The sequence below is a fragment of the Xyrauchen texanus genome, chromosome 17, assembly GCF_025860055.1.
Source record: "Xyrauchen texanus isolate HMW12.3.18 chromosome 17, RBS_HiC_50CHRs, whole genome shotgun sequence".
NCBI classification, from domain to species: domain Eukaryota; kingdom Metazoa; phylum Chordata; class Actinopteri; order Cypriniformes; family Catostomidae; genus Xyrauchen; species Xyrauchen texanus.
In genome coordinates, this window is record NC_068292.1 from 37,952,218 (window position 1) to 38,096,396 (window position 144,179).

Here is a 144,179-nt window from a genome sequence, read left to right on the forward strand (position 1 = left end):
GGTGAACCCTTTAACTTATATTGAACCCAGAATATTTATTTTCTTTGAATTACAAACATTAAGACTTTTTTGCATTTTGATAGTATAAGAATGGAAATTGTGTACAATGATTCCTTTGTGCTGATTTAATCCTCAGAGACACACGCATTGACATTGGTGTTGTATTTTCTGTTCTTTTTGATTATAAAAATCCATATTTTATATAAAACCACTAATTTTAAGCATATTAGTTTTGATGTGAAATTCAGTCAACAATGGCAGTCAATGGGAAAATCTTGATTTTTAATATACCTTTTTCGGGGTGAATTTTGTGTCTTTAGCAAGCTTATTTTTATGTGGGAAAAATTGCATATTGAATGCCAATTCAATATGCAATTTTTCCCACATATAAAAGTTGTTGTGAGATTATAGAGTACTGTATGATGCAGTACAAATTACTGTATTGCAGTAACAAGAATCAACATTGAAAATAACAGGAATCATTAAAAATCTAGAAACTCAAATGTCTGATTTTTCATATCATGACAGTAATTGTCTTAATTTTCTTTGACAAAACGCATAATCTACATTTGTTTTCTTTTGATTTTGGGTTTAAATGTGACCTAGACATGTTGTTTTTGTGAGATTCACTCCAGTTAGATTTCTCTCCTTCTAGTCAAACTCTAAGGCCCTACCACCCGCCCTTCTTGGGCCCCTGCATGTGCCGGGGCCTTTAGAAAGTTGCAAAACAAGGGACTGTGTGCCGCCCATCCATGCAGAAAGCTCATAATCTTTTAATACGCACAGAGGAAGGAAAGATTAAACATTTGGGTACTGACAAGTGACAGGGAGTCTCTTCTAGTGTGCAAAGCATTCTGAAGTCGTCACACACCATGGGGTTCAAGATCATCCCAGGCCCTCCACCTTCATTAAAGTAATTGGCTTTCCAGATTTCTATCTATAGACAATCAGGTATATCTTTGAGTAAGAGGCTTAGAGAAAATATTTCACATAATTAGCTGCTAGGTGCAGCAGGCATAAAGGCAAAAACAGACAGACATGGGAGGCTATTGGTTGGATCACAGTACATAGGCCATACTACTAAAAGTACATATAGGTGGTGAGTCTTAGTCTCTGATGTGCGTGTTAACATGTCTGTATATATTGTACAATGTTTATAATTCTTAGTATATGTTTTAGTTAACTAACTATAATGCACTGTGGTCAACTTTTGTTGTTTTAAATGTGCTATAAACAAAAGTTGGTTGATTGATTCATATGTCAGATAATAACAGTCAAAAGGGGTGTCAAACAAGGCAAATAATTAACTTTGAAATCAAAATCATTTCTCTTACTTGTTGAAAAAAAAATAGCGAAAAGGGATTTCCATGCTGGTCCAGGATGGTTTATGCTGGTTTGGTGATGGTTTAGCTGGTCGGCCAGCACAGCCATGCAGTTTACCAGCAATAAAAACACTGCTCAATCAGCATGGCCTTTAGGGTTGTTAAGAACTCTGGTCAGGACCGGGATCCAAATCACATCATATGTTGCAATGCTGGTTTTTACAAAGTGGGTTAGCTTGCTTACGAAAAAAAACTAAAAAAGTCTAACAGTCCAAATGACCCAACTACTTAACAGTTTGTTCTCTGTACTTGTGTTAACTAAAGGGGAGCAGCTGCGACTTTGTAGAAAGCTTTCTATGTATTGTGTTGGTCTTGAATGAAAAGACATCTTGTTGGAATAATTGCATTACAGGCCGACTGTGTCTCAGCTGGGGTGCCATATGTGTTCCTCTGTGTGTGTGTGTGTGTGTGTGTGTGTGTGTGTGTGTGTGTGCACATAGTGGATGAGGCTCTGTGCCATTTCAACAAATAATATTGTCATAGGCTGGTGACAGAAATATCTTTGCTTTTGCGGCATCAGATCCAATGTTAATATCTTCTGGTAAATTATGTGGGTTTTACTGCTCTCTCCCAGTAATTACCCTGTCTTTCACAAAGCTTGTTGCAGTTCATTTCTCTTTATGCTCATGCCCACTGACGGCCAGCAAAGCCTTGGCCTGTGGCATAAACCCATCACATGATGGTATGCTCTGCACATCGGTCTAATCATATGGAAGAGATGATCACAGGGCAGGAAATCGCTGAACAGGGCCAAAGGAAACAATCTTTCTGCACTGGACTAAGCCAATCATGTCCTCTCACAACCTCGAACCACAGATTACCTGCTTACTGTGCTTTTGATCCAACTTTGATTAAACGCTTGACTGAAAGGGTCTGCATTTATCATCACAATATGTTTATTTATGAGGAAGTTTGATTTGTGCAAGTGATGCCGATTGTCATAGCTCTGGAACTTAATGTTTAGGTTGTAAATGTGTAGTAGAAATAGGGACTAAAAACGGTTCAAGGAAAGAAAAAGAAAACCGAAAACACATTTTTTTTGCAGAATGAAACCGTAAACAGGAACAAAGTGATTTTCTATTATTCTGGAGTGAAAGCTTTATTTTTAAATGCTGGTAACCAGTTAATTTCATTCCAATACCTTTTTCATGAAACCAAAGGCCAAAGGGTTATCACAGTCAATTTCTGGAACTGCGACACTTCATGTTGCCTGAAAAATTAAACGTGTGTTTTGATCCTGAAGGAAACTGCTGCATCACACATTTCTTTGCCTTATCGCCTGTTGTGGATGTTGCATTCTGTGAATTAAGTCCTTTTTAACAACTATGTATAATTACTACATATACTGTACATCCACATTTAATCCAGATAAAAGGAAACCACTATTGAAGGTAAAAACTACATTGCTCAGTGGTTTCCAAGTCTTCACTGAATTATTGTTAGATATGATGCATTAATACACTTTTGATGTGGTGGTTTTAACTGAGAAGCAGATCTATAATTAAAATGATACTGAACTGTTAATTAACTGTATGCTTGTTGTGATATCTATACTGGTAAATCCACCACACAGGAACCTTTTGAATTGATTATATTTCGATTTGGTTAGGCAAATGTCTTATTTTGGTCTTGTTTTTCTAGACCAGATTGTTTGTTTCTCTTGCAAGATCTGGCAACACTGTAATTGGTATTTAATCGACCCCTCAAGGCAGAGTACTGTCATTTTAAAAAGAACATTATTAACTGTTCTTTTATTTTGTTATAACCGGTTACCATTTGGAAAGTAGGCTGCAGAACTTAACCGGAATGAAAAAATACAGTTTTTGCTCAGGACGAACCGAAATGAAAAACATATTTGGTTTTGGTCCCTCAGTTGAAGTCAGTGTATATGTTTGCATCTTTCAAATATGAGTACTATGTAGATTTACCCATGCCGTGAGAAACTATATTTAATATTGTGTGTTTTCTGCATCACTATGGTCACAAAATGGAATTGTATCACCTTTATATTCATCCAGATCATCTTAAAGAGACAAGATACAAATGTTTATTTTGCGCATTTGTGTGTTTTATACAAAATCTTTCTGATCATTGGAAACATGCAGTAGAAAATGAAACCAGCATTAAGGACAGGCTGCTTTATAAAACATCCTTACCCTTTCACTGAAAAGCCCATAATAATCATGATTTGTATCTTGGGGATAAGGCAGTGATTAGAGGCTGATATCAACACATGCGATCACCTTGGAGAGGCAGCTGGTGACTAAGTAAGATACTGAGAGGAGAGGGCAGTTGTAATCCTGAAAGTGCTGTATTGGGATTAAAGCAAGGTCTGCGAGCTTTACGTCTTTTGGGACAGGTGAACCTGAATCTCCAAGAGCAGATGTGAATCTTAAAGTAATAGTTCAAAATAATAAAAAACCAAGACAAATTAAGTTCAGTTGACAGCATTTGAGGCATAATGTTGATTACCACAAAAAAGTTTTTAGATTTGTCCCTCCTTTTCTTTAACCTGACCTGAGCTTGACTGCTGTGTGCATTTTACAATTCCTTTTTTGATTTGTAACTAGTAGCACCTAATAATCAAGAAAAGAAAAAAAATTGTAGGGCAAATAGTTTTCAAAGAAATTAGATTTGAAAGTCCGATTTGTTTTCATGTTTCTAGGAGTGCTGGTTATTCATGTTTTTGAAACATTACATACATAACAGCTGATTTTCTGTAAAGCTGAATAATTCTTATTCAAAGTAATGGCTGGCATCATCCAATCACTTCCAACCATGTTAAAAATTAAACTTAGCATTATAAGTTATGAATATAAGTATTGATTACAATTGCGATTACAATTGTCCCATGTCTGCCAAACATGTTGAGTAGTCCAAACATCATCTGCAGCCTGAAACTGAACTTTTAGTATGATTTTAAGAGTGAATGCCCTTAGCTGCATAGAAAGTTATAGGATGTCCCCTTGCTCCCTTTTTAGTGATTGACTTAACCTCCAGTGTGCTGTCTGTCAGCACTGGTCTCGGAGCAGTTCAAAATGCACCTTATTTGCATCCTAACTCCATAAATATCCTCTGAAAGCAAAGTCTTTCAGCTTTTGGATGAACCCATTGATTCTCAGTGTGAACATGTTCAGTAAATACAGGAATGCATTTACTAATGGTAAAGAGTTAGTTCACCCTCATGTCATCCAAGATATGTATGACTTTCTTTCATCTGCTGTTCTCAAATGACGATTTCTAGAAGAATTTTTCAGCTCTGTAGGTCCATACAAAGCAAGTAAATGGGTGCAAAAATGTTAACGCTCCAAAATTCACATAGAGCAGCATAAAAGTATGCCAGACGACTTGGTGAAATCCATATCTTCAGAAGTGATATGATAGGTGTGGGTGAGAAACAGATCAATATTTAAGTCTTTATAACTATAAATTCTCCTCCCTGAAGTCTCCACTTCACTTCCACATTCTTCTGTTTTAGGTGATTCATATTCAATGTGCATATCACCCCCTACTAGGCAGGGAGGATTATTTATGATAAAAAATACATTAAAATGTATCTGTTTCTCATCCACAGATCATATTGTGTCTGAAGATATGGATTAAAACACTGGAGTCACATGGATTACTTTTATGCTGCCTTTATGTGGATTTTGGAACCCATTCACTTGCATTGTATGGACCTACAGAGCTGAAGTATTATTCTAAAAATCTTAATTTCTTGACTACCACCACTGGAGTTGAGAGTTCGATTCCAGCGTGTGCTAAGTGACTCCAGCCAGGTCTTCTAAGCAACCAAATATGCCCGGTTGCTAGGGAGGGTAGAGTCAAATGGGGTAATCTCCTCATGGAAGCTATAATATGTGATTCTCGCTCTCGGTGGGGCACGTGGTGAGTTGTGCGAGGATGCCGCGGAGAACAGCGTGGGCCTCCACATGTGCTACGTCTCCACGGTAACACGCTCAACAAGCCACATGATAAGATTTGCAAATTGATGGTCTCAGACGCAGAGGTAACTGAGATTTGTCCTCCGCCACCCAGATTGAGGCGAGTCACTACGCCACCAAAAGGACTTAGAGTGCATTGGGAATTGGGCATTCCAAATTGGGGAGAAAAGGGGAGAAAAAAAAAATCTTTATTTCTGTTCTGCAGAAAAAAGAAAGTCAAACACATCTGGGATGCCAGGAGGGTGAGTAAATCATGAGATAATTTTTATTTTTGGGTGAACTATCCCTTTAATGAATAGAACCGTATTGTACAGTGATAACAAAATAAAATCGAACAAAATCGTATTAATATGAAGTGAAATTAATTAAAAATAACTAACATGCTTTTTTTTTTTTTTTTTTTGAGGGAATAAATCAACATATGTGGACATCATGTTTACCAGTGTGCTGACGCACAAAAAAATATATGACTTTTTTTAAAGAGACATATCAAAGGAAACTAGAGACACTACTCTTTAAACCTAAAAAGGTTACAATGAAAAAACTTTTCTTACCAGAGGTACTTTTCTTGGCTCTGCGCCCCATAGAAGTGAATGCCGGAATTAATGACGGAATTATGATTTGTTCAATAATCAAATAATTTATAAACAAAGCATGTCACAAAGAGAATCAGGCATGCACACAGACACACTTTCATTGTGCTTTGCTCACACAGCTGATAAACTCTCACTTTGATTGATGCTCTGTTCTCTGAGATAAATGACATCTGTGGGACCCAGGAGGGGTCTAATTGAATTGGTTTCCAGAGAATACTAATGGGGCGTAATGTCGAGATAACTGAAGCCCTAAGAATAAGTGATCATTGACAGCATGTGTTTCTTGCCAGTAATAAACATGTCACACAGACAGCCAGTCAGTAGCTGCAACGCAATTAACTCACTGCACCACACACAGACAGATGCTCCAACCATAGCATCAAACATGTCAAAAAGACTTACAATGTTCAAAAATAATTACATTCACTGCCAGTGTAAAGTTTGGATGTACAGTTGGCGGAATGTATGTTTCTCGTGATCTTCATTTAAAAAGAAATTGTTTTTATTAAATTTGTTTTTTAAATGTGTTTCTTTGGTCACAGTATAATGCCCTTCTTCTGTTTTTGCGTTTATTTGTATTTTGATGATTATGAAAGTGGAAAATATTAACAATAAAGAATAAGTAGGTGTGTCAGAAAGAATAACAAGCACATCAACTTTAAAGGGCTAATTCACCCAAAAATGGAAATTCTCTCATCATTTACTCACCCCAATGCCATCCAAAAGATGTATAACTTACTTTCTTCTGTTAAACACAAGCAATGATTTTTAGAGGAATATCTCAGCTCTGTTGGTCCTCACAATGCAAGTGAATGGTGGCCAGAATTTTGAAGGTCCATATATAGCATAAAGGTAGTATACAAGTAATCCATACAACCTCAGAGGTTAAATCAATGTCTTCTGAAGCAATCCAATCGACCAAAATGCAATTCCTTTTTCACAATAAACCTTGACAGCAGTCTCCTTGATGATCATGATTTCAAGCACCATTACACATCCTATACCGCCATCTAGTGCTCTGATTTCTGTTCTTGAAATCATGGTTGTGCCTAGAGACTGCAATGGCAAGATGTACAGTGAACAATTAGTTACATTTTGGTCTGTTCTCACCCAAAACCGATCTGATTACTTCAGAGTTGTATGGATTATAATGCCTTTATGTGATATTTGGACATTCAGAGTTGTGGCCACCATTCACTGGCATTGTGAGGACCAACAGAGCTGAGATATTCTTCTTAAGATCTTTGATTGTGTCCAGCAGAAGAAAGAAAATCACACACATCTGGGATGGTGTGAGGGTGAGTAAATGATGAGATAATTTCCATTTTTGTGTGAACTATTCCTTTAAATAGATCAGTTTATGTGTTTTAGATCAGTTGTACTGGACTATGTCGAAGTAGAATATGTTTTTTTTATTTATCTGTTCCTACTACCACATTAAACTCATTTGACACACACATTTATACTTAGAAATACAGCACAGCGGGTGAAAGAGAGAAACAGAGTGCAATGCCAATTTTCACTGCCCTATGATTACACTGGCATGCCTTTAGCCCATCTGGGAGATATTTGTGTAGAGTTTTGGGGAACCTTAAGGGCACTAAAGCTCTTTACATAAACACTGATCCCTGATTCACACTTCAGCCAGCCAGGACTTTCATACATGTGGCCAATGACCTTGCAAACATAATTTTGATGATAGTAATACTATGGAAAGTCTATGGAAAGACTGAACTCAGATGTGGCATCCTCACCATCTCAGATATATTTTTCAACCAGATTGAGCAGATTAGATGTGCAGATACTGTAGTGATTATTAAAATAAATTGAAACCTAATATTAACATTTAAGGGTAAAGTTTGTCATTTCAACTGTTTTCAAAAAGGTTTACCAAGCATGTGCAAAGCTTTCAGAGAATGTAAATGAATTATTTCATCCCACTCTAAAAATAATGCAGATACAGTGATTTTTAAGGCATTGGACTTTTCCAGAGCTGAGTGCATAACTCAAAAACATGTATAAACAGTCTCCCTTCTAACTTAGATATATAACTTAGATGACGGCACATCTGCACGCTTTTATAATGTGCCAAGAACTGGCAACCAGGCCGCTAGGACAGGAGGAGTCATTGGCTAATCTCACCCTCTAAACGGGGCAGATCTCAGCTATGTTTGGTGAAAAAACAAATTCCCTCAGTGTGGCCACAAGCTGTGCTAACACCACAGACCATTTCAGTGGCACTCATAACCACAACTTTCAAGATGGGCACAGAGTCTAGTTATTGTATTTAGGTTATGTCTAGCACCAAAGATTCACACAGAGGCCAAGAAAGGCTGCAGAGAGATCAGTACAAAGGCAGAAAACCAGTCATCGCTTGGCACCTGAGACCATACTGACACTGTTTCCAGATGATAGATAGAAGGACTGTTTGTCCCAGCTCATAGAGTACATTATGTGATTAGACTAGATTGAATTTGATCATCATAGTGGTATGGGAAATTTCTGATGAAAATGTAATTGTGATCAAATTTAACATATTTTACTTTTAACCAGGTTAAAGAAAGTAAAGAGTATAATTTTTTACAGAATTTGGGGGAAAAATACTTTTTCAATTGTTTAATTAATTATCATTTTAAGTGCTAATTAGTAAATTTTGTGTCTAATGACTGAATACACTTTTTTTCTGGCCCTTGTATGGTCATGCCAAGGAAAGTAATGTTGCTATATAATCTAAGGTTTTTTCATTCTCACTTCTAAGGGAACCAGGCAAACTGTGCATCCGTCAGGTTGTCATGCGTGTTTCCATGAGAAAGTAAGCTGCTTTCTGATACCAAGGTCTACAGAAAAGAGGAACAATGAAAACAATCTGTGCTCGCTCTTAGACACTGTTGAGAAAAATGCTCTAGTCTTGCATCTTTGTTTCTTGAGATAAAAAGAAATGGTTGTTAAACTTATCAATTAAATCATTACAGCTGATTAAATTTCATCAGCTCCTTGTCTGCTTCAAGAACTGTATCCAACTTATTGTGGTACTACTGAAAAAACAAAAACAACACACTAAATTCACCACTTAAAACATACAATTTTTTCACATAATTTAATTTAGTTTTCATTCAAATTATATATATATATATATATATATATATATATATATATATATATATATAAAATTGTATAGTTACAAATATTAATAATTTACTATTTTAATTATATACATTATAGTTATATTTAAATGTTTTATAAATATATATGTATTTATTAAATTAGTATATATATATATATATATATATATATATATATATATATATATATATATATATATATATAATGCGATTATGTTAGTGCTGTCGATTTGAGGCGTTAATTCAGAGCGATTAATTTTATTAAAAATAACACGTTCAAAAATGAACGCAAATAATTGCAATGTCCCCAGACCACAATAAGGAAGATTCCTGAAAAATTAATGCTTGTATAATTGTTTTCTCCAGTGGGCAGTAAGCGAAACTTGCGAACACAAACATTAGTTGTACAAAACACTTGATGGAGTGCAAATCCGAACTAAGGGATCTCAATATGTGTTCATCTAAGTATTAAACTACATTTAACTTGACACAGTGACCTAAAAATGTTATGATTATGACACAACGCTGACGCAGGTGTACATTGACGGGCCCTTAGAAAAGCCCTTATAATAAATCTCCAACTGATTGACAAATTCACTTGCAAAAAAAGATTGCTGTGAACTGTAAGCAAATGATTGACTTATGTATATGGTAGTAAACAATACATTGTATTCTAAAGCGCTTTTTGTATGGACTTATCAATGAGATAAGCCTAATATATATATATATATATATATATATATATATATATATATATATATATATATATATATATATATATATATATATAGGGCTTTATATATATATATATAGGGCTAATATATATATATATATATATAGTGTTACATTCGTCAGACACACTGCTCGATATGCTGTATCACAGTGACGCCGAGTGGTTGCTTTCGTTAAATACAGATTTATCTCATCTTAGAGTCTTTAAATTGGAATTAGTCCAAGCCCCAAAATATTGAATTTGGTCGTTGTTTTGAGAAAGCTATTCACTGCTATACACTCTAAAAAAAAATGCTAAGGTTAAAAATAACCCTAACTGGTTTTTAGCCCAGCCACTGTTTAAATATGGGACAGAACCACTGATTAAATATATAGATCAGTGGACAGAACACACATTGGGCTAAACTAACCCAGCAAGTTGTGTTGTTCATATTAACCCAGCATATGGGTTATTTATTCAACCCAAACGCTGGTTAATTTTACAGGAATGCAGAGTTAATTTGATCTCATTAGTGGGTTAATATTTTCAGATTGTTTTATCCTTAAACCATATTTTAAAATAAACCACACCATAAAAAAAAATGTGTAAACATATATCTCCTTAATTTTTGGATGAATATAAATACATGCAATAAGTACATTTAACTCATTTTACTAAAGTTTTAATAAACACCATGTAGAACAATAAAGTAACATTTATCATTAATGTTAAATACACTATAGGCATTAAAAACATTATTATAAGTATTATTAAAAGGATAGTTCACAAAAAAAAAAAAAAAAAATCTCTAATTTACTAACCCTCATCCCAGATGTGTATGCCTTTCTTCTGCATCTAAAATTATTTGTTTTTGTTCAGAATATCTCAGCTCTGTTGGTTCATATGTAAGTGAATAGTGGCCAGAACTTTAAAGCTCCAAAAAGTACATAAGGGCAGCATGAAAGTAATCCATAAGACTTTAGTGGTTAAATATATGCCTTCAAAAGTGATATGATCAATGTGTTGAGAAACAGATCAATATTTAAGTCCTTTCTTACTCTAAATCTCCACTTTAACCTCTGACAGAAAAACTAAACCAGTGCCACGTGACTTGTAGATCTGAAAGTGAAGATTTATAATAAAAAAGGGACTTAAATATTGATGTGTCTCTCACTTTTCTCACTTTCATAGACATTTAACCACTGGAACATATATGGATGACTTTTATGCTGTATTTATGTGCTGTTTGGAGGTTCAAAGTTTGGTCCCCATTCAGTCGCATTGTATGGATCTCTGTTGCAATGCATGGACCTACAGAGCTGAATATTCTTCTAAAAATCTTCATTTGTGTTCTGCAGCAGAAAGTAAGTTGTACACATCTGGGATGGCATGAGGGTGAGTAAATGATGAGGGAATTCTTATTTTTGGGTGAACCTTCCCTTTAAAGGTTACTTTTAATGTCTATTACTCGAGAAAAAAAAATTATGTGAGGAATTAATAAAATCCATAAAATTAATTCAATTAAAATAAGAATTCAAAATCACTGGGATTCAAGGCCCCTAACCACATCCTCCACAGTTTTAGCAATAAATGAAATTTTTTATTTTTAATATTTTTATTTTTTAATTCAGTTAAAAATTACACAATTCAATTCGATGGAATTTTGTGAAGATGTTGAAATGCGTTAAGTACAGTCTTTTCTTGAGCGCAGACGCAGCGCAACAATACATATTTTGCATAGAAAAACAACTGAAAAATAGTGCAGAGTTAAAGGAAACGCGTTCAGTGTGAACGGCCCATACATTTTCTGAAATATCACCAGTCAGAACGACATGTCAACATGGTTGTCGACAGGTATTCGGTTAAGGAGATTCGTTACTATGGTTACCCGCAAATAAATAAATAAACAAATACTACTGGTCTTCAGCGGTTCAGTCCGTTGCCATGGTTACTCACGCTCACATTAGCACAGTTGACCGCTGCGTCCAGATGGTGGCGATGCCCGCAGCCCGCTTCATTCAATAGACCAGCAAAGTACCAAAACACAGAAACTGCGCTGGACTACAGACGTGACGCGTCTGCCAGAATATAACGACATATTTACCACGTAATTAGGCTCGTGTTGGTCCATTTTACGGGCAGAAAAATTAAAACATGGTAGTTAAAACGAGAAAATCAAATGCCAAGGAACAGAGCAGTGAGAAAGACAGGAGTCCGTCTGTGTCTGTTAAAAGCAGGCGTGGGAAAGATGGAAAAAGCTCGGCTATTCAGAGCAAAAACGGACTCTTTTCTGAGTTAATAAGAAACAAATTGGGCTTGAGTCCGTCCGCTTTTGCAAGAGGAGTAACAGTGTTGATACTCGGTAAGTCTTTACTTAATAACCGCTATGTTGCTAACGGTTTTCTAGATTAGCAACCAATCAGTTTAATTCATAACACTTCAGTTGTAAACCAATGGTGACTACACATGCACTGAACTAAACAAGACGGTTTTAACGAGGTGTTCAATTCAGCTAAAACAGGGTCTTGTTAGCCATACACAGTTTTAACTCAAGCGGTAATCGATTAAAATACAAAATAAGAAGTATTAATGGCTGTTGTTACAAATTCTGCCACATCAGCTCATAGGGACTCATTCTAATTGGTCAGATAAAAGAGTCCACCAATGTGGCCACGTAGCACTCTGTCTAACCTGGGTAAAATAATCACACCTAACTAATGTATTTTTCTCCACAGCTGTTATTGTTGGATTTTTACACTGGTAAGTAGTTTTAGACATTTTGAAGATGATCTTGAAGTGATAGACAAGTTCTACCAAAAATGTAAAAGTTCTCATCATTTACTCACCATCATACACATCCCAGATGTGTATGACTTTGTTTCTTCTGCATTACACAAACAAAGATTTTAAGAAGAATATCTTTGCTCTTTTGGTACATACAATGCCAGTGAATGGTGGCCAGTACTTTGAAGCTCCAAAAGAAAATATAAGCAGCATAAAAGTAATCCATATGACTCCAGTGGTTTAAACCATGTCCTCTGAAGTGAAATGATAGGTGTGAGTGAGAGACATATAAATATTTAAGTCCTTTTTTACTGTATATTCTTCTCTCTGCCCAGTTTGTGGCGATATGCACAAAAAATTGGAAAAGAAGAAGAAAGTGAAAGTGGAGATTTATAGAAAAAAAAAAATTTGACCTGTTTCTTACCCACATGAGACATATCTTATCGCTTCTAAAGACAGCTTTAAACACTGGAGTCGTATGGATTGCTTTTATGTTGCCTTTATATACTATTTGGACCTTCAAATTTCTAGCCACCATTCACTTGCATTGAAATGGACCTACAGAGGAGATATTCTTCTAAAAATCATTGTTTGTGTTCTATAGAACAAAGAAAGTCATATACTTTTGAGATGGCATGAGGGTGAGTAAAACAATTTGAGAATTTTTATTTTTTTGGGGGTAAACTATCCATTTAATGTTCCTCAAAATGATTGTGAGTTATGATAGAATTAATGATATCCTTTGCCTGTTTCTCAGGTATCATCTCTCACATCTATTTGAAAATGACAGACACTTTTCACACATGTCATCCTTGGAGAAGGAGATGGCTTTTCGAACAGAGATGGTTATTATTGTTTCTTATTGAACGTATATTTAAAAAAAATTTTTTTATGTCCAATGACATGTTATACATTTGTCTCATGGGAATGTAAATGTGAGATTGGTCCCCATCTTCCACCTTTTATTTCTTATACCCCACTTGAATACATTTGCATACATGGCTTCTTCCTGGATGTAAAGATGTTATTGCAGTTGTATTAGTATTCTGTCTCTATAGGGGCTGTATTACTCATACTTCAAAACCATCATTAAGGCTCCTTCCTTCATGAGTGGTCTATACATGATCATGAATGACAGGCTCACCGAATACCCTTTGGAGATAAACACCTTAAAGAGGTTCAACGTGTACCCTGAGGTGAGAGGTCTTGTCACATCTCTGTATAGTCTGTTCTAAATATGAATTAAATTGATTTGCCTTGTCAAAGTGTTTGCCTTTGCCTCGCAGAGCTCAAAAGTCAACACAATACCCCATTCTCCCTTTAATGGCAGGTGTTCTTGGCCAGCTGCTACAGAGTATACAGCAGTTCAATGGATTTCTTTGGGATCCCTACCAAGATGTGTTGGACCATCAACAGAGGGGAGGGACTTGAGCCAGTGGAGAGTTGTGAAGGTATTAGAGAAGCTTTGTTTGGTGCAAATATCTATTTGGATGTACAGATATGCAATGTTAAATATTTAAAAATAGTACACCTACAAATTTAAATACTCTCATCATTTACTCACCCTCATGCCATCTCTGATGTGTATGACTTTCTTTCATCTGCAGAACACAGATGAAGATTTTGAGAAAAATATTTCAGCTCTGTAGGTCCATACAATCATACAAGTGAATGGTGGCCATAATATTGAAGGTCCAAAAAGCATAAAAGGGCAGCACAAAAGTAATCCGTATGACTCCAGTGGTTAATTCCATGTCTTCAGAAGTGATATGATAGGTGTGAGTGAGAAACAGATCTTTTTTTTTTTTTTACTATAAATCTCCACTTTCAGTTTCACTTTTTTTTGTCTTTTGTTTTTGGCTATTCGCATTCTTCGTGCATATCGCCACCTACTGGGCAGGGAGGAGTAAAAAGGGATTAAATATTAATCTGTTTCTCATCCACACCTATCATCTCACTTCTGGATATATTTAACCACTGGAGTCGTATGGATTACTTTTATGCTGCCTTCGTGTCCTTTTTGGAGCTTCAAATTTCTGTCCATCTTCACTGGCATTGTATGGACCTACAGAGCTAAAATAAATCTTTGTGTTCAGCAGAAGAAAGAAAGCCATTCACATCTGGGATGACATGAGTGTGAGTAAACGATGAGAGAATTTACCTTTTTGTGTGAACTATCCCTTTAAAGGAAAGTGTTCACATTTTTAAGGTACAGAAATGTTAAAACAGCTGTTCTTATTATGGAATGTTTTGACTTCTTTGCCAACTTCACTTTTGCTAACACACAGTCACTTATAATAATGGAAGGATTATTTTTAAAGTGTCTTTGATTTGAAAAACAAATTAGGCATTTAACACCAAGATATTATATTAACTTTAGTGGATTTTTTCAGGTTTGGGGGACCCTGCATACTTTTATGTCACTTTTGTTTTCCTGTTAAATGGAGCAATGATGAGTCTGTTTTTCATTTATGGAACATTTCTGAGGTAATGGATCACTTTATGTCCTAGATTACACTCCTTAAATGAGGATTAGTTATGTAGTTCAATGTTCTCTACTGAAAGAAAGCATGTCTTTAAGATTGGTTTAGTTTGCAATGGTTGATCATAACATTAATCATTTTGTAAAAGTAAATCAAAAGTTTCCCTGTTCAAATAAAACAATTGTATAATCCACTATCTTTTTCTTATAGTGGCAGTCGACTGGGTGGTACTGCTACAGTTCTGTGTTTCTTCTTTAACCATGGAGAGGTAAAGAAAAGTTTTTTAAAAATATGTATAGAATACATAAATATATGCTTTTACCACATCTCATATTTGCAGAAGCATTAAGATCATTTGTGTCTTTTTTAAATCCTTGAATCTTAGAGCACACGGGTTATGTGGACTCCTCCCCTCAGAGAAAGCTTCTCCTACCCCTTTCTGGTTCTACAGATGCTTCTGGTCACGTACATCCTCCGGTGAATTTGCTGTAATTATTAGATCATAGTAGGGTTTTTCTTGGCACATTTAGTACATGTTCACTCTTTATTTCTTTACTATTATTTGAGATGACTCTAGATCAGACAGTTATCATGCTAAATAAAAACCACACTTCCTTCTTGATGTAAAAAAAATTACATTAAACATAAAAGCAATTTGTTTGTATTTTTTCTCCAACCAATCTCCTGAATCGCCTCAATTGTTTTGTGAGGGTTATGTGTTGATATTTATTTTAATTAAAGTACATTTGGATTAGTTGATGAATTTAAGGTCTTTGTAAATAATTATTTATTTAATTTTTTTTGAAGGACAAAGAACCCAAGTAGAAATACCATGATGGCTCTGGTTATCTCTAATATTTTCTTCATGCTGCCTTGGCAATTCGCCCAGTTCATCTTACTTACTCAGGTGAGTGATGGAAGAGAAGACAAGATCACTGGCAAACTGAAATTTCGCACAGTGTCAAAATGCTGATATATGAAGAATTAAGAACACAAGGCATGCCCATTGTAATATTTAGTTGCTGAAACATTTCACTGATATAATTTAATGCAATTTGATTATTCCTCAATGCTTGAGAGCACTTCTTTACAACAGTAGATTTAAGTAGAGATAGACAGACAATTGGTCTGACCAATATTTAATTACTTTTAATCATCATCGGTTCTTTAGTATCAGGTTTACAGAGAAAGTTAGATACAAAAGGCTTTAGATCTTAAATATTAACTAATTGAGGGGCTCTGCAAAATAGTATTTTGTAGGGCTGCAACTAACAATTATTTTGATAATCGATTAAATCTTCAATAAATAGATTAATCTAATAAAAAAGCAAAAATGTTATTTCCTGTATTTTATTGAAACTGTGATTTAAAAAACAAAACAGAATTTATAAAGGGCATTAGGAGTTTATTTGATTCACGATTCGATACTCCCACAAAACTTTAAACAAAACCTGAATCATGAAAAGTTAAGCTTGAATAATTTTATTAATATTATCATTACTTTTAGTAATGCAAAACAGCTATTTTCCTTTTCTTGTAAAACTCACCAAAACATACTAACCTGCAAAATGATCCATAGGGATGGACTGGGACTTAAAATGCAATGACTTAAAATCAGACCAGCAGAGGGCAATGGTGACACCAGAATAGAAATATTAATAACTTTGCTCAGGTGAAAAATGCATAATTATATTAGATTTGTATACTGATTACATACATTAAGTATTAATTAATATTGTAGTTTAAAAAAAAAACTGATTGCACGTTTCAAAACTATTCTTTTCAAAAATACATTTACTACAACCGTAGTGTATGCCTCACTTTGCCTCTGTCATTTAACAAATCAGTTTCATCATGCAACACATTTTTCACTATGCTGTAAAGGAATGTCACGGACAGAGCTTCTCTGTGCTCATCTCGTATATCCAACTAATTGATGCTGAAATTTGTTGTCTGATTTTCATTATCGATTTTATTGATTAGTTGTTGCAGCTCAAGTATTTTGCAACTACAAGAAGTTAAATTAATTATTTGTAGTTTTGTAAAGCAGTGTACCTTCAGAGGTGATTGATTAATGATTAAGTTGTTATTGTGCCTAAAAGCAGAAATAAAACAAGCAAATTAAAATCTGTTTTGCATATCGGTTATCAGACAATTAAAAAGAAAAATATTCAGTATTGTATCACTCTTTAAAAACCAGTATCTGTCAATCTTTAGATATGTTTTCCTAAGAGACATGAATTTTCTTCGGTTTATACTGTAATTATGCACCAGCTTCAGAGCCTTTGTAATAGTCATATTTATGCCTGAAGCAATCATATTGTAGATAATCATGTAGATAATAATTTCTTGCTTCAGAAAAGTTTTGCATTCCCATTTTCAACTTCAACGATGATGAGATAAAATGTTTTGCAGAAAGATATAGCATAGGATGTTTTAACAAAAATGTTTGTCATTACAGGTGGCCTCCCTGTTTGCTTCATATATCCTTGGATATCTGAGCCCAGCGAAAATGCAGTCCCTCTTAGTGACACACATGGTAATGGATTTTAAGTAATATAGCCTTTATGGATGTCTATGGAATTGAGTTGAGAATGAGAGCGCATTGAGGACTCTCCTGAACATGTGACTAAATAGAGGGGTGTTGGTTCAGTGGAAATGGAGTAGAGAAAAAAGTTACTTTTAACAAGTATTTTCATGTTGGTCATGTTGTCATTTATAAATGTACTAAAGAATTGACCAAAAACACTCCTCACAGATTTCCTTGGCCGTCTGTTTCCTTCTAATGTTCGGGAACTCAATGCTGCTGACGTCCTTCTACGCCTCTTCTCTGGTCTCCATCTGGGTGAGTCGGACAGATGGACCTCCTGTCTGAGGACTTTATGCTGCATTTACTCACTTGTTACTTACACAGAAAAACTCTCCGAGTAGTATGGATGGTTTCTACGTACATCAGAGGCTGATATGATAAATGTTATACATTGATAAACATGACTTGACTCCGCTCTGCAAACTTAAACCCAAAACTTTAAAAAGCCAAATAATGCCAGGTACTCTGTGACATAATTGAGCACAGACTAAGTGCACAAGATTAAGTGCAAAGTACATATAAAAGATGATCTCAAACACAGACATACTGAATGGAAGCAGCCAGTGTCATCTCAGGTAAAGTGATTGATCTACTCTTGTTCCAGGGGGTTATTGCTCTTAGGGACCATTTTGTTGGTACTTTCAAACCTGGGCTCTTCACATGGGTAAGAAAACATCCAATACAGACTGATGCATCACTGGAAATGTGCTCACTGACTGGACTGAGCAATGTCTCATCTTTTGTTTTGTTTCTGTTAGATCATGCAGTGCCTCACATGGGTGGTCTCTACTGTAATTTTAAAGTTCATGCTCTCTGTGATCTTGGGGGCATCAGATGATGTAAGATGAGAACAGTGGTGTGCACCATGCAGTGCTGTTTTATCTTGCTGTGAACATCAGTTAGCTTTAGTCTGAGGAGTCAATTGAACATTTCTGAATATTTATTTCTTTGTGTAGGCTCACATCAACAGTCTGATCAAATCCAAGTTCACAAACTACAAAGACTTTGACACAATGATGTACACATGTGCAGCTGAGTTTGATTTCATTGAAGCAGACGTAAGTAATATGGTCAGGGTATTTTCTAGCATATTTACAGATTGTTTTCATGCATAAGATTTCTTTCCACCAACTTTCTTCACTGTATGTAATATTTTCAGACTCTTTTCCGCTACATCAAAACCTTGCTGCTTCCAGTTAATGTGCTGATTGTGGGTTTCATTGCTGGGAGGGTGAGTTTTTCTTGCTTGCATAATGGATTCAATACCTTCCCCATCGTTAGTATTGGGAAATTTGCCTAATTTTAATCTCTTCCTGTGTACAGACTATACGGGATGTTATGTTTCTCAGAAATGGTGAGACAAACAAGTGTGAGGATGATGAAACAGAGCAGTGAGTATTCTATATGCATGTTTTAAACTTAAGTTGGTTAATTTAACCATTATTAAAAAAAATTTACAGAAAAGAAAAAAGTTTTTTGGTAATGATAACAAATAATTATTAACAATATATATATTGGCGGCCAAAAGTTTGGAATAATGTACAGATTTTGCTGTTTCGGAAGAACATTGGTACTTTAATTCACCAAAGTGGCATTCAACTCAGTCAAGTATAGTCAGGACATTACTGATGTAAAAAAAAAAAAATCAGCACCATCACTATTTGAAAAAAGTCATTTTTGATCAAATCTAGACATGCCCCATATCCAGCAGCCATCACTCCAACACCTTATCCTTTAATCATGCTGAATTGCTAATTTGGTACTAGAAAATCTCTTGCCATTATATCAAACACAGTTGAAAGCTATATGGCCATTTAATGAAGCTTAACATTGTCTTTGTGTTTTTGAGTTGCCACAGTATGCAATAGACTGGCATTAAGGTCAATATTAGGTCAGAAATGGCAAAAAAGAAAACTCTCTCTAGATACTAGTCAGTCAGTCATTGGTTTGAGGAATGAAGGCTAAACAATTATTTAAATTTCCAAAAAACAGAAGAATTCATACAAAGGTGTAGATAAAGTCTTCAAAGACAAAGGACAACTGGCTCTAACAAGGGCCGAAAGAGATGTGGAAGGCCAGATGTACAACTAAACAAGAGGATAAGTACATCAGAGTCTCTAGTTTGAGAAATAGATGCCTCACATTTCCTCAGCTGACAGCTTCATTGAATTCTACCCGCTCAACACCAGTTTCAAGTACAACAGTAAAGAGAAGACTCGGGTGCAGGCCATATGGGAAGAATTGCAAAGAAAAAGCCACTTTTGAAACCGAAAACAAAAAGAAATGGTTAGAGTGGGCAAAGAATCTCAGACATTGGACAACAGATAATTGGAAAAGAGTGTTCTAGATCTTCACCCCATTGAGCTTTTGTGGGATCAGCTAGACTGTAAGGTGTTTGAGAAGTGCCTGACGAAGCGTGGGGTGAAATGTCACCTGAGTATCTGGACAAACTGACAGCTAGAATGCCAAGGATCTGCAAAGCTGTCATTGATGCACATGAAGGATTTGTTGATGAGAACTACACTTTGAAGTAATTTAAGAAGTTCCGAATTTTCTTTTCAAATTGTAATAGTAAATGTTCACATTATTAATGTCCTGACTATACATTGTGATCAGTTGAATGCCACTTTGGTGAAATTCTTTCCATAAGACAAAATCTGTACACTATTCCAAACTTTTGGCCACCAGTGTGTGTATATATATATATATATATATATATATATATATATATTACAGTGGCTTTGTCTTGGACAACAAGCTTCCAAACACAGAGAAAAGGTGCAATTTACCCTTAGTGTACAGAACTAATTATCTAGATTCTTTCGACATTGACAATGCTGGACCACTGTGAAATAACGACAAAAGGCATGAATCAAGCATGATCTTGCTTCGATGTAGAATTAAACATAATAAATAACTTGGGCCTGTGTGACACTATTCACGTTGTTCGCTATAATAATGACTAGAAAAAGGATTCCAAACTTCTCTTCTAATTAACAGATTCGTCTAAATCTGAGAAGCATTCTTAAAGTGATAGTTCAGCCTTTAATTTATATTATATCAGAATTTCTCTGCCCTCATGTTCTTCCAACCCCGTGAAACTTTCTGTATTCTGTGGAACCCAAAATATGCTAGACAGATTGTTAGAGACTGACAGTCTCGGTCACCATTCCCTTTTAAAATATGGAGGGGGAAAAAAAAAAACATACAGTGAAAGTAAATAAAGAGAATGCTAAAATTAATATCTAACATCTTAAAAGGAATACATTTACCAAAGCTGAAAATTCTCGCATCATTTACTTTTCCAGGGGATGTCCCTGCATTTTCCAGCAGGACATCTTCAAACCACATACTGCCCACATTACAAGTGCATGGCTGTGTAAGCAAAGAGTGTGTGTGCTAGACTGGCCTGCCTCCAATTGAGAATGTGTGGCGCATTATGAAGCACACTATATGGCAATGAAGACCCTGTACAATTGCACGGCTGAAGATGTGCATAATGGATGAATGGGGGAAAATTCCTCTTTCTAAATTTAACAAACTTGTGTCTTCAGTGCCCAAATGCTAAGTGTTATTAAAATAAATGGTGATGTTTCAGTTGTAAACACTCAACTGACCCAGCTTTTTTGAAGCGTGTTGCAATCATCTGGTGCAACATAAGATGTTTCACAAAAAGATTTGTCTTAAGATGGTTATGTTATACTGCCAAACGTTCCTAAAAGATTAGAATAGAAGAACAGGGAGCCTACAACAGTGAACCCCCCAAATAGACAGCCAAAATAGATAGAAGAAATGTGGCAAATTCTCCAAGAAGCTTGGAACATCCTATCTGCCAAAAACCAAGAAAAACTGAGACCAGGTGTTCCTAGGACAATTGGTGCTGTTTTGAAGGCAAATGTGGTCACACTTAATGTTGATTTAGCTTTTTTTTTTTTTTTTTTTTTTTGTAGGTTTCCTGGACTTTGTATGACATTAAGTTATAAATAAAAACTATTTATGGCATTATAATTGAAGACATGCTCACTATGCAACATGTTTCACAAGTGCCTATAACGTTTGCACAATACTGTATATTACTGTAGTAAAATTAAATAATAGATTTTAAAAGATACTTTTAATATCGTTAATATGGTAAAAATGACTTTGATGTATAAAAATGATGGCTGTTTCTTTGGATCTCTTTAATATTTCAGGACCCAAGTGATGGCGAATGGAGTGGTATGATTGTTTTCATTTCAAACTTGTTCTTTTTAACCATATTGAAATAATATTTATATAGACATGTGAAATCACTTCATATTTTGTGTCATAAGTTATTAGTGACCCACAGAATAGTAGCTGATATTGCACAGGGTAAATTTAACTTGTTGGTCTCTTGTCTGTCTCTAGCTGGTTTACCACAGTCTACAGCTGGTAGCATTTGCAGTGTTGGCTGTGCTCATTATGAGACTGAAGCTGTTCCTTACCCCTCACATGTGCATCATGTCCTGTTTAATCTGCTCCAGACAGGTGACCATTTAAAACTATTTACTCTCTATAAGTGACCAAACTACACTCACTGCTTTAGAATATTAGCTTGAGACAGTGCAATGAAGCCACATCTTGTCCCAAATTAGGTTTACACATGTAAGATGTGGTTGGTTTTTACTCACAGTTTTTTTGCTGTGAATATTTCTTTGGCTCTTTAATTCTAGCTGTTTGGCTGGATAGGACAGAAATTTAAACTTCAAATTATAGTCGTTGCAATATTGTCCATGATGGCGATCCAAGGAGTAGCCAACCTGCAGAGTCAATGGGGCATCATAGGAGAATTCAGCAACCTTCCACAAGAAGAGCTCTTGGAGTGGATCAAGGACAACTCAAGCCTTAGTGAGAAATTCTATCATTTTAACAATTGGGTCTTTCTTTTAGAGGTTACTCTATGCCATGCATTATCTATGCAAAATGTATATATCTATGAATAATGCGTTGCATAATGTAACCAATTTGTGATCCTTGCATTAATGGAACTTTGTGTGTAATATTGCTGTAGATGCTGTGTTTGCTGGTGCTATGCCCACCATGGCTAGTGTAAAACTGTCCACTAGCAGAGCCATCGTCAATCATCCACATTACGAGGATGCAGGATTGAGGTAGACATAATGTAGCATGCAATATATATGTATAATATATATATTTTACTTTAACACTTAAACCCATACCTCAGGTCTTTAGTGACCTCATTCCACCCCCTGTACCTCATTAATTTTTAATGTTAATTAAAAAAAAAAATCTCTCTCTATATATGTTTAGCTTGTGTAACGTGTTGCTCAATAGGAGTTTGATAGCCAGTTATGGCTCATGAACTTTTACTGTGAAATTAATTAATCCTGTTCTAGAGTTGTTGCATCATTTCTTTGATATATGAAAAGTAAAACATCAAAATATTTTATTCCATTACTTTCTAATTGTCTTGAAAATGTTACACTATCTGGGCATTTTGTTGGTCCATTTGTGATCAATATACATGCTTCTAAAGACCTGAATATGGAAGTGTGTTTGGTGAAATTCACATGTATTTAAGGGTTAATATTATACTGTTATGATAATGTTTGTTTACCTACTGTAGATACAAAATGTGTGATTTTAACATTGCCCTTTTAATTCAGAGAAAGAACAAAGATGGTATATGCCATGTACAGCCGGAAGCCAGCCGAGGAAGTAAAGAGGAACTTGATAAAGTTGCAGGTGGACTACTTCATCCTAGAGGACTCATGGTGCACCAGACGCTCAAAGTGCGTGCTTCTATTTGAGGCCTTATCAAACCTAGTGGTACAAATTAAAGTATGCAAGTTATGATAAGTAATTTGTTTTGTCTCACACAATATTTTTCATCATCTCCAGGCCTGGTTGCAGCATGCCTGAGATCTGGGATGTGGAGGACACACAAAATGCTGGAAAAGTGCCACTTTGTACTCTCATGTCTAAGGATTCGCGACCCCACTTCTCCACTGTCTTTAACAACAGCATTTACAAAGTCCTTCGAGTTCCCAAAATAGTGAAAGATATCAGATAACTGTGCCCCAACCCCCAAAAACATAGACCCTTCTGTTTTCCTGTCTTTGATACGCAAGTGTGAGAATATTCACAGCAATTATTATTTTTGTAAAGGGCAGTCCTGTTTTTTCTTGAGATCTGCTTTTGTTTTCTGGTTGACTGTTATTTTCCCTTCATTGGTGCTGCTGTTTGTTGTTTAGTTAAGGTCCAGATGTTTTTCAAAGGTTGAAAGATTTTTAACATTGTTTACCATAGTAATTTCAAATTTCTGTGCATAGAATACTGTATTTTATTTCTGCTATTTTAGGGCTGACCTGTGGATGAAAGTTTTCAAGATTTATAAACCCCTTTTGTAAAAGTTTAAAATTGACATTTGTTTTTGGCAGATGTTCTCTTACCTAAGTGATTTAATATACACTTTGAGGAAGGATTTTGTTACTGTGTATATTGATATATTTTTAAATTCTACCAACTCTGTTTTATTAATGAAATACTGCTTGTAGGTACGAAAAACATGGTCACGGTTATGCATTATTGGAAAAGCATTTTGTTGTGAAATAGTATTCTAAACTTTGTTATAAAGATATTGTCAGATATTGCTCAGACGTTTTTTCAGTTGGAGCAGTCATTTATACCTTCAGTGTCACTTCTCATCGGTCAGCGCATTGCGTGTTTTTTGACAAGTTTGTGCCAGGTTGCAGTATGTTTCAGTTCCCCAACTGTCTTTCCTGATGTCACGGTTATAGTGATTTTAATGAGAATAGTCTTTTCAAATTAAACTGAGAAACTGGAATCACTGCCATAGTGTTATTAAAGCTATTTGTAGTGTTATGTGTCCTAATGGCCTTGCAATTGTTCATGCAAAGGGTAACAATTACACATGTGAACTGTCTTCAGGAAACTCATCCACTTTGTATTTTCTCTTTGATTTATCTGATGTTTAGTCTTGAACCATTATAGGACAGTGTTGATTTTGTTCTTAACCTTGTATATTTCTCAATATTAAATTGTTGTTTTGAATATGTTCATCATTTACAGCAATATGGCTTAGATGGGGGGAAAGTATATATTTATTTTGTTGGAATTGGATTACAATTTTAGACTTTAGTTTGCTTGAGTGTATTCAACTGTACCTTTTCATTTGCTAATAAAAGTACATTTTGTCTTTGAATTGTCCCTATTTAATCTCAGATTCTTCAGGTGTTCTCGATTGTTTTTATTTTAATATCTAAAATGACTTTAAATAGGCACTTTAAGCTTATTCAAGGAAACAAAATCCCAGGAAGCTGACCATCTGTGATTGATAACATTTGCATCCCTGATTGGACTTGTTTGGTTGTTGCCACTGTAGATGAGTTAGTCAGAGACAGGTAATAATACCTTTATTTTTAATAAACAATTTCATCAACATTAGAAAAGACGACTGTGTATATTGTACAAATTCAAAACATACAGTATCTCCTACATATTTTCTTAAATCATGATTTGGCCAGTTCACTTGAGAAATGCATGAAATGTCTAAATTGGGATGAAACGATGAAGAGTTAATTTTGATACAAGACATTTACATTGTGCAGACAGGAGCTCAAAACACTATTACAGCAATACTTGTTCAGAGCCCTAATATGGGGCTTGAGGGACGATATTAGAGCTATATCTAGCCATTATAGCGATTTTCTACGCAATACTATTCCCTACTCACAAAGCCTCCAAACAATAACAAGCAACTTGCTGCAAGAGTGTAGAGAATAAACCTACTGATTTGCAAGTCAGAGTGCTTCAACACATAATAGTCAGAGGTATTTTAATTGTGGGATTTCAGAAGTTCTGACTTCTGAAATTTAAGGAGTATGGGGGCGATTTGTCTGCTTACAATTTTGCAATCTAAAATCAACTAAGTAAACACTACACATTTTAAATGACCTTTACCTGGCTGAGGACCATCTCCGCTCTTAAACCAGTTCAGAATTATAAATAAAGTTAGAAAAAAATGCTTTGTTAGATTATTATAAATATTGCAAAAACATTTTCAACATCTGTTGCCTTTAAAAAACAAAAATCATCATTGACAAAATGGCATAAAAAGAGGCGGGACTGCTGTTTTCTCTGTCCAATGGAAAGTGAAAAGCAAGCATTCAAATTGCTCATAAAAGAAGAAGAGAAACCAAAAATATGTAGGAAAGTTGTAAAGTTAGTGTGGGGAAAGAGTGCAAAAAAGGAGATTCCTGAGACTGCTCTAAAGTAGATATATTAAATAAGGTGTTTGCAGGCCTACAGCCGCGATGGCAAGCCTACCTAAAGTGCACATAAACGCCAGTAACAGGAAAGAGAGGGGGTGGGGGGGACGACAGGCCAACAACACTGCAGCAATCCAGCTGCCCTATCGCCTCGGTGAATTGACCATTAAATGACCGTTAATAAATTAATTGATTAACACATTGTAAAAATCAAAATGGCTAACAATAAACCAATTCTATTTCATAACACTAAAACATTTTTGCCATGTAAACACATAAATAATTTACACTGCTCAAATATTTCGATGCTTTTTATTTTCAGAGTGCCTGCAATAATTGTTTTAACGGATTTCATTTTATTCTCTTTCCATTCTATCTGACTTGTATTCTTCTCACACCAGAGTATGTCTTTTTATATTTGTTTTAATATAGTACTTCTATATCTCTTATTTAATTGTTCAAGTAATCTGTCAGACCTTCAGTGGGAATAAAGTTTCTGCTATTAAAGTACAAATACATTTCATTTTTAATATGGCAAAGGATTTACTTTGGATGTCACAAGAAGGACATATTAAACCTTAATGCAAAGTATCCAAATACAGTTAGGAAAAGTCAGTCATTCAGCAATCATCTTTCAAATTGTCTCATATGTACATATATTCATTTTAAAAGCAGCACTCTGCAACATGTAGCATTTTAATATAATGGAAAAAACAAATGTGTCACTATCTAACTAATAAGATGACGATTTGAAAATCATTGTACCATCAAAAACAGCATCGTATGTGTAACACTAATCGTTTCAGACTTTCTGTCCTTCAGCCTACATTGAAAATAATACAATAAATAAAAATCAAATAAAATATGAAACCTAAGAGATTGGGTTCCTCGTTATATACCCTATTCTGAAAACATAATATTCATATTAAAAACAAATGGTACAAAATGAAAAAGGGCTTTTATTTTTTGGTGAGCTATTAAAGTAAAATGATAAATATACCTGGAACTCATTTCTCAGCCCTCTATTGGCATGATTACCTTTGGCTTGATTTGGTTGGCAGGGCACACAGAAAAGAGCAACACTTATACAGACTAGTGGACTCTGGGGAGGGTCTTATCGGTCCACAGTGAGTGCTCTAATCACATCTCTCATAATGACGTCTCTGCATCCCCAAATCTCTCTCCCTGCTCATCTTCCACATTGATCTTAATGCTAGTTCTCTTCTCTTCACTGTAAAGAAAAATATGAAGGAAAAAATGTACTCAAAACATTTGCCTCAAATTCACAATTTCGCCAAATGCCATATCACCATGCAAGCAGCAAATCACATTACAGGCAGGGTTTTCAACCAAGAACCACTGGGGGTATGTGAAGGTACTGCAGGGGGTCCATGCAGAACAATTTTATTTTAAAATTTTCATGACACTTGCGAACATTAACTAAAAATATAAGCATTATATAATGTATATAATGTTAGTTAATGTTCTAAATAACAGTTATTATAAAAGTTTTACCAAGACAATCTAGCTTTTTTTATATTGGGGGTCACTGGGTTGAATGAGAGTCTGTCTGGGTTGGGGTTCCTGTGTCTGTAAAGGTTGAAAACTCTTCCATTAGGGGATGAAATAAAAGAAAGCCAAACATCAGACATAAGCAAAGCAACTCGACTAACAAAAAAATGTTCACACATGCATGCTTAATTTTTAAACAGCATAAAGTCCTGTTCACACCAAGTCCACTACACAACTTCAAAGTATAAAATATACAAATAGTACATTGCCAAATTTTGTATCATTCTCTGAAAATGACAACCTAAATTAATTCAATAATACCTGAAGAAACCCAAATAATCAATAACTAAATGCAATAAAATTACCTAGTTTCTGAAGTATTTAATCAAAATGCATTGTTTCTTTTTAATGGATAGTTTCTGTCCTGGATGCTGATTGGTCACTATACAATAACAGACCTGTTAACCTGGCTTCTGTATATTACAGCGCAACATCCATAGAGGCCAACAATTAACCATAGCATGAGTTAGGTTGTTGATAATGGGATCTGCTTAATAAAATTATCTTAAATTAATATCTTAATATTAATATTGTGTAATATTTTATTATGTAGTAATAATTATGTAGTAGACATTTGTAGGACTATGTCTATGCCTGTCAGAGTAAATTATTATTATAATTTGTTTTAACTATCGGACAATTAGTCAGTTATCGGCCTCTCTCTCCATCTACGTTTGTGCATTAAATGCTTGAAATTAGTTTAGCAGACAAATGGTGCCTACATATAAGTTTACCTAAAATTGTAATTCCCCCAGTTATTAGTACTTAATGTTTTTATTGCTGAAAATCTGGACATGAATAGGCCTTAACTTGCCTATAGACCTGTTAAAACCTAGAGGGCTACCATATAGCTTTCCATCAATACAGGAAAACAGGCTGTGCATACATACAATGAGAGGAAAGAAAGAAAAAAAGAGGAGAGAACAGGTATCCCTCAGGGGAACCTGTGGGAAAATAAGAGTATTATGATGTAAGAGGAGCTTTAAAAAAACAAGCATGAGGTTAGAGGATAATAGCTACCTTGAATTAGGTTTCAATACTTTTGCACTATCCGAGTGCATGGCAACAGCTTTCCACATAGCAGTTTTGGCCATCTCATCAGATATGTTAACCACAGAGGGGTCAATGCTGCAGAAAAGACAAATCAGAGCACTTAAAGCTGGTCACATATACAAACTATTCCCAAGACTGGAACACACTCTTTACTCATTTTCTGATTACCAGCACAGTGCTTGATGGCCATTTAATTAATAAAGCATGATAATCCAATCACATTTACCAAAGAAAATCTTCTCAGTGCAGACCTTGCATTTTATTTGAGAGATGGCAAATTTAGAATGATTAATGCGGTTTTAATGTTGTTGTTGTGAGGATGTTTTCATGGAAAAAAGGTGTTCTCCTACTTTGGACTCCTATAAGGGCAGGTTAGGTTAAAATGTTCCCTGTCATGTCAGTAATAAAAGCTTTGTCATGGAGTTGGAGTAATTTCCACCAACAGTCATAACAGTTCTTTGATTGCTTAGAGCTAGATATCATCTGGCCTCCTGGAATCATATTTTCGTTTACAAGACCTGTATATGAGCTCTAAGGTCACTTAAGATTTAAGACAAAATGGGTCACCTTCAGTGACAAAATCCTTGGACTGTTTGCTCTCAAAGCAATGTCAGCGTTCACTGGGCAACTTCAAACAAAACAAGGTTTAAAATGTCCTTAACCAATTGAGCTAAATTGCACATAAATATCATGTGCCACTACATAGTTAGATACATAAAAATATAATCATATTAATACTTATAATCATACCCTCATTATAAGGTTGGCGCCTAGACCGAGTCTGTGTTTACAGCCTACTAGCTTTTTTTAGCATTGCATATCTATCCATTTTCAACTCTTAATCTTTAATATCTGCCATTGTTTTGCACAAATCAGGATTCCCCCCCACATTATTCTCTTATAGCGATTCAACTGCATACATTTTTCCACTTGCATTCGCTTTCTATTTTTGATCGCAATTAAACTGCGTGCATTTTATCGTGTACACCAGTTTTCTCCTCTGTGTTACACGGAATATTGCATCGATCTCAAAGCACCGCTTATCAAGAACAACCATAACAACAAACAATTGCGGTAAGTCATGGTATACGCTCATATTATTGCTTCCTGCATTAAATGCCACATGTTTACTATAGCTTCTTCCATCAGCAGTGAGGGATTCACATGTGATAAATGTAAGGAATTAGTCAAGCTGACGGAGAAGGTTAATGAGTTAGAGACCCGCATCCGAACGCTAGTGGAGGTCAGTGAGAAAGAGAAGCCGGTAGATACTGTTTTGGATGCGGGTAGAACAGCGAGCAACACACACACTGGTTCCGGCTGTAGACCCCCCACAGCAGGGCATTTGGGTGATGTCTTGGGTGATGTCTCCATTCCAACAAAAATTTCAAAACAACAAAAGTCACAAAATGCATGTTAGATCCAATACCAACTAGGCTCTTAATTCCCTGTAATCTCAGAACCTCATCCTAATATTATTATCTCCTGCCTATCTTTAGAACATGTCCCAACAAACTTTAAAATGGCAGTTATCAAACCACTTATTAAGAAACCACAAATTGATCCTGGAGAATTGGCTAATTAGAGACCGATTTCAAATGTCGAATATACTACAAAAGCTAATGTCCTCCCAAATATGTTCATTTCTACAGAGAGATAGCATATATGAACAATTTCAGGCAGGATTTAGGCCACACCACAGTACAGAGACTTCCCTTATCGGAGTTACTACTGACTTGCTCTTATCATCTGATCACAGCTGCATTTCTCTTCTAGTACTTTTAGATCTTAGTGCTACCTTTGATAAGATTGATCACGATATTCTCTTGAATAGGCTAGACAATTATGTTGGCATTTGTGGACTTGCATTAGCATGATTTAAGTCCTATTTAGCAGACTGCTACCACTTTGTCTGTGTAAATGAGGAATTGTCAAATCAAACAAAAGTCAAGTATGGAGTGCCACAGGGATCAGTTTTAGGGTCTCAGCTTTTCGCCTTATATATGCTTCCCATGAGAGAAACCAGAATTTCACATTTCTCTAAATTAGCAGAGGGTATCAGTGAAATCAAATATTGGATGGCCAGAAATTTCCTTCTACTCAATTCCAACAAAACAGAGGTAACACTGTTCAGGATGCAGACACACTCACTCAGTTTAAGTCTAGACTTAAGTCTCATCTATTTAGCCAGGCATTCTTCATCACACAATTAAGCTGCTTTAGTTAGGTCTGCGGGAACCTGATCATGATCTATAACTCTGTAAAAAAATATAAATGGCATCTACACTAATATTATTGTATTCGTTTCCATAGACATTCTTTGTCCCCTCAACCTTGGGACTCATATCCTGAGGTCACCAGAACCTGCCAGATCCAGCTCCATTCCTGCTTGGTATCGGACTCCACTGCTACGTGTCTCTTAAATGCAGCTGGTGCAAGCCAGACATCATTTCAGTCTATTACGATGGACCTCAGTGGATGAACAGATGCCAAATCCAACCATAAGACATGGGATACTTCATATGCCATCGCCTGAACCTTGGACTAAGGATAGACCTCACCGAAATTACCGTCCGGTTGAACTGCGAAGCAACTCACTGATCTCGGGCAGAATCACCTTGGACTAATAATGGACTACACTCTTAAAATGGAATACATAGACTATCAATAAATTGCCAACAAAAGCCTGCATCAGCCAACTAACAAAGGACAATATGAACTTCTGCAGTTAATCCAGGATGAATTTCAAAGACTTTAGTCATTAATCTTACAGTTCTTACAAAATCTTTGTTTTAACACTGGCCCTTAACACTTAGATGAATAATTTTAAACCATGACTAGCACTGCACATAAATAAGTAATATTGGCATTATATTCATGCTGGTACAGAGACAGAGGGGAACTGGCCCCAACAGCGAGCCTGGTTTGTCCCAAGGTTATTTTTCTCCATTAAACAACATTTTATGGAGTTTTGTGTTCCTTGCAACGGTCGCCTTCGGTTTGCTCACTGGGTTTCTAAATACAATTATTACATAATTACTTATTTTTATACACACTTCATAATCGTATTTACACAATGATGACTCCAAGACTTCATAGATATTACGGTTTCATTTTCTGTTAATACATTATTTTCTGTAAAGCTGCTTTGAAACTATATGTGTTGTGAAAGGCGCAATACAACTAAAAATGGCTTGACTTAATCCCATTTTGTCATTTGTTTTAGGTTCTCAAACCAGTTTAGAAGCAAAGAGATGCTTTGAGAAGCAGAGGTAAGACAATTCTCTGATCTAAAGCCAGTGATGCTTGCCTGCAAACCACTTTAATTATTCACAAATAACAATGTGGATTATATTGGCAGCAAAGTGTACAGTTAAATATAGTGTTTGAGTCCGATAACTTGAATGTCAAATGGAAGTCACTGCTGTTGTAAATTCACGTTTCTAATGATTTTCATACAAAAAGATCCACACAAACATGGACATATCCAATTGCGAGGAAAATGTTTGAAACCTAAAGTGAAGTTTATTGGTCAGTGGAACAGCTGTCTGCCAATGCGATAGCCCTGGTTAATTTGCTGGACTTAATATTGATATTGCAGGGTACTGATTTACATTGGTTAACACATGGAAAGTTAATTACGATGTGCCTGAAGTTAACCATGAGTATTAAGCATAAAATGCATCTTTTCTGCATTGGGAGAGGATGAATTGTTGAATTAATCTACGCTAAGATGTATCTGTAGATTCTCACCACTGTAGTTTAATGCTCATTAATAAGCGAGCAGTCAGAGGAAGATTATTTAGAGGCTTGCAATCATGCACGCACACCGTGATGAAGATGGCCATGTTACAATATAAATACTCTCGTTAATCAAATGTAAGTGATATTTAACACCAAAAGCTATAAAGAAGGAATATGCCGTCACCAGAAATTCAGAATACAAGCAGGTCTGCGAGTAAACAAATGACCAACCACTCCATTCGTGTCTTCCTCGTATGAGGTGCCAGAAGCTATGCTGTCCGATCTGTCTCGAGAGAAACAGGTCAGATGAACTTACTGAATAGGTCACTGAATGGGCAAAGGCCAAAATAATTACAATAAAAATAAAAAAAAAAGAACAGAAATGAATGCCTTATCTACAGCATTTGAGAGACTTAGTGTGAAATTCTGCAATTCTAAAGTATTTGTGACCTATGAAGTATATCCCAACCTGACTTTTAGGGTCTTCACAGGGATGTCCAAGTGGCTATCACCATCATAAGGGACGTCTATGCCTTCTGCCTCCATCATGCGCTGTGCTTCCTAGGTAGACAAACATTTACTTAAACAACTTGTTTAAATATACTCTGCCATAATCTCGGTTTCTGGCAAGATATTGGAGATAAAATGCATGTGTTGACAAGACTGAGTTCAAGTTTAAATATTATATAACGCTTGTGACAGGGCAGAGGGCGGGGCTGGGTCGTAATGCTGCACACCCGGCCCCTAATTGAGCTAATCAAACCTCAGAGAGGGATAAAGGCTGACTGGAAGCTGCAGTGCGAGAGAGAGAGAGATATACAGGCAGCTGTCCGACACCTTTGTGTGTTTGTCTTTTTGTGTTTCGTTTTTCATTAAACTATTATTTATTTTATCACTGGTGCCAAAATCCGGGAAGGAGGAGGGATGTGCCGTAGTTAAGTTCTCGCCTCTACCATCCACCCCAAAGGAGCAGCTGCGGCCATCCACCGGAGGACGGAAGAACACAGCTGCCTGGTTGCAAAGGAATGGCCGCCGACCGCAAGGGGAGGAGGGGCTCCCAACCAACCGCCTGGTGCGGTTACCACTGCCAGGGGTGGGGGGGGAAGACCCCTACCGTCCACCAAAAATGTGGTAGGGCTTTCCATCCGCTAGGGGCCGGAGGACTGCCTTCTATCCACCTGGTGGAAGCGGGTGTCAGCCGCTAGATGGTGGAGGAGTGGCCGAGGACCAAGATACGGCATATCAGAGAACCGGCGAGTAAGTGTTTTGTTTTTTTTTTCATCTCTCTCTCTCTCTCTTCGCTGCCGCTATGTGTTGGCCTTTCCCTCTCTTTTAAATTTTACATTGGTTTTAGGGGTACTGCACTGTTACAGGGCGTAGCCCCTGTGTTTTTAATTATAGTTTTTTCCCTTCCCCTGTCCCCTCCCAGATTCAGGAAGGTGGGGATGACCTGCTGGCAGACGGATTAGAAGCCCCCTCCCCCCAAGGGAAAGTGTGTGTGTGTGTTTGTGTGGAGGGGGGGTCTCCCTGGCCTGAGCGAATGAGGGAGGAATGTGACAGGGCGGAGGGTGGGACTGGGTCATGATGCCCGGCACCTAATCAGGCTAATCAAGCCTCAGATAAAGGCCGACCGGAAGCTGCAGTGCAAGAGAGAGAGTCACCTTTGTTTGTTTGTTTGTCTTTTGTTTAGTTTTTCATTAAACTATATTAATACCGTCAAGCTGGTTCTCGCCTCCACCTTTCCATTAATCCCTTTACAACGCTTATATAAATATTGCAGAAAAAGCCCTCAAATGAAGCATTATGATTTTATAATTCAAAAATGAATTATATAAAAAAAATTCACCAAAAATCACTAAATTAACACTAAATTAACAGCCCCAATAATCAATATAATTATATTATTTAATTAAAAAGAATTATATTTAAAGTGAATTTGTAAATATGATAACTAGAAGAAATTTAGTTATATTTGGCCTATTAATAAATCAAGATATGTAAAACAAAGCAAATTAAGATGTTAAGTCATTCATATGAAGAGGTACAACAGAGCAAGCAAACCTTAAAAATGGTTTCAGTGTGCAGTATTCTCACAACAAAACGGTACCTCTTTTTCCTTTTTCTTTTTATCATCCTCCTTTTTCTTCTTGCTTTCTGGCATTAGGTCATCCAACCAGCTGAGTTCCCTATTCGTGAAACAGAAATCTAGAAGCTTCCGAACAAATACCAGAGCAAGAACCTAGAGAAGGCACAGGAAAAAGACCCTAATAAAAATACATGAAACAATGGATGATAAGCACTACAATCTCACAGACTGGGACAAAATTATTTTCCATTACTAAATATAATCTTTGAATAAGTGAGATCATATTTTATTCATAATATTTCATATAATACTGAATTTATGTATACCATCATAGGGAAGACCACAGCGGCAGCAGACACTTTGATGACCCACAGCAGCACCAGGCAGGTGAGTTGAACTATTGTGAAAATGTGAACCTTCCACAGGGGAACATATCTCAAGTAGATCAGGTCAGGCTGGTGCTTTGCAGGCATGCAAAACAGCTTAATCCGGTCAAAGAACTAAGTAAAATAAATACAAAAACAGCATGTTGCGCATCTCAAAGCCATCTGGCACATTTTTACTTTTTACCTTAGTTTGAGTTGCCTGTATGAAAAATAAAATCCACTTACTTGTATACCTTTAAGAGAGGACACACCCATGTAGAGGAACACTCCATACAACACGGGCATTGGTATAAACTGAGGAGCATTTTGAGAAACACAATGTTTTTAAAATATTTGCTATTAGTGCCGAAAAACTCTAAAAAAGTATGTGAATGCAGATGCTTCTAGTTCGATTTCAGATGTTGTAACACAACACAAGTTTATGTTGCATTCTCAGTGTTGCCGCAACTGTGTATTTGCATAGAGCATGTTTTTGGCCTTACTCTCTATTATGCACTGAAAGACTCTGGGACCATAATAAGATGCTATCTTACCTTTAGTATAGACGTCATAAAGACAGATAGACCCATAAGGACAAAGATCATGAGACCAGTGACCCTCTGCTCACGGATGCCCAGAAATTTTGGCTGCTCTCCTGGGGCAGAGCACTCTGACTCCACCTTCAAACTGTTGACGTGAGAGATGGATAGGACGGTGGCAGCAACGAACCAGGGCAGTCCCATCACAGAACACACACCAAGCATCACTGACACCACCAAAAGGTCAAGGTGATACCCGCAACCTTTCTGCATGAGAACACAATCATGAGCACCAGGAATGCTGCACTGCTCTGGTAGGCTGGATCACGTATAAAACTGACCTTGAGTTTGTGTTCTTTGCGGTTAATGATGACGGCAGTGATCTGTTGATCCATAAAGATCAGGATGGTGCACAAAAGGGCAGGAATAGCTGCTGCTAGTAATGTCCATGTGGGGTTGTCACCCAGAGGTGAGATCAGCCAGCCCCGATTCTTGGAGGTGGGCTATGGTTCAGAAGACAACAATTTACATTAACGCTCTCAAACCTTTTATACAGTATGCTGTCCAGCAAAAGTAAAACCCAGCAACTACACACTTTGTCAAAAATTTGTTATAACCAAAAACCAGGGTCAAAATTGGGTCTGGAAGACTAAGGATCTATTCTGTGACTATGCTCATTTTCTGGAAAAAAACAGAGTGAGACGTATTTAATTCTACATGTGTCAGGTAAATTTAGAAAACATTTTCATTCAGCCATTTCTCTTAGTATCAGTGTAGTAACTGCATTTTGGCTTTGTAGGGCAGTATAATGCAGTACTATTGATACAGATTACTTATGTAAAACTAAAGCATGTGGCTTTTAGGCTTAAAACACACACACACACACACACACACACACACACACACACACACACACACACACACACACACACGTTGGGTTTGCATGTTTTATGGGGACTTTCCATAGACATAATGGTTTTTATACTGTACAAACTTTATATTCTATCCCCTAAACCTAACCCTACCCCTAAACCTAACCTTCACAGAAAACTTTCTGCATTTTTACATTTTCAAAAAACATCATTTATAAACTGTTTTCCTCATGGGGACTGACAAAATGTCCCCACAAGGTCAAACATTTCAGGTTATACTATCCTTATGGGGACATTTGTTCCCCACAAAGTGATAAATACACGCTCGCTCACACACACCACACGCGCACCAGAGGGGTCAAATCAACAGTGAAAGAGATAACAAATAACAGAAACAGGGTGGTACAGAGTCAGAAAAACACTCAGAGGAAAAAGCTCTTTTTGTTGATATCTAGCTAGTAGCTACTGATCTCATCTTTCCGTTATAAAAGTAAACACTGGACAAGATAGGGGGACACAATGTTTCTAAGTTCAAAAACCCTAAAGCCAACCAAACCTGTTGACTTTGAGTTTAATAAATAATCGAATTAAGATATATTAAAGCAAACTAATAATAGAACTTAGCATTTTAGTACCTCAAAGCTGTCTGGGACATGTAGTTTAGGAGAGGGGACGCCCACCAAGTAATCAACCAAGACCATGATCATGATGGTCAGAAAAATTGCAAAGTCACTGATGGTAGAGCGGACCTGCAAAGCACAGAAACTAAATGTCAGATTAAAATGACATCGTATCAGCATGTGCTCAGCCAGAGGAGCAACTCCACTCACCTTAGTGGGAAAATAATGCTTGGTCTTGAACTGCTTGAGGAAAGACGACAGGAAGAAGGTGGTGAAAAAGAGAATGACAGACCAGAACAACACATCAGGGATGTACGGTCCATTATGACTACAAGCAGGACCCACAAACTCGCCATGAAGTGCCTTGCACATCTTTAATAAGAAAGAGAAAAAGAGAGGGAACAGAAAAGAGAAAAATTAAAAGGGTTTCAAATGAGATATGTAACATATTCAACAACAAATTAAAGAACAGTTCACACAGAACATGTTTGTATTCCGTTTTGTTTTTCTATGTAAATATGCACTAGACGGACATCTTTAAGCGCTGCACAATGTCTTTGTTTTTCCTGCATATTGCACAGGAGTGGCACATTTTTAGATGCCGTGTCAACAAAAAAAAGATACTTTAAAATACATCTTAAAACATCTGCATTCTGTTCCATTCATTGTGCTTGTCTAGTGCAAAAACACATTCAGTCTGAACACCCCTAATAACTGTAAATAAATGAATTAATCCTGAATAATTTCAATTCTTGAATATGCTGAGATCTGCTTCTAAATTTACACTCACCAACCACTTTATTAAATAAACCAGTACACCCACCTATTCATGTGATTATCTAATCAGCCAATCATTTGGCAGCAGAGGAATGCATAAAATCATGCAGATATGGGTCAGGAGCTTTAGTTAATTTTCACATCAACCATCAGAATGGGGAAAAAAATGTATCTCAGTGATTTGGACCGTGGCATGATTGTTGGTACCAGATGCGCTGGTTTGAGTATTTCTGTAACTACTGATCTACTGGGATTTTCACACACAACAGTCTCTAGAGTTTACTCAGAATGGTGCCAAAAACAGAAAACAACCAGTGTGTGGCAGTTCTGTGGACGGAAATGTCTTTTTGATGAGAGGTCAACGGAGAATGGCCAGACTGGTTCGAGCTGACAGAAAGGCTACAGTAATTCAGATGACCGCTCTGTACAATTGTAGTGAGCAGAATAGCATCTCAGAATGCACAACACGTCGACCCTCAAGGTGGATGGGCTACAACAGCAGAAAACCAACATTGTGCACTTTATTAGGACCATAGTGTTCCTAATTAAGTGGTCAGTGAGTGCATGTTTTCCTTTCAAAATGTAATGCATTCAGTCTTAAAGAAGTCCTCTGGTGGTCTTTTCATTAATGTTAGTACTACTGAAGTTGTAGTAGGTGAAGCTAAAATGTCAAATAAGGTAAATGTGTTAAATATATTGTACATATTTAGTCCAACAAGTTAACATGTAGACTTTGGCAGAAAAGCTTACCGGTACATCTAGCTCAGTCCAGTTAATGGAGTCAGACGTAAACCCTGACTGATTCCATGACTGTACCATCTCCTGCGTGGTATTGTCTGGAGGTGAACACTGACACCTGAAAGAGAGCAAGAACGAACGGGACAAGAAAAGCTGATTTAGTTTGCTTCCTTCACCATAGACGCATTACATTACAGTGCTGCACCGAAACAGGTATTTAAATTTAAATTTAGGTATTTACATTTCTTGTGCATGCAGGTTGTTTAAAATAAGCGGCAAATCTGAAAACCAGCATTTCTCAGTGGGGCTACAGCTACATTTACACACTTTCTGAATACCCACGTGACGAGAAATACCAGATTACACTTTTCCGTACTTGTAAAAAGTGAGGTTGTCTAAAGCATCGTGCATGTTGAAAGGGTATATCTCTCCTAGGTAGAAGAGCTTCTCTAAGGCTTCATATATGAAAATTATGCAGATGAGTGCAGCGAAGGCCTCCTCTGTGAATCGTGTTATGTAGCACACTAGAGAGCTGGCATCCGTGGCAACCAGCAAAAGGCACAAGAAGGCAGTCCAAAGGCCGATGCTAGTGCGCAGAGAGAGGTAGGATAGACCATATTCACTGAGGAGAGAGAAACAGATATCACTTTGGATAAAAGCAATTGCTAAATAAAGAAAAAAAAAGTAAATGTAAATATCATCTATGGGATTCAAATATATTTAGCAATTTTTTCCCAACAAGTTCAAAATACAGGAAGAAACAAAACAATATTCCTTATCCATTTATCCGATAAACAAAATATTATATTAACACCACCCTGGTTTTAAAAGCAAGCAGTTGTGCATTTTCAGATTTGCACTGGTTCACACAAACACTTTTTACTTTAAAGAAGAAAAACTTGTTTACAGAGCACAACTCAGACAAATATCCGCACCAGTAGATGGGGCTATAGTCATTTAAAACAAGAACTTCAGCAGAAACGTTAACCATGCATTTTTAGGATATGCATGGTTACTTTTTGCACTTTATGCACTTTTTATAAAATATTTGACTATATTTATCAATAGATTAAAATATAGAAGGCATTAAGACTTAAAAGCAATTCACAAAATTGTCCCATTTTCTCAGCACAAATTCTAAAATGTCAAAGCAAGTGCCTAAGGGTCAGAATGAGGAATGTAGTGACACTCCATTCCCACCTGCAGAATTTGAAAAGAATCTTCTCGAAAACTAGAACTGGCCCAGTGCTGCCTAAAATAGTGAGTGGCTGCCCAGCAAAAAGAGAGAAGGCCACACCAGTCAGGGAAGCTCCAAACAGAGACTCAATGGCACTCTAAGACAAACGCAGACAAAAGGGTTGTTATGAAAATTGTGGGACAGGATATAAAGCTTCTTCTGTGGAAGTATAAATGAATATTTTAATGTTCAAGTGATAAGGAAGGTCCAAGCCACATGAGTCCAGGCAGTGAATCTAAATATTGTTCAGATTGTCTTCCAAGAGCTTTAATGATACATAGCCCTTTCTTGGCAAAGCGAAGCCTAATTGTCAGACTCACTATGTTGTTTTTGGTGGCTTCCCCTAGAAGGCCTCCAAAGGTGATAACGGGGGACATGCAGGCACAGTAGAGGAACAGAATGGAGGCCAAGCACTGCAGGCTGAGAGCGTCCCGCACGTCACTCCAGTAAAACTGAGCTTTTCGCTTCAGGTCTAGCACCAGACCCCCAAATATCCTAAAAGCAAATATTATACATTATTAAATAATATAATAATGCTTTATATTACAGCTTATAATCTGGTTATATGGTCTCACATTCAATTGTAGCCACAATTATAGAATGTTCTAACGGTTAACTTTTCATGTTTTACATTCAGATGTTATAATGCATTATAACACATGAACGACACCAAATATCATGTGTTATAATGCATTATACCATGTGTAACCATGAACAGGTAAGTATTATAATGTATTAGAACTGTTGATATTACTTGTGAAAAGATAATTAATTACAATGTGTACTGTAATGCATTATGAATGCCTTTATGCATTACATAAACAGGCTTCATAAACCTTATTCACGCTAGTGCCATCTTTGATTTTTAATGGGAATGACAACGAGGCTGAGAGGGATAGACTTACCATCTCTTCAATGGCATGCACAGTATAAACCTGTAAAAAGCTCCTTGAATACATCTGATTTTTAACATCTCATGTTGTCTGGAGTTTTTTGTCTACTGAATGTTCTCAGAAATATCTTTTTTCAATGTTTTGTGCACGGAACAATCCAATTTAAACTCAAAGCCCATTGCAGAGACTGTATGTCTATCCCTCACAGCCTTGTTGTCATTCCCATTAAAAATCAGAGATGGTGCTGTTGTGAATCAGGTCTATAGAGGGTAACATTTCTAAAAACAATTGCATTGCTATTACATTACTACAAGTGATAGAAATGAAACATGACAAGTCACAACATGTATGGAAATTACATATATGGTTCTCATTTAGTTCTAATGGCTACTCGGGTACTCGTGCTGTATTTTCAAAAGATCTGAGTCTCTTAAAACTTAATGGACGGATCTCTTACACAACCATATCTGGGTGGCTATTTAAGCCGCACATCAAAGGATGAAAGGCTTGCAAAATTTGCACTATAAAACATTTTTACCCCCTTCATCTAATGCTCGTTTAATAAGGTCCCCAATTTGTCCCTTTCTGAGAGTCTGCCGTTCTTCATCAAAAGAGACTTAAGCAAATCCAACATTACACCATCCTCTTTATCCCTAATACTGTGTTCACCTTTGATGCACATTAATCCATGTCCTTAAAGCCCAGCCACCTTAATGACTTAATGTTAGAGTGTGCCATGCCAGCACATTTCATTTATATAATCCCATTAGATTTAGATCACCATATACGGCAGAACCTCATATATATTTTGCACCTCATATGGATCCAAACACATACCTACTCTATATGGCCAAATGTATGTGGACAACCTAATATCACACCCATATTTGCATGTGGAGCATTTAGTCTCAAAACCATAGCCATTAATAATGAGTTGGTCCTCGGTAACAGGTGACTGATTTCATGAATGTTGCTGATTCCAGTAGCAACCCTTCTGGAAAGATTTTTCACTATATTTTGGAACATGGCTGCGTGACTTTGTTCTCATTCAGAAGAGCATCACTGAGGTCAGGCACTGATGTTGGGCTACGAATTCCAATTAATTCCAAGGTGTTCAATGGAGTTCAGGTATAGCCTTTGTGCAGGCCAGATAAGTTCTCCCCACTACACAAATTATTTCTACACAGGGCTTACTTTGTGCATAGGGGTATTGTCATACTGGAACAGAAAAGGGCCCTTCCCAAACTGTTGCAATAAAGTTGAAAGCCAACAATTCTCAAGAATGTCATTGTATGCTGTAGCATGAAGATTTGTCGTCACCCTAATCAAGGAGGCCCATAAATTATAAGGGGGTGTCCACATACTTTAAGTCATGTATTGTATTTTAAAAAGACTTTACTCCCAATTCGACTCTCACAGTAAATTACATAATGGGTGATCTATGCAGAAGGTAAGGCTATATAAAAATGGTCCAAATTTGACAAGCTCTGACCGTCCTGTCCTCTTAAGTTCAGGCCCAGTATGGTGCTCCTCTTCTTTGATAGTTTCTGACAATAGTGAAGAGCCATTTGGCATGGAAGGCATTTTCCTCTTCTCCTGTGGATGCAAAAATAAAAGGCCACAAATTTCAGACTAGAACATCGTATTCAGGAACTTGAATCTTTATTTATTGCCATGAACACATTGCAACAAAAATCTACCTGGAGCAACCTTGAGGACTCAACCATGCCTTGCTCAAGGGCACAATGGTGATAACTCATGGAAAACCTTATGATTTCCAGCCCCGAGTCTTAACTACTACACCATACCACCTCTAACCCCTTTATACTATATATTCCACATCTCTCCTGAGATGATTCCAAAAGTATGGAGTCTCACCTGAGATGGGACACTCTTTGGTGGCTCGATTCGTATCGTAGGGTCCCACTCTCCTGGGGGCAACACAGTCACCTGGTCCAAAAACTCATCTATGCCAGAGAGGAGGTCATTCCTGTCTTTGGCTTTGTATGCCACATCATGAAAGATCTGTCATGGTGTAATAACAAAAATAAATTTAACTTTTAAATTCTCCAAGAAAATGTACAAACACAGACACAGCGCAAGTTTCCAATAAGGCCTTTTATTTCATTAAAAACAAATTACAAAACTGAGGACATGTAGTTTAGGTAAAGGCATTTCATAGAAGTATGTGTTAACACATTACTGAAGAGCCTGTGCCCCTTAAAGGGAGACCCAATGAAATCAAAATTGGCTTTATGTCCATGTTTATTGGCTTTGAGGTCATCTAGTGTACTCCCTAAAAGATGACAAAACTAACCTTTAGTACATGTACACATTTTCAAAAAATGGTCTGGTTTCCTTTAAGAGAAAAAAAAAACATTATAATAAAAATAACCAGACTCATCTTGCACAAAAGACTTTTATCCAATTAAAAATTTAGAATGGGAAATGTAACTAAAAGGAATGAGCAGCACAATTACCATTTGCGTGCACAAGGATGTTTCAATTCGTTTTTTAGATAATGGTTTTGTACCTGGAAAAATGCCACTCAATCCAGTGCCCAAGGCACCCCATGTAAAATCTTTTAATGACTTTTGACCCATTGCACTTACATCAGTTGATAGCCAATGTATGGAGCGCATAATATTGCAATATATTGCAATTCGCTTATCAAGTTAATCAGAGCACGGTAGATGCCTCTCTCACCCTCTTGAATAAAGTCCAACGTCATCTGGATAAAACTAATAACTATGTTAGAATTATTTTTATGAACTTTTCATCCCCCTTTAATATGGTTCAGTCTCATCTTCTCCTAAAGCGCTTATATGATTTAAGGTGTTAGTAGCTGGATGGTTTCTTGGATCGAGTTTGTATCAATAACATTCAGTCTGATTGCCTGGTCTTGAATTCTGGTGTACCTCAGGGATGTGTATTATCTCCTCTGTTGTGTTACGTTTATATCAGTGTAATGACAGTTATCTTTCCCTTATAATGTATGCTGATGATATGGCTCTGGTTTCATGTCAGGAGGAAATTAACATCCCTTCTTATATTAAGTATATTGATAGTATTGTCCTTTGGTTTAAAAATTGTTTTTTACATCTTAATATCACAAAGACAAAAAAAAGAGTAATATTTTGAGAGTCAAAGACGAGCTGGAAGTATAGGCCCTACTTATAAATCATGTCACATAAATGGCCAAGATGTAGAGCGGGTCTCAAGTTTCAAATATCTAGGTATGATAATTAAGTAATGTAGATTATATCCATAAGAAGGAATTTCCATGGTTTATAGATCAATTATTGAAAGCATTCTTACATTTAATATTGTTTCATGGTATGGAAACAAAGGAATAAACTCTCACAAGTCATTAACCAGTTAAATAACATCATTGGACAAAAACAATCTATGCTCCAGGATTTATTTTTTCAATTCATGGGAAAAAACGGCAATTGAGATATTTAATGATTACACGCATCCCCTTCACTCTACTTTTGAGATGCTCCCATTAGGGCATATAATTTAAATTCCTATGGCCAAAAGAAATTTATATAAAACAAAACAGTTTGTTCCAATGGCAGTGATTATTTTTTTAATTAAGATGATGGTTGGCACTATGGTATTATTATTTTAATTGGTTGTTTGATTAATTTACTAATGTTATTCTGGGATGCTTGGAAGTGTGTTTAAGAATCCTGTTTGCTTTATCTTAATCAATTTTGTGTTTATGGGTATTTTGTGTTAATGTGTAAATACTATGTGTGTATGTATGTATGATGTTAGCATCAAAGACAAATTTCTGCTCTGTGACAAACAGAATGGATAATAAAGTTTAAACTTAACTTAAAGCCCATTGGATATTTAAAAAAATAAGACAACCCCTTTGAAATGTCTTGCCCAAACTTTCGGTTTCAATAGGAAATATCTTAACACAGGAAAGAAAACTGTATGCTCATCAAGCCATTTCATGGGGTCTTTAAAGATCACAACAAACAGATTCTGATCTTTATAGAGCTTGTCCCACTTCCTCACCTCATCTGTCATTAAAGTAGCTATCGATCGACCAATCTCGTGGTATTGTGCCCCTTTACCGAAAGGCCCCAGCAGCAGGAAGAGAAACCTGTAAAAATGACAGAAAATAAAATTATGAAGGCAAAGAGGCTTCACACATTTTCCTTCATATTGGTGCCTTTTCAGGGGTGGCTGAGTGCTACCTGGTAGGAACAGGCACTTCAGTCAGTCCAGTGAGGAGAACAGCAGGTGAGAGTCGAATAAAGGCGATGATCGGACACTCAAGAAAATCTACTTCCCCCACCAAAACATTTGATGCTTCAGCGCCTGGAGGAATTTTCTTCATGAAATTCATATCCACCTAAAAGAGTCAAGAGTTCAGAGAAGCAGTGCTGAGCTTTGACATTCATCGTGTGTAACTCTACAAACTTCAAGAATTGGTCAGTGGTTTACAGGGTATATGATGTTGTAGTTCCACATTCAACAGTAGTGCAAATACGGAGCTAACCACCAAGTAAAAAAGGTTGGCAGTCTATTTAGTCTACTGGCATATCTGTGCAGAATATTTGGTAGGGCGATTTATTTCTGGCACCCATAAATGATTAAAAGACAACGCAACCCAGCTACTGTTAAAGGAATTCCCACATCATTCACTCACCATTTTGCCATCTCAAACTCATATGATTTTCTTTCTTCTGTGGAACACAAACAAAGATTTTTGAATGAAATATTAGGTGTTTATATTCATTCAATGCAAGTCAATGGGGTCCAACACTTTCAAGCTCCATTAAGGATGCTCTTACATGTACAAACGCTCTGCACATCTGAGGCAGAGTAATTGAGCTTCAAACCATGATCACACCAAGGAGATTGCAGATATGAAGATTTTTAGTGAAAGAGTGTTACATTTTGGTCTGTTTCTAACCCAAAATTGATCATATAAATTCAGAGGACATGGATTGAACAACTCAAATAATGTGGATTACCTTTATGTCCTTTCTGGAGTTTGAAAGCGTTATAGCCGATTGACTTGCATTGTATGGACAAAAAACACTTCATATCTCCATCAAAATATCTTCAAGTTCCGCTGAAGAAATAAAGTCAAATGAGTTTGAGATGGCATAAAGGTGAGTAAATTATGAGAGAATTAACATTTTTGGATGAACAATTCCTTTAAACTCTAGTAAAAGGGATAGTTTACCCAAACATTTAAATTGTGTCATAATTTGCTCACCCTTGTCATTTCAAATCCATGTGACTTACTTTCTTCACTGGATCACAAAAAGAAAATAGATTAGGCAGAATGTTAGCCTCAGTCACCATTCACTTTCATTGCAACCTTTTGCCATACAATGAAATCAAATGGTGACTGAAGCTAACGCTGTGCTTTTGTGTTTAACGAAAGAGTTTGGAACAACACAAGGTGAGTAAATGATGGTATAATTTTGCTTTTTGGGTGAACTGTCCCTTTAAGCCAGTATTACATGACAGCACTCCACATAGAGTGAGTAAATAAACATATACAGATAGAGTATATTACAACATACACAAATATAAAACATGAGCCACAGTCCTGCAGGATATTTTAAACGAAAAAAGAAACCATAATGGCACAAAAAGCTAATGAACCACTGACACATGAGAGTGCAGCAATGTTTCACAAACCACAGGACAGTGGAATAAAGACCAGTTCAATCTGGAGAAAATATTTTCCCTCTTGCTGAGTCACGTTTTGCTAACCTGGATCTGCACTCATGGGAACATGTCACTTAACGCCTAACAAAATAGGACATCATATCAAGTTCAGTATCATTTGCACAATCAAAATAAACTATCAAATTATCCCAGGTACTCTTAACACGAGTTCATTATACATCTTCTTTTAGAACAATGCATGTGATTGCACTAATCTAAAAGAAAACAGGTGGAGAATGTGTTTAAATACAATACAGGGTGGGGAGTAGTTTGATCAGCGATCAGTTTGTTTTGAAACAAAGCTGTTAGAAAGAAAGATGTGATCATGAGAATGTGTTACTAATACTGCACTATGCAACCGCAATTGGAGCCCACAGACAATTGGTCACAAGTTCAATGAAGGGTTTCCCCTCTACGTTCATTTCGTAGTCCAGGAAGATCATTATTTTACAACAAATGTGGAGGTCTACATAAAGGCTTGAGGCAAAATTAATTAAAAAAAAAAAAAAAAAAACAACAACATTTTTGTTCTTAGGGGGAATTTTTATTTTTTTTTATAGTTTTTAGGATTAGTGATTGAAGGGCAAATCAACCAGCTAATATTTCGTCATTTTGTGTACAATAGTTTGTTGTCAAAGAATAGTATTACATAACCAAATCTGCACTATATCAGTTAAAGGCCACCCTACTCACCAATTGAAAACCTAATTTCTGTGGACCTCTGGGCAACCCACAAAAAAAACAAAACATTTCAGGACATTCCATAAGGACTCTGCACAGCAGGGGTTCTCATCCCTGCTGCTGGAGGGTAACCTTCTCACACTGTGATCCTCCAGGAACAGGGTTGAGAACCACTGCTGTAGAGACATGACTAAGGAATGGGCACTGCACAAACTTAGTCAGAAATACAACAAAGTTCAGCTAAAGGGCTCTAATTTCGTGTGTGCAACGACCATGCGCTACGCCTTATATGATTTTTGGTGAGTGCGCCATTTCTATTAGCAATTTTCATGCCAGCACAAAGCACAAGTGGGCATGGGTGGGAGTGTTTGACCACAAACTATGGGTGTATTGTATGGCAATGAAGTGAAAAGTGATTTTGAAAAGTGAAGTGATTTTCCTGAAAAATACTGTAGATCATTGCATTGCATTTGCAGTATGGAAATTCCACCAGAAGGTGGTAATAAATGTCATGGTTTATTGACATTCATAAAGGATGCAGTTAATGCACAAAAGAACATAAGTTTTTTATTCTTCTAAATCATTGCATACAGTCCACTGTCACTACCAACTTCTAATGAATGTGCTGTCTTTGTTTATATCACTGATCACTTGTGTTTTACAAGAAATAACATATATAATATGATGCAGATGGTTCAATAACCGGAGAAGAACCTCAGTTGTGCACACGATTTCGCCAAACCCACTTACACTTAAGCGCATGCTTGCACGAAAATACCAAAACTTCATAGCCACGCCCACTGACTCTGCGCACATTTCTTATGGCATAGCACTTAGAGCTAACGCTCTTAAATAGGGCCCAAAATCTGAAACATCTCCCGTTTTCATAAGTTCACAAGACACTGCATTCAAACATCAATTCTAACCAAAGAAAGTCATACAGTACAACAATCAAAAACACTGTTAACCACTTCAGTAGACAACACATTAGGTCAAACACATCACAGCGAGGACATAAATCACAAACACAATCTCATGAGGCACTCAATGACAACATTGACACATGAAAATGACTGAGTATAGACTTACAGCAGGTCTCCTGCTGCCCCCTCGTAGAGCGCCGCAACTACAGTGAAAAAAGGGACGGCAGTCCTGATACCAACCAGACAGACACAGAGTGTCACAACAGTGTTTTGAATAGATCGGCCATCTCGGATTTCAATACTGGATTTGTATACAGCTGGTTTATGTGTTATGAAAAGCCTTTTAATTTTAGAACAATCTCAGACCAATGATCAAAAAGATTTTCACTTGATCAGCTGAGATAATTAAAGCAAAAATTTCAAGAACACACATTAAAGTAAACATGAATTCATAATCTTATTTACTTTATGAATTAATTATCTTACTTTGCATGATTCATTTGTGCTAGTTATTCTAAATAAATGTTTATCTTTTAAGTTTTTAATCAAAATAATTTAACTTGCTCCGCCTCTGAAATGATTTTGCTTTATGGCTGGCTTTACAATTCCCTCTTAATCTTTTGAAATCCTCCCATCCAACCTCCTGGCTCCCATCCAACAACGCCCACTTTCCACAATTCAAATCAATTACTGATGGATCCATTTTGGATCAAGTTTTTCTTGTTGAACATCCTGTTTTACATAAATGTGTTAAGGAAGTAAAGTGTCAATTATCTTGACGTTAAAGTGCCAGTTGTAGGCAAAATTTATTGTAGGCAAATGAATTATTATTATACTTTAATAAAAAATAATAATTTTTGGAGTTTGGCAGCTACTAGTTGTCATCCATTTTTGTATTTGACTCCTGTTCTGTTCAATGGAAGAAAGATATTCATAAGGGTTTGGAATGACATGAGACCGAGTACAAGATAGAATTACATTTTTTTGGGGTGAACTATCCCTTTAAAGATGATCAAATAAATACTCTTAAAAAGGTAAGGAAAGCAGGAACTAACCTGGTAGAGTTTGTATAGCTTATCACTGGAAAAACCACTTTAATCAGCGTTCCATGGAGTAATACACAGTGATAATAAAGCTTTTATTGGATACACAAATGACATGACAATGAGGACTCAAAGCTCTTCATGTAAACAGGTACTCTACCAAATGTTTCCACCAACTGCAAACAAATTAGTAGGGCCGGGTCTAATATCAGAGGTTTTCATTCAGTTGAAATGATACCTAACAAAATGATTAAAAAAGGATAACCCTGACTAACCACAGCAGTGCTCAATAGTAAGGATGGCCCAGGTCCAATGTAAAATAGTTTTGCAACAGTTGACAAAAACATCCCTATCATGCCAGTGTTTGGCTGTGATTAATTATAAAATTTGTTGATGTTGAACATGTGATTATATGCCTTGCTAACTAAAACATTTGGTTTTCTATGAAGTACTGAACATTGTTGTTGTAAATTCTACTGATATAAACTGGTCACCAAGGTAAATTCATCTAGTTGAGGTTAAAATAGATGAGGATAGAAACTAGAGGTCGACTGATATATCGGTTTTGCTGATTAATCAGCACCAATAGCAATCGGTTATCTGCAAAAATCCACATTCCAATTCCGATAATTTTCCCCCATTGTGTCCGGTGCTGGAGCAGTTGGGAAGGGTGCACTGTCATTATACAGTATGAGAGCGGCCTCTAGAGGCGAAATAAAAACTATCACTGATGCCTCGTGGCGGTTGTTTTGACACGTGAGACTGCAGGTTGAATGCAGCGGAACACAGGACGGAGCTGAACAATGAAGATTTAAAACAAATGTTCAAATAAAATGTTTTACCATCTATTCGCATTAGTTTATATCCAGTTACGTGTATGCTTTAGCCATTTAAGTTGTATATTTAAATGAGATTTGAGAAAATCTTCATGCAGTCAAGAGAAACGTATAAACTAATCAGAATCGCATCTGATTTTAATAAATGTTTTATCCTCACAGTAATACATATTTTTGTCATTTTGATTAGATAATCAAGTGTGTGTGTGTGAGAGACGTGTTTCTTTGAGAATTTAAATGAGCGTAACAGCGCAAAATATAAACAAAACTATACAAGCGTTAAAAAAAAGCATAAGACATTCCAATTCACTAGTTTGCCTTAGTTTCACATTAAAGACCCCTCACCAGAAGTGAAGTAATCAACCACTTGAAGGTGTGCCCCAGGTGAAAAAGACGTACAATTAAGTGTATTAAAAATGCATTACATTATATTTGTATTGTACTAAAAACATATTTAAGTACATTTTTAATACACTTAATTGTACGTCTTTTTCACCTGGGGCAATAGCTCTGTGAATCACAAAAGGCTGTGTTTAATAAGTAAATATATAGTATGCGCAGCACCAGTGCGTTATTGAATGGTGCTGCTCTGTTTACACACACACACACGCACGCACGCACACACACACGCCTACAAACAGAAACATACAGGACTTCCTGGTTTAGAAAAGTGTGAGGGTTTAAAAAGTGCACTACTTAATATATTACTGTTGCATTTAAAATTACTATTAAAAGTCAATAATAATAATATTAATAACTATTTATTATTATTATTATTATTATTATTAGTCATCATTAGTATTTGTTTACAATTTATAACAATATTTAAATTGAATGGGTTCCAATAAATAACTGTGTGAAAGAAAAGTGGACTGATGTCTTACAACTAAATTGAACAGATGCAGATGTCCAGATGCAAGTGGAAACATTTTTGGAAAAATCAAAAATAAAACAAAACACTGGTTTCTTTTCTACTGAAGACTTGAAGACTGGAATTACAGTTAATTTTGCGGCTACATTATTCAGTATACTAGTTAATAATAAAGTGTTTCTTAATAAGCAATATATTTATATTGAAATGTGTAGTTAGAGGTTTGTGTTTCTTTACATATTAAAGAGTACTCCCAATTAGTTCCACACAATAATGTAACGATATTCGAAACTGATTATGCAAAACAACAACACTGGTATCGGATCGGTATCAGGCGACACTGAGATTTCCGATATTGGAATCGGAAGAGAAAAAGTGGTATCGGTGCATCCCTAATTTAAATGTTGTTTTTTCATTCAGTATCAATTAAACAAAATGATCTGCCAATTAATTGGTTATCGGCTTGACTTCCCAACTTAGTTATCGTATCAGCAAAATCCTGTAACGGTCGACCTCTAATAGAAATTGCAAGAGAGACTTATTCTATTTAGAATGGGTTGAAAAAAAAATCAGTACTGCTTTGCATTATATGCTATTGTTTTCCAGCAAAGTGTGATCATAAATGTATAGCTGTAATGGAGTCATTTTAAAGCTGTATAATTTCCTACAGCTATTGCAAATATAAAAATCTTGTTATATTTTGTTACATTTATATTTATAAAAAAAAATAATAATAATTTTTGGGATGATATATACATTTTATTAATGTTTTAATATGTGCCAAAAAGTATATTAAATTGTAATTAATATGTTATATACACACACACATATGTGTATATTTTTTATTTTGTTTTGTATATTCCAGTGAATATGTTGGAAATTCTGAGCTAAATAATCCAGCAGAAAAGAAATCCTCACTCATGAGCCCTGCATAGGGTTGCAACAGTATGAGATTATCGATACAATCATAGTCTCAGAAAATATCACGGTTTCACAGTATCATGGTATATGGTATTAAACAATTATTATTATCAGTTACAATGACCCTTAAAAGGACTGAAAACAGAAGGGTTTTTTTTTGTTGAACAAACGCTTTATTATAATTGAAACTTTTTTTATTGAAGTATGTGTAAAAAAATTGAAAATAGAATAAATAAGAAAGCTAACAGTATTATAATAATAAACCAAATTATAAACATGATAAACAAAATTTCATGTAACTATAACATGTTATATAACTAAAGCATGTTAGTTTACATGTTAGCATAGCATGTTAAATTAAATACTAAATGAAAAATAACGTCAGCTGTGTGAGTTTTAAAGTAATGTTGTATGATTATACAGACTGCTCCTGTCTGTACCTTTAACTCAGTGGTTCTCAACTGGTTTTGCTTCAGGACGCAGATTTTTCGTTGGAAATCAAGTGGCGACCCACCCTAGTAAAAACGTAACCTGTATTTAATGTATCCTGGGTCGCATTTCCTTTATGTTGTATAGTTTTGTCCAGGGTTTTCAAGTACAAGGACATCAACAAAATCAACAGGAGGTTTTCTCTCCTCCCTTTTAAAAACTGAAGAGCATATTTACTTATATGAGCACATTATTATCCTGTTTGTTTCCCAATTTCAAACATAATTCAAACAGAACATACACTACCTGTCAAAAGTTTTGTAACACTTTACTGAAATGTTTCTCATGATCTTAAAAATCTTTTGATCTGAAATGTTTGAAATTAGTTTTGTAGACAAAAATATAATTATGCCACCATATTAATTTATTGAAATAAAAAAAATGTTTTTTTGAAATTGATGACTTGGACCAAATAACAAAAAAAGCAGCCACCAAGTACCCAACATAGATGGGAACTCCTTCAATACTGTTTAAAAAGCATCCCAGGGTGATACCTCAAGATGTCTGTTGAGAAAATGTCCAAAAAAGTGTGGCCACTTACAGCGCATCCGGAAAGTATTCACAGCGCTTCACTTTTTCCACATTTTGTTATGTTACAGCCTTAATCCAATCAAGTTGTAGAAACATCTCAAGGATGATCAGTGGAAACAGGATGCACCTGAGCTCAATTTTCAGTGTTATGGCAAAGGCTGTGAATATGTGATTTTTTTCATTTTTTATTTCACTTCTTTCACGTTGTCATTATGGAGTATTGTTTGTAGAATTTTGAGGAAAATAATTAATTTAATCAATTTTGGAATAAGGCTGTAACATAACAAAATGTAGAAAAAGTGAAGCACTGTGAATACTTTCCTGATGCGCAGTACATGCTAAAATCTAACATTATAAACTATATAGTTTATTTATTTTATAGTCTCAACATAATTCCCATATTTCCATTTCTATTATTCCATAGTTGTGAAGACTTTACCATTATTCTAAAACGTGAAAAAGTAAGTGCCCATAAACTTAAATGGTAGTGTACATATTACACAGAAGGAAAGGCTCCTCATTACCATGGTTAGGTTAGTGTAGCTAGTCTTGAATAATAGTAATACATTACAGTATTTACGAAAAAAATAAATACTATCTGAAACAAATCTTGAAACTTTAACTCATTTAAAGTTTCAATGTGTTGAAAGTTTTTACTCATGTCACAAATTTGTGAAGGTGATGTTTAATGGAAAAAAATAATAATTACTGCATAGCACAGTGTTGCTCTTTTCCTCCTCAGTGCTGTTTGGCATGTCGGGTCTACCTATTGTTTGAGAGGATCGTCTTGACTTCCTCCGTAACACTTTATAATAGAAAAGTCTTAATTAAATTGATCACATCAGATTTGAGGTCTGCGCTCCGCATTATCAAGGGAAGCCCGGCTGTTGCACGAGTCAGAGAGCAGAGCAGATCATTAGCGTGAGCTTGTTCCGTTCCGAAATGTCTTCAATGGGAGAACTATGGCATTGTTCCTTCCCTGCTGTCCGCAACCCAGTCTGAATAGACCTGCGACCCACCAGTTGAGAAACACTGCTTTAACTCACACACACACACACACACATCAGACCCCCTTGCCTCGCTTCTCTCTGACATTATCTCCGCTGCATGTGTGTGTGTGTGTGGGGCAAGTTGACGAGTCTGACAGGCAAACGAGGATGCAAGGACACGCACAGGTGAGATTCTCTGTCCGGTTGCATTTAACCATCAATTTTAATATTGTGGTATACCGTGAAACAGGTATACCGCTGCAACCCTAGCATAGCACAGTGTTACAACTGGTCCTGTATGAGTCGGATGCACTACGGAGAAACCTAACCTTGCTGAAGTCCACAGTGCTGTTTTCCCTGCTGCCCCCGGCCACGTTCATACGGCTCTCACTGGGTTTACTGTTCTCCAAGTTCCCTGGGGCTGACTGGGGTGATGCGAGGAGGCCTGGTGGGACAAGAAAACAGGAAAGAGGTGGAGGTGGACACTGGTTAGGTATGCTGCTGTGACTCAAAGCTTTAATATGCTGGGAAGGTTAAGTTCACACTCATTGTGTGGTCTGGAGTGTAGACATGCAGAGAAGGTTGCAAGCTCTCTGGATAACATCACACTACAGTGTATACACTCATGGATGCTCTGGGCAGACTTTTAAAAATATTTAAAGTGATCTTTGAGATTTTCCTAACCAGAGAGTATGTCAGATAAAAACATTTCTAAATGGTTAGGTGTGTAATTTCTCTGTCACTGCACCAATCGGAATTGTAAAAATGTTTCTCAAACAACCCCACCTTCTATTGTTTGGACAAAAAAGATAGTCCTGCCCCAAACTCAAACTATTAGATGTTGTTGTGTCATGCTGGTCAGGATGCTCAAAAATTAACAGATCAATGTTTTGAGCACATCACTGAAAAAAAGTGATGTGCAACTCGTCAGCGAAATCAACCTGTTAAAGGCATCATTTTAGTTGATTTTGCATATTTAAGTTTGGTTAGGAAATGCTGAAAAAATAAATAAATCAAAAGATTACACACATCACATTTAAGAAATGACAGGATGTAGTTGTTGGATACAGTCCATTTGAGGAGAGCATTAACATTTTTAATAAGGCACACCAAGATAAAACATAAGAAACAGCTTTGTGATACTTTCTACATTGCACAACACAGCAATCAAATAACTGTACAGTCAGAGGCACCATAAAACTGTGTAAGCCTGGGATGACAGTTCGTGGAAGCAACTCTCCAGCTATCTGAACCCGCTGCTTGACGTCAAACAAACTTAAAAATAAAGGGAGCAAAAAGAGCCTCCTTCTATGGTCCTCCCTGTAAACACATGTAACAGAAAAATCTGTCATCATAATTGTTTAATGTCAGTGCCTCCTGGCTAGGGCCCAGCCAGCCACTGAGAACCATGTTTTGGGCAGCAACATGCCCAGCTGCAAAGTGCATTACAAGTATATAAATATAATATACAAGTATCTATTATAGTAATAGAGTTGGGGTACTCGAGTTTGGACTCAGACTCAAGTCCGAGTCATGAGTCCTAATTTAATGGACTTGGACTTGTCAAGGAACACATCTCTGTCTGCATGCAGCTGTATTAGCCCCTTAAGTCGTAGACATAGCCAGAGTTGTTTCACTGTGTTTAAGCAAACGCGCGACGCACACACACACACACACACACACACACACACACACACACACACGCACGTGCACACGCACGTGCACACACACGTGCACAGGCACACTCAAGGAGGCGGTGGGAACTGGCTGAACAGTCAACATAAAAGTTTAATAATATAAATGAACTTAAAACAAAAAAACATATGAACACAGACACACATGCACGTCTCTCTCTCTCTCTCTCTCTCTCTCTCACACTCAAACTGGTGCATCCGGCTCCCCTTTATCTCGCTCTCCCGCTGATCAGCTGATTCAGCGCCGGCCATGCACAATCACGGCACGGCCACGCTCTCCTCCTCATCACACATTACAACAGAATCAGTATCCCGTATATCAGAGGTGGGGAACCTTTTTCTTATAAAAGGCCCATTCAAGTATTTACAAAATTAATTGAGGGCCATACAGTTGTTTGCAATTTCTGATTGTGGGTTAAAATTAACGCATGCATTCATGTACTGGCTCACGCACCAAGAAATATTTTTCCTAAAAAGATCTCTCTATTGTACAATATTTTGGTTATTTTTGAAAAATAATTTGTAATCATTATTTATTTTATAAGGACATTATTTGCTTTTTAAATTTTCACAAAAGGTCTCGAGAGCCAGATAAAATGGTCTCGTAGGCCGTATATGGCCCTAAGGCCGGACATTCCCCACCCATAAATGAATTTGTAAAGACAACTCCACAAAGATTTTACTCTACTAGTGTTTTAAAAAGTACCGGAACTTTTGTACAATGTTGATACTAAAATGTTAACAAATGTAACAATATCAGTCTTCCTACAGTATCGGTAATAAAAGTACTGATGAAATTCAGTAATCAAGTACAATATAACTTAAAGGCCTCTGATCTTGAATGCAGCATGCATATATGTGCACATCAGTCAAATGCCCATCTTTGCGAGGCATTATTATAAACACACAGTCATGTCTGTGTAAATGTAAACAGGAACTAAAACATAACAAAAAATCAATGTGTAAAAATATCAGATAATGCCACATATTGTAAATTAAGTCTTATAGACCTGTTGTTGTCTATTATGTCCATAACATAAAGCAACATTGACAACTCTGCTCTTAATTTATTTAGCTGTACTTGAAGCAATGTTACGTAAATACTAGTGTTATATGCCACTGTTTTAATTTAATTTGTACATTTAAATATTCATATTAAACTTTAATAAACAAAGGAGTATTCAAGCTTAGTTGGATAGTGCCGTGATGATAAAATTGGCATTGAACATCATAACATTTTATTGTATGGACATCTTTAAGACATGCCACTGACACACAGAAGGACAGGATAGCCAGACCAAGCATGCACGCTGTACACTCTGCCAGCATGAACGCAGTAATGTAAAACATGAACTAGCAGTAACTCTGTGACATCACCCACTCCCATTTCAAAAGGCTCTGTTTACACTTCTGGAATGTACAATCCAAGTGGCAGTTGATCTAAACTGTCAAGGGAATTTTCTGCTCTTTAGCATGACATCATTTATAGCACCCCTTGAGGTACTTCCACCCTTGATGATAGTGTGCTTAAATGGAGGCAGTTGGTTTTATAAATCTGTTTCCATTGTCTTACGCCCCCCAAAACTAGAGCGGAAACACAGGACTTCATGATGTCCTTTGCAACAGACCTTAAACAATTATTTGGCTACTGAAACCCAGAGTGTGTGATCACTAACAGTATTGTTAGTGAAAAATTATCCCACTAGTTTTCACTAGTCTGCAAAACCTCCTAACCTACTAGATCATTTTACAAAATCAAATGAGCATTAGGACACTCTTAATATCTCAAGCACAGTCTGAGCAAGGCAGGTGCTGTTAATGGGTGTTCTGTGCACATGCGTGTCTTTGCGAGGAAAGATAAAACAGCAACGACTACAAAGGTCTCACATGGAAAGAAAAGCTCTCTTTAACCCATTTGATTGATTGATCATGGTAAACTCAAGAAAAATATCTGGGGACAAAGTGTGACAATAGACGACCCAAAGTACAGGGTGACATTCAAATACAGTACAGGGTGACAAAGGACAGGGTGTGACTCAGACAGGTTTGAGGTAAAAGGAGAGAGAGAGAGAGAGAGAGAGAGAGAATGTGAGATAGCATTGGGGTTAACACATTGCAAGTATTTTACTTCATCAGATTTCACTCTTTATTTTCTCTAAATAACACTAGTTCAAACATGTCACATGTCTTGATTTTTCTATTTCTATGAAGGAATATTTCAGGTTAAATACAAGATAAGCTCTGTCATTCGAATCTGGCATGCTTACGATTACTGTACCACAGAAATAATTTCAACTTGACTCAGTTTGTTAATACAAATAAATGAATCCATAGGCAGCTATGCACAATGGAAATCTATAGGATAAACTTTACACATTTCCAATCATAAATTCGCATGACTATACCTATGTTTTTGCAAAAATGATTTGTATGTGGCTTATTTTAGGTATCGAGGCAGTTTCCTGGTGAACTAAATGCTAGAGACGCTACATCAAATCTGGTTGGGATGCAATGTTGCGAGTTACTTTCTTAAAAATTTGTAAAATATTTCATGAGTTCCCCATCATTGTTGACATATATAGAGTGAGAGTTTGAGCAAATGCATTCATGCAGTTGACATGATAATGGGGCTGGATATTTGCCTGACTGAGGTAGGGACAGGAGCTGTGCCAGGCCGGCCGGGTGGGGCACCACCTTATCATCCTGATTGGCAGACGACCACGACTGTAGTTCCTCCTCCTCGGGTGGGAACACCATGACCACTGGAATGTCCTCTCTCCTACACCATGCCACAAGCAGCTCTGGCCCCTGCTGAGAGGGTCCTGGGGAGCAGGGAGGCGATGAAGAGTGGCGGGCAGCAGGGGGCGTGTTTTGGGGAGTGGCGGTTGGGGAGACGTTGGGGGAAGCTGAAGGGGTGGAGGTGGTGCTGGGGAGGAGGTGGTTGAGAATGGAGAAGGAACGGGAGCAGTGTGATTCTCTGGAGGGACAGCGCAAGTTTGTTGGTGAGGGGTTGGAGATGGAGGAGGTGCGTCTAAGGAGAGACAGAAGAGAGGCGGAGAGACCCTCCCCTGATGGGACCAGCACAGGAGGCGAAAAAGTAGGTTGAGAACGAGAAAGAGTATGAAGAGAGGAAAATAAAGTAAACAGACTGCAGATGGAATAAAATTACATCAATTAATAATATAAGAGCAAATAAGTTTAGATGAGAGAGCTGGGAGTGTTAGAATAAAGTGAGGAGGTGAGATGGCAGCAAGAACATGTATTAACTGCCAAAAACATGATCATCACACACACAATGGAGAGCTTCAATGATTTATTGATCATTGTAATAAATCATGATAGCTTATCGTTAGTTCTAAACCAGCTTTTATTTACTTCAGCCTCATTCCGTTTCACATCAGGTGTATCACACTAGAGTTTTTGGTGCAAACCCAAGTTCTTTTGATGTCAAAGTTCAGGTTATTTGGTTAGTGTGAAAGCAGTTTTTTTCCAGGTATACAGAGGCTGGAAAGTACGGGCATAGCAGTCATTTCAGCCCTCATTATATGAGATATTACACTCATTCGTCCCTTGGCAGCATTTAATAAAACAATGAACAATTGCTGCAGTATAGCAAACACAACTCTCCCCAAAGAAAGGAGGTCATTCAGCTGAAACATCATGACAAGGCAGGCTCCCTCAAGATATTATGCATGCCATAGTGGATGGAAACTTGCAATGATTCGTATTTTCTTTAGTCTAATTTGTAGAAATACGCTTTAATTTATTTTTTTATATTTTTATGGAATTTCAGCTAGAGGTAAATAGCTGTCGCTTGAGCTCAAAGTGGTACACCCGTTGATGAAGCAAACATTTCAGACCAAAATAAGACAATATAAATTGTCAAGATACGAAATCTGGGCAGGGGGGGGGGTTGAACTTGGGTTCTGAACAAGCTATTTAACCAAGTGTGAAGACATAACTCTGAAAAACTGATCAGCAACATACAATTATAACACTATCAAATTTGGCCTTCCTTAAGGAGATTATGGGGACAAAGTGCAGAAAGAAAATGCAACCAACACAGCACACAGTGACAGCCTGCAATAACAGCCAATGAAATGCATATTACAAGTGTTAAATGTTGGTTTTAGTGCTGAAAGAACATGACATGTGTACTCCCTGCTGGGTCTCAGGTTGGGCTCAATGTTGGTGACAGAAGCAAGAAACTTGTGTGCCCCTACATACCTTCATTAGTTTTTTGGTGGAAATGGAAGATCATGGATGAGTTGTGGTTTTAATGGAGTCAAATTCACCCATGCTCTTAGAGTAAATATTAATAAGAAAAAAAAATAAATAAATAAATAAATAAATCAAGGGCAACAAAAGCTCTCACCATTCTTCTCAAGCAAGTGCGGGTCTGAGTGTTTCTTGCCTATGTCGGCGAAGGAGCGTACGAGAGGTATGCGATTACTCAACTTCTTCTCATTCTGGTGGTGGTGCCTCTTCAGCATGGCCTCACGCACCTTCACCCTCAAACTCTCATCAAGCTGCCCCGAAGCCACCATGCTGTCTAATACCATGTCTGTGAAATTAAGAGATATATGTTCATGAGATATGAGGTGTTTCTAACAGCCAAATATGGGCAATGCTTCCAAGAAGAAAGTTCTAAGTTTACCTGCTATCTCCTCAATGGTGTTTGCTCTCATGTCCAGCATGACTGTTCCATTGAGAATGCAGCTCCGTAACTCAAATAAGCTGTGCAGGGACAATGTGGCAACGTAGGGTTTACTCCAGCGTTCTCCTCCATCCTCTACATCCTCTTCAAACTTCAACCACCTGCACAGAGTCGCATTTGAAGTTAAAGCTGAACAATTATTAAGACAAGAAGTTCAAGTAACTGTCGGGTTGTCAAAAGTTAGTGTTGATAGTTAATATAATGACTAGATAAGTGAACTTAGGAACTGATATCATACATTTACTAAAATTGACCTTGGCACCAGCTGGTTAAAAGTCATTGTACAAATGGCTAAGAAAAGTAAAGTTAGTTCTGAGGAAATGTCTAGCAGTATTTGTTTGTATATGCCATTTGGTTTGATCTATTGGTGCTGTATAAATGCAATACAATGCACACAAGCATTTAATTGTGCTATGTCCATATACATTAGGGCCATTGTAAGCAGTGTTTTTTTTAATGACCAAAGTCCATATCTATTAGAGACCAGGGTGGTAAAAGGTAAAAAATATATATGATATATTAGAATTAATGTTACACAAATGATATATACACAAAATTGCTGAAATTACATGACATTTTATTTATTTTACACCATTTTTCTCTATATTCTCGTTAAATTCAGAAGTGTGCATTATTCATGGCTGTTGGTAAATTTTGGAACTTATACACTTCTGTTGATAAGCCAAGCAGGTTTGTTATTGTCAGTAATCTCAAAATTACAAAATGTCAACCAATTAATTGGTTGGCCCAGATGGAATCTGTGCGCGCAAAACTCTGCAGATTTCCGCAAAATTGTGAAATCTTTCAATCATAAAATTTCTACACATTCCATTATGCATAAACCATTATGCAGTCCTGAGACTGTGCTTGGTTTGTGATTTCTGTAACGGTTTCCTCACCTGGCTGTCTCTTTCCACTCATACGCACGTCCATTACGGAAAGCGAGCTCGTCGAGCTCAGTGAAGAGGTCATGAGGAATGTGCTCCTCATCATCATCCTCAGTGCCGAGGATAAACTGGACCCTCTGTGAGGGAGTGTCTGCATCCAGACAGTCAGTTAAGATCGAATCAAGGTAATTACACAAAGCAAAACATAACCAAACAGAAAACAGGAAGTTACTAAAAATACTTTAATTCTAGAATGCTAGTCTTACCATACGTTGGTGATTCTCTGCCATCTTCTTGTTCGGATCTATCCTTTCTTTTCCGATGATGCTTGTGACCACGGTGCCGATGCCTCCGTCTGCTTTGTCTTCCTAAAGGTACGTGTACACCCACATAAACTGCCCTGTGACCTAAAATAACAAAGACTTCATAGTGATCCACATGTCCAGAACTGCATGTGAGAAAGGGGGCCTGATGAAGTCCAAATGGACAAATTGAGGAACAAAGTTAAAATTAGAGGTCGACCGATATATCGGTTTTGCCGATTAATCGGCACCGCTAACGATTTCTGGAACTATCAGTTATTGGTAAAAATCCACACCGATAATTTTCCCTCATTGTGTCCGGTGCTGGAGTGGCTGGGAAGGGTGCACTGTCATTATACAGTATGAGAACGGCCTCTAGATGCGAAATAAAAACTATCACTGATACTATCACTGAACTATCACCACAGCTTTGTGGTGGTCGTTTTGTCATGTGAGATGTTGAATGCAGCAGAACACTGCACGGAGCTGAACAATGCAGATTTAAAACGCCAACAACTAAAAGGTATGTATACAGTACATGTTGTCATATCATTATCAAGTAATTTCTTGAATAGATGCTGCATTAGTAAAGAACAGCAGTATGTTTGCAGACCAGGCTGAGAGGACGCTAACATTAAAGCTAACCTCATGCGGTTAGAACAATGTGACAAAAAACAACCCTACCCAAATGTTTAAATAAAATGTTTTACCATCTATTTGCATTAGTTTAGATCCAGTCAATTTTATGCTTTAGACATTTAAGTTTAAGTTAAATAAAAATATCTTCATGCAGTCAAGAGAAACATATAAACAAATCAGAAATGCATCTGATTTTAATTCATTTTTTATCCTCACAGTAATACATATTTTTGTCATTTTGATTAGAAAATCATCAAGTGATCTGTGTGTGTGTGTGACGAGATTCTTTGAGAATTTAAACGAGCGTAACGGTGCAAAAAAAATAAAAAGGAAAATACAAAAAAATACAATTCACTAGTTTGCCTTAGTTTCACATTAAAGACCCCTCACCAGAAGTGAAGTAATCAGCCACCTGAAGGCGTGCAATAGCTCTGTGAATCACAAAAGGCTGTGTTTAATAAGTAAATATATAGTATGCGCAGCACTAGCGCGTTATTGAATGGCGCTGCTCTGTTTACACACACTTGCGGCTATTTTTAGCCTTCACGCCTTGTACAATATTTGAGCGCTACTCGCGAACAACATCTCCGATGTAGATGCTCAATATTCGGTTCACATATAATATGCATTTAGAACGGCACCAGATGAGCAATTGAAGAAGTGAATGAAAATACTGTGAACTTGCCTACAAACAGACACTTACAGGACTTCCTGGAGAGTTTGGATGGAATGTCAAAATAAAAGCGTGAGGGTTTAAAAAGTGCACAACTTAAATATATTACTGTTGCATTAAAAATGAAAGCCAATAATAATGATAATATTAATAACTATTTATTATTATTGTCATCATTAGTATTTGTTTACAATTTATAACAATATTTAAATTGAATGGGTTCCAAAAATGAACTGTGTGAATGAAAAGTGGACTGATGTCTTACAACTAAATTGAACAAAAAAAGACATCTAAATCATTTAAAGTCCAGATACAAGTTGAAACATTTTTGAGAAAAAAAGAAGTAAGAAAAATCAAAAATAAAACACTGGTTTCTTTTCTACTGAAGACTTGAAGACTGGAATTACAGTTAATTTTGCTGCTACATTATTCAGTATACTAGTTAATAATAAAGTGTTTCTTAATAAGCAATATATTTATATTGAAATGTGTAGTTAGAGGTTTGTGTTTCTTTACATATTAAAGAGTACTCACAATTAGTTCCACACAATAATGTAACGATATTCGAAACGGATTAATCCAAAAAAAACAAAACACACTGGTATCGGATCGGTATCAGGCGATACTGAGATTTCCGTTATCTGAATCAGAAGAGAAAAAGTGGTATCGGTGCATCCCTACTTTAAATGTTGTTTTTTCATTCAGTATCAATGTTAAAAACTATCGGCCGATTAATCGGCTATAGGCTTGTCTTCCTAACTTATCGGTATTGGCAAAATCCTATATCGGTCGACCTCTAGTTAAAATACAACATTCAAACACAATTTTCTGGACCATCAAGCTGAATAATTCTTTGTCTGACATGTCTGACTCCAGAGCATGCATTTTCCTGACTTTCCAACATTTAAATGTTCACAAAAAAATGCAAGCTGTCTATAAACTACAAACAAATGCAGAATGTGCCACAAGATTTCATCTTTACCCAAAATCACAACGAAGAACTACAAACACTCTTCCTAAGAACAGGTTTGCATCTTATTAATGTAAGTATTTGTGTGCATGCAACTGAATCTTTCACACAAATAACTGATTACTACAATTTTTAAAAGGAAACCCCTCCAGTAAAAAACAAATTCACAAATGCTTTTTATGTTCCACTATATAGTATATCCTAAGTTTCTGCTTAGCAAGTCTCTTAAAACAATGAACAAACTGTGCAAGAAAGTTTAAAGGTAAGTTTCCCACCCATGCTTGAATTTCTGTGTTAATAACAGAAGGTTTAAGGTATCAAACCGATAAATGCGTCACAAGAATTACGTCAAAAGGGAAAGAAAACACAAAGCAATTTAATGCCAACTTCATTCAGTTGGCAGGGGAAGAGGAAGGGGTGCTCATAATTTGAGGGTGTGAGCACATGTGTGGTCTGATGAAACTTGCTGTGGCTACACATATAAATCACAAGGTTGTCTACGCAGAGAATGGATGAGAGGCTTAGACTTGTGTGCACTTTGTCAGCCTTGACAGCCCTTGAACAAATCTTGCACATACAGCCACTACGATTGTGCCACCAAACCTGCAAAGCTGCTTGCAAATCTGCTGCTGTAGTGTATTTCAAGTCCTCGAATATGTGTTAGAATTATTAAGAAAAACTAAATTAAATGAGTGTGCAATGTAATAATCTGACGTGGTGCAAGCAATAATGCGATGTGTTCCTTGACTGCTATCGGGTCCTTGAATAACGTATAATGTGTGGTGAAGGGCAGCCGGTGGAGTTTCTGGTGCCTCCCTAGAGAGTTGTTGCCCCACGCAGACTGCGTAATATGCGTATAGGGAGCACTAGTACAGATACTGACAGTTACTGAGTTTGGTTTATAATGTGCTTTCTGCAGCCAAGAACAGTGCAGATACAAAGCAACACATGCAACAATGTGCAATAAGGGAAGAGGGGTGGGGGTGGGTCAACCAATACTAAACCTTCCTCCCATATTATCTTGACACTCCCCTAAACACAGGCTACAAAACAACAGCCCTCTGCAGAACAGCATGATCTTGGTTCAGTCTAATTACAATAATCAACCGAGGCGCTCTTTTGAATGAAAAAATTATGTAGTGAACATCAAAGTGTTTTAATCTAAAATGACATGAATCACTGATCTATGCCAACTGTCGGTCACAATTAAATCTTATGAGCTTGGCAGAACGGTATAAAGACATCCAAAGAATCTTGCCTGAAGTTTATAACCGATTCTATGAAAAAAAGGGAAACAGGCTGTGTCTCATCTAATGTTCTGAATAATATGCACGCTGAGGGCTTCTTCCAGTTACGTCTGGAAAAATTTAGGCAGAAAGTGAAAACAAACAAAGCGAAAGAAGCACATAGTGTTTTGCATGAAGCAAGAGGGTGTGCAGGAACTCGAGGTATGACCTGAGAAAACCAAGTGTAATGAATTTGATCTCAAGCTGCAGTCTAATCCATTTTAATGCTATTAAAAGTAAGCAGGGGGTCAGAATGGTACACTGCAATGGAACGTTTTGACAAGTTCCCTCTTTAACTCATTACAATCACATCAAAATGATCTTAAACCCATAAAGTACTGTCATAGAAATTCTAAATACTGACCCAAGTAAACCTAACTCCCTAAATTACCTGACTAACCTGCTGGTCTCTTAGTTTCCGAGCCCACTGGTACCTTTTCTTCAGCACATTACAACTCTGTCCACTGAGGGGTTGGCAGCATCCTGCCCACAGACAATTCTCACTCAATCCGAGAATCATGTATTCGGTCACTACACACTAGCGAATTAACTATCTCATATCAAAACTTATGCTGCAGAATAATAAACTACCCTGACTCCAGTTTCTGCTTTGCTCATTTATAAATACATGGCTGGGAGTTCTGTCAGATGCAGCTGTGGAACTCACTCAAGAAAAGTTAAACACGTGTTTTTATAGATGATATTACTTGTTCTTGCCTGATACTTGTTTACTTTATTCTGAATGGATATAGGTTAGTTAAAATTAGCTAATCATTTTGGCAAGCGATCAACATTATGAAACATTGTTTTTTTTAATCATTTTTATTTTATTTTATCCTTTTTCTCCCAATTTTGGAATGCCCAATTCCCACTACTTACTGTGGTGGCACAGTTACCTCAATCCGGGTGGTGGAGGACAAGTCTCAGTTGCCTCCACTTCTGAGACCATCAATCCATGCATCTTATCACGTGCCTTACTGTGCATGACACCGCGGAGACTCACAGCATGTGGAGAATCATGCTACTCTCCGCATTCCACACACATCTTACCATGTGCCCCACTGAGAGCGAAAACCACTTAAATCGCGACCACGAGGAGGTTATCCCATGTGACTCTACCCTCCCTAGCAACCGGGCCAATTTGGTTGCTTAGGAGACTGGCTGGAGTCACTCAGCACACCGTGGATTCGAACTCACGGCTCCAGGGGTGGTAGTCAGCATCAATACTCGCTGAGCTACCTAGGCCGCCATTAAAATTAATTATTAAAAGGGAGTATGATGAAAATTCCAGTCATCGTTAGCTGCATATTCCAGTACTTAGTGTTCAACAATGTCAGGTGTTTATGTCACACATTAACAAGTGTGGAGTTGCATGGTATCTTTACTGCATCCATGCCATGTGCGATTAGAACAAAGTGATTATTTTTGCTGTTTTTGATCAACAACTGACTATAATGAGCAAAAAGGATATTAAAAGAAACAACTGGATTGAGTGGATCTCGTCTTTGGACACACGTTGCACAGAACAAGTCAAACAAAATTTTTACTCACAATACAAAGTGCTGAACTTTTTTGCCACTATACTTCTCAATCACTGGTGACTAAAATCTGAAAATATATCAGCCAATAACAAATAAAACATGTTTTAGTTGCATAATGCAAAATTTGGTCACATATGCGAGTGATGCACTCGCATTGTAGAAGGTTGCCACACAGAGAAAAAGATCTTGGGATTTTAAAAAATCAATGTTGAAGTCATTCAAATAAAAAAAAATAAAAAAATTCCAAAACAGAAAAAATATATTTTTAACCCAGACCTAACGACAATCACATTAAAGTTTAAAAAAAACTTTTTTTTTAGTAAAAACATAGTTTCAAACAAGTTCTATTATATCCATTATATTTAGCCATTATATCACAATACCACTCGGCTCTCTGGATATCGGGAACATCACCCATAAACTCATATCGGTCGATCACTACTCATAGTCACATATTCATTTGCGTTAAATTAAATATGCCATGTTCTATGGCAAAGTTTTTTGTTGTCTAAATTGTCTGCCCAATTTGTAGCTCCCATGCTAGTAAGGTAATGATTTCACTGAATATGAATGTCATACGTAAGAACCAGATGTAGGTCAGATGTCTCCTCACACTATATACGAGCATGAGGCTTGTGAGTTGTAGACAAAACTTGCCTTACTCATTTGGAAAAATACTGTTACCAAACACATAGTACTTCATTTCCAATATGCCCAATGTTCCAGAACACATGCAGGTGGCTGATACGAAGGTAAGATCACCTGAGAACATACTGCTGACCCATGGGAGAGCCCTCAGAGGGGGGAGCATTTGAGACACATTTAAGTTTGAAAACCTCAGTGAGCTCAGAGAGTGAAATGAGGTGGAGGGGTGGCTGAAGGATGGTTTTAATCAGTGTGCTTTTAAAAAACATTGAAAGTAATTAGTGAAAGCATGTGCCAAAAAACAGTTGGTATGGTTGAAGATAAGATTTTGAGAGATAAATATAGGAGAGAGATAGACATGCAAAGTGAAGAGATGACTTACATTCAAGTTCCTCTTTTTCAAAGTTTGTGTGAATGTTAGAGCTGGTTTTCCCCTGATCAACAACTGCTTCCTCGTCATTACCCTGGGAAGAGAGAGATACAGACAGACAAATATATATAAATAAATCTCACAATGTAAAAAGAACAATCCATTGGACACAGTGCCATTCCAATTACTTGCACTTTAGTCTGGCTAGTTTGGAATTGTGTAATCGTTAATACATGTTTATACCATAAGAGGGTTTAAGGTCATTTATTTTTTTTTGACAATGCATTCCTTGGCACAGCACGGAGGGAAAATACAGCCAAATTACACACTTTATTTTTAGAGTTAATTTTGCAAACAACAAATGGACCAAAACTATCACCTCGACAAGAAGTTGAACAGTGTAATGAAGAACCAAAATACAATAAACTGCATTCCCCCACAAACAAAAAGCTTATTAGTGATGCTTGCTAATGCAAGTATCTCTATTACCATACATTATTTGTTGGGTCATGGATTTGAACAGCCCCATTACACAAATAATTAAACTTTGTAAATATTAAAAGGTGCACAGAGTAACTTTTTTCATCTTAGACTTAGTGACACCTGGTGACAGTGGTGTGGATGAAGTATCATTTAAAATCAATAGTTTCAGTTATTGTAGAAATTCATTATTCAAAATCAGCCTTGATGAATTTAATCCAAGAGTGAAAGTGTCCAATAACAAGGCAGTTACTGAGATTAAGCGAGGAGTATCAAGTTGGTCATGCGATTCTAAAATGGCAGGAAGTTAGATCACAACTTTATTTTAAGAATGTGAAATGTCAGAATAATAGTAGAGAGAATAGTTTATTTCAGCGTTTATTCCTTTCATCACATTCCCAGTGGGTCAGAAGTTTCCCTACAATTTGTTAGCATTTGGTAGCATTGCCTTTAAATTGTTTAACTTGGTTCAAACTTTCTGGGTAGCCTTCCACAATCTTCTCACAATAAGTTGCTAAATTTTGGCCCATTCCTCCAAACAAAACTGGTGTAACGGAGTTAGGTTTGTAGGCCTCCTTGCTCGCACGCGGTTTTTCAGTTCCGCTCACAAATTTTCAATCGGACTGAGGTCAGGGCTTTGTGATGGCCACTCCAATAACTTGACTTTGTTCTACTTAAACCATTTTGCCACAACTTTGGAGGTATGCTTGGGGTCATTGTCCATTTGGAGGACCCATTTGTGACCAAGCTTTAACTTTATGGCTGATGTCTTGAGATGTTGCTTCAATATATCCACATCATTTTCCTTCCTCATGATGCCATCTATTTTGTGAAGTTCAGCAGTCCTTCCTACAGCAAAGCACACCCACAACATGATGCGGCTCTACGCTTGCAATTTTTACCCTTTTTCCACCAAACATAATGTCCATTATGGCCAAAAAGGTAAAATTTGTGTTTCATCAGACCAGAGGGAATTTCTCCACATTAAAACATGTCAATATAGGACATGTTTTAATGTGGATAGAGACACTTGTCTACCCGTTTCCTCCAGCATCTTCACAAGGTTGCTGTTATTCTGGGATTGATTTGCACTTTCACACCGAACTACGTTTATCTCTAGGAGACAGAATGCGTCTCATTCCTGAAACGGTATTATGGCTGTGTAGTCCCATGGTATTTATACTTGCGTACTATTGTTTGTACAGATTAATGTGGTGCCTACAGGCATTTGTAAATTGATCCCATGGATGAACCAGACTTGTGGAGGTCCAATGGAATATGCCCATACTGTCAGGGCAGAAAAATCCATTGATGGGATAACCTGGTCATTCAGTACATTCAGGTAGTCAGCTGACTTCATTTTATTAACGCATAACGTTTCTGAGACTAGACCTGACCAAATGAAGCAACCCCAGATCATAACACTACCACCGGAGGCTTGTACAGTGGGCACTACACATGACGGGTGCATCGCTTCATACGCTTCCCTTCTTACCCTGACATGCACATCGCTTTGGGATAGAGTAAATCTGGACTCATCAGATCACATGACCTTTTTCCATTGCTCCACAGTCCACCCTTTATGTTCCCTAGCAAATTGAAGTTGTTTTTTCTGATTGGTCTCAAAAAGTAGCTTTCTTGTGGCTACACAGCTGTTTAGTCCCAATCCTGTAAATTCTCTTCACATTGTATGTGGAAAAAATACTATTTCACTATTAAACATAGCCGTGAGATCTATTGTCGATTTTTTTTACAATGTGACTTCAAGCATTTTAGTGATCTCTGATCACGATCATTCATGATTTTTTTCCGACCACATTTCCTGAATGAAATTCAACCATTTTCATTGATATGAACTTTATATTTATATTTCATATACAATGATAGCGTGAAAGTAGCTTAATAAAAAGCATTACTTACTTCAAATGTTTTTACTAATACATATTTGTGAATGTACAAGTTGTGCAAAGCTACACAGACTTATTTTTGAAACCCAGTTGAAAATTGCATGTTACTATGGGATTCGTCATGTTTATTATTATAATATAACACCAAATTATCATTATTACTCTGATTATTAGATTATCTTAAAACAAAAGTAATATATTTCTGTCTTGTTTACTTCACCTTCACATGGGGCTTTTATTTTGACACTGAAATTGTTGTCTATTTACTTCCACTTCACAATGAGTTTTTATTGTGACACAGAAAAGGCAATGTGTATGTGATGGTTTAAAATGTTCTGCATTTCCTGAAATGCTGTATATCCTCCTTTTCTGTTACTCTGTGCAGCATTTGAAGATTTGTATAATATCTTGTTACTAATGTTTGGAATTCCGTGAAAGTTTGAACCTGTATTACTTCGATTTCACAATTCACCTGAACTGACACAGTGCACACAGATGTGTCACCGGTTTGTTCTGAACCGTGTTACCATGTTATCGGTCTTTAAATCATAGCCTTTTGTGGATTAATAAACACATATGACCATTTTGATTAATTGTTCAGCCTTGAAGGATCGTGAAATTAGTCTACTGGTGCACTATTTATGAAATGTATTGACCAAATGAAAGCATGTTATAATCACTGCGATATTTACGATATTGGTCAATTTTACATTGTCAGGAAAAGTATCTTGATTATATTGTTAATATTCAATATATCGCCCAGCCATATATATTGTTACACCCCTGTTGTGTATCTGTTGAGGTTCCATCATAAGGGTCTAGGACACAGAATGAAAGGCTATTGCCAGATTAGATGTTCTTCAACAATGTATATTTTTGTCTAAGACAGGGATTAGACTAAACTAAACCTACAAACCTACTTTCAAAATACACGCTGCACATGAAACCATTGTCAACTTTATGTCTATAGCATGTCTGCTACATAATATTTCCAACCACAGCTTCAGTTTAACAGGCTCAGACAGGCGGTGTCAAATTTGGAGAGCATCTAAACGGGTGACTATAATAGTTACGTGCTGGTCATTAACTTTTAACAAATACAATGAGCTAAACATGGGCCCAAACCAAGTTAAATTAATTTTCTCTAATTATCAGGACTAAACCACAATCTATGTGCATGACAATTAACATGAAATGAGAAAAATGTTTCCACTTGCAGCCTAGAAGGGTTCCAATTAAGTTTGGGACACAGCTGAATGCACTTTAGTTTTTACAGCCCTCAACATCTGTGAGATCATTTGAGGTTGCTTTAGAGGAAGATGGTATATTGGAGACAGTGATGATGTGACATTTCTCCAGATGCTACCCAGGGTACTCAGGACTGTGCCAGAGTCCCTCTACTGCACATTTGTTTAAGTTCCCCTGACAATACCCTAATTCCCACAATTCACAACCATTGCTGCTGCATGGGCCAAGTCTCCAGATGGAATACGGGGTAGATCTGTGAGAAAATAATGCAAACTTTCCCTTTTCTGGGATAACACTTAAAGGAACATTTCATTCAAAAATGTTGTCATTATTTACTCACCTCCATCATGTCATTAAATTTGGTATGTTCCTCACACAAAGTTATAGTATGGCCTCAGAAAACTTGTTTTGGACTGTTGTCATATGGACCACTTTCACTATACTTATGATTTACTTTTCATGCTTTTTAAATGTTGAAAGCTCCAGTTCCCATTTATTGTGATTGCATGAAAAATAGCCTACATTTTCCTTGTGTTCCACGGAAGAAGAAACTCATATGGGTTTGAAACGACATGACAAAGTCAATGATGACAGAATCTGAAGAAAAAGACAAAGACCAACACATTAATCAGAATCAGCTTTATTGCCAAGTATGCTTACACATACAAGGAATTTGTCTTGGTGACAGGAGCTTCCAGTGTACAACAATATAAACAATACCAAAAACAGCAGCAAGACATAGGTAATTAAAAACAAAAAAAGAATAAAAACATTTATTATTATACATATACGTACATACACTCACCTTCATACATACCCACATACACACACGTAGTGCAAATCTAATACAATCTGTTATATAAAGAACAAAAACACAGTATATTATGTACAGAGCAATGTAAGTAATGGCAGAAGTGGATATGTTGGATAATATAAATAGACTTAAACTGTGTATTGCACATAATTATTGCTCAATGGGGCAATTTAATTGTTCATTAGATGGATGGCCTGAGGGAAAAAACTGTTCCTGTGTCTGACGTTCTGGTGTTCAGAGCTCTGAAGCGCCGGCCAGAAGGCAACAGTTCAAAAAGGTAGTGGGCAGGGTGAGTGGGGTCCAGAGTGATTTTACCAGCCCTTTTCTTCACTCTGGAAGTGTATAGTTCTTGAAGGGGGGGCAGGGGGCACCTCTCAGCAGACCGAACTGTCCTTTGCAGTCTTCTGATGTCTGATTTCGTAGCTGCACCAAACCAGACAGTTATGCAGAGGACAGACTCAATGACTGCTGAGTAGAACTGTTTCAGCAGCACCTGTGGCAGGTTGAACTTCCTCAGCTGGCGAAGAAAGTACAACCTCTGCTGGGCCTTTTTCACAATGGAGTCGATATGTATCTCCCACTTCAGGTCCTGTGAGATGGTAGTGCCCAGGAACCTGAATGACTCCACTGCTGCCACAGTGCTGTTCAGAATGGTGAGGGGGACAATGTTGGGGTGTTCCTCCTAAAGTCCACAATCATCTCCACCGTTTTGAGCATGTTCAGCTCCAGGTTGTTTTGAATGCACCAGACAGCCAGCCGTTCAACCTCCTTTCTTTCTTCTGCAGAACACAAATTTTCAGAAGAATATCTCAGCTCTGTAGGTCCATACAGTGCAAGTGAATGGTGACCAGAACTTTGAATCTAAAAAAATTACATTAAGTCAGCATAAAAATAATTAATGACTCCAGTTGGTAAATCCTTGATTTATAAGTTATATGATAAGTGTGGGAGAGAACCATCAATATTTAAGTCCTTTTTTTTACCATAAATCTCCACCTTTTACCAGCTCTGACCAGTAGGTGGCGATATGCATGAAGGATGTTAATGACCAAAAAACAAAAGAAGAGAAAAGTGAAAGTGAAAATGTGATTGGACATTTATAGGAAAAAAATTACTAATCATATCTCTTCTAAAGACTTGGATTATTCCTTATGGATTACTTTTATTCTGACTTTGTGATTTTTGTAGAAACAAAGTTCTGGTCACCATTCACTTGCATTGTATGGACTTACCGAGCTGAAATATTCTTCTGAAAATGCTTTTGTGTTCAGCAGAAGAAAGAATGTCATACACATCTGGTATAGCATTAGGGTGAGTAAATGATGAGAGAATTTTCATTTTTGGATGAACTACTCCTTTATTACATAAACATTTTGTTAGGTTCTGAAAAGGTCACAATTTCACCACAAGGCTTCATGATGAAACAGAAAGATTTCACAGAATTCACACATTAGTCCTCAGCGTGTTGATGCATTAGCTTAGAACTATAAACAAACATCAGGCATAATGATGTCCTTTGGACGGCACTTCTCAGCTGCTTGATGAGGATGATATAAACTTGGCCAGCTTGCATTCACAGCTATTCTTTTCTCAAAACTATATCAGGACAACATTTTTGGAGCTCACCCAAAGGAGCAGACTAAAATACTTATACAAACTATATTCTTTTTATCTATGCAAAGTTCTAAACCAACTTAATTGTTTGTGTGTAATAGGGGTCGACCGGCCTGGCTGATAATCGGATCCGATATTCTTAATTCTTCTAATTATCAGAATAGTTATTTTGTCTGATCTGATTGTCGACACCACATCACCACAAATTCCATTACTTACTGTATGGTTATTGAGTGTGTATGTTCTTTTCCAGTACATTCACAGAGGGTCCAGGATATTAAAAAAACCGAGGTGGCCCTGTCCACCATGGGCCTCTATCCAAGCATTCCTTAGTGCCATGGCATCAGATATCACCACAAAGGGCAAAATGCAGCAAAGGGTATGATGTGGACATAGAATATAATGCCATAATCACATGTGAAAGCATTCATGGTGTGAAATTTCACACATTTCAACTGAACAACTCTAAACACTTCAGGTAACATACATTTCAAGCAGCACACATGAACTGTTCTTTGATAGGCAATATTTTTGGGGGGCCTGGGTTGCTCAGCGAGTATTGACGCAGACTACCACCCCTGGAGTCGCAAGTTTGAATCCATGGTGTGCTGTGTGACTCCAGCCAGGTCTCCTAAGCAACCAAATTGGCCCAGTTGCTAGGGAGGGTAGAGTCACATGGGCTAACCTCCTTGTGGTTGCGATTAGTGGTTCTTGCTCTCAATGGGGCACGTGGTTAGACTTGTCCTACGCCACCCCGATTGAGGTAACCGTGCCACCATGAGGACCAACTAAGTAGTGGGAATTGGGCATTCCAAATTGGGGAGAAAAGGGAAAGAAAAGAAGAAAAAGGCAATATTTTGAAACAGGACCCCCAAGCAACATATTAGATGAGCTATGCAGAACCTGAAATGTGAATCATACAGCAAGCTCATAACTAATAAAATAATTTATCTTTCACAACTGCAAATTCACAAAGGTCAAAATGTCAAATTCGCAAGGGTGTGCGCAAACACATACCAAGACAATTGTGGATCCTCTGGTTGTCCTCAGATTAACAACATCTCCCCTGAAGTCCTGCATTGTTCACAGACCCTGCGGAGGGACTTTACAACTTGTCACTTGGAGAGCAATCAAACAGCACATAAGATCAAAGGACCTTGACTGAAACAGTCACTCAGGTCCATAATTAGTTATTAATCATTCAGTAAATGCTTTCTTATCCATAGTGTCCACTTCCAGAGGTAAAAATGAAACCGATGCTTGACAGTAGTGGTCGACTGATATGTCGCCGAGGTGATTAATCAGCCAATATTCTGACTTTTTTCATTATCGGCAGATACATTTTCCCATTTGGCCGATTTGTTTCTTGAGGGCGTCGAGAAACACATGCTTGAATGTGATACGACTGAGACATGTAAACTACCAATCATGGTTCATTTTCTTGTTACGTGCCATATCAGTCCATGTTGAGTTTCATTCTCCCTCTCTCTCCTCAACAGTTCCCTGTACCTTTTAACTGTCTTGCCTAATGATAAAAGGCAAATATCAATAAAACAAATATCATATACTGTCTGCAAATATGCACATATCTTGTTTAAACAGATGTAATAACGCGACCTCACACAACTTCATCAGATCAAGCATCCTGTTGAACGCTCATTTATTTACCTCTAAAGCGCGTATTCTAACAGTCTCTCTACCAGTCACCTTTAACTTTATTTTCTAATGATAAATGTCAACAAAAATTTGTTGCAAAAAAGTTTGCAAATATGCAGATATCTAGTTTAAACAGATGTAATTCACGAACCTCATTGAAACTTTTTTGAGAAATTGAGTAAATATAGTGCAAAATAAGAGTTTGTTGGGTTTTTTATTTAGTCATTATTTTTAGCAATTTTATGTTTGTTACTTCCTATATTAAATTGTGTGATATATCGGCCACCCTGCTCTCTGGTTATCGACATCGGCCATTAAAAAACCCATATCAGTCGACCACTTCTTGAGAGATGAACCTCAAGCAGTAAACAGAATGACGGCTACAATCTGGATCTGTTGATGAGGAAGACTCCACACAATTCCTTAACATGGCCATCCTTATATACCAAGACTAGGCAGCAAAACAGGCTGCATCACATGAACAAGCTACAGAGCAAATGTTCCAAATTATTATCTGCACAGTGACTAAAAGGAAGCAGAAGTGAGAGAGAATCGTGCAAGACACACTGCCAATGTTTCTACTGCTGACGTTGGTAGTGTCTCACTCCTGTTAGCAAAGACCTAAACATGAGGTGTTATTTATACCTCAGATCTCTGCTTTTAGTGTTTGTGAATAGGTGTGTGTGAGGGGCTGTTGTTGAGAGCGTGCATGTGTTTTTCCACGAGTGAAAAGGGTGAGTGACTGGGTTTAAACAGAACAGGAGCTAAACATGGCCTGAGTGCTGGGAAGCGGGAGGGTGGCAGTGTGCCATTGCCCTGAGGTGTTAGAGGACATTCAGGGCTTCAAGCATTATGAAAAAGCACAAAAGGCAATACCAAAACATGCACGCACATACACATGTACAGCCATTGCTAAAAGTATTGGCAGTGACATAAATTTTGTGTTTTGCAATGTTTGCTGCTTCAGAATTTGTAGATTATATTTCACATGGTATAATGGAAAACAATGATAAGCATTACATAAGTTTTAAAGGCTTTTTTTTTTGGCAAAAACATTCAATATATGCAAAGAGTCAATATTTACAATGTTGACCCTTGTTATTCATAACCTCTGCAGTTTGCTCTGGTTTGCTGGATATCAGCATCTGGGCCAAATCCTAACAGATGGCGATCCATTCTTGCCTTATTAGTGCTTGGAGTTGATCCCAATTTGTGGTCTTCTGCTTGTCCACTCGCCTTTTGTGGATTGACCACATATTCTCTATGGGATCAAGATCAGGGGAGTTGCCTGGACACGGATCCAAAATTTCAATGTAATGATCTCCTTGTGACATGGTGCTCTATCATGATGGAAAATGCACAGATCATCACCAAAATGCACCTGGATTGTTGGGGGAAGTTGTTCTTGCAGGAGGTTTCGATGACATTCTTTATTCATAGCAGTGTTTTTGGGCAGAATTGTGAGAGAGCCCACTCCCTTGAATGAAAAGCAACCCCACACACGGATGTCTCAGGATGCTTCACTGTTGGCACGTCACAGGACTCATGGTAGAGTTCACCTTTTCTTCTCCGGACAATCGATTTTCCAGCTGTCCAAAACAGTCGGAAGGGGGATTCATCAGAGAAAATAACTTTGCACCAGTCTTCTGCTGTCCAATCCTTGTAATTCCTGCAGAATTTCAGTTGGTCCTTGATGTTTTTCTAGGAGTGAATTGGCTTCTTTGCTGCCCTTCCTGACACCAGGACTGTCCAAAATTCTTCGCCTCACTGTGCGTGCAGATGCACTCACATCCACCTGCTGCCAATATAGAGCAAGATCTGCACTGGTGGCAACACGATTCCGTAGCTGACTCCAGAGGAGATGGTCCTGGCGCTTGCTGGACACTCTGGGACGTCTCGAAGCCTTCTTCACTGCAGTTGAACCTCTCTCCTTGAAGTGCTTGATGATCCGGTAACTGGTTCTTTCAGGTGCAATACATTCTTTGCAGCAATTTCCTTGCATGTGAGGCCATTTTTATGCAAAACGATGATGGCTGCACGTCTTTCTTTGGAGGTAACCAATGCTAACAAGAACACAATGATTGGAAGCAATTCTTTCCTCCTTTTTTAGCAATCACTCTACTCCTATAATACAATCAGAATGATAGAGTGATTCCACCTGACTAGTACTCGTTCACACTTTCCCATGTGCTGCTGATATGATTAGTGAAATTATGTTAGCTGGTCATTTGTGCCAGGGCCAAAATGTTTTTGTGATAAAGTTAATTTGATCAATGAAGCTTTTTGCTATTATTTAATATGCATCTGATCACTCTGCACATTAATCTAGAAACAATGTGAATCAACACCACAACAATTGAAGCAGCAAACTTGTGAAACACAAAATGTATGTCACTGCCAATACTTTTGGACATGGCTGTAGCCTACATATATTGTATATAATCACACACACACACACACACACACACACACAAACACACAAACACACAAACACACAAACACTTGAAATAAAATAAAAAAAAATACAATACAATGACTTCAAAAGCAACTCTGTCTCTATTCAATGCTTTATATTCACCACATTAATGTAAAGTCTTTGGGGGCTTCTCAGCCAATATTGATATTTAGACTATATGATTTTTTTGCTATTAATTTGATAATGATTCATTAAAATTCATATTACATTTATATTGCATGCATAGACAGATAAACAGACAGACAATGTGTGTGTGCTAAAAGTGCTAAAAGTATACCTTGCTCATGAAGAGGAAGAATGCTTTGTAGGAAGTCGTGCCATTGAACCAGAGAAGCTGTTAATGGCTGTAATTAAATCTTAAAAGCTGTGCACTCTACTGTATATAAATGGTGCCTGCTTAAGCAAAGAATAATGCTTTAAAAAGTCCTATTCTAACCAGGAGAACCATTGTAAAATGGGTTACCTGAAGGAAAGTCTATGAAACTATTTTAAGTGGATGCTTCAATTATTCACTCATTTCCAAAGGGAAAAAAAACTGAACAAAAAGGTATTGAGCAGTTCTTGATCAAAACTGCCCAAATTTAATTAACCACATTTTTTAATATAAAGATTTCAGTAGTCGATAAAATACCAGTGAAACTTCACATTTCATACCGATTTTGAATACAGACTAATACTAATCTTGTCAAGCAATTATTCAAAACAAGACAACAGTAATAAGAATATATCTTCGAAAACAAAGATACAAATTGAGTAAACAGGTACCCGATTCATAAATGAATCACTGTTGGGAGTCGGTTCGGTATAATGAATTGGTCAAACAGGTTAGCAAATCTGTTCACAACTCAGTCTGAATCATTTGGACAGCTAACTAAAAGCGTGACTCGTTTGAAGCAGCTTCTCACATAACAAGATAATGTAGAACACAGTAAACAAACAGTGCAAAGGGTGAAGTTTTTTCCTACAATGCATTCACTTATGACAAACCAACTGTGTTTGCATTTTGACCAAATTTTGAAATGTGCTCGACTCATTCAGGCATACATCTGCATTACCGCAAGTACACTTCACAGAGCACACACGTGCTCACATACAAACAGTGTGCATGTACCAAATGGAGTCTATACTACAGATATTAAAAAAGACTGGAATGGTTAAATTTTTTATATTTGTATTGAATTTGTACTGAAATATGGTACTTTTGACATCGCTTATACAGTGGGTACGGAAAGTATTCAGACCCCCTTACATTTTTCACTCTTTGTTATATTGCAGCCATTTGCTAAAATCATTTAAGTTCATTTTTTTCCTCATTATTGTACACACAGCACCCCATATTGACAGAAAAACACAGAATTGTTGACATTTTTGCACATTTATTAAAAAAGAAAAACTGAAATATCACATGGTCCTAAGTATTCAGACCCTTTGCTGTGACACTCATATATTTAACTCAGGTGCTGTCCATTTCTTCTGATCATCCTTGAGATGGTTCTACACCTTCAATTGAGTCCAGCTGTGTTTGATTATACTGATTGGACTTGATTGGGAAAGCCACACACACCTGTCTATATAAGACCTTACAGCTCACAGTGCATGTCAGAGCAAATGAGAATCATGAGGTCAAAGGAACTGCCTGAAGAGCTCAGAGACAGAATTGTGGCAAGGCACAGATCTGGCCAAGGTTACAAAAAAATGTCTGCTGCCCTTAAGGTTCATAAGAGCACAGTGGCCTCCATAATCCTTAAATGGAAGACGTTTGGGATGACCAGAACCCTTCCTAGAGCTGGCCGTCCGGCCAAACTGAGCTATCGGGGGAGAAGAGCCTTGGTGAGAGAGGTAAAGAAGAACCCAAAGATCACTGTGGCTGAGCTCCAGAGATGCAGTCGGGAGATGGGAGAAAGTTGTAGTAAGTCAACCATCACTGCAGCCATCCACCAGTCGGGGCTTTATGGCAGGGTGGCCCGACGGAAGCCTCACCTCAGTGCAAGACACATGAAAGCCTGCATGGAGTTTGATAAAAAACACCTGAAGGACTCCAAGATGGTGATAAATAAGATTCTCTGGTCTGATGAGACCAAGATAGAACTTTTTGGCCTTAATTCTAAGCGGTATGTGTGGAGAAAACCAGGCACTGCTCATCACCTGTCCAATACAGTCTCAACAGTGAAGAATGGTGGTGGCAGCATCATGCTGTGGGGGTGTTTTTTCAGCTGCAGGGACAGGACGACTGGTTGCAATCGAGGGAAAGATGAATGCGGCCAATTACAGGGATATCCTGGACGAAAACCTTCTCCAGAGTGCTCTGGACCTCAGACTGGGCCGAAGGTTCACCTTCCAACAAGACAATGACCCTAAGCACACCGCTAAAATAACGAAGGAGTGGCTTCACAACAACTCCGTGACTGTTCTTGAGCCAGAGCCCTGACTTAAACCCAATTGAGCATCTCTGGAGAGACCTGAAAATGGCTGTCCACCAACGTTTACCATCCAACCTGACAGAACTGAAGAGGATCTGCAAGGAGGAATGGCAGAGGATACCCAAATCCAGATGTGAAAAAATTAGACATAATTTAGCTCAGGTGTAAGCGCCCTTACCGCTTTTCTCTCCCGGACGGGCGCTTGACCACGCCCCCGCTGCCACACCGTGTTTCGTTAAAGCCTGAGTAAAGTTCATTTGTTTCAATGTACCGGTAGGCACCTGCGGCTTATAGACAGGTGCAGCTTATTTATGTTCAAAATAATATTTTATTTAAAAATCAGTGGGTGCGGCTTATATTCAGGTGCGCTCAATAGTCCGGAAATTACGGTAAGTGTCTTAAATAGGTCGAACTTCACGATCGCTTCTCTCTTTCATAATAGACACAGGTAAAAAGGTGGCTTCACTCTTTCTGTGAATGTGTGTGCTCAAGTGTATGTTTGTTTGTGGTGCTGGAGGGAGAAAGAGCTTAGTGACCATGAGAAACTAATGATAGATAAAATCCACAACGGAAATGTTACAGTTTTGGTCCGTTTTAAAATATTGTGAAAGCAAATTGAACCATGAAGAAAATGCAACATTATAACTATTTTAGCCCCTATTTCAAAACAAATCAAACAAGCTACAGGTCTGAAAACAGCCTAAAAAAAAACTATATTGCAATTGTTTATGCTCAGGTGCTACTGATGTTAGTTGGTATGTTTATTACTATTCCAAAATGTTGTATCAGCAACTGACTCCGACTGAAGAGAGCGAGATCTCAGCAAAACAGTCTACATGTGTGAGTCAATGTGACACATTTGGCCAAAATCAAGTTGTTTGGAGTCTCCTAGTTGGGTGCCTGCTTTACTCTTAACTTGATGGTAAGAGAGAAACACTGCTACCAGTAGGCACAAATTAAAATGTCATCTTACAAAAAAACATCAACTATCCAATAATCGGCCTTGTCTTTTGTCTATGTATTTGTAACTGTACTAGTACAGTTGTATTAACCTACAAGTGAACACGTGGTATGTGCAATTCGATGCGTGCAACATTAATTTTTAAAATACCCATATCAGTGTACTTAACTTTCACAAATGGGAAATAACTAACCTGTAACACACTTTTATGGCTTTTATCAGCACTTTCTCAAATAGTCCATTTCTGTTCAAATTTAAGTACAAACTCGCTCATTTTTTACAATCCACTCTTTATTTTCTACAATATTCTGATTATTTTGACTCTCTTCAGTTAATCTGATTAATAGGAAACATAATTAAGTGAGAGTGAGTTATGAAAAAACAATGGTCTGACCTGCTTTTACACAATCTTACAGAAAAAAAGTTTTTGGAAAATATTTCATGAATTTAATAATTTTAACGAATCCTTTTATTTCTGTATTCAGATACTATACAGTAGTGTGTGTGTGTGTGTGTGTGTGTGTGGTTATGCAGTATGACAGTTCAGCCATACACCAGCCATTGAGCTTTACATGGGAATACCATTGCCTTATTTGGTTGTGGTTTGGCCCGTTACCTCTTGCTAAGCATTTATAAAGCTTAAGTATGAACACAATACAGAAAAATACTTTTATCTATTTTGGTTGCATTCATTTAAATAAACCACATTTAACTAATACAAGGCATAGGCAATCAGGGTCAAAGGTTGCATTTCTTCTCTTATTTGGGGTGAACAAAATATTTTACAAACTAAATATCAATTTATTGTTTGCTTTATTCCCATATATCTGAACATCATTGAAGACTACAGTCAGCAATCCATTTGGCAACAGAGTTAGTCAAGCTGTTCTTTTTTTTCACATGATATATTCTTACAGTACGTTCCATCTGTATGTTTTATTATTTTGTCGGTTAATGTAAATATGTATCAGAATTACTCTTTTGGAGCATTTCACTGGTTTTCAGTATCATAAACACTTAGTTAAAAGTAGATGAAACTATGAAAATCGCATCTCGAGATCCCTGAATTTTGATGTGCTTCATCAAGCAACATGTCCTGGCTTTAATTCTTTTGCTGGGCTGCTTGTAAGGTTTCTTGAGACATACTCGCTGTCCTGTCACTCATTAAACACATGCATGTTACTTTAAAGGGGTCATGACATGAGGAATGAAAATGTCCTTGAGCTTTTGACATTTAAGAGTTCATTGTACTATAAATACATACTGTAAGTTTCAGCACTGAATAGAAAAAGAGCATTCATTTAAGCCAGGCTCCAGAATAGAACTTGTGATGTTACAAGTACCAAATTAGAGCTGAAAAAAAAAAAAAATTATAAAAATAGAAAGTTGTCAAATAGTCATTTGATCTCATTTAACTTAACATAAGATCACATTAAACTGGTGTGCAAGAGGAGCACCGACCACAGCTTGCCTCGTGCCTAATTGAAGAAAGAAAACACAGCTCACAGTCCTGATGCACTCAAACCTTTCCAAACAGCTTAAGGTGATGTAGATTGTAAAGTATTAGGGAATTATACAAAATAAGTAAATACAGAAGCACTTTTGTTGTGAACTAAAGCAGAGCCAGAGCTACAATTCTGCTTAAGCAAAACTTGCACGTCAAAGCAGCTTGCAGGGAAAAATGGATGCATCATCTCGCTCTCCAAATAAGCGTCCTGTCCAGTCGTGGTGCAGAACTCCACCGTCGCAAAAGAAAAACTCAGTGATGGAGGAGACTGGTAAATATTGTGATGTTCCGTGCTGCAGTCACCAATTTTTTATGTCATTGTTGTGTGTCATGTTAAGAGTGACGCAAAAGGCCATTTGAAATCTGAATTGAGCATCTGAAAAAAATCAGATTTCAATCGCATTTGAAACCACCTCCCGATGTGGTTTGAATCAGATTCTGAAAAATCTGATTTCATGTGTTTTTTGCTATCTAGACTATCAAAAACTAATCTGGATACAATCTGGATATGCAAAAAATTAGATTTTTAGAGGCAGTCTGAACTAGGCATATGAGTCGCATGAAGTGACCCGATCGAAGAGGGAGAGATTAAAAATGCCTCCCGTCTGATGCACAATCTGGCGCGCACTTAATGCAGCTAGATAAAAACGTGGTAGCTCGCAATGTACTCGCAACGTTTTTTTGTTAGTTAAAGATGGATCGAAGTGAACAAAAAGGTGAAAGAGGGAAGTCCTCACCCATTTTACATTGCAACAAAATTCTTGGTTTTTGAATTAGTTGTCGTTTTGGCTTGTTTTCCAATACGAGTTTCTAAAACTCCTTTAAAACAAATGTACATTTACTTTTTTTACCTAATTTGGTGTTCCTGGTCAAAAATGACTGGCCTTTACATTTTTTTTTATAAATATCTCATTATGCTATATTATCACCAAATATACCATTAGATATTTTTGCCAACTTGTTTTCTTTCAACTAGCATAGGTTTTGTATTTCTTTTTGGAACTTACTGATCGTAGGCCTCACTGAACTGAGCTTAAGCACCTCTGTTTTTGAGTGTAAAAATGCATTATTTGTGGATCATTTTGGCAATATTAAATAAAATATGAAAACATTCTTTTCTATATCACACTAGTGTGCTTTACTAGTGCATTGCAATAATAGAGGGACAATTGAGAGCATCCTGAGCAGCTGTAGCACTGCCTGGTTTGGGACTTGCACCGTTTCGGACAGCAAAGCCCTGCAGAGGATATAGTGAGAACAGCTGAGAAGATCGTCGGGGTCTCTCTTCCCTCCATCAAAGACATTTACATAAAACGCTGCATCCGCAAAGCAACCAGCATTGTGGATGACCCCACACACCCCTCACACAAACTCTTCACCCTCCTGCACTCTGGCAAGAGGTACCGAAGCATACAACCTCTGCTAATGTTCCTGAATGGCTCTGTAGATGGACACGCTCTGCCTGTATTTGAGTCAACTTGCATTGTGTATAGATGGCAAGCAGAGAAAACGAGCCGCTGATAAAGAAGCCCCCCGCGTTTCTCCTTTCTCGGAACATTTTCTTTTTGCAGTCAATTACTACTGCGATGGTAAAAATAGGCACTTTTTTTTAGGTCATCGTTGTGTGTCACATTAAGAGTGATGCAAAAGGCAGGCATCGCTCGGCGTGAGTGCCGTATACTGGTAATATTTGTCAATAATGCCACCATTAATAATGGTGCATTAATAATGCTCTTTAATTAATATCATTAAAATGCTGTTACAGTAATACTTGATACAGTTGATACATGATTAACCATTTACTCCGACATCACCCAAGAAAAAGCCGCATGTGAGCCAAAACCACACACACGCCCATCCATTTTAAACTCAGTGCTAATAAATATATATATATATATATATATATATATATATATATAAAATAGCACTGAGTTTAAAATGGATGAGTGTGTGTGGTTTTGGCTCACATGCCAAACCACACACACACACATACACATATATATATATATATATATATATATATATATATATATATATATATTAGCACTGTTAACCCTGAAAATTTGTTTTATAATGTTGTGGAGCTTGTTGATAATTTTCTTCCAATTGAGTTTAAAATCTAGCTTTTTTTTAGGGGCTGCATGAAGTTAGCCAATCAGTGGGCGTTTACATTGAAGTCTTAAAAGGCCAGATGGCTTAAAACTGAGCATTTCAGACAAAGGGCCAGAGACAGGGAGAAAAATTATAATATATTATTAAATTATGACTGTTTTGGTGTAAAAATAAATAAAATTACTGACATTATAAGTGGACCTCAGGGAAGATAATAAAAGTTTATGATTATATATATATATATATATATATATATATATATATACACACACACACACACACACACACACACACACCCCTTTATGCAATTTTCTTCAGTAATAAGAAATAAAAACATAGGAATATTACAGAATTGATGTACTGGTCAGGAGGCAAGATTAATTGAGTTAATTTTTTTATATAATTAAATCACACTAAATGATCAGTTAAATCAACAGCCATACTCTCAATAGAAGTAAACCAGCGAGACTGGAAATACTTGTTGTGCATTCACTGTAACAGAGCAACTTTTTTGACTACTCTGATGGCTGCACTCAGACAGGTCACAGCCCTTTATACTACTGTTCCGATCGGCTCTAAACTGCTGAGTTTATGGCTGTACCCTCTGTGTGGCTTTATCAACAACATTGTCGGCTGGGAGCTACTGATCCTCCAGACAGAGAACAATGACAAACTTCCTGCTGTCTAATCTTCCCTCTGAACTACTGCTGTAGAGCTATACTAGAGTACACTCAATGAACCATAAAATCCTAACTCATCACCAATATCCTGATAAAATCAAAGGAGAAAACAGAAGAGGAGCATTATTGTCTTTAAGCAGGGCCATAGCTAGTGGGGTGAAAGGTGGTAACAATTCTAGGGGCCCAAAGGTCCAGGGGGCCCCACAACAAACTGTATTTTTTGAGAGAATCTAACTTTCCGTACCATTAGGTGGCGGTAGTCTTTATTTGTTACTCAAAACGGGAAACCGGAAGAGATAGTGACTGCTGGTATACAAAACATATACAAAGCAGCGCTTGCTTACCATCTCATGAATCATGTCGATTAATTCGTCTTCACTTGCCTCGTTCCAGACAGCCATGTAGTTTGAAAATATTTGTGTTTTGGAATGAGAAATGCGAAGAAATGAGAAGAGCGTTCTGTGTGTTCCCATTTGACTTGACAAGCCGACCGTCGGCTTGATGTGTCAGGGCCTATACAGCCAGGGGGCCCAGATTACCTTTCTATGGCCCTGTCTTGAAGTCAATGCTGAAGACTCCGGAGTAAATGGGTAACAGTAAATTTACATATACATTTAGTCATTTAGCAGACGCTTTAATCCCAAGGGACTAAATTTGTGTAAAGGCTAATTTATAATTAATATAATTATATATAATATAATTTTATTTTTAGTTTGCCTGAAAATGATGACGAAAAATACACTGATCATTTTGTTCTTCAAAAGGTATTAATTTGGCTATATTTGTTGCGTTTGTGTATATCCCTGAAATTCTTGATGTGGAGAACTAAGCCAAGTCGAAGATAGTTTATGATTGGTTAATACTAATTGTGGGCATGGTTTGGATGTGACATTATTTATGTTTTTATTCTACAAAAAACTCACACACTTTCGTACCTCAAATGTAAATTTTGAAGCCACTGTGTGATTTCTTTAAGTATTCAATTCAATACTGCTTCAAAATTCACGTTTGAGGTACAAAAGTGTGCAATTTATTTTATAGAACAAAACGTCCATATATCATTGTGGCAGGGTGGAGGGCGGGCCGGGGCCGGGTCGTGATCCTACACACCTGGTCCCGGGTTTTGGCACCACTGCAGTCGACCTTTATCCCTCTCGGAGGCTTGATTAGCCAAATACGGGACCGGGTGTGTAGGATCACGACCCGGCCCTGCCCTGCCACAATCATCAACTAATGTTTACCATAGACCTTATTTTACTCATAAATTGAAAAGCCCCATTATAAAAAACCCTAGCGAAATCCTTAGGGAACTCATGGTGAATTCTCTTTCGGGTTTTTGGACTACAACCTGAACAGCTCTATAAATTTCAGTTACAGATTCCATTGTAGAAATGTCCTATTCACAGTCAGCCATGATCAACTTAATCCAGGAGTGAAAGTGTCCAATAACAGGGCAGTTACTAATGGGGATTGTCCAATGTAAGGTACAGTTCGACTTGATTCTGCTTGCTTTTTGGGGTGTTTTCAACTGTGGATAGTACCTGGTACTTTTTTTTTTTTAGTACCACCTCGGTCGAGGTTCCAAGCGAGCCGAGCCGATACTAAATGTGACGTCAAAACCCTGCAGATCACTGATTGACCAGAAAGAATTGTCACAACCAGCGTCACTGGATTTGCAACACGGGACATCAACCCGCTAGTTTTAAAGTTAGCAACAGAGATATCAGTATCATTTGTTCACGCGACTTTCATATTGTAAAAAGAAATGGCTGTGCGCAAAACCACACCATGGTGAATAAACGAGGTGCAGACGTTCCTCTCGTTAGCGATGAACAAAACAACGTGAAACGAAAAAGTCTTTCAGGAAGTTTCTCAGCTTTTGGCCACACACGGCTACACCGGACCTACCAACAGTGTAGGGAAAAAAGTTACAAAAACTTAAGTGACTAAAGAACCATCAAGGACCACAACAGCCGGAGTGGTTCAAACAGAAGAAAGTGGAATGGTTCGACCAAATGGACGCTATCTATGGCAATAGACGAGCAATGGGAGGGAGAGTGCCCTGAACTCGGCCACGGCTTTGTTGGAGTCCAAGATGGAGGATGGTACATTTTGTTACGTTAACTCCATATTCTAATTTAAAGCTTCACTTTATTTAGTTGACCAGTTACTGGAAAGCTTGCTTCTAAAACAACCAGGCCAATTTAACCATTACACTTGTGTAAAATCACCATGCAACACCTGCTTTATGCAGCACAATGAGCTAGTAGCTAACAGCTAGCGGTCGCGTTACTGTTTATGGAAAGTATTACATTACATTTACATTTATTACATTTATGCATTTGGCAGGCGCTTTTTATCCAAAGCAACTTACAGAGCCCTTATTACAGGGACAATCCCCCTGGAGCAACCTGGAGTGCCAACACTTAAGTGCCTTGCTCAAGGACACAATGGTGGTGGCTGTGGGGCTCGAACCAGGGTCCTTCTGATTACCAGATTACCAGTTATATGCTTAGACCACTACACCACCACCACTCCAGTATTGTTTGTTGCATTTAAGCTGGCATGGCAGTAGAGGCTGCACAACTATGACGATCAACCTATAATCCCACCCAAGTTATACCACGTATAATCCAACTGTAACGTGCAGTGGAAAAGTGCCATAAGATTAAGTGAGTAGTATTCAATTGGTCATGTGATCTAAACATGGCAGTCCCCATGAGGAAACCCTCTCCATATAGAACACAACAGCTATTATAGGCTTACTGATATGACTGGAGTCTTCATCTAATGTGAGTAGTCATGATTTTACAGGTACATTTACAGGTTTTTCAGAGTATAACTATTTTTATGATGAAAAGTACTGAGTGCACATTTAAAACATTGCCATGCTTAGTATAAATGCAAGCTTTGTTTGCCTAGGCAAAAGGGTTCTTTAGTTAGTTTAGGACACAATACTAAACTAGTATTAGACTATTGCACAAGCGATGATTGGGCTGAAATAATCCACAACCACTTGGATTTGAGTCAGCTCAAACTCAGTCAACTGTGATTTGCCAACTGGACTGTGGACAACATTATTGTCCATGTGGACAATATGCCCCAACAACAGAAGACAGACCAATGTATAGACAACAGGAGAGTATCTAAATTATCAAAACTGTTAAGGCAAGTTAGAGAGTTACTTCTTTCAATATTTGATCATATTAATCCTGCACCAGCTTAAAAAGTGTAACACTGCTTACAGAATAAATCAATGTAGCAAAGGCCCACTGGTAGCTGTTTATATGACAACAAATGCCCTTATGTTCTGCTTCATAAACTTTGAAAAGGTAAATCCAATGTAACAATATTCACACTGACATTTTCATGTAAATACAACAATCCTAGCACTCACAAATGACAGTTGCTTGACAGGTGACTTTCTTGTGTTCTGTTGGCACATCAAGTAATACGCTCAGAGTTGCCCATGTCTGTCATCGTCAGACCCTCAGAAATCCTAGTTTTGCCTTTTACAAGCTGGCCAATGTCTATTTATGCTGCCTTTTTTTGCAATGAAAATGCACAGCTTTATGAATGTTATGAGACGTAAGATGTCAGTCACTTCTTACTGGCATTGAAGCATATTCTATTTCTCTAACCTATCAATCAAATCAAATCACTTTATTGTAACACTACCATGTAAACAAGTGCAACAGTAGGTGAAAGTCTTCTACAATAGGTTAAAGTCTTGTGTTGAATCATAGCCCTGCGTTGAAGTTTAAAAACAAAATCACCTTTCTAGTGTATTACTGTATTAAGCATAACCTCATTCAGAGTTGTTACTTTTGTCTTTCGGTGAACTTAAAGCGGTAGTACTGTATATAATACACATGAGCCAGTAAAGTTCGTTAAGCCTGTATCTGTTGGCATGGCAAATAAATTGGCATTTATGGTGAAGGGAAGGAAATATTTACCAAAGTCACGGAAATTAAGCTTTTGAGAAAGTGAGAGATTAAATGGGACACGGAAGGGCACTCTATTTCTAAACAAATATGTTAACAACTTATCATGTTAAAGTAAAATACATGTTTTTCTGAGACAGCTAACTCCTTTTTTCATGCAAAATCCTGAATTTTAAAAGTTGTAGACATAAATGTACATTTTGAAACAAATACACTCAATAACCCAACCTTCTAAACTAACTCTAAACATGCACACATTTACGCTTTAAATTGAAAGCTCTTAAGTCCATGTTTCTATAAAAATAATTTTAATTAATGCAAAAAAAATATGATTGAATCAGAGAGAGAGAGAAGAGTGTGTGTGAGTGAGAAAGAGAGAGAGAAAGAGAGAGAGAGAAGTTATAGTTTTGTTTCATTCTTAACCTGGCACCTTATTTTAATTATATTTGTATTGTGATTTGTTACTGTTTATTATTATTATTATTATTATTATTTGTCTTGTCATTATCTGTTTTGTGTATTAATGCTTTGGCAATATTGTATGTAAACACAAATATGTCAATAAAAGTAGGCCTACTTCAAATTGAAAATTGAAATTGAAAAATGAGAGATTCATACTGCGCTCGACGTCTTTCACCGTTATTATGACGTAATGATCTCATCACAGCGGACTTCCTGGCAGAAGCGTGGTCACCCCAAAACAATGAAACTACCCTTCAATGGTAATACAGCCTCACAAGAAAAACATTTAATGTTCACTAAGAAAAGTCTGTGTCGTTAGCAACCCAGTGGAAATGATGCTTTAAAGCAGTAAGCCATAAACTCCCCTCATTCCAGTCTCTCGTTTTCTTTCTTTGAGATGAACGGAAAGATTATGCGCTCGCCGAGATGTTCTACGCTTCCGCAACAACTCAAAAACTCTAGACAAAATAACAACAAAAAAACTTTGTTCTTACTGTCGTCAGGAGGGGTTTCATCTGTTCACTGCTGTCTTCCTCCATTTGTTAAAATTGTGTAGTTCTTCCGTCCCTCGCCGAAGACTGATTTGAATATGATTTTTCGAAATGCCCCTTCGCTCGTGTCACAGCCACTGATAGCTACGAATGGTGTTTTTACATATATTAGGGCTTGGCAAATCCCGCCTTTTACTAGATTGACAGGTGATTCCATCCGTTCACTCGTCGGCAACCGGCTTTTACTAGCCAATTAAATCGTCAGAACGACGCTTTGATATGAATACCAAAAGTGTGTGTGTGTGTGTGTGTGTGTGTGTGTGTGTGTGTGTGTGTGTGTGTGTGTGCGTGTGCGTGTGTGTGTGTGTGTGTGTGTGTGTATGAGCGTGTATTTATCACTTTGTGGGTACCAGATGTCCCCATAAGGACATTTTGTCGGTCCCCATGAGGAAAACAGCTTATAAATCATACTAAAATATGTTTTTTGAAAATGTAAAAATGCAGAATGTTTTCTGTGAGGGTTAGGTTTAGGGGTAGGGTTAGGTTTAGGGGATAGAATATAAAGTTTGTACAGTATAAAAACCATTATGTCTATGGAAAGTCCCCATAAAACATGGAAACACAAAATTTATGTGTGTGTGTGTGTGTGTGTGTGTGTGTGTGTGTGTGTGTGTGTGTGCGCGCGTGTGTGTGCAAGAAGTGGGTTATTTGGCATAATGTGTTATAGGATGAGATGAACAAATCAGGACATCAATGGATAGACTACATGTCTCCAGGCCAACCCAATAATCCTCAACATAAAAAGATTGATTTCCTTGGAAACACTTTATAAAAACATTATTTAAAAAATAACAAAGCATTAGCTAAGACACTGTCTTATGCTATCAGATCATTAGTTAATGTTAATTCAAATAGTCTGAAATGTCATGAAATGTATTTATTAATAATAATAATAATAATAATAATGATAATTGTATTTATACTGTATAGTGCCTTTTCAAAGCTCAAAGACAGTTTACAATCTATCAAATTAATGCAGGAACAAAGTGTAGCACAACAGGCAGTACAAATTAAAGAATAGTATCAACTCAATAATAATGTCAGAGAAAACAAGTACTTATATTTTAACTTATTTTTTATTCTAATTGTTTTTATTATTATTATAGTATTTTTTTATTTTCTCCATGAACTTCCTTGCAGTATATTCAACTCTGGATTTACAGAATAAGGTGTTTCACAAATAACATATATATGTTATTATATCTATCTATCTATCTATCTATCTATCTATCTATCTATCTATCTATCTATCTATCTATCTATCTATCTATCTATCTATACACACAAACATATTTATTTATTTTACTATCACAACTTGAAAATGTTGCTATAAAAAGGAAAATTCCTTTTTTTTTTTTTCTGTTCCCAAATTATATGACAATGGTCAAATTTATTATTAAAATATTTATTTTTATATTTTGAATATCGATAGCCTTGTGTACCTCAACATGGGGAAATAGTTAGACAGCAATAGTTAGATCAAAGCAAAATTTGTCACCATATCCAAACTCATTTTTAAGCTAAATTTGGTGATATGTAAGTAAATAAAATGTAAACTTTTCTGTTTTTTTCAATCACTTTTGACTTTTCATAACATCAAGTATTCTATAATGATTCTATAATATTCTATAACTCCATCATGATCAGTGAAATCAAACTTTTCACATCCTTTGCAAAAATATACTCACCCTGTTGTTTCAAATACTCCATCTTGTCTCTCAATTAATGAGGTCATAAAAACAAAATCGTGTTTAAAATTTTTTTAGATGTAGTAGTAGCCTATATAGTAGCCTAGGTGTATATTGTGGGACGCTGTTGTCTCTGCTTGATAAGTCATGTTGAGTCATTTGACCTAGTTAGTCATGGTATGAGAGACCTGGCTCTTCGAATGGCCTCTTGTTGTCTCATGAATGAATTACAAGATTGTAATTTCATTTTCACATTATAGCTCTTTTGTTACAGTACTGCTAGTCACATCACCGTTTCAATCCCTACAGAAGGATGCCCTCTTGTGGACTTGTGGAATGATCTAAGATAGATGGAGGGAGTTATAAAAAGTGATGTCACCCGATTTTGTGTATGTTCCAGCTTTAAAATATAGATTATTACCATAATGTAGACCATTTTGGATAGACTTGATGTTAGGTTAATTGTATTCCACTTTTTTAAAGAAGCAGTTCAGTTGTAAAATGTATATCCATGCATTATATTAATTAAATTATATGATATATATATATATATATATATATATACATAATTTTTTAACCACTCCACATATTTAATATTTGCAAACTATAGTTTTGGCAAGTTGTTTAGGACATATACTTTGTGCAAGACACAAGTCATTTTTCCAAAAATTGTTTAAGACAGATTGTTTCACTTTTTATTGACTATATCACAATTCCAGTGGGTCAGAAGTTTACATACACTAAGATAACTGTGCCTTTAAGCAGCTTGGAAAACTCCAGAAAATTACATACTGTTACAAATTACAAATACATACTGTATCCTGAAGTTACCAGAACCTGCCAGCTCTGGTCCTGCCCGATGTCCTACTCCCACTACTATGTGTCGCTAAGTAATTACTGCTAACTGCAGCTTATGTCAGCCAGGCATCACAGAAGTCTGCTGCGATTGACATTACAGAACATGAACTGGTGCCAACTCCAACTGTAAGACATGGGATACTTCACTGTCCACTGCCTGAACCTTGATTTAAGTATGGACTTTGGCCAAATGAATCGCCACAAGCTTCCAGTTAGACAGCGGTGCACCAAACTAACCTCTGCCTGAATCATCTTGGCCACAGGATGGACTATAAAACTTAAAATGGATAACATAAATAGAAAACAAAATTGCCAACTAATGCCTTCATCTGCCAAATAAAGGACAATGAATCTGTGTGCACATTTGCAGTTAGTTCAGGATGGACTTATAGTCATTAATCTTTCAGTTCATACAAAATCGTTTTGTTTAAACATTGGCCACCAACATCTACTTAGTTTAATTATATAAACCATGACTTGTACTACACATAGAAAATTAATATTGGCATTATAGTCATGTTGTTTTGCCAGCATAATTCTCCCGAAGTTATTTTTCTCTATTAACTACAATGCATCTTTGGAGCTTTGTGTTCCTTGCCAACAGTTGCCTTTTGACTGTTGACGAGGGGACTTAAGACAAATGTTGAAATGGTAAATTGGTAAATTGGTCAGCAGCCATATCACCCTGCAGCTCTTGCCTGTTGCCCACTAAAGCTAAGCAGGGTTGAGGCTGGCCAGTATCTGGATGGGAGAACTGCTGGGGAAAATTAAGGTTACTGCTGGAAGTGGTATTAGGGAGGCAAGCAGGGGGTGTTCACCCTGTGGTCTGTGTTGGTCCTAATGCCCCACTATACTTTAAAAAAAGCACTGTATTTTGGATGAGATGTTAAACTGAGGTCCTGACTCTCTGTGGTCATTAAAAATCCCAGGGCACTTCTTCTAAAGAATAGGGGTATAACCCCTGTGTCCTGGCCAAATTCCCTCCATTGACCCTTATCTATCATGGCCTCCTAATAATCTCCATCCCTGAATTGGCTACATCAGAATCAGAATCAGCTTTATTGCCAAGTATGCTTACACATACAAGGAATTTGTCTTGGTGACAGGAGCTTCCAGTCTACAACAATACAAACAATACCAAAAACAGCAGCAAGACATAGGTAATTAAAAACAAAAAAGAAAACAAAATAAATAATTATACGTACATACACTCACCTTCATACACACCCACATACACACACGTAGTGCAAATCTAATACAGTCTGTTATATAGAGAACAAAAAACAGTATAAATGTACAGAGCAATGTAAGTAATGGCAGAAGTGGATATGTTGGATAATATAAATTAAAATTAAACTGTGTATTGCACATCATTATTGCTCAATGGGGCAATTTAATTGTTCATTAGATGGATGGCCTGAGGGAAAAAACTGTTCCTGTGTCTGACGGTTCTGGTGTTCAGAGCTCTGAAGCGCCGGCCAGAAGGCAACAGTTCAAAAAGGTAGTGGGCAGGGTGAGTGGGATTCAGAGTGATTTTACCAGCCCTTTTCTTCACTCTGGAAGTGTATAGTTCTTGAAGGGGGGCAGGGGCAACCAATAATCCTCTCAGCAGACCGAACTGTCCTTTGTAGTCTTCTAATGTCTGATTTCGTAGCTGCACCAAACCAGACAGTTATTGAAGTGCAGAGGACAGACTCAATGACTGCTGAATAGAACTGTTTCAGCAGCACTGGTGGCAGGTTGAACTTCCTCAGCTGGCGAAGGAAGTTAAACCTCTGCTGGGCCTTTTTCACAATGGAGTCGATGTGTATCTCCCACTTCAGGTCCTGTGAGATGCCCTGTCCGTCAGAATGGTAATCCACTGACAGGTAGAGGTGGGAACAGGGAGTTAGTTGGTTTAACTTATTCCGGAGTATATCTGGTATGATTGTGTTGAAAGCCGAGCTGAATTCCACAAAAAGGATCCTTATATATGTCCCCGGTCTGTCCAGGTGTTGCAGGATGTGATGCAAACCCATGTTGACTGCATCATCCACAGACCTGTTTGCTCGATAAGCAAATTGAAGGGGGTCCAGAAAGGGTCCAGTGATGTCCTTCAGGTGGGCCAATACCAGTCTCGCAAATGACTTCATGACCACAGATATCAGGGCGACAGGTGGTCATGACAGGTGGTCATGACTCTACTGTCCTCTCCGCCAATAGCTAGTGTGTGGTGAGTGTTCTGGTGCACTATGGCTGCCGTTGCATTATCCAGGTGGATGCTGCACACTGATGGTTGTTAAGGAGAGTCCCCCTATACTATGTAGGGTGCCTAGAAAAGCAATATATAAATGTAAGGAATAATTATTATTATTATTTTTGAGGCATAATCTATAATCATGTTTTTAATCAAATCGCACTATAAATACTGTAAGACATTACAGACAATATAAAAACTAATTTCTTCAGAATTTAGAATATTTTCTTCAGATGCTGATAATTTGAACTGTAAGGCAGTGATTTTTCACTACAGTGGTTCGAGCAGTAGGATTGCCGAGAAGTCTAAAGAAATGTTAACAGCATGATAATATAAAACCTTCTGCTACTTATACCAATGACAGAATATGCGCAGTTAAAATAGCTAATAATGTGGGAGAGCATTGTTTAGGTCCATACTATGACCTTTTTGTAATGCAATATAAAAGTATGCAGTTTTTTACTGCGAGAGAGACATGGATTAAAAGAAAAGTTTAATAACAGTTTAGCCTTACAATGTTAAAGTAGATGGTTACAATTTAGACATAATTGTTACAAAATGGATGTATGAAATATGTATGTGAAATCAGTATGCATACTACATGAATGAAAGAGAATGGAGGATAGAAAGAGTAAGTGAAGGTAGAGAGAGAGATGCCATTGAGAGCTAGAGTCTAGGCCAGATGGTCTTTAACTCAGTCACCCAAGAGCAGAGCCCAAAGAGAAGAGACAGAGAAAAGATTGAGAGGAAGAGGCAAAAAGAGCCCAGAGCACAAGTTACAATCTTGTTTTATCCTTCCCTTGACCATGTGACCACAAACAGACCTGATCCATTTGAACTGACCAATCAGCAGTCCACCTTCAAACCCCCACTGTATTCAAGTTGCTACCATTTACAGAGTCCCAGTACATAACACCTCAGCCAGTAGGCTGATAGATCACTATCAGCACTCTCTGGAATGCAAGAAGACAGTTTTCACAATGGAATAAGGGTTGTAACATAGAAATGAATTTCTTGTTCATTTTCAATCCTACAGAACAGATTGTAAATTGAGGGCAGAAATGTTGCTACATATTGTATGTATTCTGTACACCTTTCCTCTGTCTCTCTGTGTTTCTGCGTTAGACCAAAGCGTAGTGAGGCAGCTTTAATAGAGTGACTGTGCAAGCCGTGTGCAGTATATATGTCTTGAAACCTTCTCATTATTTGCTCATTGTTTTGTTGGTGACTGTGATAATTGCATAAATGTACTGTGTGGAAGGTTGGTTTGTGAGTTCACATTCATACTGTATAATCTTTGGTTGTTATAAAGATTTTACAGAAACAGTTTTGGTTTGCAATGAAGGTACTCAAGCATGAGACTCAATCTCTAAGTTTCACCTGTGCAGATCTTATGTACATTGTCAATAAACTTGCTCCTCCCCAACTCTTGTTTGGATCATCATAAAGTAGTTATGTTACTATGTTACTGTACCCTAACTAAATCCTTATCTTTGGGTTGTACTTTTAGTTGCTCTGTTTTATAAGACTACAAACTAAATCAACCATTTCCACCCAAATTGCATGTGTCATCTGAGCAACTTTTCAAGCTAATCTTGATTTTCAGCTCTGAGATGTAAACAGTGATAATGGGTCCCCACCACTGAATAATCTTTGGCTGACAGGAAAAAGAAAGCATGCTGTTAACATGTTTCTCACAGTGTTTTAAACCCTAAAAAGGTAAAGAGAAGTGTTTATAACTAATAAAATACATTGTAGTGCATAATCTTCCTGTCTGTAATGCTGATACAGGATATGACTCTCTTTATTTTTGTGGTAAGTGACATTCTGGTCTTCATCTTCTCTGTGATCATTGCCTCATATTTCTGTGACTGCTTCAGGACAAAGGTAAAACTCATCGAGTTTCATTCAAAGATTCCCATCTAGAAAAAGTTGTGTGCTCATGTGTCAAACATTTGTGTCCGCCACCATTTGACACTCCGACTCTCAATATTGTCCTTGTGGGACAATAAGGCTATCTGTACTTTCACCAAATCACAATCCAGTGATTAATATGAAAATGGCAGATTGTCTTGGAAACACTGTGTATAATGGATTTTATTAATAACATAAAAAAAATCACAGACCATTCTGATTTGGTCCGTTTTGGTCCGTTTACGAATATGAAAAGACATTAGGATGTCAGCCTCTGGTATTTGTGCAGTGATTCTAAATTGTTAAAGCCCCTTCTCACCCGAGACACTGCAGATAAAACAATTATAACAAAATATATTTTATATATATATATATATATATATATATATATATATATATATATATATATATATATATATATATACATGTATTATAAGTTTACATGTATTATAAGTATAAAAATAGATGACATATGAGTTGCACACGTATAGTAAAAAATTAAAACAGCATAATTTTTTCATGTCAATAGATGAATTGTGATCACATTGATGTGTAATAAAGGTTAAGCATTGGCTCTGTTCTCTACCTCTCAAACAAGACCTGACATGGTCAGTTATATGAACACAGATGTGCCTTACGTGACTGTCAGCAATTTTATTCTTCTGTGCTAACAAAGCCCTTCTGCACTTCCATCAAACTATGATCCTGTCTCATTACCTCCACCAAACTACAATCAAGTCTCAACTGCACCTCCACCAAAATATAATACAGTCTCCAGTGCACCTCCACCAAATACAGTATGTCCAGGATAATTTGCACCAACACCAAACTATGTGGTAATTAAGGTAAATTTTGAGTAACCAGAAGAAATCATAGAATTCAGATGTAGAATATACTGTAAATCACCTTACATTTAATGCTTTCTGTTCATTACAGACCTTGATCAAACCAGTGATGTCTGTCATGAGAAAATTATGCCCCCAAAACTATTTGTATCTTCGTTTCAATTGCATGGCATAAAACTAACAAAAAGCTGCAATGTGTTTTACAGCTCTGACCCACTGTGAGCTGCTATTGAATTATGAGCAATGTTCAGAGCCATCTGTACCTTCTGTTCCAGAGTCGAAGACTGGACAACCAGATGATGAACCAGATCTCAGCCAAGAAATATAGTTTCTATACCCTTGAATAGAAATAGAGCTTTTACTCCCTATACAACAGTTATTTCCAGTCAACTTATTTGATTGATCAAAGGGTATTCAAAGAAGAGTGCTTTGCTTATATAATGTAAAACAGCACTGAAATGTTGCACTGTTTGACCCATAAGTCTGCTTGTCTCTGTTCTACATAGAAGTCCATTGCTTGATTCTGCTTTGGCTTATTTTGGAACTATTTTCATTGGCAGAGCAAACGTAAACAAAAACAAAATATTAACAAAATAGCTTTTCATTTTGTGTTTGAAATGTCTGCTTCTTGAATATTAACTTCTTGTGTAGAACTGTTATTTATAAGCAATAACCCAATCATATTTAAAACAGTTGCATATTTTAAACATTTATTGATGCTGTGATGCTGTAGGCTTCCATTATAAGTTCATTACTGTGCATACTGTACTTTTGTTTCTAATAATCAAATATGTTGTGTTTTAGTTTGACATTTATGACATTTTCGAGAGAAAAGATAAAAGTTATCACTGCATACTGGAATAGGCTACTCATCCCAAACATTTTCTATGCATATTTCTCTTACCCTGAGGAGGTTGTCTTCCTGTGATTGTGTTGCTGATGGTGGAGTCTCATAAACTTCTTCTGACCTAACAAAAAACCCAGCCAGAGAAAAATAAACAAATGGATGAAAGAGAAAATGAAATTAAAAGATCTAATACAAGTGCAACATCAACATCAAGGTAAAGCAATCTCTTAATGTAGTGATTATTTTCTTCAGAATGTATATAGTTCTGTTACAAAATGCTACAATGTTACATATTTAATATTTGTGAAATAGGTGTGACAATGCTAACTATATATAACAAGTTACTTAAAACCAAAACATCTCTTTATTTGCTCAATGTTACTGAAGTCACTTCACTAACTGTAATTTTTTATAAATAAATAGTGTGAAAAGTTTTGTGATTAAAAACGCCTTAAACAAATAATAAGCTAAATAATATATTTTTTTGTTTAACCATCTTTACATTAATTTACATATAAATAATCAAACCACAAAATGATGACTTTTTGGATAAATTTTCTGTTACAAGGTAATTTCTTTGAAGCTACTTTGAAATGATCTGTGATGTGAAAGTCTATATAAATAAAAATTACTTGACTTGAGTATTAAATAAACATGTTCATCTTTTTTGGAAAGCCATTCAATCAACACTAACCAAACTAAACCCTTAGCAGTAGGTTGTAAGCTACTGTGAGATGCTGTGGATAAAAAGTGTTTTGTAAAGAACCAACTAAATAAATCACCAATTTCTGTCCTCGTGTTCTCATTAGCTACTCATATGTCCTCTTATAATGAAAGTGAAATGCTGGTTCCCATCATTGAGACTTCTTTGGCTGACTGGAAAGAGAATGCAGTAAATGCATTGTATTAACACATATCTCTCTCTCTCGATGTGTTTAAAGATGGCAAGATGCCACCTACATGGGAAGTCCACGTTCCTAAAGATAAGGCCAAAGATATTTGGGGTAAATCAAACTGATCCATTTCAAGTGCTTCTAAGTATTAAGTATTGATGTTTTCAGGGTGATGAAAAAATATACACTATCTCTTCTTTTTATCTTACAGGTTATGGAAATGTTGATAGGTTTTGTGGCTATTTTCTTATCAGTCGTCAGTGGTTTTGTAAGTCTTTCATTCATTTTCACATCAGAACAACATTCTACAGTGATTTTGAAATCCTAAACAATATTTATTTTCTTCACTGTAGTCAATTTTAACTGGAGCTGTAACGCTTTCAGCTGCTTGCATACGTAACAAGTGTCTGGTTAGTCGGGATATAGCTTTAAGTATTTTACATTTACATTTATTTAATTTAGTCTTTTTAATGATAGCAATAGTAAAGAGTAAAATGCATTATGCTTACATAAGTGGCATTTATTTATTTATTTTACCATGTTTCCTAAGCAGATTTGTCTTATTTCAGGTGAGAACCTCTCAAATAATGAACTATCTCAGTGCAATAACAACTGCTATTTCGCTCCCTGTTCACTGTCAACATGAGGTAAGTGCCATATACAGTAAATTTCCTATAAAATCTAAAAATGACTTGTAGCCGTGTACTTAACAGAACCAAACTTACAAGAAAAAGCTTAAATCTGATCAACAGGCTAAATGTTTTTTTCAAATAGCACATTGTAAACAAGCTTTAGGTAACCTAAAATGTGCTTCATGTAGTAACATCTAAATTAACTGGATTAATTTAAAGTTATTAAAAACTATTATTTAATACAGCTGAATTAATCTGACTATATTAGGTTACAACAATAATGTTTTTGTTAGATCTGGTAGAAACTGCTCCACAGCATAAACTAACGACTGTAAATATTCAATTTAACAGTGCAGTAGCCCAATTATTCCAGTTTATACTCGTATGTTCTTCACTGGTTAGATCGACCATGTGCAGTTTCTGACAATTTCTTTAAGATAAATATTAATAACAACTAATAAAAAGCATTTTAACTCATAATTGCCCTGTCTCTAATACTGACTCAGGGTGTGACTCTCTATATCCTTGTGATCTGCGATGGTCTGGTCTTCATTCTCTCTGTGATTGTCGCTTCAACTGCCTGCCGTTGTCACTGCTACAGACCAAGAAAACACACTCATCGAGAGGTTAAAACATTCTCATCATTACCTGCTAAAAAAGATCAAGTGAGATCAAATGGATGTAAAATATACATGCTGTGTTGTTTATGTTCTGCAGTTAAGACTGGCTCGCAGGCAAGACCATGAAGAGATCAGTCACATAAACATCTCTGGGCCTCCCGTGACTGTCAACAATTATATATTTTTGGCCCAACCAAACACTGCTGCAATTCCAACAGTTTTTTGTTCAGTCCAGGACATGCTGCCACCAGCACACGGTCCAGCCTCTACTAGAATATGAGGTAGTTATGAGTAATTTTGGGCAACATAAAGAAATCAGGAACTATAGATACAACCATGAATTAAAACAATTTGCCATTAGAAGATAATCTTCAAACTGATCTAATTTCAATTGAGAAAAAGTTCAAGTGTGAGTTGTTTTTGCAGTATGAACAACCTTCACAGGCCACTGTACCTTTTGTTTTAGACCTGACAACTGGAGGAAATAAGACGAAGCAGATATCAACCCAAACCCAAAATTGGTATATGTCTCATCACTGTCATGACTGCTATGTTGCTCGGAACTGCACACAAGACTTTCACCTACTGTTGCACTTTTGTATATGGTCGTGTGACAATAAAAGTGATTTGAAACCCCATATGAGTCTGACCTAGAATATATACTTCAAGATATGTGTTGCATATCCCAGATTTGTAACCAGTAGACCTTTTGATCCAAAGCTTTTATAATATTATAACAGTTTCCTCATGTTTAGGTGTTTGTCTAAAAGGTTCAATGACATTAGAGCAGTGCTGTGATTTCAGTTACTGCGCAGCCACCACCTGTGATCACTCCTAAATACATTTTTTAACATGTTTTTGACAACTTTATTTACTTCTTGAACACTTCTAGGAAGGATCTTTTAAAAGACAGAGTGTATTTGTTGATCTTTATGGCAATATTTATAAAACTCTTTATAACACACAACAAAATATTAGGTAAGTTGTGAATTGTTTGAAACCTAACAGTGATTTTGCCATTGTGACTTCACCACAGGTGGATTAGAACCTACATGAATCCTTGTTAAGATGTTAAGATGTTGTTTTATTGTTTTAACCTCTCTCTGGCACATTGGTATATTGTATACCATGGTTCTTATTACCATATTTGAACATCATTGCATTTTATAAAAGAATACCATGGCGTAACACGTCCCAAAACATGTTATTATCTTTGTAGGCTGGTTCTTTTTAATGTAAAGATCAGCTTTTACATATTCTGTCACCATAGCTTTACCTGACTCTCTAAAATCTTCATGTCAAGAATTCCATTCTCATGTTGTTCTGTTATGTGTGCAGTATCCATATGATCCAGCAAAGGGCGCAACAAGACAATATAACTCTGGAGATGAACTTTTGTGCCATAAATAGGCCATATGAATACGTTGGCTTTTGTGTGGTATGGCATAGGTGTAACTCTCAGTTTAAACTGGACCTGAGTGACACAACCGACCCAGAAAATCTCAATCTTTTCAACCTTAAAGTTTGTTTGAGTCCTTTAAGGCAATAATGAAAACATGGACTGATATCAGGAAAAATATTGCAGGTAAAAGTGAAATTCATAATTGTTCTTCAGTTGTCTCCACGGAATGATTAGCCCATACTGTAGATTTGATTAATATGTTTCTGATTTAATACTATCAGACGTTGGGTCTGTAAATTAAAATGAACAATTTCTCATCCTAATTTTGTGTTCAGTTTTAAAGGGAGTAGGCCTACTGAGTTATCCAGAAAACAGCTGTGAATGTTTTTCTCTTTTTCAGTGTTGTTGCTTTATTAATATTCCCTATACACATTTATATTAATCATATTTGCATTCTAATGGACTGTGGTTACATATGCAATATATTAGATACCGTGTGCCCCTTTGTTTTTCCTTGTTATTTTTAAAACATTATAAGTGAATCTGGACTTTATATGCATCAAACGATCATGTCTTGTGCATGCACTCTTTATACGTACAGCATGGTATAACCATAACAAATAAAAAATATTTGTTCTGCATAAAGTGAGATTTTGTCCAATATATAGCTTGAATGCAGCAAGCGATGTCGAAAATGTTATCTGCAACCACTAATCTAGAATCTTTTTTTTTTTTTTTACGTTTCACTTCTCGTTAAGGTGTTCACTTGGCTTTGGGAAATTGACCAGCTGTTATGTGTCACTTTATTCTGAAGCAGAAATCGAAAGCAACAGGCGGTCGATGAAGTGAGATAATCCGTAATGAAATTCTCTGTGTGAGAGCGGAAATCTTTACCAATCAAATGATCAGTTGTAGCCTACAATAGAGGCATAAAAGCAGAATTCTCCGCCTGCAAATTAGGACACACTGATCTGAAAGATCATACATGTTTATTGGTTTTGTGTGTGTAAGCCGGGATTCAAGAAAAACTGCTTATTACTGCCAACATACCTATTATTAGACAATTGAGGGTGCTCAACCCCAGAGAATCGGACCAGCATAGCTGGCAACTGCACTAACATGATGGCAAAACAACAAGATATATTACTTATCTGTTTTTATCGAATAGTAGCATACTAGCTCATCTTTTGCTACACTACATCGCGTAGCACATCCTCGTGCTCTCTGGCAATGTGACGTGTACGAGTCTCTCAACACGCTTTCGACTTCTTCGTTCTTTGATTTATACTGTGCATTTATTGAAGTTATAAGGTTTGCGACATCACTAAAACAATGTTAGAGCTTCCTAACCTCAGGCCTATTGCTTATTTAGCAGATTCACAAACCAGCATATCTTTCCTTTTCACCTTAAAAGCTTATTTAGGGTTTATCGTTCATTATCAATAATGGTGTGCTATGATGGTCAACGGCGTTTAACAACGATAGTTTTTAACTTTACATCATCTACAATGTGCAGAATTATCTGATGTTCATGACAAACAAAATTATGTGAATTTTGATACTGTTTCCGTGTGTTGCAGACACTTCACTCAATATAATTTCACGTGTTCACAAATAGGTCTTGGCATTTCCAATATGGCGGACACTGATAAATATTGCGCTCCATTGCACCAGTTGATAATGTGGTATGTAGATATTGATATCATCCCAGTTCATTCCATAAAGCTTTAGTTTCCATTACATTGTATAAAACATAGTTGAAAACACAACAATAGTCAAAAATAATGGTTTGTACCAGATTTAGAGTGAAAAAATGTTGATCAGTTTTTTCACCAAGACCTATTATATCACTACTGAAGATATTTAAACACTGGAGTGATATGGATTACTTCTATTTTTTCTTTTATGTGGTTTATGGAGCTACAATGGTCTGATCAACATTCACTTGCATTCTGTGGATCAGCTGAGATATTCTTCTAAAAATCTATGTTAGTGTTCTGCTGAAGAAAGAAAGTCATACACACCTGGGATGGCATGAGGGTGAGTAAATGATGAGAGAATTTAATTTAAATTTAAAGACGTTTTCAAAATTTCGTCATTTGTGTACTTATCCTGGACGTTTCAACCGAGTGGAGAGCGTGAGATTACTTCGGTATCGTGGCAACAAGAAAATATCACACAAGAGGTCTCCACCCACTTGTGAACCCCTCACGTTGGAATATAGTTAAAACAGACTTAAATATTGATCTATTTTCACTTTATAAGACATTCATTTAACGGCTGGAGTCGTAGTGATGACGTTTATGCTGATTGCCTGTGATTTTTGGAGCTTCAAAAGAGAAATCTCCATTCACTTACATTTTATGGACCTACTGAGCTGAGATAAAAAAAAAATTCAAATGTGTTCTGGTGAAGAAAAAAAGTCATACACACATGGGATATCATGAGGGTGAGTAAATAATGAGAGAACTTTCATTTTTGAATGAACTATCCCTTTAAAGCACCCATATCTCTTCAGAATGAGATGAAAGCTCATGAAGAGAATATTATTCCCCTGCAGTTCATCATAGATATACCAACACAAAGTGCACTTTTAAAACTTTAATACTTTTTAAAATTATTTGCTTACTACATTTGACCTGTGTATTACACTAAACATACAAAATAACGAGAAATAGTTCATCCATAATTCATTATATTATGCATTGGTATTGTAATTGTGCGCTTCAGTTTGAATTGTGTACAGCACCTAAAATATCCATTACACTATTAACATTTTTTCACGTATACCTGAACACAATTTCAATGCAATTTAAATGGATTTGTACAGCAGGTCAGGTGAACTTATTTCAGATACTTAGTTGCAAACATTAAGAAACAAATCAAACTCCAATGACTCGTTTTTCTCACTGTATGTTAAATGAAGAGAGGAGAATAGATAAAAACCAATGAATTCACAGCAAGAGTGGCCAATTCCTGTAATTGCAGGATGACAAAGTGCTGAGATAATCTGAGAAAACGTCCTCCTTACAAAGATCTGGTCATCAGGCTGTCAGGTAAACTGGAGAACGTTGGTTTATCATAATCGGTTTGGCAGATGATTTCAGGAAGATTGCTCTGGTCAGTGAGATCCTTATGCTCAGTTCTGTTCAAAATGTATATCCTACAAAAATCCTTGAACACAAAAGCTACCATCAAATTGAAATTGCACCACCAACAATTTGGCATGAAACATGAAAATTCATTGAAAATAAAAATAAAAAACAACAAGAATAAACCCCTAAATAAAATATTCCTCTTTTTGTGCTCATGATTCAAGTACACAAAGTACAATTTACATCAATTGTAAAACATCTCATAGCAGAAGCACTAAATTCATTCACATCATAAGCTTGAGTTGAACTATGTGTTTGACATGGGCACATTGTGCACTGCAGCTCTCAAGGGAAATTCATTTTCATGTATTTTGTGCAGACATTCAGAGTGTAAACAGAGCTCCCAGCTCATCCAAACTATTTACCGCAGCATGTTCCACAGATATGTGTCAGAGTGATTGTTCACATTAACAATAATAATTATATGAAATCAGTGCTGTGGCAGCACATAATATTGCACGTTCAAATGCTTGAGACACAATTGTTCTCTGTACAGTATGTACACAATATCTGTCCTCTGTGTCCCCAGAGGGAGTGTGTGTTATGTGAGGGGTTTCTATCTCCTCTCCCATTACAAGGTTCAGGGCGGATCAGCACGGGTTTTGGATGGGTTTCAAAAAGCGTCTTTTTGATTTTGAGTTTCAGGAATTGCACTTTGCTTGTTTTGTTTGGAGAGTTTAAGAATGATAGGTGCCCATCCAAAAGCCCTGAAACATAAAGTACATAGAACAATTTAAAAATGTTGTTATGTAGTAACAGTTTTTTTTTATTGATGTGATCAAATCAGAGATCACATAATAATTCCTGTAAAACACTTCTCATACTTATCTAGTTTAAACTAGTTTCTGCACTTTCATTGTGCAATTAAAAGTTCATCAAAAACGTAATTTCTTACAGGAATATGCAGCAGTCAGCCATCTCCGTTCGTCTCTAGGGCACATCCCATGGAAAAATCAGGAAGCTTGTCATTGACAAAATAGAATTTCTGCAATGACCAAAATTCCGAAACTTTTGTACAAAAAAAAAAAAAAAAATATATATATATATATATATATATATATATATATATATATATATATATATATATATATATATATATATATATACAAATTTTAATTCTATAACACTATTTTCCTTAAGTAGATTTTTTAATTTTAGAATTCAATTTTAACTTAAAGTTTTTATCTACTTTAATCAATTACTAACTTTTTACTTTATATTTGTCTATTGTTATGCTTGAAGAAATAAACCTTTGAGTTTTGAACTACACATGTTTACATTATTGGAAAACAAGAAGAATTATCTTCCCAATTATTCCACAGAATATTACATCACAGACCAACAACAGTAAAAAAGCTGAAAGCTCTAACAGTGCTAATAACAGAGAAACCTGTTGAAAACAGAATCTGTGAGGTCTCGTCTGAGAATTGCGGCAGATTCAAACATCAACATCATTAGATTCCACTGACACAAATGGGTCTGTCTCATCTTTACGCCTTCTGAATTTGTATGGGCAAGGAATAATTCAAATAATATCAGAATGGTCTGCATCAAAGTGACCAATTTTCTTCCATGATCTGAATTTGGAAATTATTCCAATTCCAAAATGCTTATTTGTTATGTATGCAGTATGTTCTGTAGGAGCCAAATTGAACCAGAGCAGGTGTGTCTCAAAGAAGATGGAGATGAAACGGCCTCTCGGCCAGCACTAACTCTCTTCTTTTCTCTTTCTCTCAATCTCCATTCATCTCCATCACTTTTTCTGTTAGGATTTCCCGGAAAGTCGAAAGCTGCTTCATCTGCTCCGTCTGCATCGAGTGTCTCCTCATCAGTTTCTTCTTCATTTTGAAATCTGGCCCACGTTTTGGGGATGAAGGGGCAACTGGCAGTAGGATCTTGCTTCCAGAGTGAACGGGAGAAGTGGGTTTTCCATTGGCCCGTATATCAGGAATGGGTCGCTGGGGGTTGACGTTGAGAGGAGGGAGGAACCCAGGTCGTGTGTGGGAGATGTGATCCAGGAGAAGAGTGCCTGATCCTCGCCGTTCCAACAGCCCTGGTGGACGTCTCCGTATTGTGATGGGAGACACAGAGTTAGGAATGCTCTCCAGAGATTCCCGGGAAGAGCTTGTGAGCAGGGACAGAGGAGAGGCATTGTACTTGCGCCGCTCCACAGAGACGCGTCCTGAATCTGGAGATCCAGGGATGGAGCCAGGGCATAGGGGGGTGTCTGACTCATAGTGTTCCATGCGGGTGAGTTTGGAATGTGGCAGTGCACGAATGCAGGCCAATGCCTGTGCTGCATTCTCTTGGGTCTCAGGGGCTGTATTTCTTCGATACAGTGACTGGTGCTGATGGACTTTATCGGCCCAAGATGGGCCATACAGTGCTGCACAGTCCTCAGAACAGGACCGGTCCATCAGCTTAGGAGAGGACGGGTCATGGGTTTCTATACTGTGCCTTCGGGACAGAAGCGGTCTGCCTGGACCTGAGACTGACAGCCCATTCATCTCCGAGACCAACTTATCCTCTTCTGCTAAATCCCCCTCCATCCGCTCTGCTCTTTCAGCAAGTACAGAGGGAGCCACCAGGCCCCAGGGCTCAGAGTTAAGTCTTTTTAAAAGTTTGCGGGGTGGCGGTCTCCTCTCACCCTGTGGTCTGCTGGAGGGTAATGGGAGTGCTGAACTCACAGCGAAGCTGAAGATAGTCTCCTCCTCACCAGGAGCTGAGCCAGAGGTATGGATCTCCACTTCAGATGGAGACATGCAAGCAGGTGATATTTTGTCCACCACACCTGGAGATGGTGGGGAGTTCAGATATTGTTTAGTCTTTTTAGTGCCAGAAGGAGATGTGTCAGTGGTTATAATGATAACCTCTTTGCCTTTAGCTTTGCAGGCATCCAACAAGACCCGGAGGGTGTCTCTGTCACCCCTATTGATGGCGTGTATGAGTGCAGAGGCCCCGCTGTAGTCTTTCAAACTGGGATCAGCTCCGTTTTCCAACAGAAGTGCCACCACCTCTTTACCTGCCTGTTCTGCACACGCATGCATCAAGGCGGTACGACCTGATTTGTCAGGGATGTTTGGGTCTGCCCCCTTTTCCAGAAGGTATCGCACCATTCTCTGCCGGGTCTGCGAATCGTCATATCTTGCCAGACAGGCTGCAATAATAGGCGTCTCCCCTCTCTTGTTCCCTTCATTAATATAAGCTCCACCCTCCAGTAGAAGGCGTGCAAGGCGTAGTTTGCCCTGGAACACCGCCTTTAGAAGGGCATTGCCCTCCGTGTGCAAGGCACCTCCATCACCCATTGTGTCTCGCTCTCCTCCTCTAGATTCCTAGAATCTCCACACTTCTCCTCCTCCAGCCTCAGCACAGTTGGGACATCCCAGCTCAGATTCTGGTCAACCTAGAACAAAAACAAGCAAAAGACACTAAGCAGGTATACAAAAGTCTGAAGATGCGTTACGATTCATAGGATACCTATGCAGTATTCACACTGAGCAGAAGATAATTATAATTCAATATAATATATATACAATATAATATATATATATATATATATATATATATATATATATATATATATATATATATATACTGTAGTACCCCCAAAATGGAAATGTTAGCATAAGTCACCATTCAATATCAATGCATCTTATTTGTGAAAAAGTGAATGGTGACCGAGGCTAACAATATGGAACAATATGAGGGTGAGTAAATGGTGACAGAATTGTAATTTTTTGGCTTAACTATGCCTTAAATATGCCTCATAATTGTAACCCCTAAGTTTACTAATAAAGAACAGTTGCTGTTTAATATAAAAATAGTTTGGTTAATTTATCAAATGTATAACCCCCCAATTTGTCTCATAAACTTACATACCGCTTGCAGAATTTCTACAAATATTAGAGATGAAAGATCATATTTTTATTTATTATTGCCCTTCAGAAGCTACATAACAGATATTTACATATATTCCACAAGACAATATAATAAAAATGTACACAAATCATCCTGTTCAAAAGCGTGCATCCCCTTGGTTCTTAAAATAGTGTGTTGTCTTCTTGAGCATCAATAAATGTTTGCAACTTTTATAATAGTTGTATATGAGTTCAAAAGCTGGATTTCAATATCATATAGCCACTGTTGGAAAGAAGTCAAATGTGCAGGAGGTGCTGGGAAACCAAAGAATGTGTAGTACCTGGACGATTAAAAAAAAAAAATGTTTTATTCCAATTTGGACTTCCCAATTCCCACTACTTAGTAGGTCCTCGTGGTGGCTCACCTCAATCTAGGTGGCGGAGGACAAGTCTCTGTTGCCTCCGCTTCTGAGACCGCCGGTCCGCGCATCTTATCACGTGCCACATTGTGCGGGACACCACCGAGTCTCCGCTTGTGGAGCTCATGCTACTCTCTGTGATCCACGCACAACTTTCCACGTGCCCCATTGAAAGCGAGAACCACTAATCGCTACCTCAAGGAGATTACCCCATGCGACTCTAACCTCCAAAGCAACCGGGCCAATTTGGTTGCTTAGGAGACCTAGCTGGTCACTCAGCACACCCTGGATTTGAACTGGTAGTCAGCGTGGACGATATTTCTTTAGAACAGCGGGCAGCTTCACTGCTCAGAAGAAAGCAGAAACTCATGCACCACTATCACAAAACTGATCAACTGATCATCGAGGAAGCAACACACCATTTTAAGAAGCAAGGGAATGTAAACTTTTGATCAGTTTAATTTGTGTAAATTCAGGTATTATCTTGACTTATGGAATATACGTAAATATATGACAAATATTGGAGCTTATTCAGGGCAGTACTAAAAAACTAAAAGTAATTTATAAGATCCCTATTAATTTATGATGAACATCTTGCTGATTTTTAAGCAGGATATAGACTTGGTATGCACTGAACTGTATGTGTCTTACTTACTAATATGTTAGGACTATGCTTTGTTTGACAGGAATATTGTTCCATTACCAACAAAGATGTTTATTCAGGAACACATCCTACCTAGCAAAACTACAGACACCAATTTGACACAATCTTATCGAATAAAATCCCACAAAAGTCTCAAAGCACATAATTCACACTGGTAAGGGGTGTCTATTTACTTTATTGTGTTCTGAACACTGTGTTCAGCCACAACGTGCAGCCTTGCACTCTTTAATAGTCTCTTTTCCATTTTCTCTGTAATAAATGCAGGAGAGGAGATGATAATGACAGTCCAGTAAAGAAAAGAAAATTGACTTCCTGAGTAGCCCAAAGAGCATCAAGAACTTTGACAAGCTTAGCCAGCTCTGCACATGTACAAATTATTTATAATATGCATTTATTTTCTAACACTCACTAATACCACAGATGTACCCAAACCAAAATCATGTTCTACGTGTTGTTATCTGTACTAATTGCATACGAGGGATAAATTAAAATTCACTCAAAAAGGAAAATTCTGTCAACATTTGTTTAGGGTAAACCATCCCTTTAAACATATTTACAACATTTAACCATTTTACTGAGCTGAGAAAATAATGACGTGTGCCAGGATTAGTGTGAAAGATTATTATAATTACCAGACCAATAAAACCCCCAAAACTGCAAATCTAAAATGCCCCATGTTGGGGCACACGTACACAGTGACCCTCAATCAGAAAGATTCCCATTGTCCAATGTTTGATCTAGACCAAATGTGCACAGCAGATCATGACAAAAACTATCCTGATAAGACGATTAGAAAGCAACAGAGGGTGGGGCATGCGGGCATGCAGTCCAATAACAGCGTTATTAACATGCCGCAGCCCTCTGAGTCAGCTCAAACTTATTTGAAATTCAATGAGCTCAAAATCACAGAACATATTGATATAGGCACCATGAGGAAGGAGCCCCACCTCCTTTTTAGACAGAAACTAATCAATGAGCTACACAAACAAGGGAGGAGAGTGAAATAGATTTGACTATAGGTTGGCTGTAGATCTTGTATTGTCAGTGAGTTGTCAGGGTGTTGTAGCTCTTGAAGCTGGTGACGTTAAATGACTGTTCTGGGGACAGCGGTGGAAAGGAGAAACATACAAGATAAATTTGAGGTGTTTCTACTATTTTGGTATTTCTCACACCTGAAGTGAGAAATGTATCATCCACAGTGAAAATGTGCTTATTCCTATAAAATCTGATCTGATCTGATGTCAAAACTGAAACGAGACATTCTGTCAAACTCTCTGTACACATCATTTGATTGGTCTTCTCTCTACTTCTCTGCAGAAAGACCCTGGGCTTTGGTGATATGGAGTAGAGATATGAAAGCCGTGGCATCATTGAGAGTGTGTGTGTGAGCTGTGCAGAATTCACCTCCCTCCAGCATCACATGATACACCCACACACGCCGAGCTGCTCCTCCTGCCTCCCCTCTTAAGGAATTCTCTGTGAAATCAGAGCCAGCTCAGCCCAGGAAGGCAAGAGGAGTGCCATTTTTGCATACTGATTATAGGATGTGGTGAGGAAAGTATAATCTCAAAAATCCAACTTTAAGTGTCTACAGCATTTGAGAGGGTGAGGTTAATCTCCTGTCTCACACACAGGCAGCATGGATGACTCATCTCCATGATCGACTCACTGAAGAACTATGCCATAAAGACTTAGGACAGGCATTGTCTCTCTGGAGATCAGCCTAACCGAAACCCAGGTGTGCATGCTGACCTGATCTATGCATTATAGTCAGCCTGTTTACATGCTCTAGCGAGGAGAGTATCAAGAACATAATAAAGTGCAGTATTCCATAAAGATGTAGTGTGCAATTTTTTTATGTTAAAGTATACCTTAACCCAGCTTAATATATAGAGTTAACTATAAGTAGCCGTGTGTAAGTTGATTTCCCCTAAAACTGTCTCTGTGGTATAATCAAAAACTTGCTCTGCTTCTTTGAGCAACCCGAACAACCTAACATAGCAACAATCAATTACTAGGTTTCCATCCAACTATTATTGTACACATTTTTATTTGACACTTAAGAAAACCTGAATGGAAACACATAATATGCGCACGCTAAAACTCAAAAAATTATCTTAAATGTTTATGCATAAGTTACCTTCCTTACACTCCTTCTCAAATCAAAGCAATTCTATCAGAAAGACTCGGAACAGCATAGCATAAAGGGAATAACAATTTATTGTTGAACAATGAAATAATAAAGTAAAGGCTGCGTGGCATAACCCCCCAGCTGACGGTCCGGGTAGACTTTAGTAAACCATCAAATCCTGCCAGGGAAGATGGCAGGGTCGAGGAGCTTACCCCCGTCAGACGAAGACTTGCTGGAGGTGGTGGGGAGGAGGCGGTTTCCACATTGAAACCTGAAGGTAGCAGAGTGGTTGGCTGCTGGCAGACCTTTAAAGAAAGAGGTGAACAGTGATTGGTTAAATAAAAGTATGAATGAACTGATGAAGTGTTTCGCAGTAGTCTCCCTAACAGAACTACCGCTTGTGCTTCCATTTCCATCAGAGAGTCTTGGAACAGCATAGCATAAAGTGATTAACAGTTTATTGATCAACAATAAAATAATAAAGTAAAGTCTCCTTGGCGTAAGCCCCCTTCTGACAGTCTAGGAAAATTTTTGCAAACCAAAGATTCCTGCCGGGGAAGACAGCAGGAGCGAGGAGTCTACCCCTGAAATACTTTTAATCCTAGGACCCCTAGGATTGGGGGTTGTGCAATACCCTTGAAAAGGATAACCAAATCTTATTACACATGACGGGAAGGGGGCGTTGGTTGTGCAAAACCCTTGAAAAGAGTAAACAATGCTTGCAATGAGTTGTACGAAAATGGTACCTTTCATGAATTGCTTAATATGAGCTGAGCTTGGTTGATTGCAGGTTGAGCCATATGTATGTCTTGTATGGTGAAAAAGACCATCGTCCCAGCATCTTAAAGGAAGAATCAGGAAGACCTCATGGAGCAGCTGCTGTAGCGGCTCCAATCCTGAAGGAATGGCCAGAATATGCTCAAGGGGAGAGACCACAGCATATTAGCATGTCGAAAAGATGAGATGCAAACCAGTGGCGAATCACGGGGTCCCCCGAAGAATGAATAAATAAGGGGGAGGCAGCTGAAACATGATTCTGTGATTTAAGATAATATATCATCGAGGCATATGGGCAAAAGGACTTATCAGGAATTTTAGATATTGAAATGATGCAACCATGATCTAAACCAGCGTTTCTCAACGGGGGCGGTACCGCCCCCTAGGGGGCGTTTGGACAGTGTTGGGGGGCGGTGTGAACGAGGCAGCAGAGAGGGGGGCGTTACTCAGAGGTACTCAACAGGCGGCCTGCGCAAAAATCTTTTCAGCTCTTCTCCTTAGCCTATGTCTTCGTCTTGCTCGGATTACTGCTGCCACTTCACCAGGAGGATATGCCAGGAGAGCCGCTTCCTAAGTTACACATGCTTTTAAGAGGCAGAGAATTTTCAGCGCAAAATAGAGGCGCGCTTTCACCGGCTTTTTCTGTACATAACGTGGAATACATAATTAGGCGCATAATTAGTGCTCAGGGCTCACACTAATGACCATAATTAATTAAAAAAAGTGGCTGTTTTTGACGTTGTTTTTTTCTTCAGTTCAGTTCAGGTGGCCGAGCTGTTGTCGTCTTTGTTCGTCATTTGAAATCAAATGACCGTTTGTAGGCTATTCAAATTTGAAGCCTAGTATACATTGACTAATTGAGTGCGCGAACGACCGCTGCTTTTTCATTGGCCATTTAGGTTAGTTACGTTATTGTTCACGTGATTGGAGGATCATGAAGAGGTCAGAGGGCGTTTGTTCAAAAAAGGTTGAGAACCACTGATCTAAACTGTTTTTGTTTTTGACAAGAATTAAGATTGTTTAAGGAATATAAATATTAATTTTATTCAACAACAACAACAAAAAAACCCTATCAGAAAAGGTTAAATGTCAAGAAGGCAGGAAAACTAGAGAATGTGACGAGAATTCCCCACACCTCAAAAAGCCATAAAATGCCATGAGAAAAACTGCTTCTAAAAGAATGTCATCAAATTTAGAAAAACCTGCTCTGGGATAGGAAATAAGGAGGTGTAGGATGTCTAAAGTGATAGGAAGCTGTTTATCAGGAATGGTAGGGAACATTTTTCTGATACCTCTTAGAATTAGCCAGATGGATGGAAAGAAGTAAAGACTGTGGAGTTTGAGTGTATGACATCTGAATGCCCACCACCATTTTATTAATGGATGAAGATTTCAATAATCAGATGTTAAAACAGGAAGCAATGAAATCATAGACAGTTGACACTAGCACTGGGAATAACGAGGTCTTGTGAGTGTTGCTAAATGAAGAATATTGAGACCAAGCAGAATCATAAACTTTGAGCGTAGAGGGGGCAATATCATGCCTTATCAAATCTTTAGCGGAATCTAGCAGGGGCAAAAGGGTTTAAACATACAGTGTGGATCTGTCAGTGGCACAGGAATAGAGGAGCAGAGAATACAGACAGAAGAAATATTGGAAGGATTCAGATTATCCTGCCAACAGAGAATTAAATGTGGGGACTACTTCTATACACAGTTGTGAGCCGGACAGTGAATAAATTTAACCACATGATGCCGAAATGGGCCTGTCAGTGGGGTGAGTGGGTATAGGTTTTGGGAGCGTCTTGATGTTTGCTTTGGTGAGGCACCATGCCCAGCCTTGTATGGGGTTAAAGTATGTGAAGCAAAAGACGTGACGTTCGAAGTCGAAGCTCTGATAAAGCCCGTAAAACCAGCAACAGGATGCATGGTCTATGACATGTAAAGATTCAGTCAACTGAATATTCAGTATCTGCTTGGTAAGAAATGCGAATCCAGCATGGTGTATCAAGAGTGAACAAATCTTAATTACCTGCCGATAAATGTAAGCTGTCCTGACCCCAAATATATTAACAGTGAAAGGAGTGGAGCGCAAAATGCATTGTAACTTCAAAAATAAATGAATAACGCATTTTGGCAAACATAGTTGTAGAACTAGGAGGAGTCTATGTCTTACCAGCAGATATGGAAAATTAACTGTAGTGGAATTTAAACAAGCTTTTGAAATTATGAACACTTTGAAAAAAAAAAAAAAAGGAATCCAGCAATGGTTTATCCAATGACTAAACAAAACCTTACTTACCTGCTGCTAAATGTAACTGCCCCAACCACGAGCACATTAAAAGTGATTGGAGCAAAGACTGATATGCAATGATACTAAAATAAAATGTATTTAGGCTAACATAGTTGTTAAACTATATGTAACTAATGAGCTATGAAATTTGGAACATTGATAAAGCCCTAATGCTTAGAAAGTCCCCATTGATTGAAACATGATCTGAACAGTGATAAGAGAATACATTATTTACTATGAGCGATATAATACACATTTCTGCACAGTAATAATGCCTTAATGAGAAATATAACATAAACATGACTGTGGAATAGGAATCACATCCCTGTTTCACTTGATCATATAAGGCAGAAAAATGCATTGTGCTGCATGAAATGAGCTGCGGAGCCTGTCGCTAGGTGTAAGAGGTGCGCAACAACGTGTGGTGCTTCCTTATTTAGAGAACGCGGAAGCAGACATGAAGTAAGAAACACTTTGTGATTTAAGTGCGATAGGAGCGACCAACAAAACAATGAGTCATCTTACTTGAATGGAGTAATAGACCCCGTACGATATGCATTTGTGCATTACAACATGCAGGAATAATATATCTTGATTCCTCAATAGGGGTTTCCTCAGTCATGAAACACGGTAACTGAATCATGCATTGTGAACTTCAACCGCCATGGCACGGTCGTCACGTTGTGAAACACGTGTTCGCCAACCATAAACTATGAGAGCCGATTGCTCTATGGAAATTAAATATTGCTGCTTGAATGTGATATTGATGCAGATGAGGGTTGTGATGACCAGACAGCATTGCCAGCAGAAAGCCTAAGACCCTTAAACCATCCTATAAATGCAAAATTATGAATATGATAAAGATTCATGCGGTGGCTGGACTGAGGGAGGTCTCCTACATAACTGAGATCTAGATAAAATCCGGATTTGCTGATAGTTTATGCCCGACAGATTTGATGAAAGTTGAAATAGAGTGGCGACATAGTCAGGGAGGGAAGGCGGCTTCCCAAGACGTTATGTGAGTTGGTTCACCTGTGGTCTGGATAGATCGGGGTTAACAGAGATGCCTCGCTACCATATCTATTATTATTCCAAGAGGGCCGCGATCTAACTGAGATTCCAGAATTGCAGACTTGAGCTGCTGATCCTGGAAATAAGGTAAGGAGCAGTGATGTCGGACATAGTAAGTTGAAGAAAGAATTGACACCTGATGGCAGCAGAATGGTTCGCTTCTGGCAGACCATTAAAGCAAGAGGTGAACAGTAATTGGTTAAAGGAAATTATGAATGAACCGATGATGTTTACCACGTGAGTCTCCCTGAACTACTGCTACATTTCCATTTCTTCTAACATAGCCCTTGACATTTGGAAGTAGCTTATTCAGGTATATGGAGGCTGGCGCCATCATTATAAAAATGTGTTACATTCATTCTGCGGTGTCACCTGTTAGTATTTAAGAAAAAAAATTATAATTTCTCCAAAACCGCAAATCGAATTCTGCCCAAACCAAAGAGATCATTCAGCTCAAAATAGTAGTGGATGGAAATGTACAATGCTGCGCATTTTCTGTAATCATATTTTGAGGAATGTGCTTTAAAATGTTTAAACATTTGGATAGAAACCCATAATGGCATTACTTTGAGGTCTGTTTGGTCCGAACAATGGAAGACAGAAAAAAAACAGATCAGATTCAATCACTCTGTCCTCTGTGATGCAATTATTCGCTTGTTTACTAAACTCCAAAACAGATGTTACAGTATGTTGCTTAGGAAATAATAGAGATGCTGTTCTTACGTTTTGCACACTTTTTTGTATTGATGCACGCAGATTAAATGCCTTTGTGTGTAGACAAACAGTTCGCCATCATTTCATCATGTTCTCTTTGCTTTTAACAGCTTTTCTTGTGGAAGTGCATGCATGTACAAGTGTGTGTGTGTGTGTGTGTGTGTGTGTGTGTGTGTGTGTGTGTGTGTGTGTGTGTGTGTGAGCATGTATTTATCACTTTGTGGGGACCAAATGTCCCCATAAGGATAGTAAAACATTTTGTCGGTCCCCATGAGGAAAACAGCTTATAAATCATTCTAAATTATGTTTTTTGAAAATTTAAAAATGCAGAAAGTTTTCTGTGAGGGTTAGGTTTAGGGGATAGAATATAAAGTTTGTACAGTATAAAAACCATTATGTCTGGAAAGTCCCCATAAAACATGGAAACACAACAAGTATGTGTGTGTGTGTGTGTGTGTGTGTGTGTGTGTACCTATCGATAAGGTGAGTGGAGAGCTGTTTGACATTAATAATACCAAAATAAACTTGCCAATTTTGCATCATGTCGAGGAACACTTGCTGAGGGTGTGTGATTGTACCGCTCTGAGAGAGGGAGACGACACACTGAGCTGTCTTGTAGGGACAAATTATATCTAATTCTCTCTGCTCTTCAGACAGATGATGGAAATGAATATCATGTCTTCATTCTCATGCCTCTGAGAACCCCCACTGCTTGACTTTCTCTTTTTATGTAACAACAGTGTGCGACTCAAGCCTGCATTGGAGGTTTTGTGAAAAAAAAAAGAGGCTTTGCAGTCAGGCATTAGTGCCCCCTGCCATTCCCATGAGCTCTGTGGTGACTTTAAGCCACTGCTTGCCTCATTAGATCACACAGATCTAAGCAGGTGCACTCACTTTTACAGCAGCTCGGAGAACATCTATCAGCAGTGCTCTGATGACCCTGTGACCCAGTCACATCAGAACCGCTGAAGCAATTCATCGCTCATATTGGCAGCTTCAAAGAGAACCACCCTGCAGAGGGGCAATGAGATTATCTCCTTCATACTAAATTTTCTAAGTGGTCCTGACATGTCCTCTGGACTGCATTTATTGCTCTTTGAGTTTCTTGTTTACTGTTTACGTTGGCATGTTTATGGTCAGTTGTCATTGTACATGTTGTGCTGATTGTACATGTTGTGCTGAGGTTCCAGTGGAGTACACTTGGTCAGTAATGAGATGAATGACAACAAAACCTGACTCAACTAGATGGAGAGTTCAGGAATTTACAGAGATGAGAATGAATTCTCTTCCAATTCAAGAGCAATCTTTGCATCTCCTTGCACATAACTGCATACCAATGCATTCTCTGTTCTCAAACTACAGACTTCAGAAATACAAACAGCACAAACAGATAGGATGTTTCATGTGACTGAGAAATCCAGCAAAAAGGGGAAATGCCTTACATAATCACTGAAGTAAACAAATTTTAAAGAAGAATTTGACCACCCATGGTACTTCGATATATTTGAGTTTATACCATGGAACATAACGATACTATTATCATGTATTTACATGGTGGAACTCCAAAGACACCATGTTAACTTATCAATATGGGATCAACCTAGGTATTGTACTGTACTTCGACATACGATGACACATTATTAGATTAGATGTTTTCCAAATTGACCAAGTATGACATTATGTAGCCTACAGAGCAAAAAAAAAAAAATTATATGTTTGTGAAAAATTAATTCAAGTTCAGAGCTCATTTAATTAGATTAATTAAGAGCAAATGGTCGTTCAGACCGAACGCGTTCTTGCGCTGAAAAGCTACGCAGCGAAACAAATCAAAAGACGCATTTTTAAAAGTTCCTTTAAACTTGGGCACACCGTCTAAAAACATGAACGCATGTTGAAAATGAAAAACAATTGAAAACATCGCAAACGGACACAAAAACACGTCCGATGTGAACGGCCCTACCTGCTACAATTGGTCGAAAGAGATTCTGTGTCGCTGTCCGCGGTTCTGATCTCACTTCACTCGTAAAACAGAACTTAAAAGCAAACCAGACAAATGCATAATGTGTCCTGTGTTTTAGAGTGGATTTATGCACATGCACATATCTCGAGCCCCACGACTATTTTTAGTCTCGAAGCATCAAATTAGTTGTGTATTCACGTCAGCTCTCTGACTGACGCAAAGCTTCTGTGTACACAAATGAACTTCCCAATACCACACACACACACTTCAAACATCTGTCAGAGCAGTTTTAAGTGCACCAAATGCCACACGAAATGGTTATACTGTACTTTTTTGTTACGTAAAATGCGAGAAAGAATATTCTCCAACTGATCATCTTTTCCGTTTAGAGAAATCGAAATGAAATAGCCTACCACCAGACAAGAATCCGAATTGCGGTGCATTGAATGCGGTGCTGTTCACACCGCAATGGTTATGAAGCGAACAGCTGCAGCACCATGAACATCATTCCTCCGCTAAAACATCTGTTTCAACCTCCACCTAAAACGAGCAGCTCCTTTATCACCTGGTGAAACCTTTTCATATTCGGATGCCTACACATCATCAAACGACTCGCCGAAAATTGCACTATAAATGAGGTTAAATGTAAATTATAAAAAGACAAAATTAAGATATCACTGAAAAATATATGTACTTCTGCTTATTTTGAGCACTGATGAGCAGCTGAGAACGTTAATAGCAACTCTATTTTTATAGCTTGAGTTACAATAATTATAGAAATTGTAATAATGCGATTAAATTAATGAACTTAAATAGAAATGTGGCCCACAGCTGAACAGAAACACTTGCAGGAGAGTATCCCAAGACAGTCTCACCGTCTATCTGCTGTCTTCATGCCATCAGAGCGGCTGATTTTCGCCCGAGAATCCAATTGCTGTCTACCGATCCCCGTGTCTTACATCCCCCACAGCATCTCTCCTCCTGCGACCGAGAGTTTGGGAGACTCTGCGTGGGCGTGGAGTGGGCAGTGAGCTGATGCGAGTCTCCCACGATCACGCACAGACTCACTGAGGTCCAGCTTTACTGAACAAACCACTAACTGTCTACTCGCATGCTCATGATCATCTCTGCTTGCCACTAGGGGGGAACTTATGTGATTTTAAATGAATTATTTCTTTATTTCTGTAAAAAAAAATACCAACACCCTACATAGGTTATCATGATGGTGTGCTGTTTCCCAGGTTTAAGAAACAGAAGATATAGATTCGATGCATGCAGGGCATCAAAACGTATATAAATACATACAATATATATATATATATATAGCTCTGGAAAAATTAAAGAGAGCACTGGAAAATTATCAGTTTCTTTGGGTTTACTATTTAGAGGTAAAAATGAAAATTTGTGTTTTATTCTGTAAACTACTGACAACATTTCTCCCAAATTCCAAATAAAATTGTTGTCATTTAGAGCATTTATATGCAAAAAAATGAACAACTGGTCAAAATAACAAAACATGTTTCCAGACCTCGAATAATGCAAAGAAAACTAGTTCATATTAATTTTTAAACAACAAAAAACTAATGTTTTACATTAGGAAGAGTTCAGAAATCAATATTTGGTTGAATAACCCTGATTCTCAACCACAGCTTTCATGTGTCTTGGCATGCTCTCTACCAGTCTTTCACATTGCTGTTGGGTGACTTTAAGCCACTCCTAGTGCAAAAATTCAAGCAGCTCGGCATTTGTTTGATTCATGCGTCCTTCACAAAAATGAATCTGCCTGATTCCAGCCTTACTGAAGCACCCCCAGATCATCACTGATCCTCCACCTGGTCGTCTAATGGTTAGACGGAGACCTGGAGAGGCCTTAGCCTTATCCCACATTGTCTCGCATCCACTGTGAAATTTGGTGGAGGATCGGTGATGAAGGCTAGAATCGGGCAGATTCGTCTTTGTGACACATGAATCAAGCCATTACAAGATTATCCTGCAAGAAAACCTGCTTCCTTCTGCTCTGACAATGTTCCCCAACTCTGAGGATAATTTTTTCCAGCAGGACAATGCTCCATGCCACACAGTCAGGTCAATCAAGGTGTGGATGGAGGAGCACCGGATCAAGACCCTGTCATGGCCAGCCCAATCTCCAGACCTGAATCCCATTTGTAAACCTCTGGAATGTGATCAAGAGGAAGATGGATGCCCAAAAGCCATCAAACAAAGCCGAGCTGTTTGAATAAAGTCCAGAGTGGTGGTGGTGTAGTGGTCTAAAGCACATAACTGGTAATCAGAAGGTCGCTGGTTCGATCCCCACCGCCACCACCATTGTGTCCTTGAGCAAAGCACTTAACTCCAGGTTGCTCTGGGGGGATTGTCCCTGTAATAAGGGCTCTGTAAGATAAAACAGGCATGCTTTGGATAAAAGTGTCTGCCAAATGCATAAATGTAAATGTAAAATAAAGTCCCCCAACAGCAATGTGAAAGACTGGTAAAGAGCATGCCAAGACACATGAAAGCTGTGACTGAAAATCAGTGTTATTCAACCAAATACTAATTTTTGAACTTAACATATTAGATTATTTATATATATATATATATATATATATATATATATATATATATATATATATATAATATTTATTATTATTATTAGACATTCCATTATTATTAGTATCATGATATGATATATATATATATATATATATATATATATATATATATATATATATATATATATATATATATATATATATATATATATATATATATAGTATGTTGTTAAACTCATTTGACGTATATGTCAAATTTAACATCATACCGGTAATCTAATAATTAACTGTCTAAGAAATGGACCAGATTTTGGCTCCTATAGTTGGATGCAATAAACATTTAAGCAATGTTTGTGTGTTTGAACTGAGCAGATTTCTTTATGAGCTTTGTGTGCAGGTAAGTTGAGTTAATTTCTTGACAGTGAAGAGCCTGTCACTTCATGTCTAAGTCTTTCAGTCCAACCATTATATGTCAATTTCAGCTCAATCAAACATTTATGCTAAAATGCACTGAAACACACATTTTGCAGTGATGCATATCCTGCCTCATCATAATTATGCAATAATTATTTCTTCTCTTTACACCTTTTTTGGGGGCTAAATATATACCAAGGTCCTCTAAGCAAGAAAGCAGGGGTGTGAAACAATTCTCAGACTGCTTAAATACTAATTCAGTGACTATAGCTATTATTGAACACAGTTTCTATGGCAACAGATTCAGTGGATTCCGACAGAAGCGTTCCCACGGTGACATGTACATGCTGCAGGAGAGAGAGAGAGAGAGAGAGAGTGTGTTCAGTTCTGGCATCACCTCCATCAGTCTGATCCAGAGTCAGTGCAATATAAAGCCCTCCTCGCCAATGAATCCTCAGCAGAACCTCATCCTCTGAACACACTCGCTCTTCAACTCGTCCATCAGACTATACTCCCTATTGACCACAGCTACAGCCCCAAAATTATTATTAAAGAAATCCACACAAATCTAAAAGACACTCATGATAAATCATTAAAAGCACATTTTGACCTCCAGAATAAACTCCAATGTTACTCGACCCTTAATAGAACCACTAAATTGGCCAGTTATCTATTTATTAAACAATTTAAAGAAAGACAAATCCTCTCCAAATACAGATTAAGTGACCATGACCTAGAGATAGAGAGAGGAAGACGTAGACAAACATGGACAGAGAGAGAGCAGAAGATCTGTAGACACTGTGATCTACAGCACATAGAGGATGAGGAACACTTTCTGCTCTTTTGCTCTAAATATAACAATATAAGAGAAACGTTTCTGCCCAAATTTGAAGCCTTGATCCCATCATTCTATGAACTGAGTGACACTGAAAAAATGTCCTTCTTACTCGGAGAAGATGATAATACAGCTGCACTAGCGGCTAAATATGTGCTAGCTATTCACAACGCCAGAGACAGCTAATTCTCTAGAGTGACCCAATGTATATATTTATGCAGTGTGTGTATATTTATTTATCCATCTATTTACAATGCTACATGTGACATGATTTATACATATATGTTTTGTCTGTTTGTTTGTTTGTTTGTTTTATTAGTTATATATAATATGTTGATGCTTTGGCAACATTGTGTTACACAGTCATGCTAATAAAGCAAATTTGAAATTGAAATTGAAATTGAAATTGAGAGAGAGAGAGAGAGAGAGAGAGAGAGAGAGAGAGAGACTGTAGTAGTGACTGGGCTCTTGCTCTCAAGGTTTAGATTTAAATGAGAGTTTAATCCCATGTTCAAATATTTAAATTAAAGCTTTTTGTTTTTATGTTATCATTTATAATAAAAATAAGCACATTTCTATTTTCTCTCATATATTTCAGATTATGATTGGAGAGGAGGCTGTGAGTCAGCAGTATCACGGTTAGTTATTGTTATTTAATTTTTTACAAATACATATTTTGCACAAATGTTAAATTTTACTCTTTCCGGTAAAAAAAAAAAAAAAAAAGCATTTCAGTGTCATGACAAGCTTATGAAGGAGTTGGAACTGCTTTTATAATTGTATTAATCGTTTACTGATATTTACATGTAACCCTCCATCGGTTACATGTTTAATTTAATTACTATATAATAACTAGTTTTGTTATTTGTTTTGTATGACTGGGATTCGTTTAATATAACTGTACTGCACTACAGAAGCGGAACTATAAGTACAAGACTACAGGTTTTCGGAAGGAAGATGTTAAGCAGCGGACAAAAACAAAGATGAAGATGTTTTTTTGGCGCGCGATTTTACTGTTTACTTTTAATACAAAAAAAAATTGATTTTTCGTGAAAATCACCTGCTTATAATATACACGGATTATCAAATAAAGATTTTGAGCAACTTACTGAAGTTATATATAAAGAGGAATTTCGTCGAACATCAGTCTGTGAGTGAACGAGACGTGTTTGATTATTAAATGCATGTCAAAATAAATAGAAAATGGAACAAAAACACATTTAGCGAGATGTAAAATATTAACCTCGATTTGCCTTAACTGTCTGTTTTATACGCTAAATGTGAATGTAATTGTGCTCAGATTACTTAGTGAATTGTTGATCGATACAAAATTAATAATCATAATCATATTTGGTAAATAAATATTATCTCTGGTAATTGTTTCTCAGATGATGGCAGGTAGGGGCAGAGGGCATCTCACTTTCTCTGTGGAGATAGTTGGGATCAGTAAAGGAGAAAATCTCCCTCCATCCTGCGTCCAGCCGACCCCTTTGTTCCCTGTGAGTGTCTCATGGCTGATCTGACATCAGACTGATGTTTGGTACAAATTAATAACAGCCGAATTACTCCTGCAGTACTGTTAGTAAAACTGTGTGGCCTCAAACATATTTGGACACTTAAGCCACACTTAAAACGTATGAATGTTATTGCATTTTATAACAAAATATTAAACCAATTGGCTTTTTTTTGTTTGTTGAAAGAGTGAAATCACAAGCACACTTTCCAAAACATAATATAAAGTAAGTTTCTTAAATTATATATTGTAAATTATGCTCAGGGTTGGGAGGGTTACTTTTGAAGTGTATTCCACTACAGATTACAGAATACATGCTCTAAAATGTAATTTGTAACGTATTCAGTTAGATTACTTCTTCAGCACTGGAAGATATTTTCACTTGTTTTGACTATAAAAACTCTGCAAGAACAGCAAGACATAATACACATGTTAAAAATATATTCTCTGAAAAACCTAAATATCTTATGCAGTGCTGTTTCTAAAACAAGATAAATCAAATTGATCTTGTTTTAAGGATTTTTAGATATTTTTACTGGAAACAATAAAATAAAATTATCATCAAGAATATGATATTTGCCCTAATATCAAAGATCTTAAAAGAAAAAAGAAATTATGATCTAATGTGAATTTTCTTTATATACAAATATGATCGTGCCTGGTAACACGTGCATGTAAAATGGCTAGAAAAAGCATACTTCTAAACTTCTCTGTCTGCTCGAATGAATGTGAAAGTGTTTCACTGCTGTTCAAATGCACTATGATCGCATCATTTATTTGTATAAGGGTCAATGACGTGACGCCTACATTTTCTGTCCAACTGCATTTTTTTCAGTTAAAAAAAGGTTTAAATGCATAAAAAGATACCATATATATGTAGTACCTCTCTATTATATGTACTCACTTTAACTTTTCAAAAACCTTTATTTATTTGTAATTGTTCTGTTATTTAAAGTGTCAAAATATCATGTGGTGCGACCGTCCGGCCATGACTGCGGTTTTGAAAACATCTTTGAAATGACTCTAAATTTATTCAAATTTATTTTATGCCCTATTCGGCATTATTTCCAAAGTGTTTTATAGTCCTGAACAAAATTGCATAGCATTTGTATTTATATTTCCATCATAATATACAAACAAACTTTGTCCGATGGAGTCGGTTTTATGAAATATCATGTGGTGCGACCATCAAGAAACGACCAATTTGGGACTTTTATGTTGAAATCCATTCAAAGACTGGAAGTTGCATGATTTACCAGTTTGCCAAGGACCCATGGAAGCAGCAAGCAGGTTTGTAACTCTCTCACAAATTTGGAAAAAAAGTTCATTTTTAACGGCTGGTATGTAGTTGCCACATTTGGATATCATGTGGTATGACCTCAAAAAAACATTGAATATTATTCTTTTTCTACAAATATATATTTTGATTATAAAGTTCATAGTGACTTTTTGTGGGAAGCTAGCTTGTTTAATTTAGGTGGATAATTCTGTGCCTGTAAATTTGAACTGAACTTGAAAATATCATGTGGTGCGACCAAATATCATGTGGTGCGACCATTGCAGAGTGTTTTCCATGATAGATATATGTCCTAGATTGGCAGTTTTTGTGCTTTTATATTCAATTAATGATTTATATACGTAAAGTACTTTATTTTAGTATTATTTGGAATAGATATTTATGCAGTCATTTTAGTAATTTTTTCTAATATTTAAGACACAATGGTTTATGTTTTATCTTTGTACAATATCATGAGAAAAATATAATTTAGAGAATGTAATTTCACTTTGGTAATTATGCATTCATTGTTTATTTATGTATTTATATATTTATAACTGTTTTCATCTATTTTACCAGAAGATTTGCACTGCCAAGCAAAGTAAAAAGCACTCGCCATATTAATTCTGACCCTGCAGCAAGAGCGGAGTACCTTGCTATGATAAGAGAAAGGTATGTTAAAACATTCTTAAAACTTAAAAGAGCTGTTCAACAAAAAGCTAGAAGCTTTAGCCATACATCAATTCAACTGGATCCACCAAACAGAACAGTTTTGTGACCTAAAACAAAATCTAACTGAATTTGAAACTGTTCTTCACAGTGATTTTTTGGAAAACTATGCCTGCAAGGTGAGTACAGAAATACAAGCTTATCATTTTGGAGGCAGCCGAAAGCAGGCCACAATACACACTTCTGTCCTCTACACAGTCCATGGCACCAAATGCAACACTGTCAGACAGCCTCCGCCATCATGAGCGGGCAGTGTGGGCAATCCTGGAGCCCATACTGAAAGAGTTTCGGGGAACCTGCCCACAGATTACGGTTCTACACATAATCAGTGATGGACCCGTTACACAGTACAGGAACAAAGCAAACTTTTACCTCCTTAGTACTGTGCCTTTCCTTTCTGGGTTCAAGCATGTTACATGGAATTATTCAGAAAAGTCCCATGGAAAGGGTGCCCCGGATGGCATTGGCGGTGCCGTAAAGAGGGACACCATGTGGCACACTGAGGATCCCTCAAGCGCACCTGAGCCTCCAAGGGAACAAGCTAGTCTTCAAGACTTGAGTGGCAAGTTTGTGATCGTAACCTATGATGATCTTCCATATGTAGGCCAGGTCCTTGAGGTTGTGCGAGAGGAAGTCCAGGTTAGCTCCATGCGGCAGGTGGGTGAAAAGAACTTATTCATGTGGCCACAAACTCCAAATGTCATTTTCTACTGTAAAAAAGATGTTCATGCTGTCATCTCAGAACCTGAGCCAGCAACCTCACGCTACTCTAAGTTGAGCAGTCAAGATTGGACAAAGTTCAGAAATAACTGGGTTTAATAAATGCTTGCAGTTAACACAATGTACCTCACTTTCACGTGGACATTCCAAATACCCATCAGCAACATGATGATTGTCAAGTTAAGTGAAATGTTCAAAACAAAGCCATGAATGTGTGCTGCACTTATAAATGTTTGTGATGAGTTTTAGAAAAAAAAAATGTTTATGAAATGTTTGTGTTCATGAAAATTCTGTGAAATTTTAATAAAATCTGTTTTAAATCTATTTTTTGTATGGAATTTATCATTTATTGATCTCTTTAAATATATTTGTGACTATATGAGGTCTTCGTGTCATTTGGAGCGACCACTCATCATGTGGTGCGACCAAACCTAGCAATTACTGTATTCAATTCAAAATGAAATATTTAATTTATGTGACTGAAATATTAATCACTGATACAGTATGCTTAAGTGAATTATATTTTTTAAACATTTTTATCAGTTTTATGCGATTTACAGGAAAAATAAGGCTTTATTTACATTTAAGAAGGTGACTGTGACATTGAAGAACAAAAATATGAGATGATTATTTATAAAAAAATCACAACAAATGCAAATAATTTATTTCTTAACACTTTATATTACTAAGAACTTGTTAAAAATGTTATTCAGGTTAAGGAAAATTTATGAATTTTAAGATAAATCAGGGTTAATCACCACATGACATTTTTCTAGGCCACGGCGAATTCATCTAGATGAAAAAACACTAAAATCACTTAATTAAATTTTTTAATATGAATTTATGTGTACACAACATTCTTAATGTTTGAACAATTGCAATAGATATCCTTATTTTGGTCATTTTAAAATTGGCCTGTTGAAAATCCTTATACGTCATTGACCCATAAATGTTTTCCATCTGAAAGCACTAAATATTAAATTAAACAAATGACAATAAAACGCAAAGTAATCTCTTCAGTAATCAAAATATTTTTTAATGTAACTATTCTAATAACCAATGATTTCAATTGTGGAATACAGTTACTTATATTTTGCATTTTAAATACGTAATCCTGTTACATGTATTCCGTTACTCCCCAGCTAATCAGAGGAGTTTCTGATTATACTAATAATAATTTACTGTTAAATGCCTAGAGTTAAAGGGATAGTTCACCCAAAAATGAAAATTCTCTCATCTTTCACTCACCCTCATGCCATCCCAGATGTGTGTGACTTTCTTTCTTCTGCAGAACACAAATGAAGATTTTTAGAATATGTCAGCTCTGTAGGTCCATACAATGCTAATGAATGGTGACCAGAAATGTTAAGCTCCAAAAGCACTTAAAGTCAGTTTAAGAGCAATCCACATGACTACAGTGGTTTAATCCATGTCTCCAGACGTGATATGGTGAGAAATAGATACATTTTAAGTCTCTTTTTACTGTAAATCGCCACCTTTAACTAGCCCAGACCAGTAGGTGGCAATATGCACAAAGAATGTGAATTGCCAAAAAAAGAAAGAGGAAGAATCTGGAAGTGAAAGTGGACATTTATAGTGTAAAAAGGGGTTAAATATGGATCTGTTTCTCACCAAATGCTACTGGTGTATTCTGTTCTATCGTATTTTATTCCATTCAGCTATCCATACATGCTTGTGATTTTAGTATCGGAGATCCTTGATTAAAAAAAGCTAAATTAATGTTATGGGGTCTTAAAAAATAAATATTAAAAGTAAAGCTTTGTTGCTGGGTGAATGTTTGTCCCCAATGTGAATAACTCTGGATGTACTGTTTCTAATTCAAAATCTTGTTTGTGTCAAACATACATTACACACAGAATATTTATGTTTGGTTTAGACAGATGTATGCAGAAATATCAGCTGTATTTCCTCACTTGTGTGTTTGATGTTTCAGCCACTGGAGCAGAAGCCAGTGCCCCTGCAGGGAGGTGAGGAGGCCGAATACATGCTGGCACTCAAACAGGAGTTCAGAGGAGCCATGAAGACGCTTCCATTTTACATCTGTCCAGCTGCACCCAAGAAAGGTCATTTTAGGGTTAAGGATAATCTCTTTATTGTCCTCTTTTAGACATTCTGCATTTCTGTTCCATATTGAGTGTTCATTTTTGGCTTTTGTGTTTTTTGTTAGATACAGTGGAGAGTGAGGAAATTATTGTGGAAGGGAGGATCAGTGTGTCTAGAGACTGTGGACTAACACATAAACTAGATTTTTATATTTTCTGAAAACATTTGTGACATTTCTCTAGCAAAACTCGCCACCACTTAAGTATGGAAATAATATTATGTGGTTGGCTCAAGTCAAAAGAGTCCACAAATAAGTCTCTATAATATTCTGGTCCCTAGATGTTACAAAGTCCCTCCTTCACTGTAAATCTAAGGGAATAATTTTTTTTATTTTTTAACATTCCAATTTATCATCTGCCATGGTTTTTAGGAATATATGCATGGGTTGTTTTAGGGATGTGTGATTAGAATTTAGAAGTTCTATTGTCCTCCTAACAGATGTTGAGCGCTATTCTGACAAATATCAGAAAATTGAGACTTCTGACAACAGCTTGGAATGGAAGCCAGGTAAGTGAACTGATGTAGATCTGCAAAGATCTCCATCTGTTTCTCTGTGTGTGTGTCCTGTATCTCTGTACTAAGGCTGTGCTATACAGCCTTAGTACAGAGATACTTAAAATATTCAATATATTGGATGGACGGACGGACGGACGGACGGACGGACGGACGGACAGACAGACGGACAGACAGATAGATAGATAGATAGATAGATAGAAAGTATTTAGGCCTAAAAGTATTGTTTTTTTTTTTGTTGTTGTTTTTTTTATCAGATATACTATAGTTTCCATTAAACTGCCATTGTTGCCAAGCAAATAGAAAATGTTTAATGCAACTAAAAAAAAAAATACATTATTTTATGAACCAATATAACAATAAATGATAATAAACAGCAATATTTACCTACATACATTTTTACTAAATGAAATTTAAATGATAAAGAGAAAATTTCATTGGAGCCCCTTAAAGGACAGGGCGGGGGGAAAGAAATTATAGTTCTGCGTTCCCTGGCAAAAGTTTGGCATTTCCTCACAATAAATCTATCTTGGCTTTACTACAGTAACCACATTTACCCATGATATTCTTAGTGAAACCATAACAATAATACAGGAAAAACAAAACTCAGATAATACCAATAATTTTCAAATTTTGTACTAAAAATACCATTGTTAAACCATAGGATCCACAAGATTCACAAAAATAAATAAAAGACATGGTTAGCCTAGAACAGTCATTGTTACTAAAGCATTGTTTAGTAAACATTGTTTTACTATAGTAAAAACAAAATTCTATCAAAAACTTTGGTTACTACAATCTACAATAATACTATAGTAAACCCATGGATTTCGCCAAAAATGTGGTTACTTCAATATTACTATAGTAAAACCAAGGTGCTGCTCTGTCCTCTAAAGGACTCAATTGCATCTGCAATTCTGTGTGGATGCAAATTAATTTGGAATCCGTTAATTGAAGTGAACAGTTTGAACTGATTCAATTTTAACAACTACTGCATTTTTGCTACTCAAGTTTAAATCAGAGACACTATTAAAACATCTTTGTCTTAATGTTCTCATACTCGCAAATCACCAAAACGGAGAGGGATCCAAAGACGCAATCTTAAGAAAATGTAACACTCAAATAAAAATCACAATAAAATCATTGTGATATTCACAATGTTGCTTAATTTTATTTTGCGAGCGCATTCATTAGGAATATATCATGAATATTCAAGATAACACCAAGTCCAACTCTGTGTTAGTGTGTTCACCTGTTTCTCTGATCCTCTATATCCGTGTTATTTTAATTTTTTCAGACTGGAGGTGCTTTCCGAAGGAGTTGCGTGTGAGAGAGAAGAGACCCCAGAGAGACAGTGAGTACACTCTAATACTGGACACTGGGTTCCAGTGCAGGCAAGCAGAGAAAGATGAAGCCTCCGAGTACAGCAAACACACATTTGTAAATGTGCTTTTTCTAAAGCAGAGAAAAGGGAGCAGGTGAGGCTGATGTGCTCATGAATGAGTGTGTAAAGACGAGTCGTTCCAGCAGGTCTGCGCTTCACTCTCTGACTCATTGCTGTCTCGGGGGAAATCAGAGAGACAGCTCTCAGCAACGCTGCACACATCTACAAAATGAAAGGATGGGGAGAAAGAGACATTGAAAAAATGAGAGAGAGATGGATGAAGGTTTAGCCTACAGGAGCGTCTGTCACTAAGAGTAGAGAAGAGTTTATTTTGAGTCTTTTTGCTTCTTTTGTCAGAGAATCAATAGGGGATCTGTGGTCAGAATAGATGTTTTTATAGAAGTGCACAGAAGGATGTTGCTGATGTCATTTCCTCTGTCACAAAAACACTTCACTTATGTTGTTCAGAAAGCCCAGCTGTTCCAAAACAACCCAAACAGCCACGCTTGGACAAAGAGGAGATCATAAGTAAATTGGAGGTACACAAATATGCACTTATACGCACATGTTTTTCTATCATGGTTGAGACTTTACAATTACTTCTATTGTTTTCATAATAAGCTAATTTTCTATCCCCTAACCCTCATAGAGACCCTTTTGCATTTAAAGATTTTAATTACAGCATTATTTTGTATGCTTATTAAGCCATTTTCCTTGTGGGGGGCCATTGAAAAGTCACTGTAATGTAGGTGATTTGAAGTTTTACTGTCCTTGTGGGTACCAAATTAAGTTCCAAATGTAAGTTCGGGAGTAGCATATCTAGGCCTGCCAATCCATAAGATATATAAGCTGCTGCTTCCCTTGCTCCGGTGACAATTCTTCCAACATCCCTCCATCTCCCCATCTCCATCTTTATATTTCATAACGCCATATCAATAATCTGTATTATTTCAAAATTGTCTTTTTTTTTTATTTATTTAGTATGATAGTCTGAGACACAGTCCTGGGCTTGAGCCCCCTCCCTTATGGACAGCATGCCAAATCTGTTTACCTTAATGCATTCCAGGACCATATGAACCAGTGAACTTGTGAAATGTCAAATGGCAAATCCTTACAAACAGTCGCACACAGACACACATCCACAGTTTCTCTCTTTTTTTACCATTTATGTGTAATGCACTCAAAAATAAAAAGAGTTTTAATTGATTTGTTTTCACACTCTCAACATTAGCATCAGTGACCTTGTGCGTAAACTAATGTGTGTGATTGTTTGTGTTTGTATTTAGTCTCTAGAACAGAAAGAGAAAGAGGGGAGTTCTGATGAAGAGGAGGGAGAAAAAAAGAAGCCAGAGGAGGAAGAGGCCGAGGGAGAGGAGAATTATGACGAAGAGGAGTTTGAGGACGTAAGAGACTCTAGCTCTGTTTCAAAATCTAGTGAGGTGTCTTGCTGTGTATTGCTTACATTGACAGCTGTCTTCTAAGGTAGCATCCTAACTGAAATGAAACCTCATAAGTGACTAACTTGGAACACTATATAGGCAGCAACACTGTACACCACACAAACAGCACTCGTTATGCGAGGCGCACAAGAGACATAACTCCAAAAATCGATTGCATTTAATTTGCATGTTACAAATTGTAATACATTTTAATAAGTATACAAATTTATTATACACACAACTATTGGGTAAATTGACGATTATAAAATTATAATTGATTATTATTATTTAAATTAATAATTTATTTAAATTAATTCCAGTATATAATCATATTAATTAATTTGTATTTTTTTTTATCCCCATTTCTCCGAATTTCGAATTCACAATTCGCACTAATTACTAGGTCCTCGTGGTGGTGTGGTTACTCTCCTCAATCCGGGTGGCTGAGGACAAGTCTCAGTTGCCTCCGCTTCTGAGACAGTCAATCAGCGCCTCTTATCACGTGGCTCGTTGTGCACGACACCGCGGAGACTCACAGCATGTGGAGGCTCATGCTATTCTCCGTGATCCAAGTACAACTTACCACGTGCCCCATTGAGAGCGAGAACCACTAATCGCGACCACAAGGAGGTTACCTCATGTGACTCTACCCTCCCTAGCAACTGGGCCAATTTGGTTGCTTAGGAGACCTGGCTGGAGTCACTCAGCACACCGTGGATTCGAACTCGCAACTCCAGGGGTGGTAGTTAGCATCAATGCTTGCCCCCCCCAACCCCCATTATTTTATTTTTATTAAAAGTTAATTTGTTTTTATTTCATATTTATTAGTCACAATGCATTGTATTATTACATGTGATGCTGCCTTATAATTGGGTCAAAACAAGATGTTTTAGAAGGCAGCATAATTCAGCTGCATACCGTTTGAAACAGTCTTTATGTTGGGAGCACTCCTATGATGCCTTAAAATGTTGCCTTCATTGGCAGCTCACTAGATTATAGAACAGAGCGTCTGTTTTAAACCAACATATCAAGATCGTCAGAGGATGTAAAAATTATTTGACACTGAAGCTGGCATGTATAGGTCCTGGTGCATTATCTTAATTTTTAACAGACAATCCATTTTTAGTCAATTAATCCTTTGTGTGTGTGTGTGTGTGTGTGTGTGTGTGTGTGTGTGTGTGTGTGTGTGTGTGTGTGTGTGTGTGTGTGTGTGTGTGTGTGTGTGTGACAGGAAACAGATTACATCATGTCCTACTTTGACAATGGGGAGGAGTTTGGAGGGGACAGTGATGATAATATGGATGAAGCTATTTACTGAACAGGTGACACTGGCTCTGTAGAGCTCTCCTCTGGACAGTGTGTGTGTCTCTGAAGCTGTCTGTCCCTCAGAACCTTTCTGTGATGGATCATTTTGTCTGGCAGCTAATGTTTAGATCTGTATTCAGTGACTTTCCTCTTATCCGACGAGTTGGCATGGTGGCAGATTGCTGACGGAGACTGTTAGAATCTGTGCGCCATAGCAGGAGCAGAGGAAGAGATACAGTGACTAAAATGCATTCTGATATCTGCCTCCACACACACACAAACAAACACAAACACACACTCCTATCTTAATGCAGCTATATGTCTTTTAGAGCTTTGTAACTGATTGTTAGAGATTGCTGAAACTATTTTTAGGAATTTGTTCTATGAAGTATGTATGTTTTAGTCTAATTTTTAAATAGTTGCATTCTTCTAAATAACTTTTTTACATTTTAATATTGTAGATGTTTATTTTAGATGGCAATTAAGATGATAAGCAAATGATGTCCTTCAAACCCTGCTGTGATTGTAAATATTTTTTATTTGTACTGTTAAACCATTTGATGTGGTAAAGTCACACTTCGTGAACACTTTGTTTTGTTAATGGTCTGTTGTGGCCTGTAGGGGGTGTGCAACTATTGTTTAAGTTGAACACAATTGTTCCAAACAGTGTTGACATTGCTGGTTATTTTCCCTAACACTGTTTGTGTAAATTTATATTTGTCATCAGCTGATGTTTTCCTTACTCACCCACCCACCTGGTAACCAGACACGATCTGGACTGGAAACAGTTGTATAATTCTGATTTTGTGTGTGGGGTGGGGGGGACATGCCTAGTGTCCACATAATTCAAAAATGCAGAAAATATTTTGTGAGGGTTAGGGGATAAAATCTATGATTTGTACTTTATAAAAATCATGTCTATGGAGAGTCCTCATAAGGACAGCTGCACCAACGTGTGTGTGTGTGTGTGTGTGTGTGTGTGTGTGTCAGTAAATGTCCTTGATACCACATACAGGAGAATTAAAATAGAATATAATGTCAGACTCTGTTGAGGGAAAAGATCAGCAGAGGAGAAAAAATATTTCATCCAATATCAACATATCTTTGATATTGGGTTTATCAATAAAGTTAGATACAAAAGACTTTAGATCTTAAATATTAATTGAGGGGATTTGCAAATGTGTATTTTGCAACTACAAGTTAATATAAAAACTATATAAATGCTTGAATAGCATTCCAACCTATATTCCCATCTAACTGCATACATAATATGCTTACAAAGCAAATCAATAACCAAAAGTGCATTAACTAATTACCCTTATGTTTTTGTTTGTCTTGGTAGAAAACAAACAACAAAATAAGTAATTAAACACCCATAAAAGTCCTATATATGGTTGTTTCATATTTGTTTTACACATTATCCATACAACTTCTGTCCAGTTCAACTGCAGAGTGTGCATATAGCCAGACGCTGTACATCCATAACAGTGAGTGACGTGAATACCCAGAGGGTCCTTATTAGCTTAAGTGAAACAACACTAATACACAAGCACACACACTCAACGTGCTAGTTGTTCCAACTAAGGAGGCAAGGAGATGTCCTCTGTCCTTCATCCAGCCTTCATCTGGTAATTAGGATGCAGCACTTTGGCTGGATAGGCAGCAGAGACTGTGCACTGAAAACAAAAGTAGTCCAAGGACACTCCATTACCATTTCCAACCTGCCCTGCCCTCCACAGAAGAGTGAGTAATTGAGTTTTATACAAAGAAAACTCTCCACACACACACATTTAGTTTAGGAAGATGATTCTTTTGACACATGATCTTTCATCAGACAACATCCTACATAAATGAGTCTGAGAATATAAGGATTTGCTCAGAGCTAAACTGATAGCCTACAGGCCATTCATTATATTATTAAAGAGAACATATTCTTGCATTCCCAAATAAAATCTTTGTTTTAAAGCGCAATTTAGGTGAAACAACAACAGTCACTTTCCATACTATAAAGATAACACCTGACCAACAGTGCTGGGTAGATTACTTATTAATTGAATTCCAGTACTGATCACAAAATATACAATGGTTAGTTCCGGCCCTCGAATCTGATTGGACGAGAGACGTTCCATGAGCAGTGATGGTCTGACACCATCAGCACTCGGACGCTTCACTGTGTGTATCACTCCGCTTGTGTTCGTCATCCTAAACTAAAGTGTAAGAGCAGTGCATATGTGTTAAGAGCTAATGTAAGCTATGTGTCTTTTTTTTTTACATTACATATGCTAGCCAGCAGGTGGTGGCAAAAGATAATTTTTGTGTGTAATATGAGCCAGTTGGTGATGTGAAGTGAATCTGTTAGTCACTGTTTACATCGTATTACTACTACAGTACTAAAGCTAGGAAATAGCTTTAAACGGCTTTAAACGAACAACTTCAGCATGACGGCTCATCACAGCTGAGAGACACAACAGACTGATTGATTACAGAAATCAAGGTGCTTACCTCTACCCTGTGTTTCCACATTGGATTCATATGGTTTAAAATGGCGGAGGACATTGGGGTTTCTATAGGGAATGACTCTTGTGTTGCATCATTTGGTTTGAACCAGCAACGGCAGATTCTGATCCGCTGCGTGATAAAAGTAGTTCCATGCACAAATGCGTTTTTATGACCGTACTCAGTTTTTCCTAATTTTTTCAAATGTACTTGTTCATTGAACTGTTGTATATAAGCAATATCACATTCACAATCATGCTATATGGCCCTAAATCAGCACTGATGTGATTCCCAACAGCACTCAGCCTACGTCCGAATCACAGCAGTGCAGATGTAGGGCCATATCGCACTCTTGCTGATGTGATATTGCTTAATTACATTACAAAAATTGTAGTAAGTAACTTCAGACCTAACTCTTATTTGATGTCACATGCATTTGAGAATGATAATAAAGCCATTTTGACATAATGTTGCTTAAATGCATTTAAGAAAAAGTAATAATTCTACTGGAAGCATTATAAGAATTGATATGATTTGTTTTTTAATATATTTTACTTGCTATTCGCAACACTCAATTTTAAATACATGAATACATATAATAACGTGTACAATGCAAAGCCAAAATATTCATTACTGAAGTACGTAATACATTTTAATGTGGGAGGGGGAAATTCTTTAGATTTGGTTTAAAAAAATACCAAAGTTTTCACTTTTAAAGGGATAGTTAATCCCTAATAATGAAACTTCTGTCATCATTTACCCTCACGTTATTCCAAACCCATAGTATTTTAATTGTTCTGTGGAAAACAAAAGGAAATTGGAAGAATGACCTCAGTCACCACTCACTTTCATTGTATAGAAAAATATGCATTGATAGCGAATAATTATCCTGCATAACATCTTCTTTTTAAGAAAGTCACAGCAGTCTCACCCTTTCTGTTGGTGTAAGAAAGCATTAGTCAGCAGAACGACCTGTGCTCATCTCACATTACACTGGCAAAACCAAAGGCAACTGCATTATGGCAAGGATTACAGATGAATGGCATAATAATAATAATAAAATAAATTATGAAAACGCTGACATCGTTTTTTATTTCCATAGCTTATGGTGTCAGAGCACACATGCAAGCCACTAGGCCACGCTTTATTTATTTTTAAAATGCACAAGGGCCGAATGAATATTTGCACGAGATCCTCTGGAGTGCAGAAGTTAAGGACCATTACAAGAACACTTGTAGGCTATGCGACAAGAGTAGGCTATGCGACACGGTTCTGTTTGGCTGGATTTCTGAACTAGGCTAAAGTTCACGAGCTGGAAATGAAATGGAGAGAGTATGTGAGGGAGGTCAGAATAGATACAGATCCTTTTTGAGAGAGCTCTATGTAAAGGAACAGCTGCTTGGTGAGTAAACAACCATATCAGGTGTCTGATTTTCTAATTTGATGTTTCCAGGATTGTTAATCTGCCCTTTGATGCAGTTCAATCTCAGTATGAATTATTCTGGATGGAATAATTCCTTTAGAGGGCAATACTATCCAGTACGAGGACATTTCAATGCTCCACAATAAAGAGTTCACTAAGTAAATCTGCAAAATTTCTGTATTGATTTTTGGGGGAAACCTGCACAAATATACGAAATGGATTTAAACATGTAAAAATTACACTCTAATTATTGGCTGTAAGCATAATCAAATAAGCGACAGTATTTAGAAATGTAGTCTTTAATGTACTGTAGTAATGTGTAGAATATCATGAATGATGGCATGAATGACAGATTCAGTGTGGGCCTGCTAATTGGTTGTATTTATTGCCTAGATCTACTGGGAAAGGTGTTGAAGGTGAAGTGTGTTATTTCTACACCACTAGGGTCACCAAACAGAAGCCCCAATGAGTATGGCATTGCAATGTTTAGAGTACACAGGGCCAGTGTTTGAACTGTTCGAGGGTAAATCAACCTACAAATGGCTTGGTTAGTTGTCTCTTCACATTATACTGTAAGTGTTTTAACAGAGAAAAATTATACACTTTACCTTTAAAATGTTTGTTTTGTAACACCTTTGTTTTGCACCATGGCTCCTGAAGATGCTGTAATTTGTTCACACAGAAGAGGAAAGACAATAAATTACTTTAGCAGTTTAGTACTAAGATGACATGTAAGGCTTACACCATACCTGTCAATCATTGTAGAGTCCCGCCCTCTCTGTTGGCTGTAGAGAAGTTAGTCAGCAAGATGACCTGTACTCCTCTCACATACAGTATACACTAGAGAAACCAAACACAACTGGACTATGGCAAAAATGACAGGTGAATGTCAAAAAGTGAAGATGGTTTTTAGTTCTAGAACATTCTAGAATTCATCCTAGAAATCTGATTAATGTATATTGTAACTCAACTCAATCTGACTGGAATCCTACAAATATGTGTAAATCTGTTATGTCCTAACAAATATAGTAAAACTTATTTAGGCCATATAATGTCTTAAATCTACAATAAGAGCTTTTAAGGATACTTACACCTCTTGAAGAGTCCAAGAAGAAATTATTAGGTTTGTGGGCCAAAGAAATATTGCAAAAATATTTTATATTCTGTAGAAAATGTAAATAAAATGCTGTTTAAAAAAAACAAAATTAATAAAATTTAGAAGATCAATGGATTTAAAAATCTAAATATTTCTTAGATTATAAAATCTAACAATCCCAAAAGCTGTCTGTAAGAGTTAGAGTTAGAATTAATCAAATAGCTAAACTGATGAACAATAGAAGTCAATGCGAGGTCCACACAAGTGTATGTGAACTAGTGTGTGTGCAGACACTTCCCAGCCTTGTTTTTTGGTTCAATGTGACTGTTTGACATTTTCATTTGAAACTGCACAGCAAAAGCAAAGAGTGATATTTGCTGGCACAGGCTTAGAGACATCTCCCTATCTGACCTATGCAGTGAGCTTCAGAGACACTGGTCAAACAGTGATTTATCTTCCTCACACAAAGGAATTACACATTGCATTGCAATCTTGAGAAAGCTTATAGAAAAGGCAGAAGGAGACTAGAAGACAAGGTTCAACTTGTGTGGATTTCTGAGCTAGGTTCAAGTTCGTGATCTGAAAATGGAGAGAGAGTACGTGAGGAAGCTAGAGGGGGTCTGGATAGACATCTTTTTTGAGAGAGCTCTATGACAAGGAACAGCTGCCTGGTGAGTAAACAACTGTATCAGGTTTCTGATTCTCTGATTTAATGGTTCCAGTATTGCTGATCTTGCCCCAGTTCAATCCCAACATGCATGCAGCATTGCACAAATGATTCTGGATGAGGCAGCTCCTCTTTACATGTTGTTTTAATCTGTAAATTCTAAGCCATATTATTTATACATTTTCTTAGAAGTGTGTCTTTGCAGTTAGATATACATAACACATATAACTGAGATCAAAGATATTTGCTGTTTAATTCCAGGAGGAAAGTCTATCTACTGTAGGTGGTCTAGTCCGCATGGTGAGTGTACAGTTACCAGTGCACTCACTTTGGCCATTTCATTGGAGTTACATCACTGAAATGCTATTCTCAACACAGACCATGGATGGAAGTTGGTTCAGACATGAGTAAACAGCAGGTGAATATTTTCCAGCTGTACAAAGTTGTGTGAATAAACCCCTCCAGATACAAACAATAACAGGTGCTCATCACACAACAGTTACATTCATGTCTTTGTCTGCTGCTATCAACCTTTCCCGTACATTCATCCTGATGTCAAGAGTTTAGATATAGCCAGGCTGCAACAAAATCTGCAGTACTAATTTACGTAATACCCTCTCTGTACAATGACTTAAATTTCACACAATGAGCATTATTATAGTCCTCAGATGGATGGTCGGTCCGTCTGAGGATCAACCAACTGGTTGGCTGGCTGGCTGGACAGCCGGACGGACGGACGGACCTACCGACAGACAGACAGACAGACAGACAGACAGACAGACAGACAGACAGACAGACAGACAGACAGACAGACAGATAGATAGATAGATAGATAGATAGATAGATAGATAGATAGATAGATAGATAGATAGATAGATAGATGGATGGATGGATGGATGGGTGGGTGGATGGATGGATGGATAGATAGATGATAGATAGATAGACAGACAGACAGTTAGACAGATAGATAATTCATATTAATGACACTAGATTGTATTTGATCATTTCAAATGTTTTATTGTCTTTATAACGGCTAAAAGTGACCCATTGGTTTCAAATAAAAAAAAGTACAAAATGCATATAACAATCAAATTTGAATGAGATTTAACTAAATGTTGGTACATTTACAGTGGCCCTGATTTATTAAATACATATATAATTCTGACAATATATACAGTATATACTATATACAAATATATATTTGTATTTCTATATTAAATAAAAAAATACTTTTCTGCTAGCATAGATTGAAATTGTGATACAAGACAAAGAATATATTCAAACCTGTTATCAAGATGTGCTATGTTCAATGTTATCTATTGTTTAACCCATTATTAAATACAATGGTTTTCAATCACAAAAATGCATGACATAAATATGATCTATTACAAATATCTCTAATCTGAAGGTTTTTTCGCACCATTACTAAGAAAACCCCAATCTGAAACGTCAATATGAGCAGAGAATTTTATACCAATATGGCAAAATCTAACACAAATCTAAAAACTCTCTCAGATACTGAGGATTCCTCTGTAATAAACATGAAGATGTCAATGGTCATTTTCAAGAGGCGGATTCTTACATTTGTCCAACTGTCCTTTGATTCAGTAAAACAGCTTCTGATGACCTCAGTAAAGATTAAACAACTTGCAATCAAACATTTCTTTGTTTGCCACTGCTTTTCATATTCCACAAATCAGAAGCAAAGCGTGCCTGGTCCTCTAGCACTGGCATTCTGACATCTGAATTGTGCTGTCAGGAGCTGTGTTTGTTCATCTGCTGGAGTTTAATGCTTTGTGGAGAACTGCAGTCTCAGTTCTGCTGTACAACCAGAGGAAAGACAGAAGCAATCCTTAGTGAAATCTCAACTAGGCTGGTGGGTGTATTTATATGTGTGTGTGTGTGTGTGTGTGTGTGTGTGTGTGTGTGTGTGTGTGTGTGTGTGTGTGTGTGTGTGTCTGTACCTCTGTGTATGTCGGGGGAGGGGGGAGATGATAATCACTAATACGCATGAAAATTGGACTGTCATCCTCATCGTAATCATTCAGGAGAGGGATAAAGTGACTGTCTATGTGGTTATCCTGGGAGATCTCGCTGTAACTGGGAGGAGAAGATGGGATGGAAACACAAGTGCTGGAGGTGGCACTGCCATCCTGGCTGCTCATGCTGCTGGTGCGGCTATTCAGGCCATTAAAGGGGATTGTCCCAATGACCAGAGGCAGTTCAAGGATCAGCTTCTCGCTGCCTGGAATATGCACAGAGATCTGCCCCCGGAGAGAGAGAAAAAAACATTATTACCATGGCACATGTCAAAAATACAGTTCACATGAATTATCAGGAATATACAGTATCTCACCCTCAATGTGTAGTCAACATGGATGATGTCACAGCCCAAGATAGTGGGCTTCAACTTGGGCACACGGAGGACACCCCCCTGCCAAACGTCACACATGCCAGAGATGATGTGGTTGCCCCTGACAGAAGTGAGTTTCTCGCAAAACACCTTGGTGCGTCCGTTCGCCAGATAAATGTGCTTGGCTATGATGGTAGCTTTAGGAATGACAATCCGAGAGCAGGTGTTCTCAAATTTAGCATCGATGCAAATGTCCTCTCCTTCGCAATAACCCTTCCGGTCGATGCGGGCGACCACGGAAACGCTGCCATCAGGAATAAACATGCAGGTGACTTTCTTTTCTTTTGCTCCTGCAACTGGAGTCTGAAAAGAGCCAGACAGACATATGAGGGACTGTTCTCTCATGTTTGTATAACATCCGCTTTGCAGAAGCTTTGTGTGACCTCTCTTGACATACTCACCATGAGTTCTTGGGTGTTTACATCAATGGGTTCCTCCACCTCAAAATACCGCTTGCATTCTGCATATGGCTGGCCTGATTTCTCTAAGACCGCCTTCACATAGTACTGGACTGAGCCAAACTTTCCTGCATAGGAGGAAACTAAGTGCCTGTTCAGGGGTGGAAGATTTTGCATTAAGTCAGTCACTCAGTCAGATATAATTAAATATTTCAGATGCAATATTAGTAATATGCAATTTCCCAAAGAAACCTACCCTGCCTGTGGAAGTTCGAACCCGAACATGAACTCATATCTGTTTCCAGGCCTGAGAGTAATGGAGCCATCTGCATATGAAATGAAGAAATTGTGCTTTGAGAAACACACGCCAGGGGCATGACCACCATAGGCAGTATATTCAGAATAGTTATCCATTAATAAGGGGGTTTCAACAACCAATTCCTTTTACATTCTGGCCCCACATTCTTGAATATGTGCCTACATCCTTGACTTACACCTTTCAGTTCATTCATCTAGGCTATACTCTTAATGCAGTTCTGAGCTGCTTTAAATGTTCATTCCACAAAGGCAAAAATACACTCAAACATATATGTGTAGGAAAAGCCCTACAAGGCAGAAAAAAACTGCATGACCTTATTCGGAGTAGCGCCATTTTTAATTTTTGCCGGGAATGAAAACGAGGCTGTGGGATAGACTTTCAGTCTCTTTAATGATTTGTACCTTTATAAAATATAATGGTGCCAGATATATAATTTTCACAACTCGTTTTTTCTAGAATCTCTCTCTCTCTCTCTCTCTCTCTCTCTCTCTCTCTCACACACACACACACACACACACACACACACATTCTCGTCAAAAAATAAAATGGTGCCACTCTAAATAAGGTCAAAATAAGAACTCAATTTAGTTCCCATGTGCATTTGTGTCAGGAAACCCAAAGATTGACTCTCACCTGTGTGTTGATGATCAAGGTGAAGAACCTCGTCACATTTCAGATACTCGATTTCCTCCCTGCAGCGCAGCTTTCCTTTACTATATTCGACTTTAGCGCACCCGATACCGAATAGTCTAACGGCGGAGACCCTTATTACCTCCAACACCTCCACCACCACCCGCCCGGCCACTTTATCTCCGCCGCTGTACACGCTCTTGTTCGGGTCACTCAGTAGTACTTCGAAGGTCTTTGGTTTCTTTGTCAACACGCCCATTTTTTGCTTTTTAATGAATTTAACGAGTTCAACAAATACTAATCTGTAACAATACGATTAAAGGTGTTATTAAAGGTCAATGGAGGAATCAGTTCCGCATCAAGCTCACCAATATGTATTGATGAATTATTATATTATTATCTATTGGATATTTTTTGTAATTTGGTGGTTCTCTCTGTTCACTCTCTTTTCACTGTGTGAAAGTGGCTGGTTATATAGTTAAGACGCCGCTATGCTGATGATGTGAGCTAGCGCTGGACACTCACATGCGCCCGTGGATCGCCCCACGGGCGTCTCTCTCATAGGACACACGGGCTGTGAACTTCCACTCGGGCCAATGAGCACCCGGCCAGGGCGCGTGGACAGCTCGTGGGTATGGGGCAGGAGGCATTTGAGAAGGTGGGGTAATTCTATGTAGCAGGGGTAGGGCGTGAACAGCTGCACTTGAGACACATGTGCCCTGCCCCTGCTCCAATACATGTTTGGGGAGTGAAGGAAATTCACGTATGACACGTATCCTTCTGACAAAATCGAGATTTGGAAATAACTCGTTTTGCATAACAAATCAATTTAAACTGATGTGACACATACAGGATGACCCCTAACAATCAAGCATTTTTACAACGTAATTTACCATTACAAAAGGTAGGTGGTGGTATTATGGTACAATAGTGATGGTATCAAATGGTAATGGCATGGTACAGAATGATTAATATGCATGTGCCATGACATTTACATTGTGCCGAATACTTGTTGTTAATGACATATTTGAT

At 37.3% G+C, this 144,179-nt stretch overlaps 7 protein-coding genes across 17 annotated transcripts; 4 read left to right on the forward strand and 3 right to left on the reverse strand.

Annotated features, from left to right (window-relative positions):
- The first annotated feature begins 11,705 nt into the window (after window positions 1-11,705).
- On the forward strand, window positions 11,706-24,727 carry LOC127657931 (probable C-mannosyltransferase DPY19L1). Of its 2 annotated transcripts, XM_052146933.1 has the most exons (22): window positions 11,706-12,118; window positions 12,492-12,516; window positions 13,298-13,385; window positions 13,599-13,736; window positions 13,871-13,991; window positions 14,934-15,027; window positions 15,234-15,291; window positions 15,409-15,500; window positions 15,831-15,930; window positions 17,485-17,562; window positions 17,782-17,868; window positions 18,218-18,277; window positions 18,372-18,452; window positions 18,570-18,671; window positions 18,773-18,844; window positions 18,937-19,004; window positions 21,807-21,831; window positions 22,003-22,122; window positions 22,308-22,482; window positions 22,646-22,745; window positions 23,262-23,387; window positions 23,497-24,727. In XM_052146933.1, exons 1-22 carry the CDS (start codon window positions 11,911-11,913, stop codon window positions 23,666-23,668), a joined length of 2,190 nt encoding a protein of 729 aa, XP_052002893.1. In that variant the 5' UTR covers window positions 11,706-11,910; the 3' UTR covers window positions 23,669-24,727. The 2 variants fall into 2 exon arrangements, with proteins under 2 accessions (XP_052002893.1, XP_052002894.1); XM_052146934.1 differs by lacking the exons at window positions 18,218-18,277; window positions 18,372-18,452.
- Window positions 24,728-25,023: 296 nt separating this feature from the next.
- LOC127657928 (sodium bicarbonate cotransporter 3-like) lies at window positions 25,024-89,996 on the reverse strand. 7 transcript variants are annotated; one of them, XM_052146923.1, is made up of 27 exons: window positions 89,872-89,996; window positions 67,109-67,190; window positions 60,937-61,077; window positions 60,683-60,821; window positions 59,724-59,884; window positions 59,481-59,630; window positions 57,709-58,134; window positions 53,702-53,817; window positions 44,597-44,754; window positions 44,415-44,502; window positions 42,261-42,407; window positions 41,875-41,978; window positions 39,810-39,984; window positions 39,453-39,586; window positions 38,629-38,874; window positions 38,265-38,370; window positions 36,948-37,109; window positions 36,753-36,866; window positions 35,587-35,748; window positions 35,261-35,512; window positions 34,953-35,021; window positions 34,668-34,841; window positions 34,363-34,494; window positions 32,725-32,816; window positions 32,440-32,538; window positions 28,479-28,586; window positions 25,024-27,117 (listed from the first exon to the last, which is right to left on the reverse strand). In XM_052146923.1, the coding sequence occupies exons 1-27, from the start codon at window positions 89,914-89,916 to the stop codon at window positions 27,036-27,038; spliced, it is 3,864 nt and encodes a 1,287-aa protein (XP_052002883.1). In that variant the 5' UTR covers window positions 89,917-89,996; the 3' UTR covers window positions 25,024-27,035. The 7 variants fall into 7 exon arrangements, 6 of the variants coding, with proteins under 6 accessions (XP_052002883.1, XP_052002882.1, XP_052002887.1 ...); XM_052146922.1 differs by having other exon boundaries at window positions 59,442-59,630; XR_007972337.1 differs by having other exon boundaries at window positions 27,103-27,117; window positions 32,487-32,538; window positions 59,442-59,630.
- A 6,384-nt stretch (window positions 89,997-96,380) lies between these two features.
- si:ch211-135n15.2 (uncharacterized protein LOC557207 homolog) lies at window positions 96,381-101,091 on the forward strand. Of its 2 annotated transcripts, XM_052146959.1 has the most exons (9): window positions 96,381-96,597; window positions 97,223-98,530; window positions 99,258-99,320; window positions 99,421-99,477; window positions 99,563-99,619; window positions 99,779-99,856; window positions 100,348-100,467; window positions 100,559-100,742; window positions 100,928-101,091. In XM_052146959.1, the coding sequence occupies exons 3-8, from the start codon at window positions 99,258-99,260 to the stop codon at window positions 100,739-100,741; spliced, it is 558 nt and encodes a 185-aa protein (XP_052002919.1). In that variant the 5' UTR covers window positions 96,381-96,597; window positions 97,223-98,530; the 3' UTR covers window position 100,742; window positions 100,928-101,091. The 2 variants fall into 2 exon arrangements, with proteins under 2 accessions (XP_052002919.1, XP_052002920.1); XM_052146960.1 differs by lacking the exon at window positions 99,563-99,619.
- A 5,156-nt stretch (window positions 101,092-106,247) lies between these two features.
- Window positions 106,248-119,938, reverse strand: LOC127657933 (ankyrin repeat domain-containing protein 34A-like). 2 transcript variants are annotated; one of them, XM_052146945.1, is made up of 3 exons: window positions 119,780-119,938; window positions 112,302-112,394; window positions 106,248-108,421 (listed from the first exon to the last, which is right to left on the reverse strand). In XM_052146945.1, the coding sequence occupies exon 3, from the start codon at window positions 108,321-108,323 to the stop codon at window positions 106,752-106,754; it is 1,572 nt and encodes a 523-aa protein (XP_052002905.1). In that variant the 5' UTR covers window positions 108,324-108,421; window positions 112,302-112,394; window positions 119,780-119,938; the 3' UTR covers window positions 106,248-106,751. The 2 variants fall into 2 exon arrangements, with proteins under 2 accessions (XP_052002905.1, XP_052002904.1); XM_052146944.1 differs by lacking the exon at window positions 112,302-112,394.
- A 3,723-nt stretch (window positions 119,939-123,661) lies between these two features.
- polr3glb (RNA polymerase III subunit GL b) lies at window positions 123,662-136,604 on the forward strand. Its single transcript, XM_052146957.1, has 8 exons — window positions 123,662-123,852; window positions 124,091-124,201; window positions 128,895-129,024; window positions 129,503-129,571; window positions 130,875-130,931; window positions 131,430-131,500; window positions 132,248-132,364; window positions 133,632-136,604. Exons 2-8 carry the CDS (start codon window positions 124,091-124,093, stop codon window positions 133,716-133,718), a joined length of 642 nt encoding a protein of 213 aa, XP_052002917.1. The 5' UTR covers window positions 123,662-123,852; the 3' UTR covers window positions 133,719-136,604.
- Window positions 125,026-127,227, forward strand: LOC127657938 (uncharacterized). Its single transcript, XM_052146956.1, has 4 exons — window positions 125,026-125,505; window positions 126,074-126,163; window positions 126,312-126,339; window positions 126,419-127,227. Exons 1-4 carry the CDS (start codon window positions 125,489-125,491, stop codon window positions 127,037-127,039), a joined length of 756 nt encoding a protein of 251 aa, XP_052002916.1. The 5' UTR covers window positions 125,026-125,488; the 3' UTR covers window positions 127,040-127,227.
- Window positions 136,605-140,385: 3,781 nt separating the features above from the next.
- Window positions 140,386-143,606, reverse strand: LOC127657937 (thioredoxin-interacting protein-like). Of its 2 annotated transcripts, none has more exons than XM_052146955.1 (6): window positions 143,151-143,606; window positions 142,455-142,524; window positions 142,202-142,349; window positions 141,744-142,103; window positions 141,352-141,651; window positions 140,386-141,205 (listed from the first exon to the last, which is right to left on the reverse strand). In XM_052146955.1, exons 1-6 carry the CDS (start codon window positions 143,404-143,406, stop codon window positions 141,200-141,202), a joined length of 1,140 nt encoding a protein of 379 aa, XP_052002915.1. In that variant the 5' UTR covers window positions 143,407-143,606; the 3' UTR covers window positions 140,386-141,199. The 2 variants fall into 2 exon arrangements, with proteins under 2 accessions (XP_052002915.1, XP_052002914.1); XM_052146954.1 differs by having other exon boundaries at window positions 140,387-141,208.
- Between the last annotated feature and the right edge of the window lie 573 nt (window positions 143,607-144,179).

Bases quoted from the DNA above. Each gene is read 5' to 3' on its own strand.
- LOC127657931 (XM_052146933.1), top strand. From the start codon at position 11,911: ATGGTAGTTAAAACGAGAAAATCAAATGCCAAGGAACAGAGCAGTGAG. The intron at 12,119-12,491 runs GTAAGTCTTTAC...TTTTCTCCACAG, and splicing joins AGTAACAGTGTTGATACTCG to CTGTTATTGTTGGATTTTTA. The intron at 19,005-21,806 runs GTGAGTATTCTA...TTAATATTTCAG, and splicing joins GAGGATGATGAAACAGAGCA to GACCCAAGTGATGGCGAATG.
- LOC127657928 (XM_052146922.1), bottom strand. From the start codon at position 89,916: ATGGAGGAAGACAGCAGTGAACAGATGAAACCCCTCCTGACGACA. The intron at 38,371-38,628 runs GTACGGAAAAGT...GCTCTCTTTCAG, and splicing joins GACAACCTCACTTTTTACAA to GTGTCAGTGTTCACCTCCAG. The intron at 35,513-35,586 runs GTCAGTTTTATA...GTTCTCATGCAG, and splicing joins GCAAAGAACACAAACTCAAG to AAAGGTTGCGGGTATCACCT.
- si:ch211-135n15.2 (XM_052146959.1), top strand. From the start codon at position 99,258: ATGGCAAGATGCCACCTACATGGGAAGTCCACGTTCCTAAAGATAAGG. The intron at 99,478-99,562 runs GTAAGTCTTTCA...TCTTCACTGTAG, and splicing joins TATCAGTCGTCAGTGGTTTT to TCAATTTTAACTGGAGCTGT. The intron at 99,857-100,347 runs GTAAGTGCCATA...ATACTGACTCAG, and splicing joins CTGTTCACTGTCAACATGAG to GGTGTGACTCTCTATATCCT.
- LOC127657933 (XM_052146944.1), bottom strand. From the start codon at position 108,323: ATGGGTGATGGAGGTGCCTTGCACACGGAGGGCAATGCCCTTCTAAAG.
- polr3glb (XM_052146957.1), top strand. From the start codon at position 124,091: ATGATGGCAGGTAGGGGCAGAGGGCATCTCACTTTCTCTGTGGAGATA. The intron at 130,932-131,429 runs GTGAGTACACTC...TATGTTGTTCAG, and splicing joins GAAGAGACCCCAGAGAGACA to AAAGCCCAGCTGTTCCAAAA. The intron at 131,501-132,247 runs GTACACAAATAT...GTTTGTATTTAG, and splicing joins AGATCATAAGTAAATTGGAG to TCTCTAGAACAGAAAGAGAA.
- LOC127657938 (XM_052146956.1), top strand. The intron at 126,164-126,311 runs GTATGTTAAAAC...TGTTCTTCACAG, and splicing joins CTTGCTATGATAAGAGAAAG to TGATTTTTTGGAAAACTATG. The intron at 126,340-126,418 runs GTGAGTACAGAA...TCCTCTACACAG, and splicing joins TGGAAAACTATGCCTGCAAG to TCCATGGCACCAAATGCAAC.
- LOC127657937 (XM_052146954.1), bottom strand. From the start codon at position 143,406: ATGGGCGTGTTGACAAAGAAACCAAAGACCTTCGAAGTACTACTGAGT. The intron at 142,104-142,201 runs GTGAGTATGTCA...GGCTCTTTTCAG, and splicing joins TAAACACCCAAGAACTCATG to ACTCCAGTTGCAGGAGCAAA. The intron at 141,652-141,743 runs GTGAGATACTGT...CTCCGGGGGCAG, and splicing joins ATGTTGACTACACATTGAGG to ATCTCTGTGCATATTCCAGG.